At 45.0% G+C, this 106755-nt stretch overlaps 1 protein-coding gene across 1 annotated transcript; it reads left to right on the forward strand.

Annotated features, from left to right (window-relative positions):
* Window positions 1-21622: 21622 nt before the first annotated feature.
* Window positions 21623-100125, forward strand: eif2b5 (eukaryotic translation initiation factor 2B, subunit 5 epsilon). The gene is made up of 16 exons (XM_059992000.1): window positions 21623-21796; window positions 24610-24734; window positions 30278-30463; window positions 32488-32665; window positions 38152-38232; window positions 40531-40608; window positions 44074-44386; window positions 49405-49550; window positions 50757-50892; window positions 55156-55257; window positions 63792-63899; window positions 64889-64979; window positions 69812-69935; window positions 82734-82859; window positions 93491-93601; window positions 99934-100125. The coding sequence occupies exons 1-16, from the start codon at window positions 21644-21646 to the stop codon at window positions 99994-99996; spliced, it is 2121 nt and encodes a 706-aa protein (XP_059847983.1). The 5' UTR covers window positions 21623-21643; the 3' UTR covers window positions 99997-100125.
* Window positions 100126-106755: the final 6630 nt, after the last annotated feature.

Below are 106755 nucleotides of genomic sequence, written 5' to 3' on the forward strand. Positions count from 1 at the left end.
GGTTGGTCAGTGGGGGATGGTGGGGTGTGGGGGGGTGGGTCAGTGGGGGGTTGGGTGTGTGGAGGGGTGGGTCAGTGGGGGGTTGGGAGTGTGGAGGGGTGGGTCAGTGGGGATGGTGGGGTGGGTCAGTGGGGGGTTGGGGTTGTGGAGGGAGTCAGCGACGGATGGTGGGGAGTGGAGGGGGTGGGTCAGTGGGGGGTCGGGGGTGTGGAGGGGTCAGCGGGGGTTGGGGGTGTGGAGGGGTGGGTCAGTGGGGATGGTGAGGTGTGGGGGGGGTGGGTCAGTGGGGGATGGTGGGGTGTGGAGGGATGGGTCAGAGGGGGGTTGGGGGTGTGGAGGGGTGGGTCAGAGGGGATGGTGGGGTGTGGAGGGGTGGGTCAGTGGGGGGTTGGGGGTGTGGAGGGGTGGGTCAGTGGGGGGTTGGGGGTATGGAGGGGGGTGTCAGTGGGGATGGTGGGGTGTGGGGGGGTGGGTCAGTGGGGGATGGTGGGGTGTGGAGGGGTGGGTCAGTGGGGGGTTGGGGGTGTGGAGGGGTGGGTCAGTGGGTGGAGGTGTTGATCAGCCTCACTGCTTGGGGATGTGAATTCATTATTTGTTAGTTTACTTAGTCCTGCAGCGGGGAGTCAGCCCTTCTGGTCCTGTGAGGCGTATCGCCCCAGCAAACTCACAAACCCGATTAACCCCAACCTAATCACAGGTCGATTTCCAATGACCAATTAATCAAAGAGTCTCTTAAAAGACCCTGTTGTATCTGCCTCTACCACTGTCACTGGCAGTGCATTCCACGCACCCACCACTCTCATGTTAGCCGTTTCAGCCCTGGGAAAAAACCTCTGACTTTCCACATGATCAATGCCTGTCATCATCTTATACACCTCTATCAGGTCACCTTCCATCCTCTGTCATTCCAAAGAGAAAAGGTCAAGTTCACTCAACCTGTTCTCATAAGGTGTGCTCTCCAATCCAGGAGACATCTTTGTAAATCTCTTCTGCACTCTCTCTATAGTAATCACATCCTTCCTGTAATGAGGCAACCAGAAATAAACACAGTACTCCAAGTCTGGTCTGACCAAGGTCTTATATAGCTGTAACATTACCTCACACCTATTGAGCTCAATCCCATAGCTAATGAAGGCCAATACACCATACGCCTTCTTAACAACACTGTCAACCTGTGCAGCAGCTATGAATGTCTGATGGACACGGACCCCAAGATTTCTCAGATCCTCCACACTGCCAAGAGTCTTACCATTTATATTATATTCTGTCTTCAAATTTGACCTACCAAAATGAACAACTTCACACTTAAGCAACACACACAAAATGCTGGTGGAGCACAGCAGGCTAGGCAGCATCTATAAGGAATGTCGAGAGCACTTCTCCCTATAGATGCTGCCTGATCTGCTGTGTTCCACCAGCATTTTGTGTGTGTTGCTTGAATTTCCAGCATCTGCAGATTTCCTTGTGTTGAACTTCACACTTATCTGGGTTGAACTCCATCTGCCACTTCACAGCCCAGTTCAGCATCCTATCGATTTTGTGGTACAGCTTTGACAACCCTCCAGACTATCCACAACACCTCCAACTTTTGTCTCATCAGCAAACTTACTAACCCACCAGTCTACTTCCTCATCAGATCATTTATAAAAAATCACAAACAGTAGCGATCTCAGAGCAGATCTCTGTGAGACACCACTTGTCACCGTCCTCCATACAGAATACGAACCATCTACAACCACTCTTTGCCTTCTGTGGCAAGTCAATTCTGGATCCACAAAGTAAGGTCTCCTTGGATCCCATGCCTCATTACTCTCTGAATGAGCCTCGCATGGGGAACCTTAAGATATTACTTACTGGAATCCATAATGACTACATTCACTGTTCCACCTTTATCAATTTTTTTTGTTACATCCTCAAAAAATTAAATCCGTCTCATAAGGCATGACCTGCCCTTGACAAAACCATGCTGTCTATCCCTAATCAGATTATGTCTCTCCAAATGCTTATAGATCCCGTCTCTCAGGACCTTCTCCAACAACTTGCCAAGCGCTGAAATAAGACTCATTGGTCTATAATTTCCTGGGTTATCTCTACTTTTCTTGAACAAGAGAACAACGTTTGCAACCTTCCAATCCTCTGGTACTTCTCCCATCCCTATTGATGATGCAAAGGTCATCATCAGAGGCTCAGCAATCTCCTCCCTCACTTCCTGCCGTAGCCTGGGGTATATCACCTCTGGCCCCGGTGACTTATCTAACTTAATACCTTCCAACAGCTCCAGCACATCCTCTTTCTTAATGTCTATACACTCAAGCATGTCAGTCCACTATAAGTGATCCCCACAATTGCCAAGGTGCTTTTCACTGGTCAATACTGAAGCAAAATATTCATTAAGTACCTCCGCAACCTCCTCCAGCTCGATGCACGTTTCCACTATCGCACCTGATCAGTCCTATTCTCACACGGTTCATCCTCTTGCTCTTCACATACTTGTAGAATGCTTTGGGGTTTTCCTTAATCCTGCTCATCAAGGCCTTCTCATGGCCCCTTCTGGCTCTCCTAATTTCATTCTTGAGCTCCTTCCTGACCCTTGTAATTTTCTAGAGCTCAAACAGTACGTAGACTCTTGAACCTTTTGTAAGCTTTTCTTTTCTTCTTAACTAGATTTCCTACATCCTCTATATACTATAGTTCTTTTATCCTACCATCCTTTCCCTGCCTCAATGGAACATGCCTATGCAAAACACCATGCAATTATTCCCTGAACATTTTCCACATTTCTGCCATGCATTTCCTTGAGAACATCTGCTCCCAATTTATGTTCCCATGTTCATGCCTAATATTTCCCCCTAACCCAATTAAATGTTTTTACCTATTGTCTGCTCCTATCCCTTTCCAGCACTATGGTAAAGGAGCTACATCCAAAATGCTCTCTCTTCGAGAGATCTGACAACTGACCAGGTTCATTTCCCAACTCCAGATCAAGTACAGCCTCTCCCCCAGTTGGCTTATCTACAAATTGCATCAGGAAACCTTCCTGAACACACCTAACAAACTCCACCCCATCTAAGCCCCTTGCTCTAATGAGATGCTGATCAATGTTGGGAAAATTAAGATCACCCATCACAACAACCCTATTATTATTGCACTGTTGCAGAATCTGCCTCCCTATCTGCTCCTCGATGTCTCTGTTACTATTGGGGGGTCTATAAAAAACACCCATAGAGTTATTGACCCTTTCCTGTTTCTGACTTCCACCCACACTGACTCAGTAGACAATCCCTCCATGACGTCCTCCCTTTCTGCAGCCATGATACCATCCAATTAGCAATTCCACTCCCCCACCTCATTTCCTTCTCTCCCTGCCCTTTTTGAAACTTCTAAAGTCCGGCACCTTCAGCAGCCATTCTTGCCCCTGAGACATCCAAGTCTCTGTAATGGTCACAGCATCATAGTTCCACGCATTGATCCATGATTAAGTTCATCCACCTTACTTATGATATGCCTTGCATTAAGATAGACACATCTCAAACCATCTGGCTGAATGCTTCTCTGCTCTATCATCAGCCTATCCTTCCTCGTAACTTCCCTACAAGCTGTCACTACTTGTGTGCCAACCACCCCTTCCTCTGCCTCTTCACTTCGGTTACCCCCACCCCGCAAATCTAGTTTAAACCCTCCCCAATAGCATCAGCAAACCTCCCTCCCCGCATATTGGTTCCTGTCCAGTTCAGGAGCAAACTGTTCCACTTGTACAGGTCACTCCTTCCCCAGAAAGAGTTCCAATGATCCAAGAACTTGAAACACTGCCCCCCGCACACTCTCCTCAGCCACTCATTCATCTGCGCTATCTTCCTGTTTTGACCTTCACCAGCGCGTGGCACAGGGAGTAATCTGGAGATTACCAGTTTGGAGGTCCTGCTCTTCAGCCTCCTTCCTGACTCCCTAAACTTACTGCACAGGACCTCTACCCCTCTACTGCCTACATCATTGGTATGGGAATGGGAATTGGAATTAAAATGTGACTCAGCTCTTCTTGTTCTTCTTACAACCCAACACCCTGACGGGGGCGAGGCCAGAGGACTCTGTCCTGATCCAGTCCTTCAAGTTGTCCCCAGGCGTAGCCCAGCTTCAGGAAATATAGAAACCAGTGGACCCAGGGAAACCCCGCACATTTCGCTGGGAGAACGTGCGGAGACTCCTTAAGGAACGTCGTCGGAATTGAACGCCAATCTCCAGAACAGCCCAAGCTGTGATCACGTCCTGTATCTGGTGATTCTGGCTGAGACCCTTCATTCGGACAGGAAAAGAAGGTGGGGAAGGGGCAGGAGTACAGCTGGAAGGTGATGGGTGAGGCCAAGGGAAGGGGAAGGCGAGGCTGGGAGTTGATACATGGAAGAGGTGAAGCACTGAAGAGGATATCTGATAGCAGAGCAGAGTAGACAATGTAAGAAAGAGAAAGAAGAGAGGAACCAGAGGGAGGTGATGGGCAAGTAAGGGGAAGAGGAGGGCTGAGAGGGTAACAAAAATAGGGAATTGAAAAAGAAATTAGCATAAATTGGATAAATCGATGGTCATATCATCAGGAGGCTACCCAGATGGAATATGAGGTGTTGCTCCTCCAACCTGAGTTTGGCCTCATCATGGCAGAAGAGGAAACCATGGATGGACAGGTCAGAATGGGAATAGGAAGTAGAAATGAATGGGCAGCCTTCAGGAGATCCTGCCTTTTGCAGCAGCAGTGGGGTGACGGCATGGTGAATCATCTTTACCAAAGGAGGTTAAGGCACTCCTTCCCTCCACTAGCCTGCGGGTCACCCTTGGGCAAGGTGAAGCCCCTCGATTGAGGTCACATGAAGCCATAGGGGCAGGTGGTGGGTGGTTGTATGAGCAGCTGGTGCAGATCACAGATCCTGGCTATCTGACCACTGACGCCAGGCAGACAATCTCTGAAGAGTATTGATATTGGCTGGGGTCACCCATCTTGTAAAAACGCTGCCCAGAAGAAGGTAAGGGCAAACTAGTTCTGTAAAAAAATCTGATAACAGTCATGGTCATGGAGAAAGCATGATATAGTACACACGATGCAATAAGGCACGTAACGAATAAACGAGCGTGAAGATGCCCCAGAAAGTGGTCCCCCAATCTGCGTCAGATCTCTCTGACTGAAGGGTTGAGATTTAATGGAAACCTGAGGGCCAAAGTTTTCAGCCAGATGGCGTAAGAGCTGCCAGAGGAATAAGTTAAGGCAGGTACAATAACAATGTTTAAAGATAACTTGGACAGGTACATAAGTAGGAAAGGTTTGGAGGAGTTCCCAACCTGTGGTTCATAGACCATTCGGTTAATGGTAGGAGTCCATGGCATAAAAAAGGTTGGGAACCCCTGATTTGGAGGGCTTTGGGTCAAAGCCAGGAAAATGAGACTTGCTCAGATGGGAATCTTGGTCAGTGTGAAGCAGCTGAGCAGAGGAATATGCGCCTTTGCTGTGTATGACTCTGTGACTCACACAGGACTCTGGAGGAACTCAGCAGGTCAGGCAACACCTATGGAAATGAATAAGCAGTCGACGCCTCAAGGCGAGACCCTTCATCAGGGTTGACAAGGAAGGGGGAAGGGGAAAGAGGCTAGCTAGAGGGTGATAGGTGAAATGTCACGGGCTGGAGAAGAAAGAATCTGATAGGAGAGGAGAAATGGAAGTAATAAGCAGATGAAAAGAAGTAAAAGGTCAGAGTGGGAAGGATTGTTTACCGGAAGGAAAAATGGATATTCATGCCATCAGGTTTGAGTCTACCCAGATGGAACATAAGCTGTTGCTCCTCCACCCTGAGGGGGGCTTCACCTTGGTACGAGTGGAGGCCATGGACAAACACGTTGGAATGGGAATGGGAATTGGAATTAAAATGTGACTCAATTCTTCTTACAACCCATCACCCTGACTGGGATGACACCACGAACAACAGTTCTCCGGAGACCTCTGTCCTGAGCCAGTCTTTCCCCAGGTGCAACCCAGCTTCAATCCCTCTTCTCCCAGGAACGAGGCCTCTGCAGCTTCTGTGGCTCTGAGCATCTACAGGGTGGGTTCACAAGCCCCGTGCCCAACCCTCCTCTTTTTGCTGCCAGGCCTGGTGCCGTGAACATTGGTGGTCAGTGACTCAGGGACCATAATGTACTTCCATTCAAGGCAAAGCGGAGAAGGTTCACTTATTGCTCCCCGGCATGAAGTGATGAACCTGTGAGTAGAGACCGGGTGCTTGATCCCTCTCATCCATCCCGCAATCTCTTTGGCGCCTACCATCAGGCCCGAGGTACTGTAGCATTAGGACAAGGACGGGAAACAGCTTCTTTCCCCAGGCTGGGAGACTACTCAATTCCCTGCCACCACTCGGGTCTCACCACGTACAAAGCAGCAGGAGCATTATAATGCTTACGGAGCTGCGGACAGTCCGGACATCGGAAGTTCGGAGAGGAGGGGATTTCAATCAGCTCCACCGCCTGAGGAGACAAGGCAGGAGTGGTTTGCAGCAGAGTAGTTGAGCTTTGACCAGTGACTGATCGGCGTCTGGGATTCATTAGTAAGAACAAATTACAGGAAACCGGTGGAAAACGCAGCGGCCATCGTCAGAGTGGACATTGTCAGAGTGACCATCGTCAGAGTGGACATCGTCGGAGTGGCCATCGTCAGAGCGGCCATCGTCAGAGTGGACATCGTCGGAGTGGCCATCGTCAGAGCGGCCATCGTCAGAGTGGACATTGTCAGAGTGGACACCGTCAGAGTGACCATCGTCAGAGTGACCATCGTCGGAGTGGACATCGTCAGTGGACACCGTCAGAGTGACCATCGTCAGAGTGACCATCGTCAGAGTGACCATCGTCAGAGTGGACATTGTCAGAGTGGACAGTGTCAGAGTGACCATCGTCAGAGTGACCATCGTCAGAGTGGACATTGTCAGAGTGGACAGTGTCAGAGTGACCATCGTCAGACTGGACATTGTCAGTGGACAGTCAGAGTGGACACTGTCAGAGTGACCATCATCATAGTGGACATCGTCGGAGTGGACATTGTCAGAGTGACCATCGTCAGAGTGACCATCGTCGGAGTGGACAGTGTCAGAGTGACCATCGTCAGAGTGACCATCGTCAGAGTGGACATTGTCAGAGTGGACAGTGTCAGAGTGACCATCGTCAGACTGGACATCGTCAGTGGACAGTCAGAGTGGACACTGTCAGAGTGACCATCATCATAGTGGACATCGTCGGAGTGGACATTGTCAGAGTGACCATCGTCAGAGTGACCATCATCAGAGTGACCATCATTAGAGTGGATATTGTCAGAGTGACCATCGTCAGAGTGGCCATCGTCAGAGCGGCCATCGTCAGAGTGGCCATCGTCAGAGTGGACATCGTCGGAGTGGACATTGTCAGAGTGACCATCGTCAGAGTGGACATCGTCAGTGGACAGTGTCAGAGTGACCATCGTCAGAGTGACCATCGTCAGAGTGGACATTGTCAGAGTGGACAGTGTCAGAGTGACCATCGTCAGACTGGACATCGTCAGTGGACAGTCAGAGTGGACAGTGTCAGAGTGACCATCATCATAGTGGACATCGTCGGAGTGGACATTGTCAGAGTGACCATCGTCAGAGTGGACAGTGTCAGAGTGACCATCATCAGAGTGGACATCATCGGAGTGGACATCGTCAGAGTGACCATCATCATAGTGGACATCGTCAGAGTGACCATCGTCAGAGTGGACAGTGTCAGAGTGACCATCATCAGAGTGGACATCATCGGAGTGGACATCGTCAGAGTGACCATCGTCAGAGTGGACATCGTCAGAGTGGACAGTGTCAGAGTGACCATCGTCAGAGTGACCATCATCATAGTGGACATCGTCGGAGTGGACATTGTCAGAGTGACCATCGTCAGAGTGACCATCGTCAGAGTGGACATCGTCAGAGTGACCATCATCATAGTGGACATCGTCGGAGTGGACATTGTCAGAGTGACCATCGTCAGAGTGGACAGTGTCAGAGTGACCATCGTCAGACTGGACATCGTCAGTGGACAGTCAGAGTGGACATCGTCAGAGTGACCATCGTCAGACTGGACATCGTCAGTGGACAGTCAGAGTGGACATCGTCAGAGTGACCATCGTCAGACTGGACATCGTCAGTGGACAGTCAGAGTGGACATTGTCAGAGTGACCATCGTCAGACTGGACATCGTCAATGGACAGTCAGAGTGGACATTGTCAGAGTGACCATCGTCAGAGTGGACAGTGACAGAGTGACCATCATCAGAGTGGACATCGTCAGAGTGGACATTGTCAGAGTGACCATCATCATAGTGGACGTCGTCGGAGTGGACATTGTCAGAGTGGCCATTGTCAGAGTGGGCATCGTCAGAGTGTACATCGTCAGTGGACAGTGTCAGAGTGGACACCGTCAGAGTGACCATCGTTAGAGTGGACAGTGTCAGAGTGACCATCGTCAGAGTGGACATCGTCAGAGTGACCATCATCATAGTGGACATCGTCGGAGTGGACATTGTCAGAGTGACCATCGTCAGAGTGGACAGTGTCAGAGTGACCATCGTCAGACTGGACATCGTCAGTGGACAGTCAGAGTGGACATCGTCAGAGTGACCATCCTCAGACTGGACATCGTCAGTGGACAGTCAGAGTGGACATTGTCAGAGTGACCATCGTCAGACTGGACATCGTCAGTGGACAGTCAGAGTGGACTGTCAGAGTGACCATCGTCAGAGTGGACAGTGTCAGAGTGACCATCATCAGAGTGGACATCGTCAGAGTGGACATTGTCAGAGTGACCATCATCATAGTGGACATCGTCGGAGTGGACATTGTCAGAGTGACCATCGTCAGAGTGGACATCGTCAGAGTGACCATCATCATAGTGGACATCGTCGGAGTGGACATCGTCAGAGTGGACATCGTCAGAGTGACCATCGTCAGAGTGACCATCATCATAGTGGACATTGTCAGAGTGACCATCGTCAGAGTGACCATTGTCAGAGTGGCTATTGTCAGAGTGACCATCATCTGAGTGGATATTGTCAGAGTGACCATCGTCAGAGTGGACACCGTCAGAGTGACCATCGTCAGACCGGACATTGTCAGAGTGGACATCGTCAGAGTGACCATCGTCAGAGTGGACACCGTCAGAGTGACCATCGTCAGACCGGACATTGTCAGAGTGGACACCGTCAGAGTGACCATCGTTAGAGTGGACAGTGTCAGAGTGACCATCGTCAGAGTGGACACCGTTAGATTGGACAGTGTCAGAGTGACCATCGTCAGACTGGACATCGTCAGTGGACAGTCAGAGTGGACTTTGTCAGAGTGGCCATCGTTAGAGTGGACATCGTCAGAGTGGACAGTGTCAGAGTGACCATCGTCAGAGTGGACATCGTCAGAGTGGGCATCGTCAGAGTGACCATCGTCAGAGTGACCATCGTCAGAGTGGACAGTGTCAGAGTGACCATCATCAGAGTGACCATCGTCAGAGTGGACAGTGTCAGAGTGACCATCGTCAGAGTGGACATCGTCAGAGTGGGCATCGTCAGAGTGACCATCGTCAGAGTGGACATCGTCAGAGTGACCATCGTCGGAGTGGACATTGTCAGAGTGGACACCATCAGAGTGACCATCGTTAGAGTGGACAGTGTCAGAGTGACCATCATCAGAGTGGCCATTGTCAGAGTGACCATCGTCAGAGTGGACATCGTCAGAGTGTACATCGTCAGTGGACAGTGTCAGAGTGGACATCGTCAGAGTGACCATCGTCAGAGTGGCCATTGTCAGAGTGGACATCGTCAGAGTGACCATCGTCAGAGTGACCATCATCAGAGTGACCATCATTAGAGTGGATATTGTCAGAGTGACCATCGTCAGAGTGGCCATTGTCAGAGTGGACATCGTCAGAGTGACCATCGTCAGAGTGACCATCGTCAGAGTGACCATCATCAGAGTGACCATCGTCAGAGTGGACATCGTCGGAGTGGACATCGTCGGAGTGGACATTGTCAGAGTGGACAGTGTCAGAGTGGACAGTGTCAGAGTGGACAGTGTCAGAGTGACCATCGTCGGAGTGGACATCGTCAGAGTGACCATCGTCAGAGTGGCCATTGTCAGAGTGGACATCGTCAGAGTGACCATCGTCAGAGTGACCATCATCAGAGTGACCATCATTAGAGTGGATATTGTCAGAGTGACCATCGTCAGAGTGGCCATTGTCAGAGTGGACATCGTCAGAGTGACCATCGTCAGAGTGACCATCATCAGAGTGACCATCGTCAGAGTGGACATCGTCGGAGTGGACATCGTCGGAGTGGACATTGTCAGAGTGGACAGTGTCAGAGTGGACAGTGTCAGAGTGACCATCGTCAGAGTGGACATCGTCAGAGTGGACAGTGTCAGAGTGACCATCGTCAGAGTGACCATCGTCAGAGTGGACATCGTCAGAGTGGACATCGTCAGTGACCATCGTCAGAGTGACCATCATCAGAGTGGACATCGTCAGAGTGGACATCGTCAGAGTGGACAGTGTCAGAGTGACCATCGTCAGAGTGGACATCGTCAGAGTGGACAGTGTCAGAGTGACCATCGTCAGAGTGACCATCGTCAGAGTGGACATCGTCAGAGTGGACAGTGTCAGAGTGACCATCGTCAGAGTGACCATCGTCAGAGTGGACATCGTCAGAGTGGACAGTGTCAGAGTGACCATCGTCAGAGTGGACATCGTCAGAATGGACAGTGTCAGAGTGACCATCGTCAGAGTGACCATCGTCAGAGTGGACATCGTCAGAGTGGACAGTGTCAGAGTGACCATCATCAGAGTGACCATCGTCGGAGTGGACATCGTCGGAGTGGACAGTGTCAGAGTGGACAGTGTCAGAGTGGACAGTGTCAGAGTGACCATCGTCGGAGTGGACATCGTCAGAGTGACCATCGTCAGAGTGGACAGTGTCAGAGTGACCATCGTCAGAGTGACCATCGTCGGAGTGGACATCGTCAGAGTGGACAGTGTCAGAGTGACCATCGTCAGAGTGGACAGTGTCAAAGTGCTGATTTGAGGTTTTAGTTCTTCAAGGATTCACCCAAGAGTGGCTTCACTTTTAGAAAACAAAGGAACGAAAACCTGAAGATCTTGCACTCTCCTCTTTAGATCTACTCAGCTGGGACAGTAGGGATGACAGGCGGGATAATGGAATTCTCTTGCGGGATGGGGGAAGGCAGGGAGTCCCCCAGTGTCCCTGCTGACTACAACGGTGAGAACTACATCCAGCTGCAGCTTCTAACAAACCATGGTAAGGAGTAGGAGATGGAAATGGATAAACTCCTGATCATTCGGGCTGAGGAGGTGATAGAGAGAACATAGAGAGTTAGTTGCACCCAAGGCGCAGATCCAAGGAATTCAACACGATTCTCAGATGGCACGTTGCCTCCCAGGTGCTAGGGTCCAGGATATCTCAGATCGAGTCCTCGCCATGCTTAAGTGGGAGGGTAAACAGCCAGAAGTCTTGGTCCATGTAGGTACCAATGACATGGGTAGGACGAGTGACAAGGTTCTGCAAAAGGAATTCAGGGAGGTAAGTGCCAAGTTAAAGGGCAGGACCTCTAGGGTTGTGATCTCAGGATTGCTACCTGTGCCATGTGCTGGTGAAGCCACAACTAGGAAGATTATATAGTTTAATATGTCGCTAAGGAGTTGGTGTAGGAGAGGGGGCATAAGATTTTTGAATCATTGGGCTCTCCACCTGGGAAGGTGGGACCTGTACAGAAGGGACGATTTGCACCTGAACTGGAGAGGGACTAATATCCTGGCAGGAAGGTTTGTTAATGCTGCACAATGAGGTTTAGAGTTGCAGGGGATGGGAACCAGAGTGCCACAATAGTGGAAAGGTTGTGGAGGCAGATGTTGGTAAGACCTGAGATAAAGTCAGGAATTAGTAGGATGAGCATGGTGTGACTGGTGTCCTGAACTGTATATATTTCAATGCAAGAAGTATCGTAGGAAAGGTGGATAATAGTGCTGAAGATGAGGTAGCTGGTTTACAAACAGAGGCAATGTGTAATGAGGAGAGGCTGTTGATAGAGCAAAACTGCAGGCAACAGGATGAGTTGCAATGTGGAAGGTGGACACAATCGAAAAGGGTGAATACAGGATCAAAGGTGTTGTATATGAATGCGTGTAGTGTACGGAATAAGGTCGATGAACTTGCAGCACAGTTGTAAACTGGCAGGTGAGATGTTGTAGGAATCACGGCTGAAAGATTACAGCTGGGAGCTTAATGTCCAAGAATACACACTGTATTGAAAGGACAGGCAGGAAGGCTGAGGGGGTGGCATTGCTCTTTCGGTAAAAGAAATCAAATCAAATCCTCAGAAAGAGGTGGCATAGGCTCGGAAAGTGCTGAATCATTGTAGATAGAGCTAAGGAACTGAAAAACACCCTGATGGGAGTTGTATACAGACCCCCAAATAGCCTACAAATTATACCACGAGATGGAAAATTCATGCCAAAAGGGGGATTTCAATATGCATGTAGATTGGGAAAGCAGGTTGGTGCTGGCTTATGGGAGGGGGAATTGCTAGAGTGCCCACAAGGTAGTTTTTTAAAGCAGCTCCTGGTTGAGCCCACTAGAGGATCAACTATTCTGGATTGACTGCTGTGCAATGAACTAGAATTGATTAGAGAGTTTAAGTTAAAAGAACCCTTAGGGCAAGTGATTATCGTATGATCAAATTCACCCTGACATTTGTGAAGGACAAGCTAAAGCTAGAGTGGAGTAAAGGAAATAGCAGAGGCACGAGAGAGGAGTTGGCCAGAATTGATTGGAAAAGATCACTGGCAGGAATGTTAGCAGAGCAGCAAAGCTGGAATTTCTGGGAGCAATTCAGAAGGGGTGGGATATATACATCCCAAAGAGGAAGAAGTATTCCATAGACAAGATGGCTTGATTATGGCCAACAAGAGTAGTCAATGAACAAGAAGAACTTGCTACCCGGTGGGTAGAAACCAGAGCATCCGCAGGAAACACAAGTGCCTCACCAGAGGAACTTTTTAACTTGTGTTGTAAATGCACTTTATGCTAAATAGCAATCTTCTGGAGTATATTTGATTGTTTGTTAATTTATTTGTGGTGATATTACTTTGTGTGCTATGTGTGTTTCGTTTGGTGGTATACGTGTATACGGTTGAATGACAATAAACTTGAACTTGTTCTGCCCCTCAGTTTATCTGAGTTGGGGGGTGGGTGGCAGAGTTGTGATGGCAGTTAGAGCAACACCCTACAGCACCAGTTGTACGATCAGGGTTCAATTCCCACCGTTGTCTGTAAGGAGCTTGTACGATCAGGGTTCAATTCCCACCGTTGTCTGTAAGGAGCTTGTACGATCAGGGTTCAATTCCCACCGCTGTCTGTAAGGAGCTTGTACGATCAGGGTTCAATTCCCACAGTTGTCTGTAAGGAGCTTGTACGATCAGGGTTCAATTCCCACCGTTGTCTGTAAGGAGCTTGTATGATCAAGGTTCAATTCCCACCGTTGTCTGTAAGGAGCTTGTACGATCAGGGTTCAATTCCCACCGCTGTCTGTAAAGAATTTGTACATTCTCACTGTGACTGTGTGGATTTCAACCAGGGGCTCCAGTTTCCTCCCACATTCCAAAGACATACGGGTTAGTAGGCGAATTGGTCACATGGGTGTAATTGTGGAGGGGTGGGCTCGTTGGACTAGAAAGGCCTGTTACAGTGCTGTATCTCTGAATGGAATTGAGAACGCAGGAAAACAAGACCAAGAGTGGTCCTCCCATCCCTCCGATCTGCCCTTGATGAAGGGTCTCAATCTGAAACATGGACTGTCTATTTCCCTCCATGGGTGCTGCCTGATCCAGCGAGACCCTCCAGCATTTTGTGTCCGTTGGTTATCAAGAGCCCTTCACAAACAATCAAAGGGCAGCAAGCAAAAAGCCGGTCTTGTGTGGTTATACATATTTTAATTTAATTTATTATAATCATTATCCTTATCATTAGCATTATTTCTTCTTGAGGGTGGAGGTGGTGTGGTGAACTACATATACCTGTCTGACACCCCCCCCCCCCCGCTGACTGCTCCTGTGGCTCCTCCCACAGACCCCTGTACAAAGGCGATTGGAGGCACTGCTCCTCCCTCAGTCTCTGAGATGCCGTGCTCCCTTTTTGTGTTAGTAAAAGCCTATCGTTCACCTCCTGTCTCCGAGAGTTATTGATGGTGCATCAGGTGGTATGTGTTAGGATCATGCTCCTAAATCCTCCTCACACAGTAGGTGATGGTAATGCACCTTCTTAGTTGCTCCGGCAACTGCCAATAAAAAGCAATCACCCCGGCTGCCCCTGACTTGGTGTCTGCGAGCTCTGCGATGCTCCGTCCTGCGATGACCTGAGACTGGGGCCGTGGCCTGCCCTGGCTGCCCCTGACTTGGTGTCTGCGAGCTCTACGATGCTCCACCCTGCGATGACCTGAGGCTGGGGCCGTGGCCTGCCCTGGCTGCCCCAGGCTTTGTGTCTGCCAGCTCTACGATGCTCCACCCTGCAATGACCTGAGACTGGGGCTGTGGCCTGCTCTGGCTGCCCCAGGCTTTGTGTCTGCCAGCTCTGCGATGCTCCACCCTGCAATGACCTGAGGCTGGGGCCGTGGCCTGCCCTGGCTGCCCCAGGCTTTGTGTTTGTGAGCTCTGCGATGCTCCGTCCTGCAATGACCTGAGGCTGGGGCCGTGGCCTGCCCTGGCTGCCCCTGACTTGGTGTCTGCCAGCTCTGCGATGCTCTGTCCTGTGATGACCTGAGACTGGGGCCGTGGCCTGCCTTGGCTGCCCCTGACTTTGTGTCTGCGAGCTCTGCGATGCTCCACCCTGCGATGACCTGAGGCTGGGGCTGTGGCCTGCCCTGGCTGCCCCAGGCTTTGTGTCTGCCAGCTCTGCGATGCTCCACCCTGCAATGACCTGAGGCTGGGGCCGTGGCCTGCCCTGGCTGCCCCTGACTTGGTGTCTGCCAGCTCTGCGATGCTCCGTCCTGCGATGACCTGAGGCTGGGGCCGTGGCCTGCCCTGGCTGCCCCAGGCTTTGAGTCTGTGAGCTCTGCGATGCTCCGTCCTGTGATGACCTGAGACTGGGGCCGTGGCCTGCCCTGGCTGCCCCTGACTTGGTGTCTGCCAGCTCTGCGATGCTCCACCCTGCGATGACCTGAGGCTGGGGCCGTGGCCTGCCCTGGCTGCCCCTGACTTGGTGTCTGCGAGCTCTGCGATGCTCCACCCTGCGATGACCTGAGGCTGGGGCCGTGGCCTGCCCTGGCTGCCCCAGGCTTTCAGTCTGTGAGCTCTGCGACACTTTGCTCTGTTCTGCGATGACCTGAGGCTGGGGCCGTGGCCTGCCCTGGCTGCCCCAGGCTTTCAGTCTGTGAGCTCTGCGACACTTTGCTCTGTTCTGCGATGACCTGAGGCTGGGGCTGTGGCCTGCTCCAGCACCGAGCCTATCGACTCACTTCCGTCCTGAATGCTGTTGCTTGCTTCTATTGTTTGCCACTTTGTTTCTCTCTCTCTGCGCATTGATTCTTTGTTGGTCTTATTTTTAACGGGCTCTTTGGTTTTCTCGTTTTGTAGGAGACAAATCTCAAGGTTGTATAATAAGATCATAAGCAGTGAAGAGGGCAAATGGAATGTTGGCCTTTGTTACAAGGGGAATTGAATACAAGAGCAAGGATGTTCTTTTGCATTTGTACAGGGCCCTGGTGAGACCACACCTGGAATATTGTGTACAGTTTTGGTCTCCAGGTTTAAGGAAGGACATTCTGGCAATTGAGGAAGTGCAGCGTAGATTCACTAGGTTGATTCCTGGGATGGCAGGGCTGTCTTACGCAGAGAGATTGGAGAGATTGGGCTTGTACACGCTGGAATTGAGGAGATTGAGAGGGGATCTGATTGAAACGTTTAAGATAATTAAAGGATTTGATAGGATTGAGGCAGGAAATATGTTCCAGATGTTGGGAGAGTCCAGTACCAGAGGGCATGGATTGAGAATAAGAGGTCAGTTATTTAAAACAGAATTGAGGAAGAGCTTCTTCTCCCAGAGAGTTGTGGAGGTGTGGAATGCACTGCCTCAGAAGACGGTGGAGGCCAATTCTCTGGATGCTTTCAAGAAGGAGCTGGATAGATATCTGATGGATAGGGGAATCAAGGGATATGGGGACAAGGCAGGGACTGGGTATTGATAGTGAATGATCAGCCATGATCTCAGAATGGCGGTGCAGACTCGAGAGGCCGAATGGTCTACTTCTGCACCTATTGTCTATTGTCTATAATACATAGGAGAAGAATTAGGCCATTTGGCCCATCGAGTCTGCTCCACCATTTTATCATGGTTGATCCAATTTTCCTCTCAGCCCCAGTATCCTGTCTTCTCCCCATACCCCTTCATGCCCTGACTAATCAAGAATGGTCAACTTCTCCCTTAAATACACATAAAGACTTGGCCTCCACAGCTGCCTGTGGCAACGAATTCTACAGAATCGCCACTCTCTAGCTGAAGTAATGCGTTTATTATAATGTTTTTAATAATAAATGTACTTTGAACTGAAGAAGCTAAAAGCTGGTCTTAGCTCTGCATAAGGGTACTTGATATGTTGTGTCTCTGCTGTGGCTAGACTTGTATCCAAGTTCTGAACAGTGTATTACATTTGCCTGAAATGGAGATGGAGTGGGAATGAAAATGCTGGAATTCTGAAGCAACACACTTGAACAAAATTTCAGACGGGTCTCAGGCTGAAACGTCAACTGCTTATAGATACTAGCTGAGCAGCTGGGTTCCCGCAGGTAGGGGTGTGTGTGTGTGTGTGTGTGTGTGTGTGTGTGTGTATGAGGTGTGTGTGTGTGTGTGTGTGTGTGTGTGTGTGTGTGTGTGTGTGTGTGTGTGTGTGTGTGTGTGTGTGTGTGTGTGTGTGTTGCTCAAGATTTCCAGCATCTGAAGATTTTCTTGTGTTTATAAACTTTGAACTTTGATTTGCAACACACAAAGATCTGGAAGGTCAGGCAGCATTTATGGAAGGGACTGACACATTCCTTCAGTTTTCGTCGTCACCGGTGACTTTAATCGAGCGTTGCTGCTGAAAGTCTCTCCGAAGTTTTGTCAGCACATCCAGGTGAGCACTCGTGGAGATAACACGCTTGACCACTGCTACACTCCCTTCCGCAATGCTTACAAAGCTCTCCTTCGCTTAGCGTTTGGAAAATCAGACCACTCTTCGATCCTGCGTTTGCAGACATACAGGCAGAAGCTGAAGCGAGAGGCAGCCATAGTTAAAACGGTCCACTGTTGGCCCGACTGATCGGTCTCCATGCTGCAGGACTGCTTCGATGACGTCGACTGGAATGTCTTCCATGATGAAGATGTCTCCGTGTTCACGGGTGGGGTCACATGCTTCATCCAGAAGTTCATCAACAATGTTGTCCCCCAGAAGTCGGTCAGGGTCTTCCCAAATCAGAAACCCTGGATCAATGGTTCCCTGCGAGCAGTGCTTACCACGCGACATCGAGCTTACATTGCCAGCAATCAGCAGGAGCACAAGAAAACCAGCTACGATCTGCACAGAGCTGTCAAGGCTGTGAAACAACACAGGGGCAAAACTGAGTCAAGATTCGCAATGAATAGCACAGGTGACTTGTGGTGAGGGTTGCACATCATCACAGACTTCAAAGCCAAGCATAGTGGTGCCACCAACATCGCAACCTCTCTCCCAGATGAGCTCAATCACTTTTACGCTCAGTTCGATGTCGTTAACTCAGCTTCTGAGGAAAGCCACCGTTATAACCTGCAACCCGATCATCTCTGAGGCTGAGGTACGCAGATGTTTCCAACGAGTGGACGGTCGCAAGGCTGCAGGACCGGACGGCATCCCAGAGCGAGTACTCAGGATCTGCTCTGCATAACTGGCAGGTGTGTTTACTGACATTTTTAATCTCTCCCTCTCCCAGTGTAGAGTGCCCTCCTGCTTCAAATTATCCACCATTGTCTCCGTACCAAAAAGGACCAAGATAACATGCCTGTCACAATCACCTCAATAATAAGCAAATGCTTTGAGAAGCTGGTCAAGGATTACATCTGCAGCTTGCTACCACCCAAACTGGACCCCCAACAATTTGCCTACCGACACAACTGATCGGCAGATGACCAATAGCCACTGCTCTACATACCGTCCTTACACATCTGGAGAAGAAGGATGCTTATGTGAGAATGTTATTCTTGGACTACAGTTCAGCATTCAACACCATAATTCCCTCCAGGCTCGACAAGAAGCTAAGACCTCGGCCGTCACCCTGTCTTGTGCAGCTGGATCCTGGACTTCCCGTCAGATCGTCGGCAGGTGGTAAGACTGTGCTCCCTCACCTCCAACTCTCTGACTCTCAACACAGGAGCCCCTCAGGGCTGTGTACTAAATCCCCTCCTTTACTCCATGTATACCCATGACTGAGTCGCCACCCACAACTCTAATCAAATTAAATTTGCCAACAACACTACATTGATTGGCCTAATCTCAAACAATAATGAGGTGGCCTACAGGGAAGAAGTCATCTCTCTGACACAGTGGTGTCAAGAAAACAACCTCTCCCTCAATGTTGCAAGAACAAAGCAGCTGGTTGTGAACTACAGGAGGAATGGAGACAGGCTAATGCCTATTGACATCAATAGATCTGGGGTTGAGAGGGTAAATAACTTTAATTTCCTCAGCATCCACATCACCGAGGACCTCACATGGTCTGTACACACCAGCTGTGTGGTGAGAAAGGCACAACAGCAGTTCTTTCACCTCAGACGGTTGAGGAAGTTTGGTATGGGCCCCCAAATCCTAATAACTTTCTACAGGGGCACAATTGAGAGCATCCTGACCGGCTGCATCTCTGCCTGATATGGGAACTGTACCTCCCTTAATCACAGGATTCACCAGAGAGTGGTGCGGACAGCCCAGCGCATCTGTAGTTGTGAACTTCCCATGATTCAGGACATTTACAGAGACAGGTGTGTAAAAAGAGCCAAAGGATCATTGGGGACCCGGGACACCCCAACCACAATGTATTCCAGCTGCTAACATCCGGGAAATGGTACCACAGCACAAAAGCCAGGACCAACAGGCTCCGGGACAGCTTCTTCCACCAGGTCATCAGACTGATTAACTCACGCTGATCTGAGTGTATTTCTACATTACATTGACTGTTCTGTTTATTATTAATTATTATAAATTACTATCATTGCACATTTAGATGGAGATGTAATGTAAAGATTTTTACTCCACATGTATGTGAAGGATGTAAGAAATAAAGTCCATTCAACTTAATTCAGTTTTGAAATCAGAATCAGATTTAATATCACCAGCATATGTTGTGAAATTTGTTAACTTTATGACAGGAGTACAATGCATTACCTGATTCACAAATACCAAGGAAAAAAACTGAATTATATTAAATAGATATATTCATTAGTTAAGTTAAAATAAGTAGTGTAAAATAACAAAAATAAAAAGTAGTGAGGTAGTGTTCATGGGTTCAATGTCCATTTAGAAATTTGCTTGGCAGAGGTGAAGAAGCTGTTCCTGAATCACTGAGAGTGTGTCTTCAGGCTCCTGTACCTCTTTTCTAATGGTAGCAATGAGAAGAAGGCATGTCCTGGGTGATGGGGAGACCTTAATAATGGACATCACCTTTCAAAGGCACCGCTCATGGAAGATGCCTTGGAGATACCACAGAGGCTGGTACCCAAGATAGAGCTGATTAACTTTACAAGTTCCTGCAACTTATTTCAATCTTAAAAGACCAAGGTAACATGTCTGAACAACTGGCGTCCTGTCATACTCACCTCAATAATAAGCAAACGCTTAGAGAGGCTGGTCAAGAACTATGTCTGCAGCTTGCTACCACCCACACTGGACCCCCTACAATTTGCCTACTAACACAATCAACAGATGACACAATAGTCACAGATCTACACACAGTCCTTACACATCTGGAAAAGGATGCTTAAGTGAGAATGCTGTTCTTGGACCACAGTTCAGCATTCAACACCTTAATTCCAATCTAGGCTCGACAAGAGGCTCTAAGACCTCGGCCTTCACCCTGCCTTGTGTAGCTGGATCCTGGACTTCCTGACAAATTGCTGGCAGGTGGTAAGAGTGAGCTCCCTCACTTCTGCCCCTCAACACAGGTGCTCCTCAGGGCTTTGTCCTAAGCCCCCTTCTTTATTCTTTGTATACCCATGACTCTGTTGCCACCACAGCTCCAATCTGCTGATTAAATTTACTGACGACACTACACCTGACTGGCCTAATCTCAAACAATGATGAGGCAGTCTTTAGAGAAGAAGTCATCACCCTGACACAGTGGTGCCAAGAAAACCTCTCCCTCAATGTCGCAAAAACAAAGCAGCTGGTTGTGAACTACAGGAGGTATGGAGACAGGCTAACCCCTGTTGACATCAATGGGCCTGCGGTTGAGAGGGTGAACAGCTTCAAGTTCCTCGGCATAAACATCACCGAGGATCTCACGTGGTCTGTACATACCAGCTGTGTGGTGAAGAAGGCACAACAGCACCTCTTTCACCTCAGACGATTGAGAAAGTTTGGTATGGGCCCCCAAATCCTAAGAACTTTCTACAGGGGCACAACTGAGAGCATCTCTGCCTGGTATGGGAACGTACCTCCCTTAATCACAGGACACTGCAGAGAGTGGTGCGGGCAGCCCAGCACGTCTGTAGTTGTGAACTTCACATGATTCTGGACATTTACAAAGACAGGTCTGAGAAAAGGGCCCGAAGGATCATTGGGGACCAGAGTCACCCCAACCACAATCTATTGCAGCTGCTACCATCTGGAAATACTCAGCGTAAAAGCCAGACCAACAGGCTCTGGGCAGCTTCTTCCACCAGACCATCAGACTGACTAATTCATGCTGATACAACTGTATTTCTATGCTAATATTGACTGTTCTGTTATACATTCTATTTATTACAAATTACTATAAATTGCACATTGCACATTTAAAAGGAGACGTAACATAAAGATTTTTACTCATGTATGTGAAGGATGTACGAAATAAAGTTAATTCAAATTGTCCAGTAGCCCCCAACCAGACGGTGATACAGCCCGTCAGAATGTTCTCAACAGTACATTTGTAGAAATTTTCGAGTGTTTTAGTTGACCAAATCTCAAACTCCAAATGAAATATAGCTCCGGCCTTCTTTATAGCTGCGTCAGTATGTTGCGTCCAGGTTAGGTCCTCAGAGATACCGACACCCATAAACTTGAAGTGGCTCATTCTCTCCACTTAAGATCTGTGAGGATCGGTTTGTGAAATGGTACAGTTTGCGGTCGCATTTGCACCTTATGAGGCACCGTCTATCTGACCGTTCCAATATGGGACCCACACACGCAGGAAAACGTTTCCTACGTCACGATGTCCTCATAAAGATGGCTTAGCCCTTACGGGGATGAGTCAAAGGTCCAGACTGAAGGGTTGCCCTTACCAAGATGGCCTCAAGCAGGTCTGCGGAGGCTGGCGGGGGTGGGGCCAGAGTCAGACGCGTCACTCTGTCACTCACAAAGATGGCGGCGAAGCACCGCGCGGGCCGGCGGGCGGCGGGAGCCGGAGCGGTTCGGGTGGCCGACGAGACTGAGCAATCGGTGCCGTTACAGGCCGTGTTGGTGGCGGACAGCTTCAACAGGCGCTTCTTCCCCATCACCAAGGACCAGCCGCGGGTGAGAGATGGCCGGCTGTCCGCCGAGAGGCCGAGGTCCCGGCAGCAGCATGTTCGGGTCTTTCACTCGTCCGTTATCTCACTCACACTCTCCTCATCCTCACCCTCAACGCCTCCCTCTTCTTCACCCCGTGCTTGATCACTTTCCCGCACCTCTGTCAACTGCTCCCTCATCACTTCTCCTCCGCGTCTACCCCACTGCCCAGTTTATGTTTACATATTTCCAACCTAGTCACAAATCCTCAGTGATGGAGTTTTGGACACACTGGTCTCTTTCTCCCCTTTTCTATTTCATATTTGGAAGCAGGTCTATTTCTCTCTGGTATCGCAGTGGTAATTGGAGGGTGAGCCTAGCAACCATTGGCATTGTATCCACCTGCAGTAAGAACCACACCACTCTGAAACATTATTCTCTTCCTAAGCCTCCTCCAGACAGGCTAATAACAGAGCCCAGTCTGGTGTATTTATTCTATTACAGGAAGGCGTAACAATGCCAATTGTTAAGTATCAAAATAACAATCATGTTTAATATCACTGGATTATGTTTGTGAAACGTATCGTTTTACACCAGTGGTACATTGAAATGCATAACATTATAAATTATAAATACAAGAAGAAATACATATATATTAAATAATGGAAAAAATAGTGAGATAGTGTACATGGATCCAGATAAGTGTGAGGTGGTTCACTTTGGTAGGTCAAATGTGATTGCAGAATGTAGTATTAATGGGAAGACTTGGCAGTGTGGAGGTTCAGAGGGATCTTGGGGTCCAAGTCCATTGGACGCTCAAAGCCAGGTTGACTGTGTGGTTAAGAAAGCATACAGTGCATCGGCCTTCATCAACTGTGGGATTGAGTTTAACAGCCGAGAGGTAATGTTACAGCTGTTTAGAGCCCTAGTCAGACCCCACTTTGGAGTACTGTGCTCAGTTCTGGGTCACCTCACTACAGGAAGGATGTGGAAATTATATAAAGGGTGCAGAGGAGATTTACAGGGGTGTTGCCTAGATTGGAGAGCATGCCCAATGAGAATAGGTTGAGTGAACTTGGCCTCTTCTCCTTGGAATGGCGGAGGATGAGAGGTGACCTGACAGAGGTGTATAAGATGATGAGAGCCATTGATCATGTGGATAGTCAGAGGCTTTTTCCCAGGGCTGAAATGCGTAACATGAGAGGGCACAGTTTCAAGGTGCTTGGAAGTAGGTACACAGGAGGTGTCGGGGTAAGTTTTTTATGCAGGGTGGTGAGTGTGTGGAATGGGCTGCCAGTGACAGTAGTGGAGGCAGATACTCCTGGGACTCCTGGATATGTACATGGAGCTTAGAAAAATAGAGGACTATAGTGGACATTACCCGAGGTAATGTCTAAAGTAAATACATGTTTGGTACAGTTTTGTGAGCCAAAGGGCTTGTATTGTGCTTTAGGTTTTCTAAGTTTCTATGATGGCCTCAGTAGTTAAGAGGATTGATTTTAAGAGTCACGAGGCAATGTTGTTGCTCTATAAATCTGGTTAGACCATACTTGGAACTTTCTGGTTACCTCATGGGAGGCATGTGAAAGCTTTAGAGAAGGTGCAGAGGAAATTTACCTGGATGGTGCCTGGTTAGAGAGCATGTCATATGAGGAGGATAGGTTGAGGGAGCTGGGGCTTTTCTCTTTGGAGCAAAGGAGAATGAGAGGTGACCTGATGGAATAGAACGTTATTGTCATTGTGCAAGATAAGTAGATTGTAGTGCTTCTCCAGTCCATGCAAAGCAGATATTTACAATGCATGCAGTTTGGCTTTTTAAAAGAAAATCTCCTCCTTCATGGGACAAGTTACTCCAATAGTCCATAACACTCAAAGGGTGTAGCATTATCCAGCTGCACAACAACCCTGTGAAGAAGCTGCTTTTCTGTCCACTGCCTTGGCTGAGATGTCTTCTTATCTTGTACAAGGTGTACCTGATGATTAGAGGCATAGATCAAGAGAACACCCAGGGCAGAAATGGCTATTATAAGGTGGCAGAAACTTGGGAGGAAAGTGGGGAGGAGGTGAAGGTGTCAGAAACAAGTTTTTTACTCAGTGTTAGATGCATAGAACGTGCTGATAGGGGGTGGTGGTAGAGACAGCAACATTAGGACATTTAAGAGACTTGTTGATAGGGATGTGGATAATAGAAAATAGAGGGTTATGTGGAAGCAAAGAGTTAGATTGGTCTTCGAGTAGTTAAAGGGTTAGTACAACACTGGGCCAAAGAGCCTGTGCTATACTGATCTGTGTTCTAAAAATGCCTGTACAAGTAGACATCCAAGTGGTCAAACTGTGGCTTGACTTAAAAATGTTGGAATTTCATTCCCTCAGCTTGATATTTACTGCTGTAACTTCAAATGAGTGAACCTCTGCTGTCATTTCTGTTCTCCTTGTTTTCTCTTATTGAGCAGATGTAATTTTCCGACTTAAGAAAGAAAGTGGTTTGCCATTCGCGGGATGGAACCCTAACCCTAACACATCCTGGGGTGTGCGTGTAACTAGCATGTTACCATTGCCTTTGCCTATAAGCGAAGTTGATGGTAGTGATGGTGATAGTGATGGAAGCGAGATGGTAGTGATGTTCACAACATTCTCATTGCAATGCACACAAAATGCTGGAGGAACTCAGAAGGTCAGTCAGCATCTATGGAGAGGGATGCTGCCTGACCAGCTTGGTTCCTCCCCATGAACGCCGCCTGACCAGTTGAGTTCCTCCAGCATTTTGTGTGTGTTACTTTGCATTTCAAGTTCTGCAGAATCTCTTGTGCTCCTTGTAACTGCTCTCTGTTCTGTTGCAGGCTCTGCTCCCCCTTGCTAATGTAGCACTAATCGATTATAGCCTGGAGTTTCTCACAGCAACTGGTGTCCAAGAGACCTTCGTTTTCTGCTGCTGGATGGCCCCGAAGATCAAAGAACACATTCAGTAATGTTGATTTAATGAATTGTTACTTGGGGATAGCATAGTGAACTGGGCCATGAAAGCCAATCAAACATCTATATTTAACATTGAATCTTATACCTCAGACAGGATGCCGTGTGCACATGCACTGAATGGCACTTTATCAGGTACCTTTGTATACTTCTATACTTTTTTAAGTACGTAAAGGGTAAGAGAGAGTTGAGGATAGATATAGGATCAATAAGATATTGTAATGAGAAATGCAGAGATGACAGAGGAACTAAATGCATATTTTGCATCAGTCTTCACAGTGGAAGACATCTGCAGTTTAAGAGTGTCGGGGAAGTGAAGTTTGTGCAGTGGAAATTACAACTAAGTAGGTGCTCTGGAAGCTTAATGGATAAATCTGGACCTGGAGGAAGAATGCACCCTTAGGTTCTGAAGGAAGTAGCTGGAGAGATTACAGAGGCATTAATGATGATCTTTCAAGAATCGATAGATTCTGGTATTGCACCAGATGACTGGAAAATTGCAAATGTTACTCTGCTATTTAAAAAGGGTGGGAGGTAGCAGAAAGGAAATTGTAGACCTGTTAACCTGACATCAGTGGTTGGGAAGTTGTTGGAATTGATTGTTAGGGATGAGATTACAGAGTATCTAGAGGCACATGACAAGATAGGCCAAAGCCAGCATGGTTTCCTGAAAGGGAAATCTTGCCTGACAAACCCACTGCAATTCTTTGAAGTAATTACAAGCAGGTTACGCAAAGGAGATGCAATAGATGTGTTGTACTTGGATTTTCAGAAGGCCTTTGACAAGATACCGCAGACAAGGCTGCTTAGCAAGATGAAAGCCCATGAAATTACAGGGAAGTTACTAGGGTGGGTGGAGCATTGGCTGATTGGCAGAAAACAGTGTGGGAGTTCTTGTGCATAAATTGCAAAAACTTGGCTTGCAGGTACAACAGGTTATTAAGAAGGTAAATGGAATGGCTTTCATTGCTAGAGGGATTGAATTCAAGAGTGATGCTCTTGAATAATCATGCTGCAATTATACAAGGTACTGGTGAGGCTGCACCTGGAGTACTGTGTGCTGTTCTGATCTCCGTGCTTGAGGAAGGATATACTGGCTTTGGAGGCAGTGCAGAGGAGGTTCAGCAGATTGATTCCAGGGATGAAGGGGTTAACCTGTGAGGAGAGATTGAGTTGCCTGGGACTATACTCTCTGGAGTTCAGAAGAATGAGAGGGGATCTTATAGAAACATATGAAATTTTGAAAAGGATAGATAAGATAGAAGTAGAAAAGTTGTTTCCATTGGTAGTTGAGACTAGAACAAGGGGACACTGCCTCAAGATTCAGGGAAGAAGATTTAGGATGGAGATGAGGAGAAACAGTTTTTCCCAGAGAGTGGTGACTGGAATTCTTTGCCCAGGGAAGCAGTTGAGGCTTCTTTACTAAATATATTTAAGAAACAGATAGGTTTTTACGTAGTAAGGGAATTAAGGGTTATGGAGAAAAGGCAGGTGGGTGGAGTTGAGTTTACGGACAGATCAGCCATGATCTTATTGAATGGCGGGGCAGACTCGATGGGCCGGATGGTCTACTCCTGCTCCTGTTTCTTATGTTCTAAAGGGATCCTACTCTGGCTGGCTGCTGGTTACCAGTGGAGTTCCACAGGGGTCTTTGTTGGGGCTGCTGCTTTTTACAATGTATGTCAATGATTTGGACTACGGTATTAATCGATTTGTGGCTAAATTTGCCGATGATACAAAGATAGGTGGAGGAGTGGTTAGTGTTGAGGAAACAGAGAGACTTAGATAGTTTAGGGTAGTAGTCGCCAACCTTTTTAAGCCCCAGATCCCCTACCTCGGCCTTAGTGAAAGGCAAGATCGACCACAGAGCGATTAGTTACATGCATGCGCACCGGGGCAGAAAAGACCGGAAGTAAAACCCCACAACCCAGAAGTAGAAATAATGCATAAACACCAGGGGTACCCACCCTGTTTTGCACCGCGGACCGGTTTAATATTGACAATATTCTTGCGGTCTTCCCGCTGGCCGCGCTCTGGGCCAGTGGCATCAGCGGTTCCCGCCAGCCGTGTGAGGGTATCACTGCATTTTGGTGACTGACAACCTTGCGTGGTTTTAAGTTAGGCCGTGGCCTGAGGAAAGGTGCAGCTGACTTACATTGTTTCCTCATTGGGGACCACTGAGGTACACTGTGCAGTGGGGGAGAACTATTTGCATGCACACTGGACAGAAAGAATGGAACTGATACCCCGCAACCCGGAAACAATCTCTCAAAGGTATTTGTGTATTTAATTTTTCACTTTTTTCAGGATCTACTGGGAAAGTCTCAAAGATCGACCAGTCAATTGCGACCGACGGGTTGGCAACCACTAGTTTAGTGGAATGGGCAAAGAAGTGGCAAATGAAATACAATGTTGGAAAGTGTATAGTCATGCACTTTGGTGGGAGAAATAAACGGGCAGACTATTGTTTAGATGGGGAGAGAATTTGTGCAGAATACTCTAAAGGTTAACCTCCAGGTTGAGTCAGTAGTGAAGAAGCCGAATGTAATGTTGGCATCCATTTCTAGAGGTATGGAATATAAGAGCAGGGATGTGATGTTGAGGCTCTATAAGGCACTCAAGAGACCACACTTGGAGTATTGTGTGCAGTTTTGAGCTCCTTATTTTAGAAAGGATATACTGACGTTGGAGAGGGTTCAGAGAAGATTCACGATAATGCTTCCAGGAATGAAAGGGTTACTGTATGAGGAACGTCTGGCAGCTCTTGGGCTGAATTCCCTGGAGTTCAGGAGAATGAGGGGGGATCTCATAGAAACATTCCACATGTTAAAAGACCTGAGCAGATTAGATATGGCAAAGTTATTTCCCATGGTAGGGGAGTCTAGGACAAGAAGGCACGACTTCAGGATTGACGATTGCCCTTTTAGAACTGAGATGGGGAGAAATTACTTTTGTCAGAGGGTGGTAAATCTGTGGAATTTGTTGCCAGGAGTGGCTGTGGAGGCCAAGTCATTGGGTGTATTTAAGGCAGAGATAGATAGGTTCCTGATTAGCCCAGTAATCAAAGGGTATGGGGTGAAAGCAGGGGAGTGGGGATGACTGGAAGAATTGGATCAGCCCATGATTGAATGGCAGAGCAGACTCGGGCCGAAAGGCCTTCTTCTGCTCCTGTATCTAATGATCTTGTAAAATGGCCATAAAATATATGGCTGAGATCTTCTGTAGCCCATCCACTTCAGGGTTCAATGTGTTGTGCATTCAGAGATGCTCTTCTGCACACCACTGTTGTGTGTTTATTTGAGTCACTGTCACCTTCTTGTCAGCTTGAACCAGTCTGGCCATTCTCCTCTGACCTCTCTCATGAACAAGGCATTTTCACCCACAGAACTGCCGCTCACTGGATGTATTTCACACCATTCTCTGTAAACTCTAGAGATTGTTGTGAGTGAAAATCCCAGGAGATCAGTTTCTGAGACACTCAAACCACCCAGCCTGGCACCAACAAACATTCCATGGTCAAAGTCACTTAGGTCACATTTCTTCCCCAGTCTGATGTTTAATATGAACAGCTGAACCTCTTGACCGTGACTGCATGCTTTTATGCGCTGAGTTGCTATCACGTGATTGGCTGATTTGATATTTGTATTAATAAGCAGGTGTACAGATCTACCTAATAAAGTGGCTACAGACTACCTTGTGCCACTGATAGCTGCTTTTCCCCATGACTGGAGACAGCTGGATATCTGTTCTGAAAATTCCACTAAAGAAGTTCTTCTACCATACTTTTGGCAGGCCTTTTCAAACTACGTCAGATGTATATAAAAAAAATCCTTAATTTGTTTGATATATATTCAGTGGCCACTTTGTTAGGTACACCTGCTCATTAATGCAAATGTTTAGGTAGCCAATCATGTGGCAGCATCTCAGAGGAGACTAGGTAAAGAGATTCAGCTGTTATTCAGACCAGAATTCAAAATGGGGAAGAAATGTCATCTAACTGACTTTGACTATGGAATGGCTGTTGGTGCCAGATGGTTTGAGTAGCTCAGAAACTGCGAATCTCCTGGGATTTTTGCACAACAATCTCTAGAGTTTACAGAGAATGGTTTGAGAAACAATAAACATCCAGTGAGTGGCAGTTCTGTGGGTGAAAATGCCCTGTTAATGAGAGAGGTCAGCGGAGAAGGGCCAGACTGCTTCAAGCTGACTGGAAAGCAACAATAACTCAAAGAACCACGCATTAGAACAGTGGTATGCAGAACAGCATGTCTGAATGCACAATATGTGGAACCTTAAAGTGGATGGGCTATACTATTTTAGGTGCAGCAGTGACATATTGTGGCTGCTGAGTGTAGAATGAAAACACAGACTGCTGAAACCATTCACTGCGTGAAGAGATTTTGGGAAATATTTCAGATTGATCTCTTAATTGGAACAGTTTGCTGTTTTTCCAGTTTAGAATCAAATTAGATAACACATCATTTCTCTCTGTCAACCTATTTTATTGAAAGGTCTTCAGTGTGAAATTTATTTATTTATTAAGAGATTCAGTATGGAACAGTTCCTTCCAGCCCACTGAGCTGCACGGCCCAGCATCCCACCCACTTAACCCTATCCTAATCATGGGACAGCTTACAATGACCAATTAACTTACTAACCAGTTTGTCTTTGGACTGTGGGAGGTTACCAGATGACCTAGAGAAAATCCACGCGCTCCACGGGAAGAACATTCAAACTCTGAGCAGGTGACATCGGAATTGAACTCCGAACTCTGGCGCCCCGAGCTCTACCTGTTACCCTACCACGGTGCCCTCTTCTCTTTCCAGAAATGCTGTACAACATCCTGATTTTTTTTTAGAATATTTCTGTTTTAATTTCAGATTCAAATTTGTCAAAATTTTAAAATATTTTATTTACTCTTCACTTTTATCTGTTAACATCAGCTCATTCAGGAATGAATAAAAGGGTTAACGTGAGGAGCATTTGATTGCTCTGGACCTGTACATGCTGGAGTTTAGAAGAATGAAACTTACTGAATATTGAAAAGCGCAGATAGAGTGGTCATTGAGAGAATGTTTGCTATATTGGGGAGTTGAGAACCAGAGAGCAGATTACCAGGATAGTAGTAGAAGCAGGCAGTTTGGAGGTGTTTAAGTGACTTTTAGATAGACTGATGAGTATGAAAGGAATGGAGGGATGTGGCTAATACATAGAAAGCACGTATGGTGTAAATTGCTATCAAAATCAGCACTTTGAGGCAGCATTGTTGTATAAAACTATTACATTAGCAGCAACCCGAGTTCAGTTCCACTGCTGTCTGTAAGGAGTTTGTAAGTTCTCGCTGTGCCCTTTTGGGTTTCCTCTGGATTCTCCAGTTTCCTCCCACATTCCAAAGACGTGGGTCAGTAAGTTAATTGGTTATATCGGTGTAATTGGGTGTTGTGGGCTCGTTGGGTTGCCCAGTACTGTATAGAACATTGCAAGGTTCTCTGTAAATGCAAGTCATTCATTATCTTCTTGCTCATCCTCTTCCAGGAATTCGAAGTGGAACCGTCCCACCTCTTCAAATACCATCCACATCATGAGTTCTGAGTCGTATCGCTCTTTGGGGGATGTGTTACGGGACGTGGATGCAAAGTCACTTGTCCGCTCAGATTTCATACTAATTTATGGAGATATTGTATCCAATATTAATGTGACCAAAGCACTGGAGGAACACAAGTGAGTTATGCTCTGTGTATTGACTGTATTGGGGTTTATTTATTCAGTTCTGTTCATCGATTTTTTACTGAGCTTCTTGAGATTCAGTTGATCTGTATGAAAGGACTTCCTTTCACATTGTACATGACAGGATTTATGGTTTTGTGGCCAGGTTTTCTGATGATACGATGATAGATGGAAGGTGGGTGGTGTTGAGGAAGCAGAAAGTCTGCAGAGCGACTTATACAGGTTAAAAGATTGGGCAAACAAGTGACAGATGTAATAAATGCACTCTAGCAGAAGGAATAAAGGCGTACTTTTTTCCAAACGCGGAGCAAATTCAGAAATTTGAACTTGAGAGTCCTTGTGCAGGAAACCGTAAGGTTAACTTGCATGTTGAGTTGGTGATAAGGAATGCAAATACAATGTTAGTATTCATTTTGAGAGGACTAGGTTATATGTAATTCAATTGATCAGACTGCACTTGGAATATTGTGAGCAATTTGGGGCCCCTTATCTAAGAAAACATGTTCTAGCATTGGAGAAGGTCCAGAGGAGGTTTACAAGAATGATTCTGAGAATGAAAGGATTAATGTATGAGGAGCAGTTTATGGTTCTGGGCCTATATTCACTGGAGTTTAGAAGAATGGGGAAAACTCATTGAAAACTCTTAAATATTGAAAGGCTTAGATAGAGTTGATGTGGAGAGGATGTTTCCTAGAGTGGTGAAGTCTAGGACAAGAGGGCACAGTCTCAGAATAGAGGGACGTTCTTTTCAAAGGCTAAGAATGGAGATGAGGAGGAACTTACTTAGTCAGAGGGTTGTGAATCTGTGGAATTCATTGCCACAGACAGCTGTGAAGGCCAAGTCATTGGATATATTTAAAGTGGAGGTTGATAGGTTCTTGATTAGTAAGAGCATCAAAGGTTATGGGGAGAAGGCAGGAGAATGGGGTTGAGAGGGATAATAAATTACTCATGATGGAATGCTGGAGATGACTTGATGGGCTGCATGGCCTAATTGTCTTCCTATGTCTTAAGGCTAGCAGTTAAATATTCTAGGGTAACACTGCTAACACTGTTGATTAGGGGTAATACAAAACAGGTACTTGGAGAGGTTATATTGGAAGGATTGTCCAATTAAGCCACATGGGAAGAAATTAGGAGTAATTCATTTTGCTGAGGTTACGCTAAGCTTCCCAGTAGTCATGGGGGTTAGAGGAATGGATAGCTAAGCAGATCACAGAAAGGGAACAGGGTAATAAAGTTATAGTAATGGGAGAATTTAACTTTCCCAATATTGATTGTCCAATTAAGCCACATGGGAAGAAATTAGCCTGTCCAATCCCTTTAGATGCAGGAAGATTGTTTCCGATGTTGGGGATGTCCAGAACGAGGGATCACAGTTTAAGGATAAAGGGGAAGCCTTTTAGGACCGAGATGAGGAAAAACTTCTTCACACAAAGAGTGGTGAATCTGTGGAATTCTCTGCCACAGGAAACAGTTGAGGCCGGTTCATTGGCTATATTTAAGAGGAAGTTAGATATGGCCCTTGTGGCTAAAGGGATCAGGGGGTATGGAGAGAAAGCAGGTACAGGGTTTTGAGTTGGATGATCAGCCATGATCATACTGAATGGCAGTGCAGGCTCGAAGGGCCAAATGGCCTACTCCTGCACCTATTTTCTATGTTTCTATAACATTAAGGTAATTGGAGGAAAGTATATGGGAATGTCAGAGGTTTTTTTTTACATAGAGTAGTGGGTTTGTGAATGCGCTGCCAGGGGTGATGGTAGAGGCAAATAAATTAAGGCATTTAAGAGACTCGTAGATGGATACATGGATGATAGAAAATGGAGGGCAATGTGTGAGGGAAAGTTTAGATTGATCTTGGAGTCGGTAAAAGGTCGGTACAACAGTGTGGGCCAAATGGCCTGTACTGTGCTGTAGTGTATGTTCTTCTGTAACCTCAGGTGTAGAATCCACTGGACAGTCCATCTCTTCACTCACTACTGCTCATTTTGTGACTCTGTCATGGTGTACCATAGGGCTCGACGGAAGTTGGAGAAGAACGTGTCTGTCATGACAATGATTTTCAAACAGTCATCACCAGGTCACAGGACAAGGAGTCAGGAGGATGATATCATTGCAGCCGTGAACAGCAAGACCAGCCGTGTGCTACACTATCAGAAAGCCCACAAGCTTAAGAAATTCCAATTTCCCATGGTATGATCCCTTATATTTTAATAATGTTTTGCATAACCCCATCTCACAGAAATGTTTCCCGTGAACTTTGCAGCCTGTTAACTATCACGGGTACAATTTCCTCACTACGTTATGGACAGTCAGGCCAGAGATGTGAAGTAATTCCCAGAAATTCCTGATGCTGTGGAAGTTTCTCTTTAATTTGGAGATTTGGGGGGTGGTCATGGTTAGCGTAATGCTTTTACAGAGCCAGCAATCTGGGTGTATCGTGAGCAAGGGTGTAGTGCTGAGGCTTCACGAGGCATTGGTCACACTGCACTTGGAGTCTTGTGAGCAATTTTAGGCCCCTTATCTATGAAAGGATGTGCTGGAGAGGGTCCAGAGGAGGTTCATAAGAATGATCCTGGAATGAAAGGGTAAAAATATCAGGAGCATTTGATGGCTTTGGCCTGTTATTCACTGGAGTTTAGAAGAATGATGGGAATCCCATTGAAATGTATCAGATAGTGATAGGCCTCAATAGAGAGAACATAGAGAGGATGTTTCCTATGAAAGAACATAAGGTGTGGGAGCAGGAGTAGGCCATCTGGCCCATCGAGCCTGCTGCACCATCCCATAAGATCAAGCTGATCTCAGCATGGGCTCGTCTCCACCTCCCTGCCTTTTCCCCATAACCCTTAATTTCGCTACTATGCAAAAATCTATTCAACCTTGTCTTAAACATACTTACTGAGGTCGCCTCCACTGCTTCATTGTGCAGAGAATTCCACAGATTCACCACTCTCTGGGAAAAGCAGTTTCTCCTCATCTCTGTCCTAAATCTACTCCCCCAAATCTTGAGGCTATGTCCCTTAGTTCTAGTCTCACTTACCAGTGGAAACAACTTTCCTGTCTCTATCTTAACTATCCCTTTTATAATTTTATACATTTCTATAAGATCTCCTCTCATTCTTCTGAATTCCAGCAAGTACAGTCCCAGGTGACTCAATCTCTCCTCATAGTCTAACCCCCTCATCTCTGGAATCAACCTGGTGAACCTCCTCTGCACCGCCTTCATAGCCAATATATTTTTCCTCAAGTATGGAGACCAGTACTGCAGGAATGGCCTCACTAGTTACCTGTACAATTGCAGCATAACTTCCCTGCTCTTAAATTCAATCCCTCCAGCAATGAAGGCCAACTTCCCATTTGCCTTCTCAATAGCCTGCTGCTCCTGCAAAGTGGATGGCCTTGCATTTACAAACATCGTACATCGTACTCTATCTGCCAGACCCTTGCCCACTCACTTAACCTATCTATATCTCACTGCAGACTCCCCCTATCTTCTGCACAATTTGCTTTTCCACTCAGTTTGGATCATCAGCAAACCTAGATACGCTACACTCGGTTCCTTCTTCCAGATCATTTGTATTTATCGTGAACAGTTGCGAGTCCAGCACTGACCCCTGCGCCACATTGCTCACCACTGATTGCCAACCAGAATAACACCAATGTATCCCAACTTTTTGCTTTTTATTAGTTAACCAATCCTCTATCCATGCTAATATGTCACCCTAACTCTGTGCATCCTTATCTTCTGGATAAGTCTTTTATGCTTCACCTTATCGAGCACCTTCTGGAAATCGAAGTAAGTAGCATCTGTCTGTTCCCTCTATCAACTGCACTCGTTATATCCTCAAAGAACTCCAGTAAGTTTATCACACAGGATCTGCATTTGCTGAATCCATGCTGTGTGTGCCTGATGAATCCATTTCCAGATGCCTGACTATTTCTTCTTTAATGATAGCTTCAAGCATTTTCCCAATTACAAATGTTAAACTAACTTGACTTTAGTTACCAGCCTTTTGCCTACATCCTTTTTTGAAGAGTGGGGTGACATTCGGTGTCTTCTAATCCTTTGGGACCTGCCCAGAGAATTCTGGTAAATTATCACCAAAGCCTCTATTATAATTTCTGCTATTTATATCAGTAACCCTGGGATGCATTCTATTATGACCGGGGAACATGTCTATAGTAGGGTAAGTCTCAGACCAAAGAAGACAATCTTAAGAATATAAGGTCTCCCTTTGAACATAAATGAGGAGGAATTTCTTTAGCGAGAGGGTGGTGAATCTGTGTATTTCATTGTCATAGATTGCTGTAGAAGTCAAGTCATTGGGTATATTTAAAGCTGAGGTTGGTAGGTTCTTGACTGGCAAGTGTGTCAGAGGTTATGGGGAAAAGATAGGCGAATAGGGTTGAAAGGGAAAGGAAAAATAAATCGGCCATGATGGAATGGTGGAGTTGACTCAATGGGTCAAATAGCTTTATTCTACTCCAATATCATACAGTCTTATGGTTCATTTTTTTCACTGTATGTAAGGAATTTGTACGTTCTCCCCGCGACTTTCTCCAGGTGCTCTGGTTTCCTCCCACATTCCAAAGACGTATGGGTTAGTAGAATAATTGGTCACATGGGAAGAAATGGGCAGCATGGGTTCATTGGGCTGGAATGGCCTGTTACTGTGCTATATCCCTAAATAAAATTTCTGTAAGTTCTTGTGAGCAGGCAGAGCAGCTGATGGCGATTTACTCAACAACTGCAGCAGGTAGTTGGATTGTACAAATTTCAACTATCAATACCCTGGGAGCTATCATTAACCAGAAATGGAACTGGAGTAGCAATTTAAAAAAACACACACATGGCCACAGGAGCAGGTTAGAGATTACGAACTCTGGAGTGAGTATCTTGCGTCCTCGCTTTCCTGACTTGCAAAGCCTGTCCATCATCTGCAAGGTTCAAGTTAGAAGTGTGAGGAATACTCTTCAACTGCAGCTTGGGCAGCAATGAAGGAACTGAAGAAAACTTAAAAACCTGAGGTGCAAAGGGACTTGGGAGTCCTCATACAGGATTTCCTGAAGGTTAATTTGCATTTGTGTTGGTGGTGAGAAAGGCAAATGCAATGTTAACATTCATTTCAAGAGGACTACTAGTAATATAACATTACTAATGTAATGTTGAGGCTTTATAAAACACTGGTGAGGCCTCACTTGGAGTATTGTGAGTAGTGTGGGGCCCCTTATCTAAGGATTTTGGGGAGGGTTCAAAGGAGATTCATGAAAATGGTTACGAGTTTGATGGCTCTGGACCTGTACTCACTGGAGAATGAGGGTGAATCTCATTGAAACCTATCGAATGTTGAAAGGCCTCCATAGATGTGGAGAGGATGTTCCTTATGGTGGGACAGACTAAGACCAGAGGGCACAGCTTCAGAATAGGGAGACATCCATCTAGGATGGAGATGAGGAATTGCTTTGGCCAGAGAATGGTGAATTTGTAGAATTTGTTGCCACAGACAGCAGTGGTGACCATGTCATTAGGTATATTTAATTCAGATTTTGATTCTTGATTAGTCCGAGCATGAGGGGATATGGGGAGAAGGCAGGAGATTGGGGTTGAGAGGTAAATGGATCAGCCATGATGAAATGGTGGAGCAGACAGGATGGGCCAAGTGGCCTAATTCTACTCCTATATCTTATGGTCCTATGGTCTCGCAGGATGTCACTTGAGAGGTAATGTCCTATATGGTGCTACATGATAATCTGAGCAATTCATTGACTCTCTGATGCCAAGTAGCAGCAGATTGTACGATCTTCACAATGCATTTAGCAGTTCCCTAACACTCCTTCCAACACCCACACCACCAGCAGCCAGAACAAGGCCGGTATAAGCACTGAGAGCAGCACCACTAGCAGGAAACTGCCCTGCAAGCCAAGCACTGTCTCGACTTGAATCTGTGCTGGTGGTGTGAGAACCCTGAGTCCCACACCACCAGGTTTAGGAATAGTTACAACCATCAGGCTCCTGAACTGGCGTGGATAATACTAAAGTGACCCCAAACCCATAGATTCACTTTCAAGGACTATACAAGTCATGTTCTCAGCATTATTCATCAGTTTATAGCCCTGAATGACTGCAGCACTGAAACAGGCCTTTCAGTCCATCTAGTCAGTCTTAAATTATTAATCTGCCTAGTCCCATCAGTCTGCTCCCTTCCCCTCTCATCCAGATACCTACTCAAATTTCTCTGATTGAATCCACATCCACCACTTGCGCTGGCAGCTTATTCCACACGCACTATCTTCTGAGTGAAGTTGTTATCTGGTGTGCATTGGTTGTTCGTCAGTCTTTGTCAATCATTGTTTATGTGAAGTTTTCTTAAACTCTATCCTGTTTGTTCATTTTCCTGTAAATACCTGCAGGAAAGTGATTCTCGGGGTATTATATGGTCACATATACGTACTTTGATAATGAGTTTACTTTGAACTTTGATTTTGTTCCTTGACTGTCTGGGTTAAAATCCTGGTACTCTCTTTCCAAGAGCATTGTGGATCTACTCCCATCTCTAAGACTGCTGCAGTTCAAAGAGGTAGTTTTCCACCACTTACTCCAGGGAAATTGGGAGTGGATATTGTGAGCTTTTCAACTATTTATTAATACACTAGAGAATACAAATATACAATGCTGTAAGTCCCCAGGTAATGACGTCATTTTGTTCCTGTGCACTTCATAGCCGAAACTCAGGGAAGAATGGAAAGGGCTGTGACAGAAGAGTGAGCAGCTGTGGAAACGGTGGCCAGCAGCTGACCTGACTGACCCAGTGAGTGAGGCTGCCCAGCGCTGCTCGCTCTTCCGCGGCTCAGCAGAAGAGTGGGTTTGGAATACATCCTGTTCACCCTGCAGACGACATCTGTAGCCTCATAGCAATTTTGGGGGTCACTTCTTCTTACACAAAAAGTGGTATCAGTGTGACACAAGCTGCTACATAAATAGTTGTTGAGATTTTTATTGTTACGATGTGTTTTCTTAACTGAATCATTGTGTTATTGAATAAGTAAAATGCACAAAATGCTGGAGGAACTCAGCAGATCAGGCAGCATCTATGGAAAAGAACCCTGGAGTTCCTTTCTGCTCCATAGATGCGGCCTGACCTGCTGACTTGAGCATTTTGTGTGTGTGTTATTCCTGAGCTTACGATTTCCACTCTTCCCCTTCCTTTCCAGCCTGGTGAAGGGTCTCAGCTGGAAAGGTCAACTGTTTTTCCTTGCCACGGACACTGCCTGACCTGCTGAGTTCCTCCTGCATTCTGAGTGAGCTACTCTGGGTTTCCAGTATCTGCAGAATCTGGATGGGAATAAACAGTCAGCGTTTTGGGGTGAGACCCTTCATCAGGATTGATTAGGGTCTCGGCCTCAAACGTTAAAGTTTATTCCCATCCGCAGATGCTGCCTGACCTGCTGAGCACTTCCAGCACGTTGTGTGTATTGCTCTGGATTTCCAGCATCTGCAGTACCTCTTGTGACTGTGTACAGAATCAGTGTGTGTGTCTGGTATTTGATGAGTGTTTCTCCTGCAATTTTTGGCTGCTGATACTCTTGGTAGTCAACTTTGCCCACTAATGAGGCAGCAGGGACGCAAACTATCCATGCCTTTTAACCTAACAAATGTTTCTCGTTGATTTCCCCAGCACCTGTTTCACGGTAACAATGATGAGATTGAAATCCGGCATGATCTACTCGACTGTCACATTAGCATCTGTTCCCCACAGGTCAGTACAGAAATCTTCACCCCGGTTCCCATAAAGCTCATAGTTTGCATTATTAGTTTATTGGTACAGAAAGACTTGTACTTAAATTCATTTGTATTTGTAGCACAGTCTATCATTGCATTGCTCTATTGAATATAACAGTAATCTTTCTTCATTTTGAACTGTTCAAGTTTATTGTTATTAAGCACATTAAAATGGTTAAATGGTTATTCCTCTGGGGCCAAGGTAGATAACACAGTACACAGTTACAATAGCACAGATAGGCACAAAATAATATTAGCACAAGTCTCTGAGTGGCATGGCCTGAAGATTGTTATTCTAGATCCACATTACTGCAAGAACAAGCACACAGCACTTCTTCATCCTGTGCTGGGCCACAATCAAAGGCAAATCAGCTTGTCTTCCAGGGAGCGAACACTGGAGAACAGCACGGACAGGAGAGCCAGTCTACAGGGGCCAGCCCCCAACCCAGCACGGATTCTGGAGTACCCACCGCACCCAAGTTCTCTCAGATTCTCTCCATACCTAAGGTAGCCATAGGAACAACTTCTCCATCTCAACCCTTTCAAACCTTGCGAGTGAGCTGTCATTTTAAACAACTGCAGTCAAGTGTCTGTAGTCATGTGTACAAGTATGGTGTACAGATACCGTGAAAACCTTCCAACAGCGTCACATGTACATAGGCACAGAGAGCACATAGAATATAAATTGTGCACAAGTTATACAAGATATCAATAGTGTGAAAATAAACTTTGCAAACAGTGCCAATAAAAACAGAGACAACCAAGGTACAGAAGAGGTTTACCAGCATATCGCCTAGATTAGAGAGCATGTGCTGTACTGAGAGGTGGGACAAACGTGGTTGTTTCCTTGAGTGGCGGAGGCTGGCTGGCGATCTGATAGAGGTTTATAAGATTCTGGGAGAGACAGATAGTGTCGTTTTCCCAGGCTTGTAATGTCTATTACCAGAGAGCATGCAATTAAGGTGAGAAGGGGTAAATTCAAAGGAGATTTACACACAGAAGTGGGTGCCTGGAATGCGCTGCCTGGGGTGGTGGTAGGGGCAGAAACGTTGGGGATTTTTAAGAGGTGTTTAGATAAGCACATGAATGTGAAGAAAATGGAGGAATATGGACATTGTGTAGGCAGAGCAGATTAGTTACTTACTAATTTAATTGGTCCAGCAGGACATTGTCAGCTGGAGGGCTTGTTCCTGTGCTGTACTGTTCTGTGTTCTATGTAAGGCCGTTGTGATGCGAGAGGTGGCCTACAGTTTTTCTTTGCTGAAGTAGTGTTTTGGTTGAGTGGATTGGTTTAAGTACCTGTTGTTTGCAGGAAAGTAGTTGTTCCTGAACCTGGTGGTGTTGGACCTCAGATTTCTGTACTTTTTGCCTGATGGTATCTCTGAGAGTTGAGCATGGTCCAGACGGTGGGGATCCTTGATAGGTGACACTCTTCTGAGGCAGCACCTTCTGCAGATGCTGTCAGTAGTGGGGAAGGCTGTGCCCATGATGGACTGGGCTGTCACAAACGAGAGAAGATCTGTAGGTGCTGGAAATGCGAGCAACACCCCAACAAAGTGCTGGAGGAACTCAGCAGGCCAGGCAGCATCAATGGGAAAAAAAGTACAGTTGAAATTTTGGGCCTGAACCCTTCAGCAGAACCCATTTCAGGCCGTGCCCAGTACCGTCTGCAGCATCTTGTATTTCTGGCTAAATCATCATGAGGTACAGAAGCTGCAAGGCATCGGACCACAAGACTCTACAGAGGGTAGTTAAAACCACCAAGATGATCACCGGGATCTCCCTCACCCCATTTATCAAGAGCGTTGTTGAGGATCCCTACCACCCATCCACAATCTCTTTGACCCACTACCGTCAGGAAGGAAATTCTGAGCATCAGGACTAGGACTGCCAGACTCAGGAACATCATCTTCCCTCGGGCTGTGAGTCTAATGAATACCCTGCCACCACTGAGGCTTCTTCATCACTAGAACAGCGAGCTATTTACTGCTTACCTGTGTTGCTCATTACATGCATTTTGAATTATATTTTATTAGCTTATGGTAATATTTTGGTTTATGTGTGTGCCATATGTTTCTTGTGGATGCACTGTGGTCTGGAGGAACATTGTTTCGTTTGGTTGTATAAATGTATAGTCAGATGACAATAAGCTTGAATTTTGTGTTTCAACTTGAGTTCTGTTCTCTGAACAAGACCGTGTTTGGCCAGTTTTCCGCTTCTCACATGAACTTCCAAATTGCAGAGCTGTTCACGATTAATTTTGTTTACTTTCCAGGTAGCAGAACTGTTCACAGATAACTTCGATTATCAAACCAGGGATGATTTCGTGAGGGGGATTCTTGTAAATGAAGAGGTGTGTTTTCCATTATTTTTAGTCTCGTTTCTTTAAAGCTTGTATTCAGAACTACCCTTCCTGCAGTGATAGTTCCAGACATCTGACAACAAGTAGCATGATTAAATGTTTGAAAGACCACAGTGCATACTGGGTAACTTTGAGCCAGGCCCACTGAAACAAAAAGCATGCAAAGTTGAAGCCAGTGCAAAATGAGAGAGGCATTTACATGCAGGAGGTCATAGTCATAGAACACTACAGCACAGAAACAGGCCTTCTGGCCCATCTAGTCTATGCCAAACTATTAATCTACTCAGTTCCACCCACCTGCACCCAGAACATAGTCCTCCATAACCCTCCCTCCCATGCATGTACCTATCCAAATTTCTCTTAAATGTTGAAATCAAACCCAAATGCACCACTTACACTTTATATAGTTTCATAGATAATATAAAGAGTAAAATAGATGAGAATAGGTATTGACCCACTGGAAAACTACACTGGAGAGATAGCAATGTGGGACAAGGAACTGGTGGACAAACTGAATAAGTATTTTGCATCAGTCTTCATTAGGGAAGACAGTAGCAGTATGGGGGAAGTTCCAGAGTGTCAGGTGTCAGAAATGAGTGCATCTGTAATTATTATTAGGGAGAAGGTCTTTGGGAAGGTCCGAGGGTTGATAATTCACCTGGACCAGATGGACTGCATCCAAGGGTTCTGAAGAGATTATGGAGGCATTAGTAAAGAACTTTCAAGAATCACTAGATTCTGGCCTGGTTCCAGAGGACTAGAACATTGCAAATGTCACTCCACTCTTCAAGAAGTGAGGAAGGCAGAAGAAAGGAAATGATAGCCCAATGGTTGGGAAGATGTTGGAGTCGGTCGCTAAGCATGAGGTTTTGGGTATTTAGAGGTATGTGATAAAATGGACCAAAGTCAGCATGGTTTCCTTAAGGGAAAATCTAGTCTGACAATTCTGTTGGAATTCTTTGAGGAAATAACAAGCTGGCTAAAGAAAGGAGAATTGGTGGATATTGTGTATCTGGATTTTCAGAAGGCCTTTGGCAAGGTACTGCACGTGAGGCTGATAAGAGCCCATGGTATTACAGGAGAGATACTAGCATGGATAGAGCATTGGCTGATTGGCAGGAGATGAAGGGAGACCTCTCTGATTGGCTGTCAGTGATTAGTGGTGTTCCGTAGGGGTTGGTGTTGGGACTGCTTTTTTTATGTTGTATGTCAATGATTTATTGATGGTTTTCTGACCAGGTTTACGGACAATACAAATATAGGTGGAGGGCAGGTAAGATTGAGGAAGCAGGGCGGCTGCAGAAGGACAGGAAATGAGAACGGGCAGATGGAATACAATGTCAGGAAGTAAATGGCCATACATTTTGGTAGAAGGAATAAAAGCGCGGACTGTTTTTGAACATTCAAAAATCTGAGGTGCAAAGAGACCTTGTTAGCAGCTTTGGGCCCCTTATTTAGGAAAGGATGTGGTGACATTGGAGAGGATTCAAAGGAGATTCACGGAAACTCCAGGAATGAAAGGCTTATCTTATGGGGAACATCAGATGTCTCTGGACCTGTACTCATTGGTTTAGAGGAGGATCTCACTGAAGTCTATGGAATATTGAAAGGCCGGATAGAGTGAATGTGGAGCGGATGTTTCCTATAGTTGGTGAGTCTGGAACCAGAGGCCATAGCCTCAAATTAGAGGGACATCCATTTAGAACAGAGATGTGGATAAATTTCTTTTGCCAGAGAGTGACAAATCTATGGAATTTGTTGCCATGTGCAAGTTTGAAGGCAAGGTTATTGGGTGTAATTAAGGTGGAGATTGACAGATTCTTGACAAGACGGCGTGGAAGTTTACAGGGAGGAGGTAGGAAAATAGGGTTGAGAGGACAATGGATCAGCCATGATCAAATGGCGGCACACACTCAATGGACTAAATGGCCTAATCTGCTCCTGTGTCTTAAGGTCTTCCACTGGTAGCTCATTCCACACTGTCACCCTCTGAGTGAAGAAGTTTCCCCTTGTGTTCCCCTTATACATTTCTCCTTCCGCCTTAACTGATGACCTCTAATTCTGGCCTCACCCAACCTCGGAGGAAAAAGTCTGCTTACATTTAGCCTATCTATAACCCTCATAACCTTGTGTACCTCTATCAATTGGTTCCAATCAATTCAATGAGCGATCAATTACCAGAAACATTTCCGTGAATCTCCTTTGAATCCTCTCCAATGTCACCACATCCTTTCCTAAATAAAGGGCTCAAAGCTGCTAACAACACTCCATGTGAGGCCTCATCAGTGCCCAGTAGCTTCTGCATTATGTCCTTGCTTTTATATTTAGTCCTTTCAAAATGAATGCTAATATTGCATGCATACTTGCCCCATTCTTTCAATCTACCTGATAGTTAAATCCGAATTGCACCTCCCATTCTTTTGCCTGTTTTCTCTTGCAGTGGAGCAGTTTTATTGTGGGAATGCTTTTTGTTAGCACAGTTGTCATTCTGTGAGTAGCAAGGGTAATGTTGGCAAATTATTTATTGGCTTGTCTGGTTTGGGTTAATATTGTGTCAAAGGTAAGCAAGATACCACTTAGTCTATCGTTTATTTAATCTTGCATTGTAGAAGGATTTTTCAGTCCACAGTGTCTGTGTTTGCTGTTATTGGCTGCTCTTTAATCACTCCAATTCCTTTCCTCTATTGACAAACAGAGAAAATCTGCAGATGCTGGAAATCCAAGCAAAACACACAAAATGTTAGAGGAGCTCAGCAGGCCAAGCAGCATCTATGGAAAAAAGTACTTTTGATGTGGACTGTACTTTTCTTCCATAGATGCTGCCTGGCCTGCTGAGTTCCTTGAGCATTTTGTGTGTTTCACCTTGTCTTCTATTCCCTCACTACCCCTGAAAATATTTACCCTTAAGTACAGCAGGCTAAATTTGGAGTATATTGTGCAGTTCTGATCACCCACCTACAGGAAAGATAACAATAAGATTGAAAGAGTACAAAGAAACTTTATAAGGATATTGTTGGCACTTGAGGACCTGAGTTATAGGGAAGGTTGAAAAGGTTAGGGCTTTATTCCCTAGAGTGTAGGAGAATGAGGGGAGATTTGATGAGGGTGTTGATGAGTGATTTTGATGAGGGTTGTAGAAGTGAGCAGGCTTTATCCCCTCAAGTTGGGTGGGTTGAGAATTAGAGATTATGGGTTAAGGGTGAAGGTAAAATATTTAAGGGGAACCTGAAGGGGGATCTTTTTCATTCAGGGTGGTGTTAGCATGGAATGAGCTGGAGACTCTGGACTAAATTGCCTCGTTCTGCTCCTCTGTCTTATAACATTTGACATTCCTTCTCTCATTTGTCATTGTGGGAAGCCTTCACCCACTGTCAAGCATTTACGCTCTGATCTATCACTGTTGTTTAAATTTGATCTGACTTGTGTGCTGAGATGTTAACATGCACTGTATTTTAGATATTGGGCAATCAGATTCATATGCACGTGACAGCAGATGAATATGGGGTGAGAGTCTCCAACCTACTCACGTACGAAGCCGTGTGTTCCGATGTCATCCGCCGCTGGGTCTACCCATTGACACCGGAGATGAACTTTTCAGACGATGAGAGAGGTTTCAGTGTCCACCTGCGCCACAATGTCTACCGAGGCTCAGAAGTCAGCCTGGGTCAGGGCAGTGTGTTGGAAGAAAACGTTGTCATTGGTAAAGGCACTGTCATAGGAAGGAACTGTTTTATAACAAACACCACCATTGGTCACAATTGCTTTATAGGTAGGTCGTTCTGCAGTCTATGATTTCAGTCTGCTGTGCACCACATGGTATTTGATTTCTTGTTCATATTCGGAGCAGTCACAATCGGATGTATTATCACTGACATGAAATTTGCTGTTTTGCAGCTGCAGTGTGGTCTTATTCCAGTTCACTTTTCATTGTGAATGCAGCCAGACAAACCAGTGTTCCTCCAGAGCCAAGGTGCAAAACATACACAGCACAGCAGAGCATGAAGCGCACACAGTAGATTGCAGATAACAGTCACAAAAAATAGTGTATAGTCAAGTTGCTGTGCGACATGCCCTGTAAATTGATGGTGCACTCGTCCGGGCGGTCCGTGGACAAGCACATACAATCCGTCTTGTTATTTCCACTGATTGGTCACTGGAGGGCAGCACCAGCCCCTGCCGAGCATGGATGGCATGCCACACCATCTCTGGTGCCTCCTCAGGCTGCAACAGGAGGCAAACCCGTGACTTGAGGCCTAGTCCTCACTACAACAGAGGATTGGTTTAGCTACCCCTCTTGTTTGTCCTGCTAACAAACAAGCGAAGCCGGTCTGCGGTATCTTGCATTATCAACGATACCGATCATTTTTTTTTCTTAAGCCCATCATCCCTACTACAACAGCTGGCCACATTCTTCTGTCCTGGCTCCTTATGGATTCCGCTTTCACTGCGCATCTTCATGCATCTTCTAAGTGAAAATCCCTCTCCCGAGGATGAGGTCTTGGGAGCTACTTTTTGTATTTCTGTAGCTCTGGGCTTTTACAGCATGGATTTACTAGCCCCATGCCCAAGCCTCACTCTTTTTGCAGCCAGGCTTGCAACTGTCCATAGCAGAGTTCAGCAGTGCAGTGCAATACATAAAGTTACAATAAGAAACGTGAGAAAATATGAGTAATACGATAAAGGGAGCAAAATAGTGAGCAAGATGGCCTCGATGGTGGGGAAGCTGGTGCCCATCTTGGAGCTGGCTGAGTTTACAATCCTGTACAGCTTTTTCTAGTCCTGTGCAGTGGCACCTCCTTACTGGATAGTGACATAACCGGTTACAATGCCCTCCACAGTATATTTGTAGAAATTTACCGGACCCTTTTGGTGACATGCCAAATTTCACCAAACTCCCAATGAAATATGGCGAGTCATAACCACAAAGTACTCTGCAGATGCTGGGGTCAAAGCAACATGCTGGAGGAACTCAGCAGGTCAGGCAGCATCTGTGGAAATGAATAGTCAACATTTTGGCCTGAGACCCTTCAGGACTGAAGGGAGAGGGGGCCCCTTTCGGGGCCTGATGAAGGGTCTTGGCCTGCAACGTTGACTGTTCGTTTCCATGGATGCTGCCTGACATGCTGAGTTCCTCCAGCGGGTTGTGTGTGTTGAAATATGACCACTGTTGTGCCTTCTTAATAATAACATCGATATGTTGGGCCCAGGATCGATTTTACAGAGATGTCGACACCCAGGAACTTGAAACCTCACCCTTTTCGGTGCTGGCCTCTCGATGGCTTGGCTTGCTTCATTGAAGTGGAGTTAGTTATTGGTTTGTCTATTTCAGGAGTTCCCAACCTGGGATCCACAGACATCATGGTTAATGGTAAGGGCCCATGCCATAAAAAAGTTTGAGGACCCTATCTGTTGTTCTGATAGACTCGTATAGCACATGCAGGCCCCTTGCCCAATGCGACTAAGATGCTCCTATACACTGGTTCCCAGCCTGAGATCCACGGACCCCTTGCTTAATGGAATTGTTCCATGGCATAAAAAAGATTTGGAACTCTTGCTCTAAAGCTTTCCTATCCATGTCCTTGTACAAGTATCCTTTGAATGTTGAGCAACAGACAATCTGCTTAGGAGCTCAGCAGCTCAAGCTGCATCTGTGGGAGGGAATCTTTCAGCTTGAGTCCCTGCATTCAGACCTAGAGGCCTGCCCTCTCTCTCTGGGACACCCCTTTGACCCACTGAGTTCTTCCAGCAGATTGTTCCAGCATCCAGTCCTGATGAAGGGCCTGAGTTTGAAACATCGACTCCTTGTTCCTTGCTGTCTGACCTTATGAGTTCCTCCTGCATTTTGTGCTTGTTTCGCTGTATTCTCAGCATCTGAACACATTTTATGTGTTTAGCATCTGCAGTCTCTTGTATCGACCTTTTAAGTGTTGTTGTTCAGTATTGTGCAGAAGTCCTGGGCATAGGCGCATATATACAGTATAGATGGCTACCAAAGACTTGCACAATAATGTACCTGTTTCAATTAATTCCTTAGACTTTTCTTTACTGACCACCAACTGGGAGGGAAAATTTGCCCCTATTAAAGCTCTCCACTCTCACCTTGAACCAAAGCCTTTGTTCTTGATTCCCCAGCCCTTGGACAAAGATGTGTGCATTCATCCTATCTGTTGATGAGTTTGTACACCTCTATAAGATCATCCCTCATTCTCCTACACACCAGTGAATGAAGTCTGAGCCTCTCAACATTTCTTTTAAAGTTCCATACATCAGGCCGTAGAAACAGCCTCACAAATCTTTTCTACACTATTTCCTTTGGCAAGGTGGACAAAACTGAGCACAATATTCCAAATGCAACCATCCTGTATGACAGCAATGTAACACTCCAACTTCTGTACTCGGTGCCCTGGCTGGGTGAAGGCCAGTGTGATAAAGGCAGCCGTCTCCACTCTGTCTACCTGACTCCTCTTTTCATAACACCATAGCGTATAAGAGCAGGATTAGGCCATTTGGCCCATCGAGTGCATCTCATCATGGCTGATCCAATTTTCCTCTCAGCCCCAGTCTCTTGCCTCTCCGTATCTCTTCATGCCCTGAATCAAGAACCTATCAACCTCTGTCTTAAATACACATAAGTCATGTCAAAATACATTTATTATCAAAGTATGTATACATTTTGCAACCTTGAGATTCGTCATCTTACAGGCAGCTACAAAACAAAGAAACCCAGTAGAACCCATTAAAATAAAAGAAGGCCATCAAACACCCAATGTGCAAAGAAATAAAAAGAGGGGAAAGTGCAAACAATAAAAGTAAGCAAATAGCATTCAGAACTGAAGTGCACAAAAGTAAAAACTCAAAATTCTGGAAGAACTCAGCAGGCCAGACAGCATCTATGGGAGGAGGTAGTGAACACTTGGCCTCCACAGATTGCTGTGGCAATGAATTTCACAGATTCACCACTCTCTGGCTAAAGAAATTCCTCCAAATTTCCATTTTAAAAGGGCTCCATCTATTCTGAGGCTGTGTTCTCTCCCACCACGGAATGCACCCTCTCTGCATCCACTCTATCAAGGCCTTTCACCATTCGATAGGATTCAATGAGGTCACCCGCCATTCAATCCTGGGATCATTTTTGTGAACCTGCTTTGAATCCTCTCTAGTTTCAGCATGTCCTTTCTATGATGAGGGACCCAAAACCGCACACAGTACACCAGTGCTTTATAAAGCCTCAACATTACATGCTTGCTTTTATATTGTTCTCTTGAAATGACTGCTAATGTAGCAATTGCCCTTCATTCTTCTGCCACCCTTCTGGCTGTTGGATCTCACTATAAATCTCATCTGCTATGTCACCTGGAGCTGACTTCACCTGGTAGGACAGGCACATCCCTATCTTGCCAGGGTACGAGACTGCTGGCTACCCTCACGTGATTTAGCCTGTCTGTTGGAGTGCTTATCAGGGTGTGAGCTGAGTGACTGGTGGGGACCAAATTGAGAGAGCTGTCCTAGAATGGGGACGACAGTCCCTTCACCAGACAAGACACCCCATACACCGAGCAAAGACATAAAATTATTGGAAATTACAAAGCAAAATACTTGAACAGAAGGGTGTTAACACTGCACATTCAATGAATTGCATCTTTCAAGAGAGATGCTTAAGAGACCGGCTTCTTTGGGTGGACATAAAATTCCCCAGAGCAAAAGATTCCAGATGTTGTTATTTCATTTAGAGTTGCAGCACAGTATCTGGCCCTTCCAGCCCAGTGTGCCTGTGCCACCCATGTGACCAGTTAACATACTAACCCATACTTGGTCACAGGGAGAACATACAAACTTTATACAGATGATGGCAGGGATGGAGCCTGAGCTGCTGGTGCGTGTTAGCAACACACTAACTGCTACCCTACCACGCCTCCCACAGCACTTATTCCTAAACTAAGTTCTTGAATTTTCACTAAAATCAGGGGATCATGCTGCTGTATGTGGGAACTTTTATGCATACTTGGAATGGCATCGCTTTGAATGCCAATGGTGATTACACTTGAAAAGAACCCAATTGACTGTGAAATGCTTCGCAGAACTGGCTAAAGAGCAGAGCATCTGCTGTCTGTCTCTTCCTGTCCAGTCGCACCTTCTGCACAGTGACAGGTTGCAGTTTTGGATCAGTCAAGGGCATGATCATTTTCCCTCCCCGCACCTGGTCCTGCTTTCTGGACTCTCATTAGCAGCATCTTGGCCAAACTATTAGCTGGCAAGCAAGCATTGCACAATTAGGAATTAGGACTGTTGTTCAAATCCCACTGCTGTATGTAGGGGGTTTGTACACTTCCCCTGTGACTGCGTCGGTTTCAGCCGGGTGCTCTGGTTTGCTCCCATGTTACAAGGGTGTTAAGAGCTAGTAAGTTAGGTTCTTGGTTAGTAAGAACATGAAAGGTTATGGGGAGAAGGCAGGAGAATGGGGTTGAGAGGGAACCAGATCAGCCACAATGCAATAGTGTAGCAGGCTCAATAGGCTGAATGACCTAATTTTGCTCCTATGTTGTATGGTCTTGTGGACGTGTTATATTAGGGGTGTGGGAAGTAAGCCAACACTTGCAGCTGGCCCATCTATCCTTGAACTGTACTGGTTATTGATGCAAATTAACACATTGCACTATATGTTTAAATGTACATATGACAAATAAAGCTAATGTCCAAATCTTTATTGGACAGTTTGACAGTGGGGAGAAATGTGTGAAAGTATCACTGGGGTGGAAATGATGTTTGTTCGTTCACTTCTTCCCCTAGGAGATAACGTGAAACTTGACCAAGCATATATCTGGAATAATGTCACCATCGGAAATGGAGTGGAAATCTGCAGATCAGTTGTGTGTAGCCAAGTGGAAGTTAAGCCTGGAGTCAAACTCAACACGCATGGTGTTTTAGCGTTTAATGTAAGTACAATCAACTACTGAAGGGAGTTTCATATAGAGTTGTACAACATGGAAGCATATTCTTAAACCCAACCCATCCATGCTAGCCTTAGTACCTATGATTGTCATTTGCCTGTATTCCCCTAAACCTTACCTAAATGTATACCTATACGAGTATATTTTAAATGTTGTAATTGTACCCGCCTCTACTGCTCCCTCTGGCAACTCCTTCCATATATCACCACCTTCTGCAGGGAGAAACTTGCCTGGTGTGTTCAAGGTTATTTAATATCGTTTCTAGTGCACAAGTATAAAAGAGAACAAAATATTTGTTACTGCAGATCTGTTGCCGCACAAAAAAGCAAAATAAGATAAAAATACATAAAATAACATAACAAAATAATATAAAAATAAATAAAATAACTTGTACAATGATTGTATGTTCATTAAGTGACTCTAAGCACAGGAGTGTCTATATCAAGTGACTGACAGGAAATGATAAAGTCGTGGTGGTTGGAGGGGTGTGTTCGTGGGTAGAGACACTGATCAGCCTTACTGCTTAGGGAAAGTAACTATTTGGGTGTGGTGGTCCTGGTGCAGATGGTGTAGCCTCCTTCATGATGTCATGGCCCTTTTCCAGCACCGTTCTGAATATGCGTTCATTAGCACCTCTGATGCAGGACTTTCTCCATCCATTTCCCACCGTGGATGGGAAAGTATTGAAATTGGTTTCTCATTGTCACAAGTACCAAGATACATTGACAATCTTGTTTTTCATACTGTTTATAGAGATCAATTCATTACACAGTTCATTGTGGTAGTACAAGGTAAAACAATAACAGAATGAAGTGTTACAGTTACAGACAAAGTGCAGTATAGGCAGACAATACAAACAATTTGTGCGGCCAAGAGTCCACCTTATTGTAGAGAACCATTCAATAGTCGTTTGTCTGTCATATACATTGAAACATACAGTGAAATGTGTCATTTACATTAACAGCCAGCAGAGTTCAAGGATGTGCTGGGGAGGCCCACAAGTTTCGCCCCACATTCTGAAACAAACATAGCATGACCTCTATCTTCAGCAGAGTAGAAGCTGTCCTCGAGCACTGCAGTATGTGCTTCCAGGCTTGTCTTCTCCCTGATGGGAGGATGATGCTGTGCCTTGTGTCTTCCCATTTCACAGATGAGCTCCACCGTCAATAACCCATGTAATCTCTTTCTAAGGTGGTTGTGGGGCCAAATATATCCTTTCCTGAGGGAACTGTCATCTCGATGCATCTGCCAGATGAAGAGGACGATGAGGATGAGTTTGGCGATGACACAGGAGTGAACGATGCACCATCGAAAACGAAGGTGAAAGGTGAGAGTTGATGGTTCCACGTAAGCTTCTATCAGTTTCACTTGTTTTCAGTGGTCAGAAAGGCAGCCAGACCCTCAGAATAATTTTATAGAATCATAAAGTAATGCAACGTTAAAACAGGTGCTTCAGCCCAGTTAATCCATACCAATCACAGCAGTCTCAGTTGCCTGTGTTTGGCCCATAACCCTTCAAACACCAACCCCCCCCCCCCCCCCATGCATCTCTCCAAATGTCTCTTACATTTGTGCCTGTGTCTGATAGTTCATTCCAAGTACTCACAACCCTCTTTTAAATCTCTCCCCTCTTGCCTTGTATTTGTGCCGTCTAGTTTCGGACTCCCCCATACCCAGGGAAAAGGATATGACTGTCCACCTTATCCGTACTCCTCATGATTTTTAAAAATATCTATGAGGTCATCTCTCATTCTCCTGCACCCGAAAAAAATAACGAACCAGAGTGGCCAACCTCTCCCTGTAACTCAGGCCCACTAGTCCAGGCAGCACCTTTGGAAATCCAGCTTGACAATGTCTTCCGGAAGGTATAAAGCATATCTTAGGAAATGGAGTAAAATGGCCTGATGTGCTTTATAGTTAGGTTTTTAAACAAAAGTTGATGGCAAGCTGATTGAGATTGTTAAGATTCAAGATTGTTTAATGTAATTTCCAGTACACATGTAAAGGAGAACAAAATAATTGTAACTCTGGATACACTGCAGCTTAAAAAAAACACTAAGGTTAAGAACATAACAGTAAAAAAAATAAACATAATTATATAAGATAACTTGTATACATTGATTTTATGTCCAGAAAGTGACACTCAGCATAGAGACTGACAGGAAGTGATGAAGTGGTAGTGGTGGGGTGTGTGGAGAGGAGGGTTAGTGGGTGAGGGTATTGATCACTCTTTCTGCTTGGGGAAAGTAACTGTTTTTGAGTCAGTTAGGGTAAATCTTCAAAATGCTAATCAAAGAGGTAGAGCTTTACCAAACACTTGAATGGAGGAGACAAGGTAAAATTATGGAAACGCTTAGGGAGGAAATTCCAGAGCCTGGCACCTTGTAAGCAGGATCACAGCTGCCTAGGACGTGACCAAGTTCCAGAATGAGCAGGAATACAGAGATTTTGGAAGGCTCTGGAATTGGGGAGAAGGAAGGGTGTGTGGGGATTTGAAAGTAAAGGTGAGAGTTTTAGAGTTGATGTACGTTGAAGTAGGAGCCAGTGTAGTAAGCTTGGGGTGAATGAGTGGTGGCTGAATGGGATCAAGAAGTGCTGGCAGAGCATTTAACAACAGTCAAAATCAAGTTAAATTGTCAAATACACAAGTGCAGCTATGCACAGGCACAATGGAAAAACTTGGAGCAGCGTCACAGGCACATAGCGTCAGATAAGCAGCACTCACTAAGTAAACAAATTCAGCATAAATTATATACAATTCCTACAAGAGAAGGCAGTTAAAGGTTTACCAGGGAGCTGCTTAGATTAGAGGTTGTGTGCTATAACGAGGGGTTGTTATCTCTGTAGCAGTGGAGGCTGAGGGGAGATCTGACAGAGGTTTATAAGATTATGAGAGGAATAAAGTAGACAGGCAGTACCTCTTTTCCCCAGAGTTGAAATGTCTAAATACTAGAGGGCATTGAAGGTGAGAGGGAGGGTAATTTCAAAGGAAATGTGAGAGGCAACCTTTTACGCAGCAAGTGGTGGTTGCCTGGAATGTGCTGCCTGGGTGGTGGTAGAGGCAAAAAGATTAAGGACCTTAAAGAGACGTTTAGATAGGTATATGAATGTGAGGAATATGGACGTTGTGTGTAGATTGAGGAGAGTAGTTGGCCATTTGATTACTAATTTATTTGGTTTGGCACAACGTTGTGGCCTGTTCCTGTGAAGTACTGTTCTCAGGTTCTAATTAGAATAAACAAAGCCTTGAAGTTTATAAACACAGGAGATTTTAGAAGTCGGAAATTCAAAGTAACACATACAAAATGCTCAGGGAACTCAGCGGGTCAGGAGGCATTTATGGAAAGGATTTCAAGTTCTTGGGTGTGGAGGTCTCTGAGGATCTAACCCGGTCCCAACATATTGATGCAGCTATAAGGAAGGCAAGACAGCAGCTACGTTTCATTAAGAGTTTGAGGAGATTTGGTTTGTCACCTAAAACACTCAGAAAACCTTTAGAGATATACCATGGAGATTATTCTGACAGGCTGCATCACTATCTGATATGGGGTGTTAGGGAGGGTGAGGTCGAAAAAAGCTACAAAAAGTTGTAAAATCCATCAGCTTCATTTTGGGTACTAGTCTCCATAGTATCAAGACATCTTCAAGGAGCAGTACCTCAAAAAGACGGTGTCCCATTATTAAGGACCCCTGTCGTCCAGAATATGTCCTCTTCTCACTGTTACCATCAGGAAGGAGGTACAGAAGCCTGAAAGTACATAATCAGTGATTCAGGAACGGCTTTTTCCCCTCTGCCATCCGATTCCTAAATGAACATTAAACCCATGAACACTACCTCACTTTTTTATTATTTCAGTTTTTCACTTTTTAATTTAACTATTTAATATATTTACTGTAATTGATTAACTTATTTTTCTATATCATCATGTATTGCATTGTACTGCTGCCGCTAAGTTAACAAATTTCACGACGTACGCTGGTGATGTTAAATTGATTACGGTTCTCGAAAAAATCAGTCGACATTTTGAGTTGAGACCCATCATCAGCCTCAAAGTTGTTCAGCCTCTGAGTTCCTCCAGCATTTTGTGAGACTTGCTGACAATTTCCAGCATCTGTCTAATCTTGGGGGATTCCAAGGTGGTAGGTGGACTGAGGAGGGTGTAAAACGACATGCAAGTAATGCCAGGTAGGGGATGTGAGCAGGGGTGGAAATTTTAAGACTGTGGCTGACAGGTTATAGCTAGAGGCAGGTGAGATGGGGAGACAACATGGATCAAGGTAGGGATGGAGAGTGTAAAGGCAGGAGTTTTCTGTTTCAGCCATTGTTTATAGCCAAATTGATGGAGATTAAACTGTGGTCTGTCCAATTGCTGAGAAATCACTTGTAGTCTCTTGCTTTGATGATTTATAACCTTAAAGGCTCTCAAAGCAAAGTGAAAGATAAATAATAATCAAAAGAGAGGATGCAACATAAGAGTGTGCCATTATTGAGTACAGAAGTGCTAATGACTTGCCAGAGGCTTGGTGAATATCAGAGAAGAGGTGAGAATTTCTGGTACTGAACACCTTTCAGTCTGGTGGCATGAATATCAATTCTCCTAATGATTTTTAAAAAAAATTCCTACCAACCCCTCTTCTATTCCCCACTTTGGCCTTTTGCCTCTTCTCACCTACCTATCACCTCCTTTCCTTTTGCTTATGGTCCACATTCCTCTGCTATCAGATTCAAAGATTCCTTCCTCTCCAGCCATTTACCTTCCCCACCCACCTGGCTTCACCTCTTTCATTTTTATTCACCCTTCCTTTCCAGTCCTGAAGCAGGGCCTTGGCCAGAAACATTTGCAGTTTATTCATTTCCATAGATGCTGCCTGACCTGCTGAGTTCTTCCAGTATTGTGTGTGTGTGTGAGTGTGTGTTGCTCAAGGTTTCCAGCATTTGCAGGATTTCTTGTGTTTAAAATGCTCAGCCTTATTCTTAATCTCTAATTCTCCAGTTATATGTCTAACACATCCTCTGATCATTTGAAGCTTCTGCATGCAGCAGTTGTTAAGTCTAACTGCTGGTGTTTTTGTCAACTAACTTCCCAAATAACTGCACATTCTATTACAAATTCCAGCTGTCAAATTTGATCTGTGGCTTTAGAAGCTTGCTATAAGGGTCAGAATCAGATTTATTATACCTGACTTGGGTGACATGAAATTTGTTGTTTTGCAGTAGCAGTAAAGTGTAAAGACATAAAATTACTACAAATTACAAAATAAGTAATTAGTACAAAGAAGAAAGAATAATATGGCAGTGTTCTCAGACCGTTCAGACATCTGATGGTGGTTGGGGGGGAGCAGTAGAAGCTGTTCTTAGATCTTTGAGGGTGGGTCTTCACATAGTAATGGAATGAGGACAGCTCTGGTTACTGAGGATCCTCAGTGATGGATGTAGTCGTCTTGTCACCACCATTTGAAGGCGCCCATGATGGTGGAGAGGGTTGTGCCCCTAATGGAGCTGGCTGAGTCCACAGCTTTCTGAGACCCTGTATCTTGGAGAAAAATGTCATCATTACATCTCACAATAAATCTGTCTTTTGTTACACAGGGTACAACCCAGCTGAAGTAGGATCGGAGGGTGTGGGATATATATGGAGAGTCCCCACTGAGCAAGAAGATGAAGAGGAAGAGCTGGTGCATGACATGTGGGGTAAGGAATCTCCCACTCCCCGTAAGAATTCGCACATGAACAAAATTTAGTGAAATCCCAGAATCAATTCCACTTCAATGCTCACAGCATGGACAGGAGTCGTATGCCCACTGGGTCAATGCTGAGCCAGCAGTCCAGCTATACCTGTTTCATGCCCACTCCTGGTCATTGTCATATAACATTATAGCACAGAAATGAGCTTTTTGGCCCATCTAGTCCATGCTGAACTATTAATATGCCTTGTCCCATTAACCATGATTGTACAGCTCATGTTTTCAATATTTGTTTATTTATATTCTCTTTTTGTATTTGCAGTTTGTTGTCCTTTGCACATTGGTTGTTTGTCCGTCTTTGTTGTGTGCGGAGGTTGATCTCTTTGATTTTTCCTGTGGATATCCACAGGAAAATCAATCTCAAGGTAGTATATAATAGACAATAGGTGCAGAAGTAGACCATTCGGCCCTTCGAGCCTGCACCGCCATTCTGAGATCATGGCTGATCATCTACTATCAATACCCAGTTCCTGCCTTGTCCCCATATCCCTTGATTCCCCTATCCATAAGATACCTATTTAGCTCCTTCTTGAAAGTACATAATGACATGTATGTACTTTAATAATAAGTTTACTTTGAAATTTGATCCTAAACTGGACCATAGCCCTCCATACTCCTCCCATCCACGTACCTATCCAAATTGCTATGTTGCTATTGAACCTGCATCAACCACTTCCACTGACAGCGTGTTCCACTCACACCACCCTCTCAGTGAAGAAGTTCCCCCTCTAGGACAGCAGAAACCGTCTCAGCATATTGCCTCTGTCCATCTAGAACAGAGATAAAGAGGAATTTCTTTAGCCAGAGGGTGATAAATCTGTGGAATTCATTGCCACAGAGGGCTGTGAATGCCAAGTCATTGGGTATATTTAAAGCAGAGCTTGACAAGTTCTTCGTTAATCAGGGTGTCAAAGGTTAAGGGAAGAAGATGGGTTAGTGAAGTTGAGAGGGATAATAAATCAGCCATTATGGAATGATGAAACCTTCAATGGACTGAATGGTCTAATTCTGCTATTATGTCTTATCTCAGACTTCCTGTGAATCTCTGTGGGTCTGAGTTTTCTTCTGTTTTGAGTACTTTTCCAGGCCCCCTTTTTGAATCGTTCTAGACAGTACGTTCCAGAGGCTAAACAATCACTGTCTAAACAGTTTTTTCTTGTGTGACCTTCCCTTGTTCTTTTGCCAATTATGTTCATCTTCTGCCTGCTTTCATCAACACAATTATTTTGCACATAGCAACATTCTCATCTACGGTTATCATCTCAGTGTAAGTGGTTGTGGTTTAGAATCCTTTAATTAGATTAACTTAATTGAAGTTCCTCTTACCTTTCCAGAAACATGGATGATTCTATCTGGAACATGATCTTATGTAGCTTTTTTATAAGCTATTATTTTTGGATGAGATTTTTTTTAAAAATGAGACAATCTGTGCTGTCAGAAAGAACAAAGATCTGGTGCAACTCTGCTGAAAAAGAGAAGGCAAATTTAATAACCTTTGGAATTTATGGTGTCTTTTAATCTTTAAATGTAAATTCTCACAGAATCCCACAACCTCCATTGCTTTAAAAATCCAGGATGATCCGGCTCAATGTTACTGTATTCTAAGTGTAAGAGGCATAGATCAAGTGGACAGCCAGAGAGTTTTTCCTAGAGCTGAAATGGTTAATATAAGGGGCATAATTTGAAGGTGTTTGGAGAGAAGTATAGGGGGATGTCAGAGGTAGTTTTTTTTTACAGAATGGTGATAGATGCAGATAAATTAGGGTCATTTAAGAAGCTCTTAGATAGAGATATGAATAAAAGGAACAAGTGGAGGATTATGTAGGAGGGAAGTTTTAGATTGATTTTTGGAGTAGGTTAAAACATCAGCACAACATCGTGGGTCAAATGGCCTGTACTGTGCTGTGGTCTTCTATGTATGTAAGACTACTGTGGCCACTTCAAATATTTGGTTCCAATGCTCTTGCAGTGCAATATATGGATGCTGCTATACTGCCTGGTCTGCCTGATAGGTTGACTAGAGGTGAGGCTCTGGATAAGCATAGAGTCATAGAAAAGTACAGTTTAGAAGCAGGCCCTTTGGCCCATCTAGTTCATGCCAAAACCTTTTAAATTGCCAACTCACATCGACCTGCACTGAGAAGCATAGTCCTCTGCACCCCTACAACCCATCTACCTTCGCTTAAACGTTTAAATTGAGCTTGCTGGCACCATTTGAGCTGGCAGCTCATTCCACACTCATGACAGGGGTGAGTTTTTTAATGCAGAGAGTGGTGAGTGCATGGAGTGGGCTGCTGGCAACGGTGGCAGATATGATAGGGTCTTTTAAGAGGCTCCTGGACAGGTGCATGGAGCGCAGAAAAATAGAGGGCTGTGGGTAACCTAGGTAATTTCTAAGGTAAGGACGTGTTTGGGACAGCTTTGTGGACTGAAGGGTCTGTGTTGTGCTGTAGGTTTTCTATGTTCTTTGACCCTCGCAGTGAAGAAGTTTCCCCCTCATGTTCCCCTTAAACCTCACCTTTCACCCTTAACCCATGACCTCTGGTTGCAGTCACACCAAACTCAGTGGAAAAAGCTTGATTACATTTACCCTACCTACAGTATACCTCTCAGAATTTTGAATAAATCTCCTCTCAATCTTCTACATTCTCAGGAGTAAAGTCCTAACCTATTCAATCTTTCCATATAACTCAGGTCCTCCAGACCTGGCAACATCCTTGTAAATTTTCAATGTACTCTTTCAATCTTACTGATATCGCTCCTGTTGGTAGGTGAGCAAAACTGCACACAATACTCCAGATTAGGCCTCATCAACATCTGGTACAACTTCAACATAACATCCCTTCTCCTGTACTCAGTATTTTGATTTATGTGGCCATTGTGCCAAAAGCTCTCTTTACAATCCTGTCTACCTGTGATGCCACTTTCAACAAATTATGGACCTGTATTCCCAGATCCCGTTGTTCTAGCACACACCTCAGTGCCCAACCGTTCACTGTGTAAGACCCACCCTGGTTGAGCCAACACCTCACATTTGTTTACATTAAATTCCATCTGCCATTTTTCAGTCGATTTTCCCAGCTGATGCAGATCCCTCTGCAAGCCACGATAGCCTTCCTCACTGTCTTCTATGCCCCCAGTCTTGGTGTCACCCACAAATTTACTGATTTAGTTAACCACACAGGTGACAAAACAACATGTATGAAGAAAAACTGAAGACACTGTAGGAGAGAAGCATTAGATTGATCTTAAAGAGGTTAAAAGTTTGGCTTAACGTCATATGCCAAAGGGTCTGTACTGCACTGTATGTTCTTTGAAACTCCCTGTGCACCAATTTGCTGCTGTGTAACCATTATTACATTGCTAAATGTCTTAGTTAGATTTAAAACTCGTCTGCAACACCCGGAGGCTGAGAAAGGATGAAGATGACCCAGACCATGACTAGTATAAGGAATCACAAGGAAAACCTAGGAATTTGTTCATACTTAATGAAGATCAATTAGAAATCAGTGCCATGTTTTCATTAAACTACAGAAAGGTTATGACATAGGAGGCCATGGGTTTGTACTCACCGGAATTCAGAAGAATGAAGGATGACCTCATTGAAACCTATTGAATGTTGAAAGGCCTTGATAGAATGGATTGGATGTGGAGGTGACGTGTCCTATGGTTGGGGAATCTAAAACCAGAGGGGACAGCCTCAGAATAGAGGGACATTCTTTTACAACAGAGATTTGGAGGGATTTCTTTAGCCAGAGAGTGGTGATCCTGTGAATTCTTTGCCACAGATGGCTGTGGAGGCCAAGTCATTGGGTATATTTGAAGCAGAGGATGGTAGGTTCTTGTTTAGTCAGGGTGTCAAAGATTGCGGGGAGACGGCGGGAAAATGGGGTTGAAAGAGAAATTAAGTCTGCCATAATGGAATGGCAGGACATTGTTGATGGGCTGAATGGCCTAATTATGCTCCTATGTTTTATGGTCTCATGTCCTCCGTTTGTAGGATGATACCCTTGATGGAGCTAGCTGATCAAGGTTGATCATGGACATTGCATCTTAGCTATCTATGTTGAATACACAAGCCAGGGCAGTATAATATTGAAAGCAAGCTGTTGGCTGGGTTCAGGCTCCCCTTCTCCTTCCCCTTCTCTTCGGATGAATCCAAAGGCCGATACAGTTTGGCACTACTGGCATCGCAAGAGTTGCCAGTTAGCATTGAAATCAATATAAGACCGCATTAGGGACTCCAGCTCTGGATTTTTCCTCAGGATTTATTCCCAAAGCCTTTGGGTAAAGCCACATGGCAGCAAAAGTTTGAGATCAGAGTTTTCCTTCTCTTAGATTAGCTGCATTGACGGCTGACAATCCCCATCTGCCCAAAGCAACTGGTTTTAAGATGCCAGTAACCTGCCTTTGCCCCTTCACTAGCAGTAGAAATGGTTCCATCAGGCTTAGTAGTAAGCCACACATGAAGGCCAGGAGCCGGACTTGGTTGTTAGAGGCTATTTGAGGTGCATACCAGTAGGAGCATTTAATAGGTAGTGGGAGCATGTCTTCATTGCCACCCCTGCCTTTAACAAGATCCTTTGCAGCCTCTTGCAATCCTGTGCCTTGGAACCTCAATGCACAGGAGCAATAAAGCTCTGTCTAATGCTGTCAGTTCATTGTGATGACTGGCATTAAGAGGATTATAGAATTATGAAAGGCTTGTAAGGCTTGTCCTGTATTCACTGAAGCAGAGACAATTAAACTATTTAAAATTATTTAAGGATTTGTGAAAGTAAATAATGAAAGATTATTTTCACTAGCAGTTAGATATCAGTAGCAAGGGAAGATATGAAATTAGGTTTAGAATGAAGGCTTAAGGATTTTATTTCAGGAAATTAATACGGTATAAGATTTGTGAATGTGCAGAGGGAGCTGGGAATAAAGGAAGAATAAAGCAGCAGAACTTGTTGAGGATTAGTGTAAATGGTTAGAACAGACTCAGTGTTGCTTCCAAACTGTATCACATCTTACTTAAACCCACCAAGCTCCGCTTTAAATATGCCCAATGACTTGGCCTTCACAGCCATCTGTGGTAATGAATTCCTACCTTCTGGCGAAGAAATTCCTCCTCAACTCTGTTCTAAATGGACAACCCTCAATTCTGAGGCTGTGCCCTCTGGTCCTTGACTCTCTCACTATAAGAAGCATTCACTGTATCTGGTGGTTGGCATCCGTCTGTCTTGAAGGACATTGGGTGATTATGATCATCACAAGCCTGAGAGGAAGGTATGAAATCCTGAGATGCCCAGTCATCAAGATCCCATTCTCGGCCTCACCATTGTAATCTAAAGGAAAGCTTATGAAGCAATACATTTGGCACCAGCTTGGCTGCCGGAGCTGCCAGAAGGATGTTCAATGATGTCCAGCCGGCTTAGGGGGCCCACTCCAGATTTGCTGTTTGGGTTTACTCCCGTAGCTTTCATCTCTCCCGAGACTACCCACAAGGCAGTGGGGCTATTTACCCATAGCTGGGGATCTGGTTCATGAGCACCAGAGCATGTCCACACAGCAGTGGGACTGCATGCTACATGTGCAGGGCCCAGACCTTCTCCCTGTCCTCTGTAGTTCAGTTTCAGTGTGTCGCCAGCGAGGAGGCACTACATGAGGCTTGCTGTTGGAGAGGCTCTCCTTTCCGCAAGGCTGCTATCCAGCAGTGGAAGCTGAAAGTGAGAGCGACAAGTACTAGACACGTCACCACAACCATTTTGACACATCCCTCTATCTAGGCCTTTCAGTATTCGATATGTTTCAGTGAGATCATTCTTCTAAACTCTAGTGAGTACAGCTCCAGAGCTGTAAAAACACTCCTGTGTTCACCTTTTCAGTCCCAGAACCTTTCTTGTAAACCTCCTCTGGACCCTCTCCAATGCCAACACATCTTTTTTTAGGGGCCCAAAACTGCAAGTACTCCAAAACTCAAACCTTGTTATAGTCCTTTGACCTGGGCCAGTCTTTTAAGTTGTCCCCAGGTGTCGCCCATCTTTGAAGATCCTTCCCCTCCCAGGGATGAGGTCTTTGGAGCTTTTGGGGTTTTTGTAGCTCTGTTCTTACAGGCTGCGATTACAACGCTTCTGTTTTTGCACCCATGCTTGAGACCTTCCATTATAGAGTTCCAAACTGCAAAACGAAGTGAAGATGAGGCACTTGCAGCATTTAAACAGTAGAAGAATGGTATTAAAGAACAAGAGACAGATTGAAACAGGTAATTTTGCCATGGGGCTAGTCTGATGACCTGAAATTTATTTTATGTTTGAGTATCTATGATGAAATGGTTAATAATTTTGACCTGCCCCTGTTACATTCATTAGACAGCCTTCAAGTCCTTCAGTTAAGTTGGCTGATGGTCTAAGGAGTGTTACTGGTTCAGAGACTGATACAAGATTCCAGAAGGTCACTTTGCCCAAGTATCCTAATATAGGAGCAGGGGAAACACCAAATTCAGGACAAGCTCTGAGGATTTTTCACCACAACTTTCTATACCAAGCAGCCCATAGTCCACAGCTCTTAGGGGGCCTCAGCAGTGTGTAAACTTACCCAGTTTATGCACCATTTCTCCTAGCAGTAATGGGGGTTTTAATGATCTGCTACTTGAGTTTATTGTCAAATGCACAAGAACATCAATGCTTAGGTGCAATGAAGAAAGCTTCTTTTGTACATAGCATCAAATAAGTATAATTCAGAAGAAAAACCAAAAGATTATATGTAACGCATAAAACTCTGGAGGAACACAGCAGGTCGGGCAGCATTTATGGAAAGGAACAAGAATCAATGTTTTGGGCTGAGACTCTTCATCAGGTGACCAGTCCTGATGAAGGATCTCAGCCTGAAACATCAACTCTTTATTGCTTTCCATAGATGCTGCCTGACCTGCTGAATTCCTCCAGTATCTTGTATGTGTTACTCTGGATTTCCAGCATCTGCAGAATCTCTTGTGTTTCTAAATTAAAAGCAATTTTTGCAAGAAAGAGTATAATTAGAGAAAACAACATTCCATTTTAGTGCAAAGTGATTATCATGTTGCTATATTGAGGTAGTAATTAAGGTTTTACTGTTTAGTTCAAGAACTGAATGGTTGAAGGGAAGTAGCCCCTAAACGTGGTGTGGGGCTTGGTGGCTTCTGTACCTCCTGCCTGATGGTAGCTGTGAAAAGATGGCATAGCCCAGATGTTGGGGATCTTTGAGGTGCTGATGATAGAGAGGGACGTTCCCGTGATGTATTGGGCAGAGTCCACTACTTTCTGCACCTTTTTTGATTCCTGTGCATTCAAGTTGCAGTACCAGACCAGGTTAATTTCACCAGTGCATCTTACAGTTTGTTAAGAGTGTTCAGTGGCAGGCTGAGACTCCTTAACTGAAAAAAGTATAGATGCTGAAATAATTATGATTACCTCTATGTGCCGGACCCAGGACAGGTTCTCCAAGGCATGGTGCCTTGGGCACAAGCTTCTGAAATAAAAGTGGGTGGATATATGCAAGGGACCAAGAGGAAATGACAAAGTTAATGTTCGGTTCAGTAACCATTTAGCAGAGTAGTCACTAACCTGTTGTTTCTAAATGTCCAATAGTACAGCACAGTACCGGCTCTGCAGCCCGTGATGTTGGGCCGACCTTTTAATCTACTTTAAGATCAATGTAACCTTTCCCTCCCACGTAGTCCACCATTTTCTTTTCAAACATGTGTCAATTTAAGAGTTGCTTAAATGCCCCTAATGTATCTCCTTCTACCATCACTCCTGGCAGGGCATTTCATGCATTCTGCATAAAGAACTTGTGTCTAACATTCCCCTCCCCCCACATTTCCTTCTCATCACCGTAAAGGTGCCACGGTAGTGTAGCAATTAGCATGATGCTGTTGCAGCTCAAGGCATTCTGGAGTTCAGAGTTCAATTCCAGCGCCATTCTGTTTGGAGCTTCTGTACATTCTCCCTATCCTCCAAAAGTCCAAGTAGTCTTTGTACATTGTCCCTGTGTTTGGTTAGGGTTAATCAGGTTTCTCGGGGGTTGTTGGGGCAGTGTGGCTTGAAGAACCAGAAAGCCCTACTCCATGGGTGTATCACAAAATTAAATAAATAGAATAGAATTATGCACCCCTCATGTTAGCCATTTCCACCCTTGGAAAAAGTCTCTGGCTCTCCACTCAATCTGTGCCACTTGTCATCTTGTATACCTTTAGCAGACACCTCTTATTCTTCTTTGCTGCAAGGAGAAAAGCTTGGTTCACTCAACCTGTCTTCGTAAGTCATACTGTGTAGTCAAGGTAACATCCTGGTACATCTCTACTCCTTTGTACTGGTGTTATTGACTTTAAACTCTCTCAAGTCCTAGTGGGGGAGTAATTATCTGACACCTCCTTGTTTCAAGTAGATTGCTGTGTGACCTGCTCCTCTCATCCCGGCTTACTGCCTCCTCACTGCGTCTTTTCAACCTCCTTTGCAGGTCTGAATCTGAAGCCTCAGTCAGGGAGCGAGAGTGAGAGTGAAATGAGTCTCTGCTCACAAGAGGAAGAGGACAGAAGTATTTCACCCCAGCTGGATGACGTGAAAGGTGAGGTCTCACAGCTAACCCTAGAATGGTGGCAGTACTGGATTTGGCTTTAGTTATCAAAAGATTAGTTTTATTTGTTACATGCACATCGAAGCACAGGAAGGCTCTACAATGTGTAATTAAAACTACCCAGTGCATTACCAGCAGCAGCCTATTCTTCATTAAGGACATATTTACAGAAAGGGTGCCGGAAAAGGGCCGGTAACTTCATGAAGGATCTCACCGACGCTACTTAAGAACTGTTCCTCCCATTCCCATCAGGGAGGAGGCTATGTAGCATCCACACCAGGACCACCAGAGCCAAAAACACTACTTTCCTCAAGTAGTAAGGCTGATCAACACCTCTACCCACTAACTCCACCACTACTTTATTATTTCCCATCAGTCACTGTACATACTGCCTAGCATCACTTTATGGACATACAGTCGATCTATATAAGCTATCTTATGTATTTATATTTATGTTTTTTAAAAATTATTATTGTGTTCTTTATCTTTTGTTCTTTTTGTGCCGCATTGGACCCTGAATAACTATTATTTTGTTCTCCGTGCACTTGTATACAGGCAATGATATTAAACTATCTTGAATCTTGAAACATACAGTGTAGTGTGTCATTTGCGTTAATGACCAATACAGTCTGAGGATGTGCTAGTTTTGCCATGTTTCTGCCACCAACGTAGTGTGCCCACAACCTAGCTCACTAACCTTACTAACCTATGTGTGTTTGGAATATGGGAGGAACCCACAGGGAAAATGTACATACTCCTTACAGGCAGCGTAGCAATCGAACCCAGATTGCTATCTCTGGGAAGCATTAAGCTGTTCTCTACATTACCCTGCTGCCCCGATTGCTATCGCTGGGAAGCGTTATGCTGGCCTCTACATTACTGTGCTGCCCCATATTAACAGCAGGGCAGTACAGCAGTCAAGTTCTCCTTTTATGCTGCCATTCATATGTGACATCTTCTATATTTTTGTCTTCCCACAGTATTTCAGAATGAAGTTCTTGGCACCTTGCAGCGAGGGCTGGAGGAAAATATTTCCTGTGATCACCTTGTGTTGGAGATTAATTCTCTCAAGTGAGTAACTGTCAATCAGTATTCAACTCCTGTCTGTTTAGTGAGTGAGTCTTTGCCTGATGGTATCCCAGAACATCTCTCATCACATTAACTGCTGTACAGTGTAAGTAGATAAGTGAGCTGAGAAATCATTTGGTATGCAGCCAGCTGCCTCTTAGTGAAGTGGATGGTGGTTAGGAGATTTTTGTGCTATTGAGTGACAGAATCTTGCTGCCAAGTTCAATGTGAATCTCACTTTGTGATTCGTACAGTGGTGTCTTTAATATTCTTTTGACGAAATAGCACTTAGAAATAGCGCCGTAGCTTATTTATATAGCTTAACTGCTGTACTTCATTAGGAGCTTGAGGAGATTTAGTATGTCACCAAACACTAACAAGCTTCTACAGATGTACTGTAGAAGCAACCAGTTAGATGTTCTAACTGGCTGCATCACTCCTGGTATGGAGGGGCCACTGCACAGGATCGGAGAAAGTTGTAAACTCAGCAGCTTCATCATGTGCACTAGCCTCCCCAGCAGCAAGAACACCTTCAAAGAACGATGCCTCAAATAAAGGTGTCATCTCCCATTAAGGAGCCCTAGGATGTGCCCTTTTACTAAGCGCTACCATCAAAGAGGAGACACACAACTCAACATCTTAGGAACAGTTTCTTCCTCCCACCATCAGATTTCTGAACGAACCATGAATCCGTGGATGCAACCGCAATGTTTTTTGCTCTATTTTTGCATTCTTTGTAATTTAAAGTTTTTTGATGTATTACATTGTACTGCTGCTGCAAAACAACAAATTTCACGGCATATGCCAAGGATACTGAACCTGATTCTGATTCTTAATGTCTCATCTTTGGCAGTTTAATGGGGGCACAACTGCGCAAGCGCATGTAAGTCGGACCGTGAGTCAGTGGGAGAATTTAAAGAGAGCAGTTTGTGGAAGTCGGTCATTTTCTTTGGCAGTTTAAGGGGGGCACGACTGCGCAAGCACGTGTAAGTCAGACCGTGAGGCAGCGGGAGTATTTAAAGAGAGCAGTTAGACGGAGCAGGTGACGTTGTAGCAGGCGACGGAGTAGAGGGAGACAGGGTAGGAAGGCTTTGTCTCGAGAGGCTTCACCAAGCAGAGGCTGAGGACGAGCTTCACTCCAAGTGAGGTAAGGCCGGGTAAGTTCCTTTCAAAGATAGTTATTAATGAATATGATATAGTTGGGATCACAGAGACATGGCTCCAGGGTGACCAAGGATGGGAGCTCAACATCCAGGGATATTTAATATTCAGGAGGGATAGACGGAAGAAAAGGAGGTGGGGTAGCGTTGCTGGTTAGAGAGGAGATTAACGCAATAGAAAGGAAGGACATTAGCCTGGAGGATGTGGAATCGATGTGGGTAGAGCTGCATAACACTAAGGGGCAGAAAATGCTAGTGGGAGTTGTGTACAGGCCACCTAACAGTGGTAGTGTGGTTGGGGATGGCATTAAACAGGAAATAGAAATGTGTGCAATAAAGGAACAGTAGTTATAATGGGTGATTTCAATCTACATATAGCTTGGGTGAACCAAATTGGTAAGGGTGCCGAGGAAGAGGATTTTTTGGAATGTATGCGGGATGGTTTTCTGAACCAACATGTTGAGGAGCCAACTAGAGAGCAAGCCAATCTAGATTGGGTACTGAGCAATGAGGAAGAGTTAGTTAGCAATCTCGTTGTGTGAGGCCCCTTGGTAAGAGTGACCATAATATGGTGGAATTCTTCATTAAGATGGAGGAACTATGCACCATTATTCCTAGATCACTCTGTTCTACTGCATTCTTCAATACCCTACCATTTACCATGTATGTCCTATTTGGAGTATTCCTACCAAAATGTAGCACCTCACACTTACCAGTATTAAACTCCATCTGCCATCTTTCAGCCCACTCTTCTAACGGGCCTAAATCTCTCTTGAAGCTTTGAAAGCCTACTTCATTATCCACAACGCCACCTATCTTAGTATCATCTGCATACTTACTAATCCAATTTACCACCCCATCACCCAGATCATTAATGTATATGACAAACAACATTGGATCACTACAGATCCCTGAGGCACACTACTAGTTACCGACCTCCAACCTGACAAGCAGTTATCCACCACTACTCTCTGGCATCTCCCATCCAGCCACTGTTAAATCCATTTTACTATTTCAATATTAATACCTAAAGATTGAACCTTCCTAACTAATCTTCCGTGTGGAACCTTGTCAAAGGCCTTACTGAAGTCCATGCAGACAACATCCACTGCTTTATCCTTGTCAACTTTCCTAGTAACCTCTTCAAAAAATTAAATAAGATTTGTCAGACATGACCTTCCATTCGCAAATCCATGCTGACTGGTCCTAATCAGACTCTGTCTATCCAGATAATTATATATACCATCTCTAAATACTTTCCATTAATCTACCCACCACTGATGTCAAACTGACAGGCCTATAATTGCTAGGTTTACTCTTAGGACCCTTTTTAGACAATGGAGCCACATGTGCAATACGTTACTCCTCTGGCACCATCCCCGTTTCTAATAACATTTGAAATATTTCTGTCAGAGCCCCTGCTATTTCTACACTAACTTGCCTCAAGGTCCTAGGGAACATCCTGTCAGGACCCGGAGATTTATCCAATTTTATATTCCTTAAAAGCGCCAGTACTTCCTCCTCTTTAATCGTCAAAGTTTCCATAACTTCTCTACTTGTTTCCCTTACCTTACACAATTCACTATCCTTCTTCTTAGTGAATACCGAAGAAAAGAAATTGTTCAAAATCTCCACCATCTCTTTTGGCTCCACATATAGCTGTCCGCTCTGATTCTCTAAGGGACCAATTTTACCCCTCACTATCCTTTTGCTATTAATATAACTGTAGAAACCCTTTGGATTTATTTTCACCTTACTTGCCAAAGCAACCTCATATCTTCTTTTAGCTTTACTAATTTCTTTCTTAAGATTCTTTTTACATTCTTTATATTCCTCGAGCACCTCATTTACTCCATGCTGCCTATATTTCTTGTAGATATCTCTCTTTTTCCGAGCCAAATTTCCAATATCCCTTGAAAACCATGGCTCTCTCAAACTTTTAACCTTTCCTTTCAACCTAACAGGAACATAAAGATTCTGTACCCTCAAAATTTCACCTATTTCTCTATTACATCCTTCACATAAAACAAATTGTCCCAATCCACTCCTTCTAAATCCTTTTGCATCTCCTCGAAGTTAGCCTTTCTCCAATCAAAAATCTCCACCCTGGGTCCAGTCATGTCCTTCTCCATAAATACAGTAATCAATTCTGTAAAGCAAGAAGTCAGCGCCGCAAACCAGGAAAACAGATCGGTTCACTACGGTCCTTCAGGATGGGAAAACTGACACACGGATCTAATCTGGTCTTTTTGTGACGCAAGTCCAGTGATGGTGACTGTCGACTGGCTGAATTGCTCTTGAATGGACCTAACTGAGAACTGAAGGGCGGAATGGCCTCCTCCATGTTGACACCTTTGCAGGTAGCTGTGATTTGAAATTAATGAGTTGATCATGTCAGGGGAGGCAGAGGTGATCAATCGGGTTTAATATCTCTGGCACATCATGAAATTGCAGCAGCAGTACACTGCGAAACATAATAAAATAAATGACAAGTTACAATAAGGAATATTGTGTAAATACATACACAGTACATATTCTGGTTAACTGTGATAGAACTTAATTGGGACAACTCTTGAAGAACAAAAACTAATTGAGAAAATAGCTGGGATTCCCTTCCTTTATTTGGGACACTGTGCCATTTAATTGAGACAAAAGACTGTTGCCAGTTTCTAACTTGTGTGGCAGTTAGACTCTACATCAGCCTTCTTGAGGCACCATGTCTTGAAGATGCCCTCGATGGTGCTGTGGTCATGATGGAGCTGGCTGAGTGTTGCATCCAGTCAGTATGCTCTCCACCGTACGTTTTCTGCCCTGAAGTTGCTGAGACTCTGAATAGCATCAGTTGCATGAATTTGTGTGAAATCGTTGTCACTGATAGCAAGAAATAAACTGCAAGACAATTCTGAACTGTTCTCACTTTATTTTTAAGCATTCAGAGATGCCAGAAACAGCCATTAGACATGATGGAGTGAACAGTTTTTAAATAATGTCAGTTGTGTGTGCTTGTGTTATGCTATCCATTTTGCCTGATGGATGCCAATTCAGAATTCTGTAAAGCAAAAAGTCATTGCTGTGATTTTAGGTAATTTTGTACTTATTTACTTTATGCATGAATGCAGTGAAACAGTCCATTATTTGCGCTGATTTTGTTCATTTGCAGTCAATCAAAAGAAACACGGCAATGATGAATTCTTCCATTGATAACTAATAGGAACTCTGTGTGTGTGTGTATGTACGTGTATATATGATAAAATTTATATTTATAGTAAATTAAGTAGTGTAAAATGAGAGCAAATTAGAAGAAAAATAGTGAGGTAGCATACAAAATTGTTTAATATCTTTCAGTACACAAGTGTAAAGAAAAACAAAATAATTGTTACTCTGGATCTTATGCAGCACGCAAAACTACTAAGAAGAATAATAATAATAAAACACAATAAATACACAATAAATATAAATGCAGAAGTTAGCTTATATACCTAGATTGACTTTATGTACATAAAGGTCTTACCAGAGATATCCACATCTTGTGTACAAACTAATGAAATGTTGGTGACCTGAGAAGTTAACCATTTTATCTCCACAGAAAATGCCAACATATTTTTTTAAAAATTTATCCTTTATGTTATTTTCTTTTCTCTGTATAAATGTAAGTTTCCTTCCCTCCATCTCCAGGTATGCCTACAACATCACCATGAAGGATGTGACACAGCTCACTACCAAGGTGGTCCTGGAAATGCCACTCCAACAGCACAGACCTGAACTCTCTGCCACACAGTATGGCAATGCTCTCATTTCAGTGAGTATTCAGACCAAGTAGATGGCCCACCAGATGGTGAAACTAAGTACTACCAGATCTACAGAACATCTTGTGTTTGTGATGAACTACCAGATGACTGAGGTCTGGTGATGAGGGGAGAGCGATGAGTACACAGTACTTGGAAGTTGGTGGAGGGCTGGTATTGTTAGATGGGATTTGGTAAATAGTTCAATGTCTTGTTAACGAGCATTTACATAAAGCCCTCCCCACCATTGCGTACATCTACAAGAAACAGTGTCGTAGAAAAGCAGCATCAATCATCAAGGACCGCCATCATATGGGCCATGTTCTTGTCTCACTGCTGCCATCAGGAAGGAGTTACAGGAGCCTCAGATCCCACACCTCCAGGTTCAGGAACAGTTATTACCCCTCATCCATCAGGTTCCTGAACCAGATAACTTCACTCACCCCAACACTGACCTATTCCCACAACCTATGGACTCACTTTCAAGGACTCTTCATCTCATGTTCTCTGTGTTTATTCCTTATTTATTTATTATTATTTTGTGTTTTTGTTCCTTATTTGTACAGTGTGTTGTCTTTTGCACATTGGTTGTTTGTGCTTGTGTGTGGATTTTCATTAATTTTCAGGACCATAGTGTTACATGACACAGTACAAAAACTGGACTGAACTACGTAAAAAAAAAACCCACAAAAAAACTACACTAGACTACAGACCTACCCAGGACTGCATAAAGTGCACAAAACAGTGCAGGCATTACAATAAATAATAAACAGGACGATAGGGCAGTAAGGTGTCAGTCGAGGCTCTTGGTATTGAGGAGTCTGACAGCTTGGGGGGAAGAAACTATTACATAGACGGGTCATGAGAGCCCGAATGCTTCGGACGACAGGAGGGAGAAGAGCTTGTACGAGGGGTGCATGGGGTCCTTCAAAATGCTGTTTGCTTTGCGGATGCAGCGTGTTGTGTAAAGGTCCGTAATGGCCCGATGATCTTCTCAGCTGACCTCACTATCCGCTGCAGGGTCTTGTGATCTGAGACGTTGCAATTTCCGAACCAGGCAGTGATGCAGCTGCTCAGGATGCTCTCAATACAACCCCTGTAGAACGTGATGAGGAAGGGGGGGGGGGGGAGATGGACACTGAGCCATATGTTTGTGGCCTTCCGCTGCTGTAGCCCATCCAGTTAAAGTTCAATATGTCATATGTTTAGAGGTACTCTTCTGCACACCGCTGTTGTAACCGATGATTATTTGAGTTACTGTCACTTGAAGTAGTCTGGCCATTCTCCTCTGCCCTCTCCCATTAACAAGGCTCTTTCATCCACAGAACTGCGCTCACTGGATGTTTTCTACTTTTGTTTGTTTCCTACCGTTCTCTCTAAACTCCAGAAACTGTTGTGTTGAAAATCCAGGAGATCAGTTTGTGAGATGCTCAAAACACACTGACTGGCACCAACAGTCATTCCATGGTCAAAGTCACTTAGATTACATTTCTTGCCGATACTGATGATTGGTCTGAACAACAAATGGACCACTTGATTATGTCTGTGTGCTTTAAGTTGCTTCCACATGATTGGCTGATTTGATATTTGCAATAATGCACAGGTGTACCTAATAAAATGGCCACTGGGTGTATGCAGAAGTGAGCGAGGATGTAATGTATGCTATTACTTAATAATAAAAAGATTCAGCAGATACTCAAAACCTTAAATGCATACCCACAGTGCTTGAACTGTTGCCACCTCATCTGCCACAGTGAAGCCACACTCAGGATGGACGAGCAATACCTCATTCTGTTGGGGTACTCTCCATAGTTTTCTCTAACTTGCAGTCATTTCACATTCTGGTTCTGCACTCTCCCTTTCTATTCTATCACTTTCGTTCTTAAGTTGTTCACCTACCACCTTCCCAGTTTGAGACCCTGCATCAGGACTAGAAAGAATGGGGACTGAAGCCAGAATAATGAAGTGGGGGGTACGGGGAGTGAAGGAGTTCAAGCTGGCAGGTGATGGGTGAGGAGGAAGGTCTGTGGGTGGGAGAGGTTGCTTTGTATAGCTGGGAAGTATAGGTGGAAAAGATAATAGGTTGAAGACAGAGGAATCTGATAGGAGACGATGGTGGATCATGGAAGAAGGGAACCATAGTTTGTGTGGGTTGCTCAATATTCTCAGCATCTGAAGATTCTTGTGTTTACCTACTTTGCCACTTTCAGAGAGATATGTACTTGAATACCCAGATTAGAGTTGTTAAAGAAACTGTCATTAATTGTATAGTTGACTCTATATAGATCAGTGGAGTTAAAATGCCAAAAAAGGTGTTTGATTGAGGACTGAGGAAGGCAATTGGAGATGAGGAGGAGCGGGAGAGGAATTGGAATAGAGAATAAAGGAAAAAGGGCAAGGGGGTGGAATTACTAGAAGTTAAAGAAATTGATATTGATTCTTTGTACTTGTAAGCTCTAGGGAAATAAAAAGCTGAGGTTACATCCTTATAATGTAAGCCTTCCTTGTGTAATATTGGTCAAGGTAAAACTATACACTATGTGCATTGCAAAGATTCCTGAAGTGCCGTATTCCTCAATGTTGGACTTGGAATTGGTTTATTATTGTCACATGTACTGAGTGAGATACAGTGAAAAGCTTGTCTTGCACACTGTTCATGCAGATCAGATCATTACACAGTGCATTGAGGCAGAACAATAACAGTACAGACGTGACATGTGGTCTGACCTTAGGAAGAAATTATTCTATCAAGATTTCTATTCCAGCCCCTATTTGCTTTGGTGATTCTTTTTTTAAAATGCATCCACTATTTCTTTCGTGTGCATTTAAGCAGCTCTTTAGTTAAAAAGCACTTAGTGAAGGCAGTGTTCCAAATTGCCTTTCTCAAGCCCTTAAGCAATTATCTCATACTGTGACTTCTTCCATCTGCACGGCCTTTTAGATGCTGAGAATCTGAAATATAAATAGGATCTTGTGAAAAACACAAGTATCAGGCTGGGTATTCAAAGTGAGATTTTCAGTGATCACACCAGGTGTAGAAATTTGATTTGGAACATCGACCAGTCCAATACAGTACTGGCCCTTTGGCCCAAAATGTCGTATCAACCTTTTAACCCACTGCAGGTGGTGTAGCATGGTGTCCATACTCAGTTGGAGGGCTGGCCCCTCCTGTCAGTGCTGCCCTCCAATGTTCGATCATTGGAATGACAAGCTGGATTGCACGTGTATGTTTGTTGAATTGAATAGACTTTGTTTTATATGTCCTTCACCTACATGAGGAGTAAAAATCTTTGTTACGTCTCTGTCTGAATATGCAATTTATAATAATTTATATTAATAGTATGTACAGTAAGATATACGCACTTGGAAAGCGGGACATGGGCTATATATGTGTGTATATTTTTTTTGTGTGACTGTATGTTTGCTTGCGATCTTGAATGTGCTGTTTGTGCCTTGTGCTGAGTATGTTTTGCACCTTGGCCCCAGAGGAACACAGTTTAGTTCAGCTGTATTCATGTATGGTTGAATAACAACTAAACTTGAACTACTCCAAGATCAATCTAACCCTTCCCACCTATGTAGCCCTCCATTTTCCTATTATCTGTGTACCTACCTAAGAGTCTCTGAAATATCCATAGTGTATCTGCCTCTATCACTAGTCCCTGACTGGGAACAGCCAGAATAAGCTGCTAATACATTAAATACATGTGCAAAGTTGTCATGCTGTCCCTTATGTAGAAGAACAGCAGATGAAAAGATAAACACAAGATTCTGCAAATGCTGGAAATTTTGAGCATCACATACAAAGTGTTGGAGGAACCCAACAAGTGAGGTGACATCTATGGAGCAGAATGAACAGTCAGTGTTTTGGGCCAAGACCATTCTGCCCCCTTCCTTTCCAGTCCTGATGAAGGGTTTAGTAGTTTAACATGAAACATGGCACAATGAGGGTAGCCTTCAGCTAATACTATATTTTTGTTGGGTGATGGGATGTGACCACCAGGAAATACCATTCTGTATTTGTACTGGGTGTGGTTTTGAACCTGTTTTCTGTACATCTATTGAGGTAGAGGCTTGTATCAATGGAGTGTTGGTATTGGTTTATTGTTTTCATGTGTACCAATATAAGGTGGAAGAAAGAAAATTTCAGTATATTTAAGGTGGAGAACTGTCAAATCTTTTTGAACACAAACAAAATGCTGGAGCAACTTGGCAGGTCAGGAGAGAAAAAAGGGTCGACGTTTTGAGCTGGGACACTTCATCAGGACTGGAAAGGACAGGAGAGCAACCAGAACAAGAAGGTGGAGAAATCATGGTTAATGAGGGGTTTGAGGGTTATGGGATGAAGGCAGGAGAATGGGGTTGGAAAAAATACTGACCCTGATGAAGGGTCTGCACCCAAAACATCAACTGTTTATTTCTATCCATAGATGTTGCTTGACGCGCTGAGTCCCTCCAGCGCGTTGTCTGTATTGATACTGATATTGACCCAAATGAATGGCAGAGATGCTTAATAGGCCAAATGGCCTAATTCCTATATCAAAGTTCAAAGTAAAGTTATTATCAAAGTACTCATATGTCACCATGTACAACTCTGAGGTTTGTTTCTTGTAGGCATACTCAGTAAATTCAAGAAACACAATAGAAGCATTGACAAGACTGCATCCAACAGGATGGACAAATAACCAAAGATGACAAACTGTCTAAATACAAAAGAGAAAAAACAATAATAAATATTTAGAACATGAGCTGAAGGGTCCATAGATTTTTGGAACATTTTAATGATGGAATGTGAAGCTATCTCTTCTGGTTCAAGAGCTGATGGTTGAAGGCTCCTAAACTTGGTGTTCTGGCAATTCTGGAGGCCTGCTGCAAATTAACTTGTGTTGGTGGATAGCAATCGTAAATTGATTTATTATTGAACATACCAGGAACAATGAAAACTTTGTTTTACAAGCCATCCGTACAGATAGTTTTTTCACAACCGTGCATTGAATCAGAATCAGGTTTATTATCACCGGCACGTGATGTGAAATTCGTTAACTTAGCAGCAGAAGAAAAAGACAATATAAAATAATAATAATAAATAAGTAAATCAATTACAGTAAATGTATATTGAATAGATAAAAATTGTGCAAGTAACAAATACTATATATTAAAAAAGTGAGGTAGTGTCCAAGGATACTTGGATGGGAGGGGTATGGAACCATGGTCTGGATGCAGGTTGATGGGACTAGGCAGATGAATGGTTCACCATAGACTAGATGAGCCTGCTTTTATAACTGGAATGGTGTTGGGGAGTTACAGGAATTAGCTCCAGCATTGTGAAGAGATAGCACTATAAGGCCACAAGACATAAAAGCAAAGCTATACCATTTGGCCTACCAAGTCTGTTCAGCCACTTAATCACAACCGATATATTTTCAATCCCATTCTCCTGCCTTCTCCCTTTCAACTTCAATCAAGAACCTTTCAACTTCCACATTAAATGTACTAATTGACTGTACCTAGCCATCTATGGCAATGAATTCCACAGATTCATTGCCCTGTTGTTGAAGAAATTCCTCCTTGTCTTCATTCCAAGGAGATGTCCCTCTATTCTGAGTCTGTTTGACTCTCCAACTATTGGAAACATCCCATCTCCATATCCACTCTATCTAGGCCTTTCAGTGTTCAGTAGGTTTCAATTAGATTTCCCTTCACCCCCCCCCCCCCCCCACCACCGTTCTTCTAAACTCTTGCGAGTACAGGCTCAAAGCTATCAAATGCTCCTTGTATATTAACTAGTCCTGACGAAGGGTCTCGGCCCAAAACGTCGACAGTGCTTCTCCTTATAGATGCTGCCTGGCCTGCTGTGCTCCACCAGCATTTTGTGTGTGTTGTTTGTTCCAATATTAACTCTTTCATTCCTGGGATCATTCTCATAATAACCCCATGGGGCCCAAAACTGTTCATAATACTCCAAATGAGAAAATCTGCAGATGCTGGAAATCTGAGTGATACTCCAAATGTGGTTTGACCAACGCCTTATATGCCTCAGCATATACTTCTGCATAGGGATGATCAGTCTGCAAGGGAGTCTATAAGGGTGGCATTCCCAGGAATCTGCCCTCCTTGACCTTCCCAGGTAGTATTGTAGTTTTTTTCATACAAAGACTCGGAGAGGCTTGCAGCACTTTTTTTTTTGCAGAAAATTCTGACCTTTTAATCTTAAAACACAGATTCAGCAAAGCTATCAGAAGAGGGAACCTGGGTGTGGAGCTTCTGCTGAACTTTAACCTGCTAGAGATTCCTCTGCAGTTTTGCAGCCCATTGAACTGTTTTTATTGGGCTGTGATTGTGAAATAGTTGGAACAAATGATTTGAGCATTCCTGGCATAATTATTCCAAAGGAGCAATATTTGAACAAAGAAGCTCTATTTTGCAAAGAAGACACATACATGAAGTGATAAATGAGTTGCTAATGGTGCACTAAGTGTGCACCTCCTGTTTTCTCCATTTTAGGCTTGTCAAAGCCGGAAAGGGGGTTGTATGTCATTGAATGAAAATGGTATCAGTTCATACAGCATGTCTGAGCTCTCTATATTGGTACAGAGCTCTGCAAGCACATCGAGATGTCCGTGGATGAATGCTGCTAACTGGCACATTCCGAGCTGCAGGAACACGCTGAGTCTCGATACAGCCACTGCAAGGGCTCAGTGGGGAAAGAGCACATTTGTAGGGTTCTTCTGTGAGAGTGAGGGGCCAGGTTGGGGGAGGAAACCCCTCAATTATTGTATAGCACCCCAGAGTGGCAGCAGTGCTATTGATGTGTATGAATGCACTGGAACAATACAGGCTATCAATGTAAAGAATGAAAAGCCATTGAACGGTTTATTCCTGTAAATAACTTTTTATAATGAAGGTTTATTTTGTTAAAAAGAATCAGTGTTAGCAAATTTTCCAACCGATAGCGTTCTCCTTTCACCTCTGGTGCTTCCTGTCTGCTCTTTATCTACAGGATGCATTGTACTGTAGTAATTTGCCAAAATGCTGCTGCTCCGCCTCAGCCCAGCACTACCAGCCAGAGGAGCATGAGTGGCGGTGTATGGGAATATCATCACTCCTGAGGTCCTGGCTAATCAGATACCATCCTGACCTGAACATAGTTTTTTCCTTTTTCGTTCTCCCTTGAATGCAGTTAAAACACTGGGAATAGCCAGGATTTTTTTTTCTCTTCAAACTACTTATTTAATTTATATATACAGAATGTCTCCATCAAAGGAGGTGTAAGGTGCTCCTTCCCTCCTCTACCCCGCAGGTCACCCTTGGGCAAGATGTGGCACCTGCTTAACCCCGCCACTGATCAGGATCACGTGAAGCCATGGGAGCGGATGGTGGATGGTCATATGAGCAGTCGGTGCACATCACAAGTCTTGGTTATGTGACCACTGACGCCATGCAGACAATCTGTGAAGATAATACCGGGATAATAGCTGGGGTCACCCATCCTGTAAAGACACTGCCCATAAGGCAATGTCAAACCATTTTGTAGAAAATTTGCCAAGAACAATCAATCACCTGAAATTCTAGGCAGTTTCTAGAGTAAGTTACATGGTCGGCACAACATTTTGGGCCAAAGGGCCTGTAATGTGCTGTAGATTTTCTGTTGTATGTACTATGATCCACATCATACAACATGGCACATAATGAATGGATGTTGTTAAAATCTTGAGAATAACCAGCATTTTAACAGGATTTTTTTCCCTCTTCGCACTACTTATTTATCCGGCTGGTGGTGTAGTGGCATCAGCGCCAGACTTTGGAACGAAGGCTTCCGAGTTCAAATCCAGCCGGCTCCCTTGCATGCTTTCCATCCGTGCTGGGTTGAGCGTCGAGCTAGCAACTCGGCTTCATAAAAACAAGAAAGCCTGCTAAAAAAAAAATGCCGTAACGACAGCGTCCCGATGACTGCACTCGGTGTTAAGGGCTTTCTTCTTCTTCTTCTACTTATTTAATTTATTTCTATGTATGGAGAGAGAGATACACTTATTGTAATTTATAGCTTTTATTATGAAGTATTGCCCTGTACTGCTGCTGCTTAACAGCAAATTTCATGACGTATGCCAGTGATATTAAACCTGATTCCGATTCTGAACCTCACATGTACAACAATGCTTTAAGAAGGATCGGTAAAACAGTAAACTACCAGCTTTGTCCATGACCATTCCTTTTGAATGTTTGAAAAGCTCTTCACAGACGAAAATTTTACATGGTGCTGGTGCTTGAGATTCATCCATCTTTCTCCTTCGATCTGCCCCCCCCACCGTCTCTCAGACCTGGAGGATCTCAGCAAGTCAGGAAACATCTGTGAAGAGGAATAAACAAGTGACAGATGACATTTTCACGGTTGCGTAGCAGTTAGCATGACTCTATTACAGCTCAGAGAGTCAGAGTTCGGAGTTCAATCCTGGAGTCCTCCATAAGGATTGTCTGTATGTCTCTCCCATGGAATGTGTGGGTTTTCTATGGGTGCTCCAGTTTTCTCTCTCAGTCCAAAGATGGGTAAATTCTCTCCAGATTAGGTTAGGGTTGAAGCAGGATTTTCAGGGGTTGCTGGGTGGCATGGCTTGAAGGGTCGGAAGGGTCTGTATCTCTAAATAAATTAACTGATGCTGCCTGACCTGCTGAGTTCCTCCAGCAGTTTGTGTGTGTGATCATATTTAATGCTTAGGTATTCTCATTGTACACACTTTTATTGAGGGTGAGAGCGTTGATACTAGCTGGAGAAAAAAAACATCTACTATTCCAGCTGCCAGGAGTTTGTACGTTCTCCGCGTGACCATGTGGGTTTCCTTCCACAACCTAAAGATGTACCAGTTGGTAGGTTAATTGGTCATTGTGAATTGTCCCGTGATTAGGCAAGTCTTAAATCGGGTTGCAGGCAGCGTTGCTTGAAGGATCAGAAGGACCTTTTCCACACTGTATCTCAATAAAATAAAAATTGTAAAAGAAAATTTTGTTGTTGGACATTAGTGAAACTAACTGAATGCCAAGATTTAAGTAAGTTGTCCAGGTTCACTCTGCCATTGTAGCATTGTGGATAAGTTGGAGTGTATCTGTTGATTAGGTGGTAATGTCCTTCCAAGGTTCTTTCTAAGGTGTTAACGATTGCTAACTGATATTAAAATGTTTTGTTTCCTTGGGGTGGGGGGGGTCTTGCTGCTCCATTAGGCTATTATAACACTATTAGGCTACGTCCACACTAGACCAGATAAATCCGTAACCGAAGCCTTTTCTCTACATTTTGACCCTCCGTCCACACTGAAACAGCGTTTCCCCCCCCCCCCCAAATGGAGCTTTTCTAAAACACTCTCTAGAGTGTTTAAATATGAAAACGCCGATTGGCTGGTGTAGTGTGTATGGGGGGGGGGGGGGGGCATGACATGCCAGAACAGATGGTAGTGGCAGCACGGCATTTCATAGTTTTCTTGAATCTTGAATGTAACCTCCAACACCACAACAACAATGGCAGACAGCTTCAGGAGACTGTCCCTGAGCAGGATGTTACTGCAGTTTTGCAGTACGACAGAGAATTCCAAACCCCCAAACAACCTAACAATTTCAGGACAGAGGGCAACGAGGCTGAACTCAGAAGAGTTAGAATTGTACTCTGCAAATACTTTGACCCATAACTTACTGAATAAGTATACTCACTTTGCCCTGTTTTCTGTCCTTGCTTGTGTGAAGGTGGTTTACCAATTTATGCAAGTACTTCTCTGATAATAGATGTGTAACAGCCTAATGTAACATTATATAGAAATACAAGATAACACTGATGCAGACATTTTATACATTTAACAAGGTGCTTTATTAATGTATTGCTTGTGCAGACAATAGGTAGATGCAGTTGTCACTACTTCCGAAATGTAATTTTTAAGTAGTAGCTTATGTTTGGCATAGACGTGAAAGTGTTAAGGCCAAAAAAGGAAAATTGTAAGTTTCACTTTTTTTGAGGTAAAAATAAAATCACTTTTGCCCAGTAACTTGTTTTATTGCACGTGTTAAATACAGCAAAAGTAAAGGCAAACAAATGATGTAACAGCAAATTTGTTTTGCCCAGTAACAAGCCTGATTGCATTTAGTTGTAGTTGTCGTCCCTTTCATCGGTGAAGAGACTATGGCTGTAGGAAATGTTTCCAATGCTGTCCGTGAACTCCATGTTGGTTGCCTCCATACGCTCCAGTATTTGTTTTTTTTTAGTTTTGAGTCCTCCTGCGTGAGAGCCAACAGCTGTCTGTCGTTTGGCAATTTCCTTTTTCTAGATTTTCTAGTCCGTAACTGGACAAACGTGCTCCAAGTCTTTCACGGCGAGATTCGACACCAGACACATTGCTTGTTTTCTGTAGATGTGTCCTGCGCATGCCCAGTAGGAGGAGATTCGCCCAAATACCTGTTTTAATGTGGACGGAGATATTTTCAAAAATGCTTGGTGTGGATGCCTATCGTTTTTATGCGAAACAGGCGTTTTCAAAATTATCCGGTCTAGTATGGACGTAGCCTTAGTCCTAAAGGCTGAGGGCAGATTATGAAAGAGTTTCAGCAACCATCTAAATGACAAATCATAGAATACTAGAGCAGAAAAGAGAGCCCTTCAGCCCATCTAATCTGCTGAATCATTATTCTGCCTAGTCCCATTGAACTGTACCTGTACCATAGATCCTCAGTGGTCAGTATTGGGACTGCTACTTTTCACATTGTTTATCACTGATTCGGATAATGGAATTGATGGCTTTGTGGCAAAGCTTGTGGCTGATACAAAGATAGGTGGAGGGGTGGATAGTGCTGAGCAAGAACGTGATTACACCAGGTCTTAGACAAATTGGAGGAATAGGCAAAAAAAATTGCAGATGGAATACAGTGTTGGGAAATGTATGATAATGCATTTTGGTAAAAGGAGCAATAGTGCAGATCATTGTTTAAATTAGGAGAAGGCTCAAACATCAGAGGTGCAGAGGGAGTTAGGGGTCCTCGTGCAAGACTCCCAGAGGGTTAATTTACAGTTTCAGTCTGTGGTAAAGAGGCAAATGCAATGTTGGCATTTATTTCAAGGGGAATAGAATATAAAAGCAAGGAAATAATGCTGATGCTTTATAAGACACTGGTCAAGCTGCACTTGGAGTATTGTCATTGGTTTTGGACTCCATATCTCAGAAAGGATGTGTTGTCATTGGAGAGAGTCCAGAGGAGATTCACAAGGATGATTCCATAAGACTGTAAGACATAGGAGAAGAATTAGTCCATTTGGCTCATTGAGTCTGCTCCACTATCAATCATGTCTGAATCTTTTTTCCTCTCCTTAGCCCCACTCCCCAGCCTTCTCCCTATAACCTTTGATGCCACGTCCAATCAAAAACCTATCAAGCTATGCCAAAGACCCAATGACCTGGCCTCCACACTGCCTGAGATAACAAATTCCACAAATTCACCACCTTCTGGCTAAATAAATTTCTCTGTTTCTCTGTTTTAAATGGACACCCCTCTGTCCTGAGGCTTTGTCCTCTTTTGTCCTAGACTCCACCATGGGAAGCATCCTTTCCACATCTATTCTGTCTGGGCCTTTCAACATTTGAAAGGTTTCAATGAGATTTCCCCCCCACCATACTTCTAAAGTGCAGCAAATACTGACCCAGAGCTAGCAAACGTTCCTCATATGATAACCCGTTCATTCTCTGAAATAAAACTGTGAACCTCCTCTGGACCCTCTCTGATGCCAGCATATCTCTTCTTAGTTGAGGAGCCCAAAACTGCTCACAATACTTAAGGTGAGGCCTCACCAGTGCCTTATAAAGCCACAGCATCACATCCCTGCTCTTGTATTCTATACCCCTTGAAATGAATGCTAACATTGAAGTTGCCTTCTTCACCACGGACTCTACTTGCAAATTAACCTCTGATTTTTGGATTTTCTCCCCATTTAGAAAATATTTACTTCCACTCCCAAAATGCATGACCATGCATTTTCTAGGAATGAAGGTGGTTAACATATGAGGTGCATTTGGCAGCTTTGGAATATACTCACTGGAATTTAGAAGAATGCCGGGTGGGTGTGGGATATGATTGAAACATACCAAATGTTGAAAGGACTAGATTGGGGAAACGTGGAAAGGATGTTTCCAGTGGTGGATGTATCCAGAAATTTGAGGGCCGACTTTTTCAAACAGATGTAAGGAGGATTTTTTTTAGCCACAGGGTATTGAATCGTTGGATTGCCCTGCCAACGATGAGACTGAGGTGGAGGCCAAGTCTTTGGGTATATTTAAGGTGGAATTTGATAGTTTCCTGGTTGGTCAGGCACCAAAGGATATGGCAAGAAGGCAGATGTATGGGGTTGAGTGGGACCCAGGATCAGCCATGATGGAATGATGGAGCAAACTTGATGGGCTGAATGGCCTAATTCTGGTTCTCTGTATTATGGTCTAAAATAAGCCAATGTTGTCCAAACACAAGGGATTCTGCAGATGAACAAAACACACAAAAAAATGGAGGAACTCAGCAGGTCAGATAGCATTCACGGAAGGAAATAAACAGTTAACATTTCAGGCCAAGAACCTTCATCTGGACTGGTGAAGGGTTTCAGCTGGAAGCATTAATTGTTTATACCCCTTCACAGATGCTGCTTGACCTGCTGAATTTCTCCAGTATTTTTTGTATGTTGCTCAGTTTACTGGGTACCACTGGTTTCTATAGTGATCACAGTTAAAATTCAAGCTAAACTGCATGAACAAAGCAAGCAGGACTGGTGATGTTTTGATTCATTTCTCTCATTTCAGCTTTTGAAGAAGTGGTCACAGGTGTTTAAGAACTACATCAAGCGGGCCATTGATCATCAGAATTGCTTGGCTGCTATCGAGGAGTTTTTCATCGAACATGAGGCACTGTGGTCTGTCATCGTCAAGGTATGGTCTACTTAAGATTTGTTGGTTATCTGCTAACTGATCCAATGTTCTGTAGGCTGGTTGAGCAATCTGCACGGTGCCTCTCTGTTGCTGTCTAGTACAGTATGCACTGCTGGAGACGGCAGAGAGAAACTAGAAACAGCAGGAAGCATAACCTTAAGTCAGTGCTCCACAAATTCCATCAGTATGTGGATTTGCAACAAAAGGGGAGAACGCGTTGAACCTCGCTGAGACAAACATCCCCGACATGTACCAGGGCAGAGCCCCGCCCTCACCTCGGATACTCAGACCACATCTCTGTTATGCTCATCCCAGCATACAGAACGCTCGTCAGGCGCTCCAGACCGGTTCAAAAGCAGGTGAAAACCTGGCCAGCAGGAGCCATCTCTGCTCTTCAAGACTGCTTTGAGCACACTGACTGGCACATATTCAGGGAAGCTGCAACCGATGGTGACTCTACCAACTTAGGGGAGTACACAGCATCAGTGACCAGCTACATCAGAAAGTGCATTGATGATGTTACTCTGTCCAAGACCATCACTATACGCGCTAACCAGAAGCCATGGATGACCGCGGAGGTGCGTGCACTGCTGAGGTCCCGCAACTCTGCCTTCAGAGCAGGCAACAAGGCAGCACTAACAACAGCAAGGGCTAAACTTTCCCAGGCCATCAGAGGGGCAAAGTGTGTACACACCCAGCGAATCCACAGCCACTTCCAGGACAGCGGCGACACACGCCATATGTGGAAGGGCATCCAGGACATCACCAATTACAGGACAACAACACCTGACTGTGCAGGTGATGCCTCCCTCCCAGATGCGCTGAGTAACTTCTACGCCTGGTTTGAGGTGGAAAGTGACATGGCGGCGAGGAAATCCACCCCTCCTACAAATGACCAGGTGCTGTGTCTCACCGTGGCCAACGTGAGAAGAACCCTGTGCAGGGTCAACCCGCAGAAGGCTGCTGGACCAAACAACATCCCTGGTAGAGTGCTCAGAGGATGTGCAGACCAGATAGCAGATGTTATCTGACATCTTCAACATGTCCCTGAGCAGCACCACCGTTCCAACGTGCTTCAAGGCCGCCACCATCGTCCCCGTGCCAAAGAAGTCTTCAGTGTCCTGCCTAAATGACTACCATCTCGTTGCACTTACATCCATCATCATGAAGTGTTTTGAGAGGCTCGTCATGAGGCATATCAAGACCCTGCTGCTCCCCTCACTGGACCCCCTGCAGCTTGCGTACAGTCCCAACCGCTCAACAGATGATGCCATTGCCACCACCCTCCACCTGACCCTAACCCACCTGGACAAAAAAGACACATACGTTCGGATGCTGTTCATAGACTTCAGTTCAGCATTCAACACAATCATCCCTCAGGAACTGATTAGAAAGCTGAGCCTACTGGGCCTGAACACCTCCCTCTGCAACTGGATCCTAGACTTCCTGACTGGGAGACCTCAGTGTCCGGAACAGGAGCAGCATCTCCAACACCGTCACACTGAGCACAGGGGCTCCCCAGGGTTGTGTGCTCAGTCCACTGCTGTTCACTCTGCTGACCCACGACTGTGCTGCAACACACAGCTCGGACCATATCATCAAGTTCGCCGATGACACAACCATGGTGGGTCGTCAGCTTACAGACAGGAGGTGCAGCGGCTAACGGACCAACAACCTGTCTCTGAATGTGAACAAAAGAGATGGTTGTTGACTTCAGGAGGGCATGGAGCGACCACTCCCTGCTGAACATCGACGGCTCCTTGGTAGAGATCATAAAGAGCACCAAATTTCTTGGTGTTCACCTGACGGAGAATCTCACCCGGTCCCTCAACACCAGCTCCATAGCAAAGAAAGCCCAGCAGCGTCTCTACTTTCTGTGAAGGCTGAGGAAAGTCCATCTCCCACCCCCCATCCTCATCACATTCTGCAGGGATTGTATAGAGAGCATCCTGAGCAGCTGCATCACTGCCTGGTTCGGAAATTGCACCATCTCAGATCACAAGGCCCTGCAGAGGGATAGTTAGGTCAGCTGAGAAGATCATCAGGGTCTCTCTTCCCAGCATCACGGACATTTACACTACACGCTGCATCCGCAAAGCAAACAGCATTATGAAGGACCCCATGCACCCCTCGTACAATCTCTTCTCCCTCCTGTCATCTGGGAAAAGGCTCCGAAGCACTCGGGCTGTCACGACCAGACTATGTAACAGTTTCTTCCCCCAAGCTATCAGACTCCTCAATGCCCAGAGCCCGGACTGACACCTTGCCCTATTGTCCTGTTTATTATTTATTGTAATGCCTGCACTGTTTTGTGCACTTTACGCACAAGTGCACTGTTTGTGCACTGTTTTATGCACTGTGTAGGTCTGTAGTCTAGTGTAGCTTTCTCTGTGTTGTTTCTTTTACGTAGTTCAGTCTAGTTTTTGTACTGTGTCATGTAACACCATAGTCCTGAAAAACATTGTCTCATTTTTACTATGTTCTGTACCAGCGGTTATGGTCGAAATGACAATAAAAGTGACTTGACTTGTTTAACTGTGACAAAACTGCAATTTATTGGAAAAAAATTGCCGAACACCCCAAACTCTGACGACTTAGCCTAACGCACCATCATCAGAGTGTGCTTGGTTGTCTCCCTGATTCCAGTAAGTGAAACTACACTGTACATACATTATTTCTACTTTATATAGGCTGTGTATTTTTGTGTCACTGTATTTGGTATGATTTGGCAGCTTCATAGCTTAAAGGTTACTGGACAGAGTGCTTCCACTGAGACCGCTTCCAGTACACTAGTAGCACTACATAATGAGATTTTCACTATGCTAGACAGTGCTGCAATGATTGCAGAAAAGTATTTCTACTTTATATAAGCTGTGTATTTATCATATAATTCCTGCTTTTACTAGATGTTACTGTTATTTTAGGTTTTATGTGTTGTTTGGCATGATTTTTGTAGGTTGTTTTTTTGGGTCTGGGAACACTCTCAAATTTTTCCCATATTAATAAATGGTAATTGCTTATTCACTTAATGACGTTCCGGCTTACGAACCATTCTACTTTCAGATAACCTGTATACCTTTTTTTTACCAACAGAGTCACCCCATCCTCTCTGCCACCCCTATTTGTGTCTTTAGATGTTAAGCTCCCAACTGTAATCTTTCAGCCATGACATTGTGATATCTACGTAATACCTGCCAATTCCTACAAGATCATCTCCCTTACTTCTTATATTGCACGCATTCAAATATAACACCTTTAGTGCTGTACTCATCACACTTTTCAATTTTGTTTCCATGTCGCCTTAAGGTAAATTCTTATCCCTTTCTGAACTTCTTGTCTTTATTCTGAAGACTTCAGAGCCAGTATGTTCTTTGCTTTGGCACTTCTCATTGTTGCCCCTTGGGAGTGTTGTTAACAGCTTGTGACCTGCCTCACAATGTACTAATTCATCTAAAAAAAATACAGAGCTTTACTATTGAAAACATGCCTTGAGCTATCAAGTTCTACTGTCAGCCTATTAAAACTTCCGGGAATTACTCAGCAGGCCAAGCAACATCTTTGGATGGAGAAACGGTTAATGTTTCATGTCAGCAGCCTGAGCCATTCAGACTTGCAATGTGATGCTGAGCAACCCAGCCATTTCTTGTGGCCCGCCTGGAGAAAATACATGGAATTTCCCTTCCAGGACATCGAGAAATGTCCTCCTTCACAGGATGGTGTTTCCCTTCCTCCACCAGTGATCCTGCCCTCACCCACATCTCCTCCATTCCCAAGATATCTGCACTCTCTATTTTCCTGCCACCTTAACAGTGATAGAATTCCTCTTGTCCTCACCTACCACCCTATGAGCCTCTGCATCCAACGCATCATTCTCCACAACTTTTGCCATCTTCAAAAGGATCCTACCACCGAACATGTCCTTATCTCCATCCTCCCTCCACACCTTCTGCTTTCTACTGGGATAACTCCCTCTGTGACTTTCTTATCCATTCAGCCTTCCCTACTAATCAACTTCCTGGCACATACATCTGCAAGTGACTGAAGTTCTACACCTGCTTATTCATCACTTTTCTCACCTCCAATCAGGGCTCCAAACAGCCCTTCCAGGTGAGGCAACATTTCACCTGCAAATCTGTTGGGGTGGTTTATTGTATCTGGTGCTCCTGATGTGGCCTGCTCTTCATTGGTGAGACCTAACGTAAGTTGGGGGAATCACTTTGTCAATCACCACCAAAAGCGGCATTTCCTGGTGGCCAACCATTTTAATTCCTATACCCATTCACGTTCCGACATGTCGGTACATGGCTTCCTATACTGCCATGATGAGACCACGCTCAGGTTGGAGGAGCAACACCTTATATTCCAACTCGTTAGCCTCTAACCTGATGGCCTGAACATTGATTTATCCAGCTCCAAGCAATTTTCCCCCCACTCTGCTCCCCCCCCCCATTTGCTCACTTGCCTACCACCTCCCCTGGGGCCCCTTTGCACCTTCCCTTTCTCCCATGTCCACTCTCCTCTCCTGTCAGATTTCTTCTTCTGCAGACCTTTGCCTTTTCCACCTATCACCACCCAGCTTCATACTTTATCCCGCCCTCCCCACCCACATGGCTTTTCCTACCACCTGCCAGATGTACTCCTTCCCCTGCCCCTCAACTTACTCCGCCTTCATACTCTTCCTTTCCAGTCCTGATGAAGGACCTCGGCACAGAATGTTGACTGTTTATTCACTTACATAGATGCTGCCTAACGTTCTGACTTTCTCCAGCATTTGGTGTGTATGGCTCTGGATTTAAAGCATCTGTAGAACCTCTTGTGTTTTGGAATTTCCTGGTCTCTCCCTGCTGCTTCGCATCATTTGAGTTTGGGTGGAGCATCTTAAAGAGGTGAAGGAGTCTCTTGAACAGCGCTTGGTAAAGCTGTTAGTGCATCCTCTGGGGCAGGGGAGGGAACGAAGAGAGGAAGTTGTTAAAAGAGGAAAAATAAACATGAAAACAAACTAACTTTGAGTGTGTGAAAAGTCTCAACTGTGCTGTTTAGAAACCTAGCTTGTGCCGGTTGAGAACTTTATTCCTTGGAATGTAGAAGATTAAGAGGAGAATTTGTTAGAGGTATACAAAATTATGAGAGGTGTAGACAGGGGTCAAGAGTGAATTGTAGGGTCCCTGAAAGTGTGTCCAAAGGTCGTGGAATCGGTGTTGGGGTGAGTGAAGTTGAACGAAGTTATCCCCTCTGCTTCAAAAGCCTGCTGGTTGATGGGTAATAACTGTTCCTGAACCTGGTGATGTGAGCCCTGCTGGTTGAGGGGTAATAACTGTTCCTGAACCTGGTGGTGTGGGACCTGATTGCTGATGGGTAACAACTGTTCCTAAACCTGGTGGTGTTGGATCTGAGGCTTCCATGCCTTCTCTCTGTTGGCAGTAGAGAGAAGAGAGCACGGCCTGGGTGGTGGGGGTCCTTGATGATTGTTGCTGCTTTCCTGTGACAGCTCTCCATGTAGATGTGCTCAGTGGTGGAGGAGGGTTTTGTTTGTGATGGACCGGGCAGTATGCACTACATTTTGTATGCTTTTCCATTCAAGCGTATTGGTGTTTCCATATCAGGCTATGGTGCAACCAATCAGTATACTCTCTATCTTGTATTTACAGAAGTTTGTCAAAATCTTAGATGTCATGCCAAAACTTTGCAAATTTCTATGATACTATTGCACCTGCTTCAACCACTTTCACTAGCAGCTCGGTCCATTTATTCACCATCTCCTGTGTGTAAAAAGTTGTCCCTCAGGGTTGTTTTTAAATTATTCCCTTCTTAGCCTAAACCTTTGCCTTTTCATTTTGTATTTGCCTTCACCAAAGAATAGACTGTTGCCATTACCTATTAAACACTTGAATAAGGTTGTCCCTCATTCTCCTACATTCCAAGACCTTGCCTGGTCAACCTCTCCGTATAACTCGGGTCCTCCAGCCCAGGCAAGATCATCGCAAATCTTTTCTGCACTCTTTCCAGTTTAACCATGTCTTTCCTAAAACCAAACTCTACACAGTAGTCCAACTACAGCTTAATCAACAACTTATGGTGATTTTCACATTGGATTAGTGTTCTCCAAGGTGCCTGGAATTGATACCTGGAATATTTAAGCTCACTTGGCAGTGAAAGCGGGAAGCTTAATAGCAGTGCAGCAAGTGGGGAGGGAAATATAAAAGATACACTAAGCAGGAACAGTGGGCAGAGCAGATTTGGGCAGGTTATGGACATCTGGAAGGCTGTTGAGGCTTATTTTATGGTGAGCAGTTTTGGGCCTGTATCTAAGAAAGGATGTGCTGGCATTGAAGTGTGTCCAGAGGAGGTTCACGAGAAGGATCACAGTAATGAAAGGGTTAAGGTATGTGGAGATTTTGATGGCTCTGGGACTGTCACACTGGAGTTTAGAAGAATGGAGGGGGGGAGGAGATCTCATTGAAACCTATCAAATACTGAAGGGGCTGGACCAAGTGGACATGGAGAGGATGTTTCCAGTAGTGTGGGAGTCAGAATAAAAGAATGTTCCTTTAGAACAGAGATGAGGAATTTCTTAAGGCAGATGGTGGTAAGTCTGTGGAATTCATTGCCATGGACAGCTGTGGAGGCCAAGTCATTGGGTATATTTAAATCCTGGATTATATGTTCAAGAAAACAATATGTTTTATTGTCTTATTATGTCTTATCTTTATTATAAGTTAAAGGAGGCAAAGTTGGGATTGTGGAAGATGGAGAGGAGATAGTGACAGGAAAGTTCTAAAGGAGAGCAGACAGTACTGTGACAGGTGATGGAGCCATGTTATGTTTTTTAAACTCCCAAGACTAATCAAAAGAAAAACGTGGTAAGAGGAGGATAATAAATCAGTCATGATAGAATGGCAGAGCAAACTTGATTGGCCAATTGGCCTAATTCTGCTCCTGAGTCTTATGGTCTTAATGTAAGGAGCTTCACAGGTAAGACTTACAAGCTTAGAACATGATCGGTACTAGTAATTATGGTTGGTGGCTGTTGCAAAAACAACCTCACACACAACGTCAGCTAAACCAAGGAATTGTGGACCATGAAGAGGAAGTCAGGAGAAAACACACCAGACCTCATTGAGGTTTCAGTGGTAGAAACAGTGAGTAGCTTCAAGTTCTTAGCCATCAGCATCTTGGAGGATTATCTTGGCCCAAAAGTGAGACAGTTAGGAAGAAGGCATGCCAACGGCTCTACTTCATTAAGAATTTGAGAAGGACTTCGATATTTCTTGAGATGTACAGTGAAGAGCATTCTGACTGGTTGCATCACAGTCCGGTGTGTAGACTCCAATGCACAGGATCACAAGACTCAGGGAGTTCCATCCTCTCAGCACCGAAGACTTCAAGAAGCAGTGCCTCAGGAAAGAAAGCAGCGTCCAGCACTAAGGACTCTCATCATTTAGAACATGCCATCTTCTTGTTGAATCAGGGCAGAGGTACATGAACATGAACCTGAAGACTCCCACTCAATGATTCAGAAAAATCTCCTTCCTCTCTGCCATCTGATTTCTGAATGGTCCAGAAGCACTGCCTTGTTATTCCTTTTCTGCACTATATTTATTTTGTGTAATTCATAGCAATTTTATGTGTTTGTGCTGTTCTGCTGCTGCAAAGCAACAAATTTCACATCATGTAAAGCCATTGATAATACATCTGATTCTCATTCCGATATTCCGTTCACAGAAGCACGGGAGAGACTCGCAATTTAATATTCCAACACACAAAAAGTTCAATCCTGATGAAAAGGCAAAAGAGGAGAGCGATTAGGGAGAACCAAACAGCAGCATTTAGAGTGTATGCTTAAGCAGTTGATGGTCAAGGCAATATGTTTAGAAATTATGTATAAGAGAGGAGCAATCATTCTTCTGGGGATATCCTACGGGTCTCCCAATAAGTCAGTATGATACTGATAGTGCAAGGAGCGGAATTTGTTAGATGACCTACCAGATACGGAAAGGCCTGGATAGATTAGATGTGGAGAGGATGCTTCCATCTATAGGAAAGTCTAGGATCTGAGGCCACAGCCTCAACAAAGAGGGGTGCTTTAGAATAGAAATGAAGTGGAATTTTTTCAGCAGAGGGTAATGAATCTTTGAAATTCATTGCCACAGAGGGGGTGGCAGCTATATCATTGGGCGTCTTTAAGGCAGAGATTGATATGCTCTTGATTGATCTCAAGATAAAGTTGGTCATGTTGAATGGCAGAATAGATTCGATGGGCTGAAGGACCTAATTTCCCTATATCTTATGGAACTGAAACTGGGGGGGCAGATGTCGAAGTGTTAATGGGTTGCATTTTGGCTGCAGTGACCATACTTGTGTGAGTTCTGAAAAGTGATGAGTTCGGACCATTGGGATAAGGGTCAGTTTCTGTGTTGTATGACTTAGGTCATGAGTTCCTCTAGGAAGGTTCTGTCAGGAGCTTATGTAAGATAAAAAGAAAGGCAAAATCTGAACCAAGGGTTGGAAGACCTTTAAAGATCTCACATTAAGACTTCAATATTAATTCAGTAATTACATGCAGCAAGTTCAGAATCAGCTTTAATATCACTGACATATGTTGTGACATTTATTTTGCGGTAGCAGCACATTGCAATACATAAAAATATAAATTGTGATAAATACATTTTTTAAAATTAATTAAATATGTCGTGCAAAAAGAAGAAAAGATACTGAGGTAGTGTACATGGGTTCATTGTCCATTCAGAAATCTGATGGCAGAGGGGAAGAAGCTGTTCCTAAACACTCAGTGTGTGCATCTCCTACTTGATGGTGACAATGAGCAGAGGGCTTGGCTTGGGTAATAGGGGTCCTTAATGATGAATACTACCTTCTTGAGGTATAGCCTTTTGAAGCTGCCCTTGATGACAGAAAGGCTAGTGCCCACGACGGAGGAACTAGCTGAATTTGCAGCTTCCTGCAGGACTTGAAATGAAGGAGGACCAATCTCAATAGTAAGAGACAAGCCGACTAAATTAGATTGGGAGCAGATGCTTGCAGGTATAACAACAGCTGATACGTAGGAGTCTTCTGGAAGAAAGTTGGTAAGAGTTCAGAAGCCAGCATGTTCCAGTAAAGATGAAAGGCAAAGATGACATGATTAGGGCAACTTGGATATTGAAGATTTACATAAGGACAGAAAAAAATGTCAGGTACAAACAACTGGAAATAAGGAGTCTTGAGTGATATAGGATTCAAAGAATCAAAGTACATTTGTTATCAAAGAATGTATAAATTATACGACCTTGAGATTCATCTGCTTACAGGCAGCCACAAAGCAAGAAACCTGCAAGAACCCAATTTAAAAAAACACCAACACCCAAAGTACAGAGAAAGAGAGGGAGGGGAAAAAACACAAATCACTTAAACAATAAAAGCAAGCAACAGCTTTCCGAACCAAATTGAGTCCATTGAGCTGGAGCAGGTCCTTAGCCTCAGTCTCGGTTCATCACACTGCAGGGCAAATCGCTGCAACGCTCGCAGACATGAAGTGCATAGCAGCCAGAGTGGTTTCACAGTTTCGTCGCCATGGAGAGGGGAGTAAACGTCATGGAAGAGCAATCGGAATCAGCCCAACTCTCACCTCCAGTCCTGACATCCTGCCTTTTGTCTTAAGAAAGAATTAGAAAGATCTTAAAAAAATTTTGAATGTCAAGTGGGTTAAAGAAGGATCCCTAGACAATCTGTAAGCATATCGATGGCAAAGAGCCTGTTTCTGTGTTAAATATTTCTTGTATTTTAAAATTTTATAATTGAGCTGATGTTCCAATTTAAATTGGTAGCATGGTTGATCTATGAACTGTGAGGTAAGATATGGACAACAGAACTCTGGGGAAGTAAAATAGTTCACAAATTGCTTTGATTCAGTTAAAATCTTTTAAAGAAAAACTTCAGATGCTGGAAATAATTTTTTTTAAACTGAAAATGCTGGAAATACTCAGTAGGTCAGGCAGCACGTGTGGCGAACCATTCAGGTTGAAGTTCATTTGTCAGAACTGGGGCAACAAAGTGTACTTTTAAACAGTTTTGATTAGCTTTATTTGTCACATGTACATCCAGTGAAATGCATGAAATCAGATCAGTGAGGATTGTGCTGGGCAACCAGCAAGTGTTGCCATGCTTCCAGTGCCAACATAGCACGCCCATAACTCATTGACTGTATGTTTTTTGGAATGTGGGAGGGAACCCATGAAGTCACGGGGAGAATGTACAAACTCCTTAGAGGCAGTGGAGGGTCTCGAGCCCTGATCTTACAGCTGGCCCTGTAACAGCATTATGCTATTGTGCTGCCCTGCTTGTTAAACTACAGGGAAGGTGGCATCGATGGGATGACCATGGGGATAAGGTGTAACCAGGGTTACCTGGGCAAAGAATGGTGGGAGCAGTTAAGCAGTAAGCAAAAGAACCACAATTTTTTTAAAACTATAGGAGCAGCAAAATTCAGAGCAGGAAGAGGTATTCTGAATAAAAAACACAAAATGCTGGCAGAGCTCAGCAGGCCAGACAGGAGGAGGTAATAATGACGTTTCGGGCTGAAACCCTTCATCAGGAGTGAAGTAACATGGGATCACGTATTCTGTTTTGTGGCTCAGGTGCTGATGACTCTGTACCAGCTGGAAGTGTTGGCAGAAGAGGCTGTTCTGCGTTGGTTCTCTCAGACCACATCAACAGAGAAAGCAAAACGGCTTCGAAAGCATCAGGGGGTGAGTGCACACTGTGACACTTCTGCTTGATGAACAGTGTATTTGCTTATTGTTCTTTAGTTCTTGTATACAGTACTGTGCAATAGGCTTAGACACACACATAGCTAGGGTGCTTAAGACTTTTGCAGTATTGTAGATATTTTATGTATTACACTGTAAGAGCATAAGAACATTAAAAACCCCCATCACTCAAGACATGCCCTCTTCTCATTGCTACCATCAGGGAGGAGGTAGAGGAGCCTGAAGACACACATTCAATGGTTCAGGAATGTTGCCACCAGATTTCTGAATGGAGAATGAACCCATATACACTGCCTCACTATTTTTCCTCATTTTTTGCACTACTTATTTAATTTCCATTTCTTATCTATGCTTGTTGCCATTTATAATTTTTATTATGTTTTGCAACATACTGCTGCCACTAAACAATAAATTATACACAACATATGCCAGTGATATAAAACCTGATTTTCATTCTCCACCACCCACTCAGGCAGTATGTTCCAGATTCCAAACACCCTCTCGGTGGAATAAGGTTCTCCTAATATGTTACCCTGTAGCGGTGTGCTACACGCAGCGCTAAAATTACGACACGGAGTCGGTAACTGCAGTCGAAGGAAAAACTTTATTCGAAATCCTCAGCCTCTCTCGACCTGTCCCCCGTGGCGCAGAGGCTCCAAAGCTCTGTGCTCGCAAACCCCCGTAGGCTATCTAATTGTGAGCCGGTTCGGATGTGCCAGGAAATGGGTTGCCATATAACCCCCCCCCCCCCAGAATCGGCAATACACCCCCCAATGTCCACAGTCTGGGCCAGAACCTGCTTGGGAGGTCGGCCTCTGCGCCGAGGTGCCGGAAACTCGGCCGGTTGCGCCAGGTCCACATGGGCCGGTTTGAGGCGGTCCACCGTGAAAACCTCCTCTCCCCCCAACGTCCAGCACGAACGTGGACCCGTTGTTCCGGAGCACCATAAACGGCCCCTCGTATGGCCGCTGCAGCGGTGGCCGATGCCCGCCCCTTCGTACAAACACAAACTTACAGTTCTGTAGGTCTTTGGGTACGCAGGTCGGGTGCCGCCCGTGCTGTGAAGTGGGTATGGGGGCCAGGTTACCGAGCTTCTCGCGTAATCTGCCCAGGACTGCTGCGGGATCTTCCTCTTGCCCCCGTGGGGCTGGTAGGAACTCCCCGGGGATGACCAGGGGCGCGCCGTATACCAACCGTATATGAGGCGTGCAGGTCGTCCTTGGGCGCTGTGCGGATGCCGAGTTGGACCCAGGGAAGCTCGTCCGCCCAGTTGGCTCCTCGCAGGCGGGCCATGAGGTCCGACTTCAGGTGACGGTGGAAACGCTCCACTAGCCCGTTCGACTGTGGGTGGGAGGCAGTGGTGTGGTGCAGCTGAGTCCTCAAAAGGCTGGCCATAGCGGACCACAGGCTGGAGGTGAACTGGGCGCCTCTGTCGGAGGTAATGTGGGCCGGTACACCAAAGCGAGATATCCAGGTGGCGATCAGGGCTCGGGCGCAAGATTCGGAGGTGGTGTCGGTGAGCGGGACCGCCTCTGGCCATCTCGTGAACCGGTCCACAATAGTCAGGAGGTGCCGCGCTCTGAATGTGAATGAATGTGGTCGAAACGCCGGTGGGCGGGATGGAACTGCTGCGGTGGGGCTTTGGTATGCCGCTGCACCTTGGCCGTCTGGCAGTGCATGCACGTTTTGGCCCATTCACTGACCTGTTTGCGGAGTCCGTGCCAAACGAACCTGCTGGAAACCATCCGGATGGGGGGATGCGCCAAGTTATGAATGGAGTCAAAAACACGGCGCCGCCAGGCTGTCGGGACGACGGGACGGGGCTGGCCGGTGGCGACGTCACAGAGTAGGGTCTTCTCACCTTGGCCTACGGGGAGGTCCTGGAGCTGCAAACCAGAGACTGCGGTTCTGTAACTCGGAATCTCCTCATCCGCCTGCTGCAAGGGCATGAACGGTAGGGCGAGAGAGCGCATCCGCCACGACATTGTCCTTACCCGAGACGTGCCAGACATCCGTCGTGTATTCAGAGATGTAGGACAGGTGGCGTTGCTGGCGGGACGACCAGGGGTCAGACGCTTTCGTAAACGCAAAGGTAAGCGGTTTGTGGTCCGTGAACGTGGTGAAGGGCCGACCTTCTAGGAAGTACCTGAAATGCCGGATTGCCAGGTAGAGCGCCAACAGTTCCCGGTCGAAAGCACTGTACTTGAGCTCGGGTGGCCGCAGGTGTTTGCTGAAAAACGCCAGGGGTTGCCAGCGACCTGCAATGAGTTGCTCCAGCACCCCACCGACTGCCGTGTTAGATGCGTCCACTGTGAGGGCGGTAGGGGCGTCCATTCTGGGATGTACTAGCATTGCGGCGTTCGCCAAAGCTTCCTTCGTTTGAACGAAAGCGGCGGCGGACTCCTCATCCCAGGTAATGTCCTTGCCCTTACCCGACATCAGGGTGAACAGGGGGCGCATGATCCGGGCAGCTGAAGGGAGGAAGCGGCGGTAGAAATTGACCATACCTACGAATTCCTGAAGGCCTTTGATCGTGGTGGGTCGGGGAAAGTGGCGGACCGCATCTACCTTAGCGGGCAGAGGGGTTGCCCCGTCTTTAGTAAACCTGTGGCCCAGGAAGTTAATGGTATCGAGTCCGAACTGGCATTTGGCGGGGTTGATTGTAAGACCGTACTCACTCAGTCGGGCGCAGAGTTGACGGAGGTGGGACAGATGCTCCTGACAACTGCTGCTGGCTATGAGGATGTCATCCAAATAGATGAACGCGAAGTCCAGGTCCCGTCCCACCGCGTCCATTAACCGCTGGAACGTCTGTGCAGCATTCTTCAGGCCGAACGGCATGCGGAGGAACTCGAAAAGGCCAAACGGGGTGATGAGAGCTGTTTTGGGGACGTCGTCAGGATGCATCGGGATTTGATGGTACCCTCGGACGAGGTCTACCTTGGAGAAGATCCGTGCGCCGTGCAGGTTTGCTGCAAAGTCCTGAATGTGCGGCACAGGGTAGCGGTCCGGTGTGGTAGCCTCGTTCAGCCTGCGGTAGTCGCCGCACAGTCTCCAGCCTCCCTTCGCTTTGGGCACCATGTGCGGGGGGGGCCCATGGGCTGTCAGACTGCCGGATGATCCCCAATTCCTCCATCCTCTGGAACTCCTCCTTCGCCAGTCGGAGCTTGTCAGGGGGAAGCCGCCGAGCGCGGGCGTGGAGGGGTGGTCCCTGGGTCAGGATGTGGTGCTGTACGCTGTGCCTGGGCATGGCCGCTGTGAACCGCGGTGCCAGAACCGATGGGAAATCCGCCAGGACCCTGGTGAAGTCATTGTCGGACAGCGTGATGGAGCCGAGGTGAGGGGCTGGCAACTGGGCTGCACCCAGAGAGAACGTCTGAAAGGTCTCAGCGTGGACCAGTCTCTTCCTGGGCAGGTCGACCAGTAGGCTGTGAGCCCGCAAAAAATCCGCACCCAGAAGCGGTTGGGCTACGGGGGCCAGTGTGAAGTCCCACGTGAACTGGCTGGAGCCAAACTGTAGTTGCACCTGACGGGTGCCATAGGTCCTTACTGTGCTGCCATTCACGGCCCTCAGGGGGGGACCCGGTGCCCTGCTGCGGGTGTCGTAACTCGTTGGAGGCAAAACGCTGATCTCAGCCCCAGTATCGACCAAAAACCGGCGTCCCGACCTTCTATCCCACACATACAGGAGGCTATCCCGATGGCCAGCCGCCGTAGCCATCAGCGGCAGCTGGCCCTGGCGTTTCCCGGGAACTTTGTAGGGTGGGCAACAACGGCGGGTTTCTGCGCCCCACCGCTGGTGGTAGAAGCACCAGTGTTCAATGGGCCGGGGGTTGGCGGGCTCTGCGGCCGGGCCTGGACTGGTTTGCTGCCGGGAGCGTGGCTGGGAGATCTGCACGATGGACGCCCCGCTCACCTTTTTGGCGTTCCACAGCAAGTCCGCCCGGGCTGCCACCTTCCGGGGGTCACTGAAATCCGCGTCGGACAGCAGCAGGCGTATGTCCTCGGGCAGCTGCTCCAGGAATGCCTGCTCAAACATGAGGGAGGGCTTGTGTCCTCCGGCCAGAGACAACATCTCATTCATTAAAGCCGATGGAGGTCTGTCGCCCAAGCCATCCAGGTGCAGTAAACGGGTAGCCCGCTCGCGCCGTGAGAGTCCGAAAGTCCTGAGGAGCAGGGCTTTGAATTCCGTGTACTTGCCGTCTGCCGGGGGCGACTGTACAAACTCCGCGACCTGGGCCACTGTGTCCTGGTCGAGGGAGCTCACCACGTAGTAGTAGCGGGTGTGAGGTGATCCGGCGAACGTGGAATTGGGCTTCGGCTTGCTGGAACCATAGGTTCGGGCGCTGTGTCCAGAAACCCGGCAGTTTCAACGAAACCGCATGAACAGAGGCGGCGTCGGTCATTTCTGGTCCAAAAATCGTTTGGACCGTTGGGGTCACCAATTGTAGTGGTGTGCTACACGCAGCGCTAAAATTACGACACGGAGTCGGTAACTGCAGTCGAAGGAAAAACTTTATTCGAAATCCTCAGCCTCACTTTTAAGCCTTTCTCGACCTGTCCCCCGTGGCGCAGAGGCTCCAAAGCTCTGTGCTCGCAAACCCCCGTAGGCTATCTAATTGTGAGCTGGTTCGGATGTGCCAGGAAATGGGTCGCCACAACCCCTAACATATACTGTCACATTTTAAATAATTTTTAAAAAGTTTCCTCTATCTATGCCAATCATAACTTCCTGTATACTCTCAGTGGCTACTTTATTAGGTATTTCCTATACCGTGGACTTTGAGTGTTTGTTCATGGTCTTCCACTACTGTAGCCCATCCAATTCCACCTCAAGGCTCAACATATTATACGTTCAGAGATACTCCTCTGTACGTTACTGCTTTAATGTGTGGTTGTTTGAGTTACTGTCACCTCCCTGTCAGCTTGAACCAATCTGGCCATTTTTCTCTGACCTCTATCATTAACAAGACATTTTCACCCACAGAACTGCCTCTCACAGGATTTTTTTTTTTTGTTTTATCCACCATTCTCTGTAAACTGCAGAGAATATCATGCATGAAAATCCCAGATTAGCAGTTTCTGAGACACTCAAACCCTGCTGTCAGACTCCACCTCAGCAAACAGCACAGAAAGGAAAATCTATCCAGTTTGTCCTGAACACTGCACTCCGGGCAGCATCCTGGTGAATCTTCTCTGCACCCTCTCCCATGCAGTCACATCCCTGCTGAAACTGTCTGCATGTGGCCATCATGTAAGGTGGAATAAGACCCCACTCACTCAATCTCTCTTCTCCCTTCTTCCATCGGGCAGAAGACATAAAGGTCTGAAAGTACATATCATCAGGCTCAAGGCCAGCTTCTACCCTATTGAATGTAACAGACCTCACAGTCTACCTCGTTTTGATCATGCACTTTATGTTTAAGTGTGTTGCACTTTCTCCATCTGCATCTTTTTCACTTTATTCTGCATTGTTATGTTTTGCCTTGTTCTACCTCAATACACTGGATAGTGATCTGCATAGAGAGTATGTAAGACAAGTGTTTCACTGTATCTTATAACTATATAACAATTACACACGGAAACAGGCCATCTCGGCCCTTCTAGTCCGTGCCGAATGCTTACTCTCACCTAGTCCCACTGGCCCGCACTCAGCCCATAACCCTCCATTCCTTTCCTGTCCATATACCTATCCAATTTTTTTTTAAATTACAAAATCGAACCTGTCTCTACATAACCATAAAATGTGTACTCTTTTACTCATGAAGTTTAGATGCAGCTGTCAGGATAACTATTAGTCCCCGAACAGTCCTTTAAGGTGAGGCAACACTTCACTGGCAAGTCACTTCAAACCCATCTGGGTTCACCTATCACATTCTAGCTTGTTCTCCTTACCCTCCCCATATCTTCTTATTCTGGCTTCTTCCCCCTTTCTTTCTGTCTTGATGAAGAGTCTCGGCCGAAAAAGTTGATTCTTTTTCCCTCTGCGTAGATGCTGCCTGACCTGATCAGCTCCTCCAGCATGTTGTGTGTGTTGCTCTGGATTTCCAGCTTCTGCAGAATCTCTTGTGTTTTACTATTAGTTCCACCCATTGTGTGGCCTCAGACAGATAATAGCCCGTGTGATCTCAAACAATAATGCCCGGCTGACAATATGCAAGGTTGGCGTTTATTCTGTGACCATGTGCGTTGATTTAATCACTGTGGAACCGGGATGGCTGACTTAACTGTGTACGGCAAACATCCTGTAAATGGCTGGAAATTGTGAGGTTTGCATGATTGCATTTCATATTGTCTCCTTTATTGTTCAGGTCCAGAGGTTCATCAAATGGCTAAAGGAGGCAGAGGAAGAATCGTCCGGAGGAGAGGACTGACCAGTAGATCACATGCAGCACCACTGTTGAACTGAAATGACCACTTGGTTGGCTGACCTGAATCTCATTTAGTCTGTTATATAATTTTAAATGGAAGGAGTAAAGAGTTTATCAGATTTAAAGTTTTAATGAATGAGAATGGTCTCTTGCCTTTTCGTGGCTCCTTTCAATTTCTGAGCTGTGAACGACCTTCAAAACCTGAAGCCCTCCTTTCATGTACAGGAATTCTGCTTAAATCACACCTTGGACTCATGGGGCCAGTATCTCCCAAGGGTTAGACCATAAGACACAGAAGCAGAATTAGGCTATTTGTTCATTGCTGTTTTATTAGCCCTCACATCCCTTTCTCTGGCTGTGTCCCTGTAACCTTTGATGCCCTTACTCAACCAACACTTAAAATATACCCAATGGCTTGGTGTCCACAGCCTTCTGTGGCAATGAATTCCACAGATTCACCACACTATGGTTAAAGAATTCTTCCTCAACTCTCTTCTAAATAGACATCCTTCTGAAGCTACGCCCTCTGGACCTAGACTCCCCCATTACAGGAAACATTCTCTCCACATCCACTCTCTGTAGGCCCTTGAGTTGTGAATTTCGTATGCCTCCTATATGGGGATAGTCTCAGTTCAGTACCTACTAGGCATGAACAATGCTAATTCTCAGTCAGTGCCAAGTTGCAGCTTGCCGAGAGGAATCACAGAATGACTGATGGTGGGGTGGAAATGCGTCTGGACAGAATGAGGTCTTCATTTGAACCTTAACTCAACTTGTACCTCTTATGGAGTGTTTTTGACAGGGTTTGTGGAGCTTTGGTGTATTTGCATTGGTAGCAATATAATGAGAGAACAGGAACCTGTACAGATAGTGTGAAAGTCAAACTACCATCAAACGTACTGAGAATGGTAGGGCACCAGAGAGTGCAACAGGAAAAAGAGATTTCGTGTTACAAGTGCATAGATCATTGAAATAATAAAATTAGTTTATTACTACTACGTGTACTGAGGTACAATGTAAAAGCTTGTCTTGTGTACAGTCCATACAGGTCAATTCATTACAACAGTGCATTGAGTAGTAGAAGGTGGGGAAAAAGAATGCAGGATAAAGTATTACAGTGCAGAAAAAATGTAGTGCAGGTAGACAGTGAGGTGCAAGGTCACAAAGAGTAGATTATAAGATCTAGAGTCACTTTCATCATACTCGGGAACATTTGATAGTCTTACAAGAGTGGAATAGAAACTGTCCTTGAGTTGAGAGATGTTATCAGGCCTTTATATCTTCTACCTGAAGAGGGAATCTCCAGGGTAGGTGCTGGAGTGGTAAAAAAGGCATTTAACATGCTGAACTTCATCAGTCAGGGCACTGCATTGCGATGTTCTGTTGGAATTGTATAAGTCATTGGTGAGACCACACTTGGCGTTTGGCCACCCTGTTATAAGAAAGATGTGGTTAAACTGGAAAGGTTACACAGAAGATTCATGAGGATGTTACCAGGACTAAGGGCCTGAGTTACAAGGAAAGATTGGCCAGTTTAGGTCCCTGTTACTGGGAAATGTAGAAGAATGAAGGGCATCCTTATAGAAATGTTTAAAATTTATGAGAGGTATAGATAATGTCTCCTAGTCTCCAAAACTAGGGGCATAGGTTTAGGATGAGAAGGGAGGGGCAGAGTTTTCACCCAGAGTGTTGTCAGTATTTGGAATGAGCTGCCAGAGGAAGTTGTTGAGTCAGGTGCAGTAGTGTCCTTTAAGAAGCCCGAGGACAGATATGTGGAGGGGTGGGGGGTTTAGGGGATATGAGTGAAAGCAGGAAATTGTGAAAAGCTGGGTAGGTGCCATGGTTAGCATGGGCTAGTTGGGCCGCAGGGACTATTGTATTGTATGGTTCTGTAATATGAGTGTATCTTGACTACATTATGTCAAACCCCAGAGACTTTGCGACTGGTTCTCATGAAAGCCATCATTCCTTATAATGACAACCCTCTCAGTAGTTCAGAAATAAATTAATGTGTAGTGATTCTACGTGGCAGTGGATGGGGTTGTGTTGAAAGTGCTGGAATGGGCCATCAGTAACAGAACATGTTACCACAGAGAAGCAGACCTTTCAGCCCAACCTATCCATGCTGACCAGATTGACTACCTGAGTTAGTCCAATTTGCCTGCATTTGGTCCACATCTCTTGGTTATTGATCATTTGCCTCATCTATGCCCCTCAAGATTTTATAATCCCTGACTGTGGTAGCGTAGCACTAGCATGACGTTATTACAGCTCGGGGTGTTCTGGAGTTCAGAGTTCAATTCTGGCGCTGGGTCTCAGTACGTCCTCCCCATGGACTGTAGGTTTTCCCCTGTGTGCTCCAGTTTCCTCCCATAGTCCAAAGATGTACTGGGTAGGTAAATTGGTCATATTCAATTGTCCTCTGAGGGTTAATTGGATTTGTTGGGGGTTGCTGGGGTGGGCTGGTGTAAAGGGTTGAAAGAGTTAACTCTGTTGTATTGCTAAAATAAAAAGCAAAAACATAAGGTCACCCCTCAGCCTCCTTTGCTTTGGGGATAAAACTCCTAGTCTCTCCATATAATTGAAGCCTTTAACATTGTTGTGAATCTTCCATGTATACAAAGAGACAGGAATTACTAATAACTACAAGAGATAAATAATTCCACCTCCCATCTACTGAAATACTGGAAAATGATGTTGATGAAGGGTCACTCCCTTGACCCACAACAGTGTAGAGGCCACAGGTTTGAAAAGTCCTGTTGAATCAGCTGTTTGCTGAGTTCAGTCCCACTTGACTGCTGCACCTCGAAGTATAAGTGATCCGAATGGTCAGTGAATTGTTGTTGACCCAGTTCCAGGGGGGTGGTCTTGTGGTCAGTGATCGACTGAAGGAGGCTCCAAGACCCAGAGGGCTGGAGCTGGTCACTTGTTGGTGGTTCAGACGCACTGGATTACCTCCTCTGTTTCTGTACCCGCCTGTGAGTGTGAAACAAGACTCAAATCTCCAAGGATCCTCCAATCTGCAGAAGTTAGAAGCCTGTTCCAAAGCCTGCTCAAAATAAATGTTATTTAAGGAACTTGAAGACAGTCTGGACTTGGCTCAGTTATTTATTTTGACTTTTTTTGGCAGCCATGTTTTATTGGCTCACAGAGTTAAACCAGAGAAAACAATTTTTTATGAGGTGCATTCATGAGGTGGTTGGGAGTATTGGTCAATGGTTGTGGTGGGATTGATGTGGATGTGTGGGTCAACCAGATCCTGAAACACTTGGCATTCTGATGCAGCCTTTTAGTAGATCAGATTTGTCCTCAAAAAGCAGAATTTCCCTGTGGCCAACCACTTCAGTTCCTATCCCCATTCCCATTCCAACATGTCAGTCCGTGGCCTCCTCTTCTGCCATGCACTCAGGTTAGGGGAGCAACACTTCATATACCATCTAGGTAACCTCCAACCTGATGGTATGAACATCATTTTCTCCAACTTCTGGTAATCTTTTCTTTCCACTCCTTCCCTGTGTTTCTACTTCTGACTGGCTGTGTTACCACCTGGTACAGGAACTCTACTTGGCTCGATCACAGGGCACTTCAGAGAGTGGTGTGGAGAGCCCAGCGCACCTGTGGATGTGAACTTTTCTCTATTCAGGACATTTACAGCAGTAGGAATGTTTAACAGGCCCCGGAGGACCATCAGGGACTCCAGCCACCCTAACCACAAACTTTCAGCTGCTTCCATCTGGCAAATGGTATCACAGCATTAAGGTCAGGACAGGGGCAGCTTCTTTCACCAGGCCATCAGATTGATCAGTACACATTGATCTGATTGTACACACATGTACAAAACAATTATATATACAATCTTAGTGTTTGTGCAATATCCTCCCACATTTCCCTTATTTTTGCTTGTACATAATGACGGAGACACAACATAAAGACTTACTCCCTCATGTTGTGAGATGCATGTAAGAAATAACATTCTAATTACTAATCAAGAACCTATCAACCTTTGCTTTAAATATTCCCAATGATTTGGCCTCCATAATCCTCAGTGGCAATGAATTCACCATACTCCAGCTAAAGAAATTCCATCTCATTTCTGTTCAAGGTTCTGCTGCGGTTGTGCAAGATGCTGGCGAGGATGCATTTATTTGTTCAGTTTTGGTTGGGTTGCTGCAGGAAAGGTGTAATTAAACTAAAAGAGTGCAGAAAATATTTGCAAGGATTTTGCCAGGAGGGACTGAGTTGTAGGGAGGGATTGGGCTTAAGACTTTCTCCCTTGGGACACGGGATGAGAGGTGATCTTATAGAGATGTAAAAAATCATGTGTTGTGGATAGTCTGAATACACATAGTATTTTTCCCAGCACTGACAAATCGAGAACCATAGGGCATAGGTTTAAGATGAGAGGAGAAAGATTTAAAGGAGCTTGAACAATTCTTTTTACACAGCTGGTATGTATATTGAATGAGCTACCAATGTGTAATACATGTATTGGACCCTTAACCTAATTAGCTTTGTCACAACATTAGAATAATATAAGGAGGGAAAAATTGATAATAGTGTTGTAAGGAATTAATAATGTTTGTACGTTCAGTGATTGGAGGTGTGGAACATATTGCCAGGGGTAGTGGTAGGGGTAGATACATGACGGATATTTGAGACTCTTAGATAAATACATGGACAGTAGAAACATTGGGGATATGTGGAAAGGAAGGGTTAGATTGATCTTGAAGTGGGTTGACAGGTCAGCATAACCTGTGGGCCAAAGGGCCTGTACTGTACTATGCGTTATGTTAATATATTCTGACCTAACTAGCACAGACTGAACTACATCACCAGACCTCACAACATTAGCAACAGAAATAAAGCTCTAACTCCATTTAATAGTTGCATGTTTTCACCTTGTGGATGTTCCATTGGCCTCCCCGTGACTTCATCTTCTCTCCCATTTTGACTAACTTGCTTTCTTTCTCAGTTCTGAAGCAGGGCCTTCACACTCACTTGTTTCTCTTCTCATAGATGCTGCTTGGCTGAACAGGCCCTTCGGCTCACAATGTTCTGCCAAAACAATTAGATGAGTAATCAGTCGGCCAACTAAACTAATCCCTTCTGCCTACACAATATCCATATCCTTCCATTTTCCTCACATTTATGTGCCCATCTAAACATCTCTTAAAAGTCCCTAATGATTCTGCCTTTACCACCACCCCAGGCAGCACATTCCATGCACCCACCGCTCTGTTTAAAAGAAAACTAGTTTCTCACATGTCCGTTAAAATTGCGCCCTCACCTTGAATGCATGCACTCTAGTATGAGACACTTCAACCCCTGAAAAACTGTCTGTCTACTCTGTTTATGCCTTTCATAACCTTACAAACCTCTATCAGATCTCCACTCAGCCTCCGCCACTTCAGAGAAAACAACCTAAGTTCGTCCAGCCTCTCATTAGAGCACATGTCCTCTAATCCAGGCAGCATCCTGGTAAACCTCTTCTGCACCCTCTCCAAATTCTTGACATTGTTCCTATAATGGAGCGACCAGAACTATATGCATTACTCCAGATGAGGCCTAACTAGAGTTTTATAAAGCTGACCAGCTGAGTTCTCAAGTTCTTTACTGTCATGGGCATACATACCCTGAGTACAAGTGCCACGAAAAGGAGCTTTCTGCTGCAGTAGCAGCACAGTATATTAATAGTAGTGCGATCAGTTGAGTCGAGTATGATGTTCTCCCAAGGGTTATTCCCTTAATGGACAATGCCTGTGTGCGACCTTGTTTAATGTGGGGAGGCTGATGCACGGGCAGCCACCATGTGGTCCTTGGCAGATCAGGGTCAGAGTCCAGTGGCATGGACGTCCATTAGTGAGTCCTCAGGTATCCGATCCGGGATCCATATATTCCGGTGCAGTGGGAGTAAGAGTAAATCGTAGCTATGGTTAGTGGCGGGGTTGTTCGGTTTCTCATTCTCTCCTTTCATGTTGCCTCTTGTTCTCTGTGGCACAGTGAAGGTTATTTTCATGTGATACAGTTCCCTCTTGAACAGATTTCCTTCAGATGTGTCTATTCAGTGCAGTATGATCCCAGTTTTTGGATGTAATGTTCAAAGTTGACTACTCAGGTTGACTCAATGGTTAAGAAGGCATACGGTGCATTAGCCTTCATCAATCGTGGGATTGAGTTTAAGAGCCAAGAGATAATGTTGCAGCTATATAGGACCCTGGTCAGACCCCACTTGGAATACTGAGCTCAATTCTGGTCCCCTCACTATAGGAAGGACTATAGAAAGGGTGCAGAAGAAATTTACATGGATGTTGTCTGGATTGGGGAGCATGCCTTATGAGAACAGGTTGAGTGAATTCAGCCTTTTCTCCTTGGAGCGATGGAGGATGAGAGGTGACTTGATAGAAGTGTACAAAATAATCAGAGGCATTGATCGTGTGGATAGTGAGAGGCTTTTCCCCAGGGCTAAAATGGCTAGCACAAGAGGGCATAGTTTTAAGGTGCTCGGAAGTAGATACAGAGGAGATGTCGGGTAAGTTTTTTACGCAGAGAGTAGTGAGTGTGTGGAATGGGTTGCCAGCGGTGGTGGTGGAGGTGGATACGATAGGGTCTTATAAGAGACTCCATTATGGGTACATGGAGCTTAGAAAAATAGAGGGCTATGGGTAAAGCCTAGGTAGTTCTAAGGTAGGGACATGTTCGGTACAGCTTTGTGGGCTGAAGGGCCTGTATTGTGCTGTGTGTTTCTAAAGTTCAAAGTAATGT

This window comes from Hypanus sabinus, chromosome 2 (assembly GCF_030144855.1).
Source record: "Hypanus sabinus isolate sHypSab1 chromosome 2, sHypSab1.hap1, whole genome shotgun sequence".
NCBI lineage: Eukaryota > Metazoa > Chordata > Chondrichthyes > Myliobatiformes > Dasyatidae > Hypanus > Hypanus sabinus.

Bases quoted from the DNA above. Each gene is read 5' to 3' on its own strand.
- eif2b5 (XM_059992000.1), top strand. From the start codon at position 21,644: ATGGCGGCGAAGCACCGCGCGGGCCGGCGGGCGGCGGGAGCCGGAGCG. The intron at 24,735-30,277 runs GTAATGTTGATT...ATCCTCTTCCAG, and splicing joins AAGATCAAAGAACACATTCA to GAATTCGAAGTGGAACCGTC. The intron at 64,980-69,811 runs GTGAGTAACTGT...CTCCATCTCCAG, and splicing joins TTGGAGATTAATTCTCTCAA to GTATGCCTACAACATCACCA.